Consider the following 103,873-nt stretch of genomic DNA (forward strand, 5'->3'; position numbering starts at 1 on the left):
GTGCTTCACGGTTGGGATGGTGTTCTTCGGCTTGCAAGCCTCCTCCTTTTTCCTCCAAACATAACAATGGTCATTATGGCCAAACAGTTGTATTTTTGTTTCATCAGACCAGAGGATATTTCTCCAAAATGTACGATCTTTGTCCCCACGTGCAGTTGCAAACCGTAGTCTGGCTCTTTTATGGCGGTTTTGGAGCAGTGGCTTCTTCCTTGCTGAGCGGCCTTTCAGGTTATGTCGATATAGGACTTGTTTTACTGTGGATATAGATAATTTTGTACCTGTTTCCTCCAGCATCTTCACAAGGTCCTTTGCTGTTGTTCTGGGATTGATTTGCACTTTTTGCACCAAAGTACGTTCACCTCTAGGAGACAGACTGCATCTCCTTCCTGAACAGTATGATGGCTGTGTGGTCCCATGGTGTTTATACTTGCGTACTATTGTTTGTACAGATGAACGTGGTACTTTCAGGTGTTTGGAAATTGCTCCTAAGGATGAACCAGAGTTGGAGGTCTACAATTTTTTTTTCTTTTCTGAGGTCTTGGCTGATTTCTTTTGATTTTCCCATGATGTCAAGCAAAGAGGCAATGAGTTTGAAGGTAGACCTTGAAATACATTCATATGTACACCTCCAATTGACTCAAATTATGTCAGTTAGCCTATCACAAGCTTCTAAAGCAAGGACATCATTTTCTGGAATTTTCCAAGCTGTTTAAAGGCACAGTCAACTTAGTGTATGTTTTTGTGCTGGTCAAGGGAAGTTAAGTCTGGGGTGAACCAAGGGCTATATTTGACCACGGACCCATTACGGATGCAGGCAATGAGGCAGTGATCGCTGAGATCCTGGTTGAAGACAGCAGAGGTGTATTTAGATGGCAAGTTGGTCAGGATGATATCTAAGAGGGTGCCCATGGTTACGGATTTAGGGTTGTACCTCGTAGGTTCCTTGATAATTTGTGTGAGATTGAGGGCATCTATCTTAGATTGTAGGACGGCCGGGGTGTTAAGCATATCCCAGTTCAGGTCACCTAACAGTACGAACTCTGAAGATAGAGGGGGGGCAATCAATTCACATATGGTGTCCAGGGTACAGCTGGGGGCTGATAGAGGGATTGAGAGAGAGAGGGGTTCTGATATTACACTAGACAATCATTTAGCAGTGATTCAAAAACCAGAACCAACCAGACTACACCAGAATGGTAAGAGAAACCTTGTGGGACAGAGAGAGTGAGGAACGGACACGTCACAGCAGAAAACAAAGAACAGAGGTATTGGAGTGTTTTGGTGCTAGGATGACCGGGGTGTGGTGGCATGTTACCATGGTGATGTGTGTCTTTGGGGGTTGGTAGAAGTGGTGGGGGGGCAAAGAGCTGACCATGACCCCAGAGGAGACCCCACAGGAAGCACAAGGTCAACCCCCCCAGCTCAGAACATCGATTTACAACAAGTATAGGTGTGTGTGTGTTCATGCAAACACTCATAATTTACATGATGTCACAACTACAGCATAAACACACAGTCATTAATCAGTGGCAGACTTGCAATGTTGAATTCTTCTATATCGTGTTTGTTGTAGATGGGAGATGACGTGTTACCTGGTCAGCGTACCTGATTATAAGGTCACAGGGCGAGACCCAGATGCAGACACGGGAGGCAGATGGTTCGAGTCTCTGATATTTATTATAATCCAAGGGGCAGGCAAGAGAATGGTCGTGGACAGGCAAAAGATCATAAACAAGGTCCTGGGAAACATATGTTAACATTTCCAAAGCAAGTGAAATACATAATCAAATAAACAATACAAATTAGCAGTAAACATTACACTCACAAAAGTCCCAAAAGACTTGTGGTCACAATTATGTCATATTATGTGCAAATAGTTCAAGTACAAAAGGGAAAATAAATAAACATAAATATGGGTTGTATTTACAATGGTTATTTACAATGGTGTTTGTTCTTCACTGGTTGACCTTTTCTTGTAGCAACAGGTCACAAATCTTGCTGCTGTGATGGCACACTGTGATATTTCACCCAGTAGATATGGGAGTTTATCAAAATTGGGTTTGTTTTCTAATTCTTTGTGTATCTGTGTAATTACACACACAGCATTATGCAATGTTAAAGGTACCCGAGTAGATAGACAGATCAGCAGAGGTACCCCTATCACCCACACCCCAGTATGCCATCTCCTCCAGCTGTCTCTATAAAGGTAAGAGTCCTTTCCTCTCCACCCGGCCGTCTCTAGCTATCTTTAACGGTAAGAGTCCTTTCCTCTCCACCAGGCCGTCTCTAGCTATCTCTAACGGTAAGAGTCCTTTCCTCTCCACCCGGCCGTCTCTAGCTATCTCTAACGGTAAGAGTCATTTTCTCTCCACCCTGCCGTCTCCTCCAGCTATCTCTATAATAGCTCTGCTTTGTCTTTTTAAAATACAGCTGGAACCCACAGGCTACCCAACATTCCAAAGCTCCAAACTGATTGGCTCTTCATTAAAATATTTGACTATATGCATCATCACAGTTTGGGAACAATCACTGTGGTAGATTTACTTTGTGTTTCAATGGTGAGCCAGAGGAGATTTCATCATATGTTCATGTCCAAATTACATCATTTGAGAATAAGATGCAAAATTGATCTGAAGACAAAGTTGGCGTCCTTTCCATTTTGAACAATCACTACATTCCCTGTGTAGATAGCAGACCGGTGCTGAACACATTCCCTGTGTAGATAGCAGACCGGTGCTGAACACATTCCCTGTGTAGATAGCAGACCGGTGCTGAACACATTCCCTGTGTAGGTAGCAGACCGGTGCTGAACACATTCCCTGCGTAGGTAGCAGACCGTAGCCGGTGCTGAACACATTCCCTGCGTAGGTAGCAGACCGGTGCTGAACACATTCCCTGTGTAGGTAGCAGACCGGTGCTGAACACATTCCCTGCATAGGTAGCAGACCGGTGCTGAACACATTCGTAGGTAGCAGACCGGTGCTGAACACTGACATAGTGATTGGAGAGACAGACTATAGATCCTAAACAGTGTTTTACTACCAGAAACAAGGACAGTTCACCATCAACTCCTACAAAAATGTCCATTAATTATACTCTACATAATCATTCAAATTTCCTGTTGCTTAAATTATTATCCTACAGTTGTACATATATGAAATTAGAAGATTTATTTCCCTTAGTTATGTATATTAAAACAATAATGTTGAAATTGATTTGACGCTCTGTTTTTAATTTGTTGCCAGTCTGTGGATAAGGACAATGTGATCAGTGGGTATCCAATTTCAAAAAGTTTGTCCAGCCATTGGTAGTGGAGACCATATAAAACACTGCGCATCGTGGAGCTAAAATTGCAAACTACAGCGATATGATATAGACAATAGACTTCTTCTAGAGTTTGCTTAGTGAGTAGTGGTGACATGAGGACGGATTCTCTGCATTTTATTAGAATGCAGTGCTGCGTTTGTAGAGGGAGGCACGATTGAGACGCAGATTGGTGGAAAAGGCACATACCGACCTGTCAGGCACAGAGGTCAAATGTGTTTTTTTTAAAATGGATATTAGGTCGATATTCGTTAGCTCTTAAACAAACGATGCCTTGACTACGGTAATTATATATTCTTGATCGGGGGCGGATGGAGACCAACCCATGCTTTAAAAAAATATTTAAAAAAAAAAAGTGTTATTTTCATTTCAATCTTCAATACCTTTTAAACAAAGTGTGCCACAACTATGAAAATGATATGAGGCCTATTCTGAATCAGAAGAGGATGGAGCACAATCCACACCTATTTTGTTGATTATTTTTGTTGTCGATTATTTTTATTTGTAAAGGTTTTACCAGGATTTCAATCCTCAATATGTCTTAAACAAGGCTTGCCATGACTATGCAAATGATATCTTCTGAATCAAGGTAGGATTTGTTATCCATCTTCCCATGATTTAGAATATATACTTTTCATAGTCATGGTACACTTTGTTTAAAAACTATTGAAGATTGAAATCTGGAATCTTCATTTTTTTATTATTTAACAACTGAAAAAGGTGTGGATCAATCTCCATTCTCCCGTGATTCAGAAGATATCATTTTCAGTCATGGCATGCTTGGTTCAACAGCTATTGATGAGAGAGCCACCGAATATCCAGTATACTTTTGTTTGTACCTCGGTTCATTGCGTCTTCATAGAGACCAATAAATTAAAAGCATCACGTTTACTCTTCATGCAGGGCATGTGGACATGTACTTGCATAACGATCAGTTACAAATTCCGTAAACAAGTTTATATAACTGTTACCAATTGTGAATACGCACCACAACTTCTATAGGCTGTAGAAACAGGTGTCCATGTAAATGTTAACAACTTTTTATGTCTTTTTCACTATTCAGTTGGTATGCTCGGGGTCTTTGTTTCTGTGTTTGTTCTGAGTTTGTCTAATCTCTCGTTCCCAGATTGAGTGGCAATATGTTGAAGAAGATTCAAAGGGAGACCAAGCACGAGTTCTGACTACTCAGCAAAATATGAAAAATTAAAACGATTTAATTGATTTTTGTGTGTGTGTGTGTGTGTGTTTTCCTATAAATTGTCTACAATATATTCACTATGAACAAATCATTTCTATAAGGGGGTGGGAGGGGATTCCCCCCAAACCCCAGCGTTACATGACCTACAGTGCCTTGCAAAAGTATTCGGCCCCCTTGAACTTTGCGACCTTTTGCCACATTTCAGGCTTCAAACATAAAGATATAAAACTGTATTTTTTTGAAGAATCAACAACAAGTGGGACACAATCATGAGGTGGAACGACATTTATTGGATATTTCAAACTCTTTTAACAAATCAAAAACTGAAAAATTGGGCGTGCAAAATTATTCAGCCCCCTTAAGTTAATACTTTGTAGCGCCACCTTTTGCTGCGATTACAGCTGTAAGTTGCTTGGGGTATGTCTCTATCAGTTTTGCACATCGAGAGACTGACATTTTTCCCATTCCTCCTTGCAGAACAGCTCGAGCTCAGTGAGGTTGGATGGAGAGCATTTGTGAACAGCAGTTTTCAGTTATTTCCACAGATTCTCGATTGGATTCAGGTCTGGACTTTGACTTGGCCATTCTAACACCTGGATATGTTTATTATTGAACCATTCCATTGTAGATTTTGCTTTATGTTTTGGATCATTGTCTTGTTGGAAGACAAATCTCCGTCCCAGTCTCAGGTCTTTTGCAGACTCCATCAGGTTTTCTTCCAGAATGGTCCTGTATTTGGCTCCATCCATCTTCCCATCAATGTTAACCATCTTCCCTGTCCCTGCTGAAGAAAAGCAGGCCCAAACCATGATGCTGCCACCACCATGTTTGACAGTGGGCATGGTGTGTTCAGGGTGATGAGCTGTGTTGCTTTTACGCCAAACATAACGTTTTGCATTGTTGCCAAAAAGTTCAATTTTGGTTTCATCTGACCAGAGCACCTTCTTCCACATGTTTGGTGTGTCTCCCAGGTGGCTTGTGGCAAACTTTAAACAACACTTTTTATGGATATCTTTAAGAAATGGCTTTCTTCTTGCCACTCTTCCATAAAGGCCAGATTTGTGCAATATACGACTGATTGTTGTCCTATGGACAGAGTCTCCCACCTCAGCTGTAGATCTCTGCAGTTCATCCAGAGTGATCATGGGCCTCTTGGCTGCATCTCTGATCAGTCTTCTCCTTGTATGAGCTGAAAGTTTAGAGGGACGGCCAGGTCTTGGTAGATTTGCAGTGGTCTGATACTCCTTCCATTTCAATATTATCGCTTGCACAGTGCTCCTTGGGATGTTTAAAGCTTGGGAAATATTTTTGTATCCAAATCCGGCTTTAAACTTCTTCACAACAGTATCTCGGACCTGCCTGGTGTGTTCCTTGTTCTTCATGATGCTCTCTGCGCTTTTAACGGACCTCTGAGACTATCACAGTGCAGGTGCATTTATACGGAGACTTGACTACACACAGGTTGATTGTATTTATCATCATTAGTCATTTAGGTCAACATTGGATCATTCAGAGATCCTCACTGAACTTCTGGAGAGAGTTTGCTGCACTGAAAGTAAAGGGGCTGAATAATTTTGCACGCCCAATTTTTCAGTTTTTGATTTGTTAAAAGAGTTTGAAATATCCAATAAATGTCGTTCCACTTCATGATTGTGTCCCACTGGTTGTTGATTCTTCACAAAAAAAATACAGTTTTATATCTTTATGTTTGAAGCCTGAAATGTGGCAAAAGGTTGCAAAGTTCAAGGGGGCCGAATACTTTCGCAAGGCACTGTATGTTAACCCATGTTCTGTCCTCCACAGTGTTAAATGTTGTGACTGACAGAGGAATGTTGCAACTCACATGTTGCAGCCCTGAAGGGTATGGGATTAACATGAGGACTATGATTTACCTCACTCTGAGGATACTGTGTGTATATGTGTTGGTGCATTCATGTGTGTGTGTGTCTTCATGCTTACATGTGGATTTCAGGGTGGAGGTTGTTCAGACCAGGAATCAGACTTGTCTAAATAGATAAGTCCTATCATTGTTGGGGGAGAGGAGAGAGAAGGAGGAGAAAAGGAGTGAAGAGGGGAGAGATAAGGAGGAGAGGAGAGAGAAGGAGGAGAAGAGGGGAGAGAGAAGGAGGAGAGGAGAGAGAAGGAGGAGAAAAGGAGCGGAGAGGGGAGAGAGAAGGAGGAGAGGAGAGAGAGAAGGAGGAGAGGAGGAGAAAAGGAGCGGAGAGGGGAGAGAGAAAGAGGAGAGAGAAGGGGGAGAAAAGGAGTGAAGAGGGGAGAGAGAAGGAGGAGAGGAGAGAGAAGGAGGAGAAAAGGAGCAAAGAGGGGAGAGAGAAAGAGGAGAGAGAAGGAGGAGAAAAGGAGCGAAGAGGGGAGAGAGAAAGAGGAGAGAGAAGGAGGAGAAAAGGAGCGAAGAGGGGAGAGAGGAGGAGAGAAGGAGAAAAGGAGCGGAGAGGGGAGAGAGAGGGAGGAGAAAAGGAGTGAAGAGGGGAGAGAGGAGGAGAGGAGAGAGAAGGAGGAAAAAAGGAGCGAAGAGGGGAGAGAGAAGGAGGAGAAGAGGAGCGGAGAGAGGAGAGGAGAGAGAAGGAGAAGAGGAGCAAAGAAGGGAGAGAGAAGGAGAGAGGAGGAGAGAGAAGAGGGGAGAGAGGAAGAGAGGAGAAGGGAGAGAGAGGGAGGAGGAGAGAGAAGGAGGAGGAGAGGAGCAGAGAGAGAAGAAGAGGAGAGAGAAGGAGGAGAGGAGAGAATATTTTTACATCCTATAAGCTTCAGCACTTGGTGGTCCTGTTCTGTGAGCTTGTGTGGCCTACCGCTTTGCAGCTCAGCTGCTGTTGCTCCTGAACGTTTCCACTTCACAATAACAGCACTTACAGTTGAAGGGGCAGCTCTAGCAGGACTGACTTGTTGGAAAGGTGTCCTCCTATGACGGTGCCATGTTGAAAATCACTGAGCTTTACAGTAAGGCCATTTCACTGCTAATGTCTATGTCCTCGATTGTATACACCTGTCAGCAACGGGTGAGGCTGAAATAGCGAATCCACTCATTTGAAGAGGTGTCCACATACTTTTGCATATATAGTTTATTTAGATGCTATTTATAAACGTTTTTTTAAATTACGCATCAAATAGCCTAACAATGAGGAGAAAGGGAGTCGGTTTGAGGACAAATCTAGCCAATATTGTTGAACTCAGCTGGTTTTATCTGGCTAATAGCCTAACAATGAGGAAAAAGGAGTCAGTTTGAGGACAAACCTAGCCAATATTATGAACTCAGCTGGTTTTATCTGGCTAATAGCCAAAATAAATGGGATGCATTATTCACTGTAAATTCATTTAAATCAAATCCAACTTAAGAGGGTCTCCTGAAGTCCTAGTTTTTTGTGTGCAAATGTTTTTACCATGGCCTGTAGGTCCAGGTTGCAGGCCCAACTGTTTTCTATGCTGAGTATTGCCAAACCAGACATTCTTTCCTGAGACATTGTGCATTTTAGTCCGATGTCCATTGCGCTGCCCAGTTTCCCTGATGTTGCTACGGCAATCAAGCTGTTTTTACCTGCCCTGTAACTGTCGCTTCTGCAGAGAGATCGTTTTCTTAACTAAAACTCATAAAGAACTTTCTAAGAGGCATTAGGCTCTCGGTCTGATATTCGCTTTTGAACACCTGAATAAGCTCCACTCATTGCACTGGCGCCATCGTAGCCTTGACCACAGCATTTGTTCACCGACCACAGCATTTGTTCACCGATGTCCTGAAACAAACACTTTGCTTCCTACTACATCTGGAAATGTAAAAGATGCATGACTGACTTTAGGGAGGGTTACTATCAAAAGGATTTACTGAATTTAAAAAATCACATCCGTGGGCCCCCAGAGCTCGTGGGCCTCGTGCCTTGCGGGTGCTGCGGGTGTGTCCAGTACGTCAATGTATGTCATCAGTATACAATTTCAAAACTTCGTCCAGCCATTGATGAGACCTTATCAACGGCTGTGCATCGTGGAGCTAAAATTAGTCTCCTTTAGAATGGATTCACAACATACAGGCTACAACCATATGAATACAGACAATATACTTCTTATACAGTAGGCTGAGTAGCGGTGACATGTAGACGGATTCTCTGGGTTGTATTGGGATGCGCTGCAGAACTGCATCTGTAGAGGGAGGAATGAGAGGGATGCAGATCGGTGGAAAAGGCACCGGTCAGGCACCGAGGTAAAATACATTTTATACTGAGGTAAAATTAGTTTTATACGGAATATTCCATGGATATTCATTTTTCTCTCATAACTAGCTATTGAACCAATCATGCCATGACTATGAAAATGGAATATTCTGAATCGGGGGGATGCAGAACGATCCTCACCTTTTTTTGGTTGTTGATTTTGATCTTCTCCATTCACCCCTGATTAAGAATATACAATGTTCATAGTCATGGCACGCTTTGTTAAAGCGCTAATGACGATTGAAATACGAAATCTTCATAATTTTTTTTATGTAGGCCTGTGTATAAAAAGGTGTGGATTGTAAAAAAAAAAAATGTTTTTAATATCCACCGAATATCCAATATAAAATGTATTTTACATCTGTTTATTGGGCCTTCATGTAGTCAAATAACTTTCCCCCCCCAAAAAACATAATTTAACGACCCTGGGTTTATAAGCGCGGATATCGACTTTGCGGGTGGAGCATGTTTTTGCGGCACAGTCCATAGCGCGCTGGACTTCGGGCTAGAAGGTCGAGGGTGCTGTTTCGTTAAAATAATGTTTACTCCGTCTTGCAGGGCATGTGGAAAGGTACTTACATAACAAACACGCAGCCGAAATTATATAGGCTATAGAAACAGATTTGTATGGACATGTTCATTGCTTTTTCTCTAAGTTTGTTTATTTCGTATAGTCAGTGTTTGTTTCTGTGTTCATTTTGCGCTTGTCTCATCTCTCCTTCACAGCCAATATGTTGAGGAAGACTCAAAGGGAGACAGAGCCCGAAGTCTGACTGCTCAGCAACATATTTTCTATGACACATTAAATTGGTTGAATTTATTTTGTGTGTGTTTTCCTATCAATTGTCTACAATGGAGAGGAGGAGAGAGAAGGAGAGGATAGTAGAGACAAGGAGAGAAAGAATGAAGAGGAGAGTGAAGGATAGGACAGGATAGGAGAGAGAAGGAGAGGAGGAGAGAGAAGGAGAGGACAGCAGCAAATCATTCTGCTTACATTGTTGACTTCTCCCCCACCTCGTGCAGTTGTATAAGGGTGAGATTTACATCTTTGAGGGATGGAGAGGGACTAACTGGAAACAAGGGGGGGAAGAGGGGAGGAGTAGAGAATAGAATAATGTTGGAGGATATAAGGACACTCAGTCAGCTCCCACCTTACTCATTTTCCTCCTCACACACACCCCGGAGAGTCGAGCTATCACACACACAGATCTGTAACCATGAGGCTGAGCATAATGGGAGTTCTGCTGTGCGCTACGCTGGTCGCCTGTGTCAACGTCATGCCTCAGAAAGACTTCAACCTGGAGAAGGTGAGAGAGAAAGAGAGACTGAGAGAACTGATAAAACAAATGAGAAAGGCTACAACAACAAAAAGAGAGCAGGCAAAGAGTTGAGAGAAGAGTGTTGTACAGTACAAGTGCAGAGAGAGAAGAGATTCTGCAGTTGAGGAGGGTCAGAGTAGAGAGAGGACAGTGGATCACCTGCCATGACTATTAAATCAACTTGCATTGTGAGAATGAATGAATAGTGGTTCTTCTTTTTCTTCTAAATATATTCTCTCTCCCCAGATGGCTGGTAAGTGGTGGGTTGTGGGCTTTGCCACCAACGCCAAGTGGTTTATGAACCGTAAGGCTGGTATGAAGATGGGAACTTCCATGATGCTGCCCACTGCCGGAGGTAACCTGGACATCAGCAGCGCTATGCGCAAGTGAGTTTGTGTGTGTCTGTGTCCGTGTGTGTGTGTGTCCATTTCACTCATACTGATGCTGCTCTTTCTCTCAGCTCTGATGGCTCTTGCTGGAGGATGACCGAACTGGCCAAGAAGACTGACATCCCAGGCCGCTTCACCTTCACCAGCCAGCGTGAGTTCACACACACACACACACACACACACACACACACACACACACACACACAGTTAACTACATCTCTTTCTCTCTCTCAGGTTGGAACAATGAAAATGACATGCGTGTGGTAGCTGTCCAGTATGATGACTTTGCTCTGATCCACACCATCAAGACCAAACACGGAGTAACTGACGTTCTCAACAAACTCTTCAGTAAGTCTGTCTGGCTGCCTGCATGTCTGAAATTAATTCACACCTTTAGATTCTCATGTTTTGTGTCATTCATCACAGTTTCACTTTGGTCTCTGGTTTTAGCATGGTCATGTTACAGGTGGGGTTGTGTTATCCTGGGTGTGTTGTGTTAACCTGGTTGTGTTCTGTTAACCTGGTTGTGTTCTGTTAACCTGGTTGTGTTGTATTAACCTGGTTGTGTTCTGTTAACCTGGTTGTGTTGTATTAACCTGGTTGTGTTGTGTTAACCTGGTTGTGTTAACCTGGTTGTGTTGTATTAACCTGGTTGTGTTCTGTTAACCTGGTTGTGTTGTATTAACCTGGTTGTGTTCTGTTAACCTGGTTGTGTTGTATTAACCTGGTTGTGTTGTGTTAACCTGGTTGTGTTAACCTGGTTGTGTTGTATTAACCTGGTTGTGTTCTGTTAACCTGGTTGTGTTGTATTAACCTGGTCGTGTTGTGTTAACCTGGTTGTGTTAACCTGGTTGTGTTGTGTTAACCTGGTTGTGTTAACCTGGTTGTGTTGTATTAACCTGGTTGTGTTCTGTTAACCTGGTTGTGTTAACCTGGTTGTGTTCTGTTAACCTGGTTGTGTTCTGTTAACCTGGTTGTGTTGTATTAACCTGGTTGTGTTCTGTTAACCTGGTTGTGTTCTGTTAACCTGGTTGTGTTCTGTTAACCTGGTTGTGTTCTGTTAACCTGGTTGTGTTGTGTTAACCTGGCTGTGTTGTATTAACCTGGTTGTGTTGTATTAACCTGGTTGTGTTCTGTTAACCTGGTTGTGTTAACCTGGTTGTGTTCTGTTAACCTGGTTGTGTTGTGTTAACCTGGTTGTGTTGTGTTAACCTGGTTGTGTGTGTTAACCTGGTTGTGTTCTGTTAACCTGGTTGTGTTCTGTTAACCTGGTTGTGTTCTGTTAACCTGGTTGTGTTGTGTTAACCTGGTTGTGTTGTATTAACCTGGTTGTGTGTGTTAACCTGGTTGTGTTCTGTTAACCTGGTTGTGTTCTGTTAACCTGGTTGTGTTCTGTTAACCTGGTTGTGTTGTATTAACCTGGTTGTGTTGTATTAACCTGGTTATGTTCTGTTAACCTGGTTGTGTTATGTTAACCTGGTTGTGTTCTGTTAACCTGGTTGTGTTCTGTTAACCTGGTTGTGTTGTATTAACCTGGTTGTGTTGTATTAACCTGGTTGTGTTGTATTAACCTGGTTGTGTTCTGTTAACCTGGTTGTGTTCTGTTAACCTGGTTGTGTTCTGTTAACCTGGTTGTGTTGTGTTAACCTGGTAGTGTTCTGTTAACCTGGTTGTGTTCTGTTAACCTGGTTGTGTTCTGTTAACCTGGTTGTGTTCTGTTAACCTGGTTGTGTTCTGTTAACCTGGTTGTGTTGTATTAACCTGGTTGTGTTGTATTAACCTGGTTGTGTTGTATTAACCTGGTTGTGTTCTGTTAACCTGGTTGTGTTGTATTAACCTGGTTGTGTTGTATTAACCTGGTTGTGTTGTATTAACCTGGTTGTGTTCTGTTAACCTGGTTGTGTTGTATTAACCTGGTTGTGTTCTGTTAACCTGGTTGTGTTCTGTTAACCTGGTTGTGTTCTGTTAACCTGGTTGTGTTCTGTTAACCTGGTTGTGTTGTATTAACCTGGTTGTGTTCTGTTAACCTGGTTGTGTTGTATTAACCTGGTTGTGTTCTGTTAACCTGGTTGTGTTCTGTTAACCTGGTTGTGTTCTGTTAATCTGGTTGTGTTATGTTAACCTGGTAGTGTTCTGTTAACCTGGTTGTGTTATGTTAACCTGGTTGTGTTCTGTTAACCTGGTTGTGTTATGTTAACCTGGTAGTGTTCTGTTAACCTGGTAGTGTTCTGTTAACCTGGTAGTGTTCTGTTAACCTGGTAGTGTTCTGTTAACCTGGTTGTGTTCTGTTAACCTGGTTGTGGTAATCTGGTTATGGTAACCAGGTAGTCTTGTGTTAACCTGTTTGTGTTGTGTTGTCCTGGTAGTGCTGTGTTAACCCAGTTGTGTTAACCTGCTTGTGTTAAATTGGTTTTGTTCTGTTGTTTTATCCTGGTTGTGTTAACCTGGTTGTGTTTTGTTAATCTGGTTTTGTTGTGTTAACCTGGTCGTGTTGTGTTAACCTGGCTGTGTTAACCTGGTCGTGTTGTGTTAACCTGGTTGTGTTGTGTTAACCTGGCTGTGTTAACCTGGTCGTGTTGTGTTAACCTGGCTGTGTTAACCTGGTTGTGTTGTGTTAACCTGGCTGTGTTAACCTGGTCGTGTTGTGTTAACCTGGCTGTGTTAACGTGGTCGTGTTGTGTTAACCTGGTTGTGTTGTGGTTGTAGGTCGCACTCCAGAGGTGAGCGCAGATGTCCAGAAGAAGTTCATGCAGTTCTCTCTGGATACAGGAATCCTCTCTGGGAACATTGTTTTCCTGCCCAGGAACGGTACGACACCACACACACACACACACAGATGAACAATATTATTATGGTGATCAGATACATATGAATGTGCTTCCCTGGTAGAAATCATCTCCTCACTCTTTTCTCCCTCTCTATTGCAGGTGAATGTGCCGAGGCATAAATGTTCACTCATCCCATTCTCCCTCTACTACTCTTCTACTGGCATCTGTCTCCATTTCACATCCAAACTATTTTCCTGGAAGAAGACTGAAGACTGCATATATTGAGGGATTTATTCCACAAATTTGAGTTATTTTCAGCCAATTCCATTCAATATGAACAAAATAATAAAAGATGATCAAAAAAAGCATATTTCTCAAGTTGAGTACTGTCTTTTATAGGGGGAAAACGGAAGTCATTTTTTCATGGCTCATGGATTTAAAAATAACCAGAGTTTCAGCTACATTCAAAAATAACAAAGTTAATGCGTTTACCTAACTAACTGCTTCCCAGGCTTTGTCTTCCTTCTGCTTAGAGCAATTCATAACTGAGACAAGAAACACAAATAACATTCTACAGTATAAGCTCTAAGTGTTCTGTTCCACCATTACAGACAGAGGCTCTAAGTGTTCTGTTCCACCATTACAGACAGAGGCTCTAAGTGTTCTGTTCCACCATTACAGACAGAGGCTCTAAGTGTTCTGTTCCACCATTACAGACAGAGGCTCTAAGTGTTCTGTTCCACCATTATAGACAGAGGCTCTAAGTGTTCTGTTCCACCATTACAGACAGAGGCTCTAAGTGTTCTGTTCCACCATTACAGACAGAGGCTCTAAGTGTTCTGTTCCACCATTATAGACAGAGGCTCTAAGTGTTCTGTTCCACCATTATAGACAGAGGCTCTAAGTGTTCTGTTCCACCATTATAGACAGAGGCTCTAAGTGTTCTGTTCCACCATTATAGACTGACTCTCTATTGTCACGTGTCAAACTCATTCCATTGAGTGCCAACTGTGTACGGTTTTCACCCCTCCCTTGTACTTGATTGATGAATTAAGATCGCTGATTAGTAAGGAACTCCCCTCACCTGGTTGTCTAGGTCTTAATTGAAAGGAAAAACCAGCAGACACTATGCCCTCCAAGGGATGAGTTTGACACTCCTGCTCTAAGTGTTCTGTTTCATCGCTATAGACGGTCCTTCTCCATGTTAAAGTCATGTGAGTTGAATACAGGTTAGAATGCTGTCCTACGGCTTCCAGAGTGGCGCAGCGGTCTAAGGCACTGCATCGCAATCATCGAGGCATCATTACAGACCTGGGTTCAATCCCAGGCTTTGTCACAGTTGACCATGCCCGGGTGACCCATGAGGCGGTGCACAATTGGCCCAGTGTCATCCGGGTTTAGCTGGCCGCTATGTCCCTGTCCCATCGTGCTCTAGTGACTTTTTGTTGCGGACCAGGCACATGCACGCTGACTTCTGTCTCCAGTTGTACAGTGTTTCCTCGGACACATTGGTGTGTCAGGCTTCCGGGTTAAGCAAACGGTGTCAAGAAGCAGTGCGGCTTGGCAGGGTTGTGTTTCTGAGGACGTATGGCTCTCAACCTTCGCCTCTCCCGAGCCCGTATGGGAGTTGCAACGATGGGCCAAGACTGTAACTACAAATTGGGGAGAAAAGGTGGGAGATAAAAAGTTAAATAAAAAACTATTTAAGAATGCTATGCTACTATACAGTATAGCTTTGCATGACCTAAACCCTCCCTTAACCCGGGTGACACTGGGCCAATTGTGCCATCATGGCCTATTTGGTTGTCATTTTCAGTTCACCGATCTATACACGGTGCTGCCATGCGGCCGTTTTTACACTGCTGGCTGGTGGATATCATGTGATTACTTGTTCAGTAATTAATGTTGGAAATTCAAACATTTCAGATTGTAAAATACATTGTCGATGCAACAGCATACTAATCAGCTATGGATATATTTTTTAAATAATATACAACTGTCTTGTATAGGCTACCTTAAAATTAACAAATTACCTCAACTAACCTGTACCCCCGCACATTGACTCAGTGCCGGTACCCCCTGTATATAGCCTCGTTATTGTTATATAATTTTCTTGTGCTACTTTAAATTTTAAAAATGTACTTTGTTTATTTAGTAAATATTTTCTTAACTCTACTTCTTGAACTGCATTGTTGGTTAAGGGCTTGTAAGTAAGCATTTCACAGTGTTGTATTCGGCGCATGTGACAAATACAATTTGATTAGATTTGATTGAACCTGTCGGACATGAGCCGTCCTTGCGTTCTTTACTAGCTTGAATAGAAAGTTGCATAAAACCAGCCTATTACTGCCAAATAATACAGTCAATCCACCTTCAAAACAAAAGCTTACTAGGGGTTATTTCATTATGCAGTGCAGTCTCTTTAGCTATAGGCCTATAACTTATTTACTTGGTACTCTGCATTCAGGCAAGTAGCAAGTAGCGTTCTCCTTGCATCCGCCAAACCCAGATTCATTCATAGGACTGCCAGATGTTGATGCAAGATTCATCACTCCAGAGAACGTGTTTCCACTGCTCCAGAGTCCAATGCCATCGATCCTTACATCACTCCAGCCGATACTTGGCATGGCGCATGGGGATGTTAGGCTTGTGTGCGGCTGCTCGGTCATAGAAAACCATTTCATGAAGCTCCCGACCAACAGTTCTTGTGCTGACGTTGCTTCCAGAGGCCGTTTGGAACTCGGTAGTGAGTGTTCAGATCTAATCAAATGTTATCTGTCACATGCGCCTAATACAACAGGTGTAGTAGACCTTACAGTGAAATGCTGAATACAACAGGTATAGTAGACCTTACAGTGAAATGCTGAATACAACAGGTGTAGTAGACCTTACAGTGAAATGCTTACTTACAAGCCCTTAACCGTCAATGCAGTTTTAATCAAAAATAAGTAAATAATAAAATAGAAATATAACAAATAATTAAGGAGCAACAATAAAATAACAGTAGCGAGGCTATATACAGGGGGTTCCAGTACAGAGTCAATGTGCGGGGGCACTGGTTAGTCGAGGTAATTGAGTTAATATGTACTGTTGAAGTCGGAAGTTTACATACACTTAGGTTGGAATCATTAAAACTCGTTTTTCATCAACTCCACAAATTTCTTGTTAACAAACTATAGTTTTGGCAAGTCGGTTAGGACATCTACTTTGTGCATGACACAAGTCAATGTTCCAACAATTGTTTACAGACAGATTATTTCACATATAATTCACTGTATCACAATTCCAGTGGGTCAGAAGTTTACATACACTAAGTTGACTGTGCTTTTAAACAGCTTGGAAAATTCCAGCAAATGGCTTTAGAAGCTTCTGATAGGCTAATTGACATAATTTGAGTCAATTGGAGGTGTACCTGTGGATGTATTTCAAGGCCTACCTTCAAACTCAGTGCTTCTTTGCTTGACATCATGGGAAAATCAAAAGAAATCAGCCAAGACCTCAGAAAAAATGTTAGACCTCCACAAGTCTGGTTCATCCTTGGGAGCAATTTCCAAACACCTGAAGGTACCACGTTCATCTGTACAAACAATAGTACGCAAGTATAAACACCATGGAACCACACAGCCGTCATACCGCTCAGGAAGGAGACTCGTTCTGTCTCCTAGAGATGAACATACTTTGGTGCGAAAAGTGCAAATCAATCCCAGAACCACAGCAAAGGACCTTGTGAAGATGCTGGAGGAAACAGATACAAAGTATCTATATCCACAGTAAAACGAGTCCTATATCGACATAACCTGAAAGGCCGCTCAGCAAGGAAGAAGCCCCTGCTCCAAAACCGCAATAAAAAAGCCAAATACTAATTGAGTATTAGCTTCAAAATACTAATTGAGTGTATGTTTACTTCTGACCCACTGGGATGTGATGAAAGAAATAAAAGCTGAAATAAATCCTTCTCTCTACTATTATTCTGACATTTCACATCCTTAAAATAAAGTGGTGATCTGAACTGACCTTAAATGGGGAATTTTTACTAGGATTAAATGTCAGGAATTGTGAAAAACTAAGTTTAAATGTATTTGGCTAAGGTGTATGTAAACTTCCGACTTCAACTGTACATGTAGGTAGAGGTCAAGTGATTATACATGGATAATAAACAGAGAATAGCAGCAGCATAAAAATGGTGGGAGGGGACAATGCAAATAGTCCGGGTAGCCATTTGATTAGCTGTTCAGGAGTCTTATGGCTTGGGGGTAGAAGCTGTTAAGAAGCCTTTTTGATCTAGACTTGGCGCTCCGGTACCACTTGCCGTGCGGTAGCAGAGAGAACAGTCTATAACTAGGGTGGCTGGAGTCATTGGCAATTTTTTGGGCCTTCCTCTGACCGCCTGGTATAGAGGTCCTGGATGGCAGGAAGGTTGGCCCCAGTGATGTACTGGGCCGTACGCACTACCCATTGTAGTGCCTTGCGGTCGGAGGATGTGCAGTTGCCATAGCAGTCCACAATCATCTCCTTTGTCTTGATCACGTTGAGGGAGAGGTTGTTATCCTGGCACCACATTGCCAGGTATCTGACCTCCTCCCTATAGGCTGTCTTATCGTTGTCAGTGATCAGGCCTACCACTGTTGTGTCGTCTGCAAACTTAATGATGGTGTTGGAGTTGTGCTTGGCCATGCAGTCAGGGGTGAACAGGGAGTACAGGAGGGGACTGAGCACGCACCCCTGAGGGGCCCCTGTGTTGAGGATCAGAGTGGCAGATGTGTTGTTACCTACCCTTACCACCTGGGGGCGGCCCGTCAGGAAGTCCAGGATCCAGTTGCAGAGGAAGGTGTTTAGTCCCAGGTCCTTAGTTGAACACTGAGCTGTAGTCAATGAACAGCATTCCCATGTAGGTGTTCCTTTTGCCCAGGTGGGAAAGGGCAGTGTGGAGTGCAATAGAGATTGCATCATCTGTGAATCAGTGAGGAAGGTATGCAGATTGGAGTGGGACTAGGGTTTCAGGGATTATGGTGTTGATGTGAGCCATGACCAGCCTTTCAAAGCACTTCATGGCTACAGACGTGAGTGCTACGGGTCCGTAGTCATTTAGGCAGGTTACCTTGGTGTTCTTGGGCACAGGGACTATGGTGGTCTGCTTTAATATGTTGGTATTACAGACTCGGTCAGGGACAGGTTAAAAATGTCAGTAAAGACACTTGCCAGATGGTCTGCGCATGCTCGGAGTACACATCCTGGTAATCCGTCTGGCCCTGCGGCCTTGTGAATGTTGACCTGCTTAAAGGTCTTACTCACGTTGGCTACGGAGAGTGCAATCACACTGTTGTCCGGAACAGCTGATGCTCTCATGCATGCTTCAGTGTTGCTTGCCTCGAAGCGAGCATAGAAGTTATTTATCTCGTCTGGTAGGCTTGTGTTAATGGACAGCTCTCGGCTGTGCTTCCCTTTGTAGTCTGTAATAGTTTGCAAGCCCTGCCACATCAGACGCGCGTTTGAGTCGGTGTAGTACAATTCAATCTTAGTCCTGTATTTACGCTTTGCCTGGTTGATGGTTCGTCGGAGGGTATAGCCGGATTTCTTATAAGTGTCCGGGTTAGAGTCCTGCTCATTGAAAGCGGCAGCTCTACTCTTTAGCTTGCAACTGAGGACAGACAATTTTGACATGCTATGTGCTTCAGCTCTCTGCATTCCCATTCTGTTAGGTGGCCTACCACTTCATGGCTGAGCAGGTGATGCTCCTAAACTTTTCTACTTCACAATAATAGTACTTACGGTTGACCGGGGCAGCTGTAGCAACCCAGAAATTTGACGAACTGACTTGTTGGACAGGTGCCATCCTATGACGGTGCCACTTTGAAAGTCACTGAGTTCTTCAGGAAAGCCATTCTACTGCCAATGTTTCTCTATGGAGATTGCATGGCTGTGTGCTCAATTTTATACACCTGTCAGCAACGAGTGGGGCTGAAATAGCGAATCCACTCATTTGAATGGTGTCCACATACTTTTGTATATATAGTGTAATTAGATGCTATTTCTAAACGTTTTATAAAAATTACACATCAAATAGCCTAACAATGAGGAAAACGTAGTCAGTTTGAGGATAAACCCAACCAATATTGTTGAACTCAGCTGGTTTTATCTGGCTAATAGCCTAAATAAATGGGATGCATTATTCACTGTAAATTCATTTAAATCAAATCCAACTTAAGAGGGTCTCCTGAAGTCCTAGTTTTTTGTGTGCAAATGTTTTTACCATGGCCTGTAGGTCCAGGTTGCAGGCCCAACTGTTTTCTATGCTGAGTATTGCCAACCCAGACAGTCTTTCCTGAATAATGCTGTAGATATTGTTATAAGGGAGTGTGAGACTATTGACACATGTAACTTTCAGAGTTTTATTGTTGTTATTAATATAGTTTACAGAGTGCTAAAAGTGCTGCTGTTGCTAGCTAGCGTGCCTTTCTGTGATGTAGACGGTTAGCTGACCTGCCGACCGGGGCTGGCGTTGCATTATGGGAGATGTAGTTTAAGGTCTGAATGGGATAGAGGCGATTTCACGTTGTAACTTGTTTATGCACTGCAGTTGCAGTGTTTTTGTACATGAGTTGTTGTATTTTGCTACTGTCAACACTGAAAGCACCTAGCAATGTATTGGGGATGTGAGACAGGATATGTGTTTTACCTTTCTTTATGCTCCTGTGTAGAACAACTTGTCAGATGGTGCATTGGAGACTGATGTGTTCCTGTCCTGTCTTTTCACAATACTATTGCAGATCAACATAAAAGCCTAAAAGACAGCCGTGGTGTCGCTCTTCATTTCTTGGTTCTCCTGTGGTGCATATAAGACCCGCTACCCGACACCATTCTGTATACTTCTGGCCCTTCTTTGGACACTGTGTTAACAACCCTCCAGGCAAGCTTAAATGCCATACAACTCTCCTTCCGTGGCCTCCAATTGCTCTTAAATACAAGTAAAACTAAATGCATGCTCTTCAAGATCGCTGCCTGCACCTGCCCACCTGTCCAACATCACTACTCTGGAAGGCTCTGACTTAGAATATGTGGACAACTACAAATATCTAGGTGTCTGGTTAGACTGTAAACTCTGGAGCCTACCTGGTTAAATAATGGTGAAATCAAAATAAAATAAAGATGCACAACGATACATACCACAAATAAGGGTTTGTTGATATTTGAAACCACGCAACTCAAACACCGGTTCACCAGAATGAAGTAAATCGCAAACCGCTGTTTTGTTAAGACGTCAAGAACTGTTCTCTGCAGAAGACGATCATCTGTTTGCATCTGCCAATTTATTGGCTGTATAGTATCCAGACGACCTGTCCCCAGAGCTTCCTATACAGTTAATCTCTTTCTGTAACTTGTTGAGTAGGCAATTAAAGCGAATGAGAGGCTCAATTAAAGATGTTGCAGAACTGTAGTATTTCAAGCCCTCCTTCTTTCTGCCCAGTTTCCCTGATGTTGCTACGGCAATCAAGCTGTTTTTACCTGCCCTGTAACTGTCGCTTCTGCAGAGAGATCGTTTTCTTAACTAAAACTCATAAAGAACTTTCTAAGAGGCATTAGGCTCTCGGTCTGATATTCGCTTTTGAACACCTGAATAAACTCCACTCATTGCACTGGCGCCATCGTAGCCTTGACCACAGCATTTGTTCACCGATGTCCTGAAACAAACACTTTGCTTCCTACTACATCTGGAAATGTAAAAGATGCATGACTGACTTTAGGGAGGGTTACTATCAAAATGATTTACTGAATTTAAAAAAATCACATCCGCGTGGGCCCCCAGAGCTCGTGGGCCTCGTGCCTTGCGGGTGCTGCTGGTGTGTCCAGTACGTCAATGTATGTATGTCATCAGTATACAATTTCAAAACTTCGTCCAGCCATTGATGAGACCTTATCAACGGCTGTGCATCGTGGAGCTAAAATTAGTCTCCTTTAGAATGGATTCACAACATACAGGCTACAACCATATGAATACAGACAATATACTTCTTATACAGTAGGCTGAGTAGCGGTGACATGTAGACGGATTCTCTGGGTTGTATTGGGATGCGCTGCAGAACTGCATCTGTAGAGGGAGGAATGAGAGAGATGCAGATCGGTGGAAAAGGCACCGGTAAAATACATTTTATACTGAGGTAAAATTAGTTTTATACGGAATATTCCGTGGATATTCATTTTTCTCTCATAACTAGCTATTGAACCAATCATGCCATGACTATGAAAATGGAATATTCTGAATCGGGGGAATGCAGAACGATCCTCACCTTTTTTTGGTTGTTGATTTTGATCTTCTCCATTCACCCCTGATTAAGAATATACAATGTTCATAGTCATTGCACGCTTTGTTAAAGCGCTAATGACGATTGAAATACGAAATCTTCATTTAAAAAAAAAATGTAGGCCTGTATATAAAAAGGTATTTTTTTTTAAATATCCACCGAATATCCAATGTAAAATGTATTTTACATCTGTTTATGGCGCCTTCATGTAGTCAAATAACTCCCCCCCCCACCCACCCACCCACAAAAAAAAAAAACAGTGTACTTGCGTAACAATCAGTTATATAAATTGCATAAACAAGTTTATAAAACTGTTACCTAATTTTTAACACGCAGCACAAATTCGATATGCTATAGAAACATATTTGCATGTAATTATATGGACATGCTCATTGCTTTATCTTCAAGTTTATTTAGTTCGTATAGTCAGTCTTTGTTTCTGTGGTCGTTCTGAGCTGGTTTCATCTCCTCTTCACAGCCAATATGTTGAGGAAGATTTCAAAGTGCGACCAAGCCCGAGTTCTGACTGCTCAGAAACAGTTATATAACCTCCAGGAGTTATGTACCATTCAGAGTTATATAACCTACAGGAGTTATGTACCATTCAGAGTTATATAACCTACAGGAGTTATGTACCATTCAGAATTATATAACCTCCAGGAGTTATGTACCATTCAGAGTTATATAACCTCCAGGAGTTATGTACCATTCCGAGTTATATAACCTCCAGGAGTTATGTACCATTCAGAGTTATATAACCTCCAGGAGTTATGTACCATTCAGAGTTATATAACCTCCAGGAGTTATGTACCATTCCGAGTTATATAACCTCCAGGAGATTATGTACCATTCAGAGTTATATAACCTCCAGGAGATTATGTAACCTTCAGACCTCAAAGTAATGTATCCTTCAGGAGGAATTCACCCCAAACCCCAGCGTTACATGACCCATGTTCTGTTCTGTTGTGACTGACAGAGGAATGTTACAACTCACATGTTGCAGCCCTGAAGGGTATATGAAGGGTATAACATGAGGACTATGATTTACCTCACTCTGAGGATACTGTGTGTATATGTGTTGGTGCATTCATGTGTGTGTGTGTGTCTTCATGCTTACATGTGGATTTCAGGGTGGAGGTTGTTCATACCAGGAATCAGACTTGTCTAAATAGATAAGTCCTATCATTGTTGGGGGAGAGGAGAGAGAAGGAGGAGAAAAGGAGCGAAGAGGGGAGAGAGAAAGAGGAGAGAGAAGGAGGAGAAAAGGAGCGAAGAGGGGAGAGAGAAAGAGAAGAGAGAAGGAGGAGAAAAGGAGCGAAGAGGGGAGAGAGAAGGAGGAGAGGAGAGAGAAGGAGAAGAGACGAGAGAAAAGAGGAGGAGATGAGAGAAAAGGAGAGGAGATGAGAGAAAAGGAGAGGAGGAGAGAGGAGAAGAGAGAAAAGGAGAGGAGGAGAGAGGAGAAGAGAGAAAATGAGAGGAGATTAGAGGAGGAGAGAGGAGAAGAGAAAAAAGGAGAGGATGAGAGAGAAGGGGAGGAGAGGAGAGAAAATGAGGAGAGAGGAGAAGAGAGAAAAGGAGAGGAGATGAGAGAAAAGGAGAGGAGGAGAGAGGAGAAGAGAGAAAAGGAGAGGAGATGAGAGAAAAGGAGAGGAGGAGAGAGGAGAAGAGAGAAAAGGAGAGGAGATGAGAGAAAAGGAGAGGAGATAAGAGAAAAGGAGAGGAGGAGAGAGGAGAAGAGAGAAAAGGAGAGGAGATGAGAGAAAAGGAGAGGAGGAGAGAGGAGAAGAGAGAAAAGGAGAGGAGAAGAGAGAAAAGGAGAGGAGATGAGAGAAAAGGAGAGGAGGAGAGAGAAGGGGAGGAGAGGAGAGAAAATGAGGAGAGAGGAGAAGAGAGAAAAGGAGAGGACAGCAGCAAATCATTCTGCTTACATTGTTGATTTCTCCCCCACCTCCTCGTGCAGTTGTATAAGGGTGAGATTTACATCTTTGAGGGATGGAGAGGGGAGGGACTAACTGGAAACAAGGGGGAGAAGAGGGGAGGAGTAGAGAAGAGAAGAATGTTGGAGGATATAAGGACCCTCAGTTAGCTCCCACCTTACTCATTTTCCTCACACACCCCTGAGAGTCGAGCCGTCACACACACAGATCTGTAACCATGAGGCTGAGCATAATGGGAGTTCTGCTGTGCGCTACGCTGGTCGCCTGTGTCAACGTCATGCCTCAGAAAGACTTCAACCTGGAGAAGGTGAGAGAGAAAGAGAGACTGAAAGAACTGATAAAACAAATGAGATAGGCTACAACAACAAAAAGAGAGCAGGCAAAGAGTTGAGAGAAGAGTGTTGTACAGAGTGTTGAGAGTGTTGTACTGTCCTTATTATTATTCGACCATGCTGGTCATTTATGAACATTTGAACATCTTGGCCATGTTCTGTTATAATCTCCACCCGGCACAGCCAGAAGAGGACTGGCCACCCCACATAGCCTGGTTCCTCTCTAGGTTTCTTCCTAGGTTTTGGCCTTTCTAGGGAGTTTTTCCTAGCCACCGTGCTTCTACACCTGCATTGCTTGCTGTTTGGGGTTTTAGGCTGGGTTTCTGTACAGCACTTTGAGATATCAGCTGATGTACGAAGGGCTATATAAATAAATTTGATTTGATTTGAGTACAAGTGCAGAGAGAGAAGAGATTCTGCAGTTGAGGAGGGTCAGAGTAGAGAGAGGACAGTGGATCACCTGCCATGACTATTAAATCCATTTGCATTGTGAGAATGAATGAATAGTGGTTCTTCTTTTTCTTCTAAATATATTCTCTCTCCCCAGATGGCTGGTAAGTGGTGGGTTGTGGGCTTTGCCACCAACGCCAAGTGGTTTATGAGCCGTAAGGCTGGTATGAAGATGGGAACTTCCATGATGCTGCCCACTGCCGAAGGTGACCTGGACATCAGCTGCGCCAACCAGAAGTGAGTTTGTGTGTCTGTGTGTCCGTGTGTGTGTGTCCGTCTGTGTGTGTCCATTTTACTCATACTGATGCTGCTCTTTCTCTCAGCGCTGATGGCTCTTGCTGGAGGATGACCGATCTGGCCAAGAAGACTGACATCCCAGGCCGCTTCACCTTCACCAGCCAGCGTGAGTTCACACACACACACACACACACACACACACACACACACACACACACACACACACAGTTAACTACATCTATTTCCCTCTCTCAGGTTGGAACAATGAAAATGACATGCGTGTGGTAGCTGTCCAGTATGATGACTTTGCTCTGATCCACACCATCAAGACCAAACACGGAGTAACTGACGTTCTCAACAAACTCTACAGTAAGTCTGTCTGGCTGCCTGCATGTCTGAAATTAATTCACACCTTTAGATTCTCATGTTTTGTGTCATTCATCACAGTTTCACTTTGGTCTCTGGTTTTAGCATGGTCATGTTACAGGTGGGGTTGTGGTAACCTCGTCATCTTGTGTTAACCTGGTAGTTTTGTGTTAACTTGCTTGTGTTAACCTGGTTTTGTTGTGTTAGCTGGGTTTTGTTGTGTTTACCTGGTTGTGTGGTTAACCTGGCTGTGTTAACCTGGTCGTGTTGTGTTAACCTGGTCGTGTTGTGTTAACCTGGTTGTGTTAACCTGGTTGTGTTGTGTTAACCTGGTCGTGTTGTGTTAACCTGGTTGTGTTAACCTGGTTGTGTTGTGTTAACCTGGCTGTGTTAACCTGGTTGTGTGTGTTAACCTGGCTGTGTTAACCTGGTTGTGTGTGTTAACCTGGCTGTGTTAACCTGGTTGTGTGTGTTAACCTGGTTGTGTTGTGTTAACCTGGTTGTGTTGTGTTAACCTGGCTGTGTTAACCTGGTCGTGTTGTGTTAACCTGGCTGTGTTAACCTGGTCGTGTTGTGTTAACCTGGTTGTGTTGTGTTAACCTGGTTGTGTTAACCTGGTCGTGTTGTGTTAACCTGGCTGTGTTAACCTGGTTGTGTTGTGTTAACCTGGCTGTGTTAACCTGGTTGTGTGTGTTAACCTGGTCGTGTTGTGTTAACCTGGCTGTGTTAACGTGGTCGTGTTGTGTTAACCTGGTTGTGTTGTGGTTGTAGGTCGCACTCCAGAGGTGAGCGCAGATGTCCAGAAGAAGTTCATGCAGTTCTCTCTGGATACAGGAATCCTCTCTGAGAACATTGTTTTCCTGCCCAACAACGGTACGACACCACACACACACACACACACAGATGTACAATATTATTATGGTGATCAGATACATATGAATGTGCTTCCCTGGTAGAAATCATCTCCTCACTCTTTTCTCCCTCCTCTCTATTGCAGGTGAATGTGCCGAGGCATAAATGTTCACTCATCCCATTCTCCCTCTGCTACTCTTCTACTGGCATCTGTCTCCATTTCACATCTAAACTATTTTCCTGGAAGAAGACTGAAGACTGCAAACCCCAGCCACCCCCTCCCTCGGCAGAACAAACCCCAGCCACCCCCTCCCCCGGCAGAACAAACCCCAGCCACCCCCTCCCCCGGCAGAACAAACCCCTTCACCTTTAATCCCCACTATTCCTATAAACCACTGTACTGTACACAAGCTTTTTTTTACTGCAGATTTCTCGTTGAAATAAATAATCTTTAAAAACATACACACGATCCCTACTGTCTCATTGGTCGGTGTCTGGTTGTGTTGACCTGGGTGGTGTTGATCTGGGTGGTGTTGACCTGGGTGGTGTTGACCTGGTTGTGTTTACCTGGGTGGTTTTGATCTGGGTGGTGTTGACCTGGGTGGTGTTGACCTGGTTGCGACGACCTGGTTGTGTTAACCTGGTTGTGTTTACCTGGTTGTGTTGACCTGGTTGTGTTAACCTGGTTGGGGTCTTCATATTTAGAGTGAAGTGTGAGAGGAAACGATGTAAGTAGAGGCAGCAATATCAAACAGGCTTTTGGTGCTTTCAGGACAACTGTGTCAGAGCTATAGAAAGAGGAATTCCGAGTTGGATGACCATTCTAAATTATTTTTCAGTTGGAGCTCGTTTTTTTCCGAGTTCCCAGTTGTCCTGAACGCCACATGAGGGAAGGAGGTTGGGTTGAGTCATCATTAAAATGACAGGGTGTAGGTGTGTGGTGGCTGGAGTGTGAGAGAGTAAATGTGGTGTACTCTGCCCTCTACTGGTAGAAGCAGAGAATGACATGAATAACACAGCAATTGTCAGCCTATTGCTTCAGTTACAAGAATATATACAGTATGTTTTTATTAAAATTCATTTTACAAAATATTAAAACTATATATTGAGTGATTTATATCACAAACTCGAATTATTTTCAGCCAATTCAAATCTACAATTCAATATTAAAAACAAAATAAACAACGCATAGTAAAAAGTATAACCATTTTCATGGCACATGGATTTAAAAATAACCAGAGTTTCAGCTACATTCAAAAATAACAAAGTTAATGCGTTTACCTAACTAACTGCTTCCCAGGCTTTGTCTTCCTTCTGCTTAGAGCAATTCATAACTGAGACAAGAAACACAAATAACATTCTACAGTATAAGCTCTAAGTCTTCTGTTCCACCATCAGAGGCCTACCCTGGTAATATGCTCATTGGCTGTAGGGCACATTCACTGAGAAGGTACGGAAAGACTCTCTCAGTGAAAGTGTGTGTAATAGTGTATAAATGTGTGTTATTATCAGGGTGACAGCATGACAGCGCTCCTCTGTCCCAGTCCAGCTGCACTCTGATCCTCTGGTGTTTCTTTCTCAATCTGAGCTGGATGTCTGGCCTCGGAGGGGACTCTACTTTATATTGAATATCACCGTCAATATCATAACCATAAGCATCACAGGGGCTTACACACCAAAGGCTTAAACACCAGAATCCACTTTCTACTTTTGCCTTCCTCTGGACAGACTCTGCTATCACACCCAGGGCTTTATTGAACCCTACCTCAACGTCCCAGCTGTGTGTTCCTGAGGTAAAGCCCTCAGAGCCCAATACCATTTTAAAGTAATTTAACCTCTCTGGGTTGTCAGGAAGCTGCTGTCTCTCTTTATTGTATATGGCACTGGTCAGGTCCTCAGACAGGATAAGATTTGGGTTGGCAGTGTTGGGGTCCAGAATCACAGAATCTGAGGAGGGAGATCAGATATAGGGTATTATTTTTGTTATGGTTTGTTGATTGATTATTGTTGTTTGTTGTTGTTGATGATGAAGTGCGCTCTCTAATCCCCGAGCTACGTGTGTGGACTTTTTAGCAACAAGGTGTTTAGCATTTGTAATGTAATGTGAAGATAATGAGAGATGACAAACTGTTGTGCAGAAAAGGTTATTGTTTTGGCTAAGTAGGTAATAGTATTCGTTTAATTTGCAGTGTTCAGCGATCTAGAAGAACTGTCATGCTCACTGTATTTCACAATCCCCTGCATCTCCTCCCAGACTCTGAACTGCAGGTTTCCCAGGTGTTCGGCCGCGTCTATGAGTGCTCCTGAGACCAGCTGTGGATCCGGCAGTGTGCACTGGGTTCTGGAAGAACGTTCAGGAGTCAGTGCAGCTGTTGCTGTAGGGTTGGATTCAGAACCACAGAGAAGAGAAAGATAGGAGGCAGACCACTTACCTTACCACTGTGACCTTACAGTTCTGAAAAAAAACAGAAGACAAGATTAAATTAAACTATCAATATTTATCAGTCAACCAATACACATACCAACACATCATGTCAATTTAGAGAGAGCAGTGCTGACCTTCAGGAATGAGATGTCTTCAGCTCTCAGCTCCTCCTCTAAGGCTCTGATTGTGTCTGAAAGTGATGATATCTCTCTGATCATCTCCTCAATCTTATTCTTCATCACCTGACTCTTCTGCTCCTCGTCCTCCCTCAGAACAGCTATCCTCACCTCCTCTTCCTCTCGTAGAAACTGGTGGAGCTTCTCAAATTCCTTTGTCATCCGTATCTCTGTGCTCTGGGCCTTGTTCTGGAGACAGTGAGAGGAACGGTAGTAAACTATCTGCATAAACACTGGATCATACATGTTCTGCACAACGCTATCGAGTCATTATCCTTACTTTAATATGCTTTGCTATTTCATCACAGATTTCTTTAACTTCATTAAAGCCCTTCAGCTTCTTCTGTAAGGGCTTCAGGACAGTCTGGAGTTCTTCCTGGCATAAGCAGATGAGTGAATATGAGAAAGAAATAGATGGAGGAGTCAAAGTGTATAAACAAAGGGGAATTTTTAGGAACATCCCTTTCCATGTTAAAATGTGATGTGAATACAGGTTAGAATGTTGTGCAACTATAGTTCTTCATTGTCACTTAATATGCAGACAATGGCCGCTGTTTAATATTGCTGTCGTTTTAGTTTTTCTGTGTATTTCTATTACTATTTGTATTCTACTGTACCCTGTGGTCCTGTGCAGCTTCGTCTATGGGGCAGCAGGCATGTTTTCTGTGTGTTTCTATTACTATTTGTATTCTACTGTACCCTGTGGTCCTGTGCAGCTTTGTCTATGGGGCAGCAGTCATGTTTTTTGTGGGTTTTTGAGGTCTGACACACAACACAGATGGGCTGTTTATCATCCAGACAGAAGAGCTTGAGTTTCTCGTTGTGCAGAATGCAGCGCTCCTCAGACTCCCCTGAATCTCTGCGCCTCCTCTCCTGTAAGAAGGCCTCACACAGGTTCTTTAAGACCAGGTTACAAGGAGGATCTGCCCTTGAAGATCTTCTCCTGCAAACTGGACATTCCTTTTCTGCCTTCCCCCTGCAGTATTCCTGCAGACAGGCTTTACAGAAGCTGTGACTATATGACAGGATGACAGGATCCTTGAAGATGTCACAGCACACAGCACAGGATAGATCGTCCTCTTGGAGAGATAATCTGGAAGCCATTTTGTTCTTGTGACAATCCCTCCTCTAGAATGACCGAGCCTTGTACAAAAGTTAACTTTCCCTTTTGATTCTGATTGTTAAAAACCTAGTGTGATTAAGCAGCGTGAGATCCCTGTTTTTAGTATGTATTTCTCACGGTAGTTGTAAAGGTCATTTCTCTCCTCCCAGGGTTTTCTGTGTGTTCAGTCTGGTTTCTCCGAGCAGGTAGTTTAGAGAACGCATGACAGATTAACGTCAACCATCGATGTTCACACACTAAACTTCTGAAAGGGAAGTCAATTAGGAGGTGGAGCTTTGAGACCAGGAAACCATGATCACGTGATGAGTAGGGCCTATTTGACCCCCTGTACGCACAGCTCACAAAGTAAATAATAATTTCACCACTAAATTGCAATCTCAAAACAGACACAGCCCATGATTAAGCCCCTCGCCTTTACTGTGTCTGTGCCACAAGAGCTAACACAAATATTCTGTAGGTTACATGGCATACAAAACACACCTGACAATGGGAGGAGAGGAGGGATTCTATAGGGTTGTGTCATCATTAGAATGACAGGGTGATTGGATGCTGTAGTCTGTCCTCTACTCGTGGCTGTAGAGACATTTCAAACTAAAACTCAGAAGTATTCCATAGGAGGGTTTTATTCACGTGTTACTTTATATACATAGAAAGCATGAACGACGAGGGTAAAGAGAAGGAGTACAATGTTCTGCCGCCATTTTGTTTATATGAACAACAGCCATTTGTACAGTTCATTGTGATACTCACTAAACAGAGGGATGGAAGTAAAGCATTTGTAGCCCACTTAACAATAGTTTATTTTTTACTAAATGAAACTAACATGAAATCTATTTGGTACAAAATATAAAATAATACAGTGTGACACTGAAACATTGTAGACTTTGATCCCAGTGCCGGACTTAGACAATGTGTGATCCCAGTGCCGGACTTAGACAATGTGTGATCCCAGTGCCGGACTTAGACAATGTGTGATCCCAGTGCCGGACTTAGACAATGTGTGATCCCAGTGCCGGACTTAGACAATGTGTGATCCCAGTGCCGGACTTAGACAATGTGTGATCCCAGTGCCGGACTTAGACAATGTGTGATCCCAGTGCCGGACTTAGACAATGTGTGATCCCAGTGCCGGCCTTAGACAATGTGTGATCCCAGTGCCGGACTTAGACAATGTGTGATCCCAGTGCTGGACTTAGACAATGTGTGACCCCAGTGCTGGACTTAGACAATGTGTGATCCCAGTGCCGGACTTAGACAATGTGTGATCCCAGTGCTGGACTTAGACAATGTGTGACCCCAGTGCTGGACTTAGACAATGTGTGATCCCAGTGCCGGACTTAGACAATGTGTGATCCCAGTGCCGGACTTAGACAATGTGTGATCCCAGTGCCGGACTTAGACAATGTGTGATCCCAGTGCCGGACTTAGACAATGTGTGACCCCAGTGCTGGACTTAGACAATGTGTGATCCCAGTGCCGGACTTAGACAATGTGTGACCCCAGTGCTGGACTTAGACAATGTGTGACCCCAGTGCCGGACTTAGACAATGTGTGACCCCAGTGCTGGACTTAGACAATGTGTGACCCCAGTGCTGGACTTAGACAATGTGTGATCCCAGTGCCGGACTTAGACAATGTGTGATCCCAGTGCCGGACTTAGACAATGTGTGATCCCAGTGCTGGACTTAGAAAATGTGTGATCCCAGTGCCGGACTTAGACAATGTGTGATCCCAGTGCTGGACTTAGAAAATGTGTGATCCCAGTGCCGGACTTAGACAATGTGTGATCCCAGTGCTGGACTTAGACAATGTGTGACCCCAGTGCCGGACTTAGACAATGTGTGACCCCAGTGCTGGACTTAGACATACAGGCAACATTCACATGATGATGCTGATGCGTCTGTATTTTAATGATAACTTCAGCTTCCTGTCTCTCTGTGGCTCAGTCTTCATCCCAACACCACGGGCGACGTCTCACACATATATTTCTTCGTCTGAAACAATATATAAAGAATACATATGAACAGATCCACTCTATTATCATCACATCCAATATCTTGACAATATCTCCCACTCAGTGCGTGTGTGTGTGTGTGTCTGTGTGTGTGTCTCACCTGTCTCTGCTTCCTCCTGGTCTGCATTTCCTGCTGCTGCTTTAGCCGCACCTCCTCCAGACTCAGGCTCCCACCTGCACACACACACACACACACACACACACACACACACACACACAATTTTACGGAATCCACCCGTCTCATATAAACTAAAACAAATAGTTGTACCATGGTGCGCCCTTGTGGCTATAAACAGAACCACAGCAGATAAATCTACCGACAGACACAGTAATGTCTTCAGACAGTGCTCCACAAGGGAGAGTATGCTGGTATCTACCGACAGACACAGTAATGTCTTCAGACAGTGCTCCACAAGGGAGAGTATGCTGGTGTTCTCCAGACAGTGCTCCACAAGGGAGAGTATGCTGGTGTTCTCCAGACAGTGCTCCACAAGGGAGAGTATGCTGGTGTTCTCCAGACAGTGCTCCACAAGGGAGAGTATGCTGGTGTTCTCCAGACAGTGCTCCACAAGGGAGAGTATGCTGGTGTTCTCCAGACAGTGCTCCACAAGGGAGAGTATGCTGGTATCTACCGACAGACACAGTCATGTCTCCAGACAGTGCTCCACAAGGGAGAGTATGCTGGTATCTACCGACAGAGACAGTAATGTCTTCAGACAGTGCTCCACAAGGGAGAGTATGCTGGTATCTACCGACAGACACAGTAATGTCTTCCGACAGTGCTCCACAAGGGAGAGTATGCTGGTATCTACCGACAGAGACACAGTAATGTCTCCAGACAGTGCTCCACAAGGGAGAGTATGCTGGTATCTACCGACAGAGACACAGTAATGTCTTCAGACAGTGCTCCACAAGGGAGAGTATGCTGGTATCTACCGACAGACACAGTAATGTCTTCAGACAGTGCTCCACAAGGGAGAGTATGCTGGTATCTACCGACAGAGACAGTAATGTCTTCAGACAGTGCTCCACAAGGGAGAGTATGCTGGTATCTACCGACAGACACAGTAATGTCTTCCGACAGTGCTCCACAAGGGAGAGTATGCTGGTATCTACCGACAGAGACACAGTAATGTCTCCAGACAGTGCTCCACAAGGGAGAGTATGCTGGTATCTACCGACAGAGACACAGTAATGTCTTCAGACAGTGCTCCACAAGGGAGAGTATGCTGGTATCTACCGACAGACACAGTAATGTCTTCAGACAGTGCTCCACAAGGGAGAGTATGCTGGTATCTACCGACAGACACAGTAATGTCTTCAGACAGTGCTCCACAAGGGAGAGTATGCTGGTATCTACCGACAGAGACACAGTAATGTCTTCGGACAGTGCTCCACAAGGGAGAGTATGCTGGTGTTCTCCAGACAGTGGTCCACAAGGGAGAGTATGCTGGTGTTCTCCAGACAGTGCTCCACAAGGGAGAGTATGCTGGTGTTCTCCAGACAGTGCTCCACAAGGGAGAGTATGCTGGTGTTCTCCAGACAGTGCTCCACAAGGGAGAGTATGCTGGTGTTCTCCAGACAGTGCTCCACAAGGGAGAGTATGCTGGTGTTCTCCAGACAGTGCTCCACAAGGGAGAGTATGCTGGTGTTCTCCAGACAGTGCTCCACAAGGGAGAGTATGCTGGTGTTCTCCAGACAGTGCTCCACAAGGGAGAGTATGCTGGTGTTCTCCAGACAGTGCTCCACAAGGGAGAGTATGCTGGTGTTCTCCAGACAGTGCTCCACAAGGGAGAGTATGCTGGTTGCTGTGAAACATGTTAGATCATGACATTCTAATCCCACTAGACTCATTATTAACCAGACATTTAACTCTTCAAGGACTCACCTTGTTTATCACTGCATCTATGTGCTTGGAGATTGTTTGTGCCTGTGTGTGTGTGTGTGTGTGTGTGTGTGTGTATGTGTATGTGTGTCACCTAGCTACAGATTGTAACTCCCAAAAACGGAACCATTATATTAGTAGTTACAGGTGTGGCTATACAAAACATAGGCAGAGATTTTTCAACTAACCTGGTTTTGGCGATAATATCTTCAACCTCAAGTTGTGGAAACAGGAGTCTCATAAAATGTCCGTGTAAATTCCGTTTGAATTTAGAAAATGCTCAGTTATTAAAATAAATAAAGGTTTTGTTCCATGAAGCAATCCAACAATGTGTACCCCGCCATCTTGTCTATTTCAAGTCTTCTCTCATTGATGGAGACAGGTGTCTGTCATCATGGACCCACCCGTCTCAATCAATGAGAGAAGACTTGAAAAATATATTTACATGTCAGTCATTTAGCAGATGCTGTTGTCCAGATTGATTTACAGGAGCAATTAGGGTTAAGCGTCTTGCTCGAGGGCACGTGGACAGATTTTCAAAACAGCAACCTTTGTGTTGCTGTCTCAACACACCTTACCGCTAGGCTACCTGCTGCCCCAGTGGTGCCACACACATTGTTCAATTACTTCAAGGTGCAAAACATTTAGATTTCTTTTTACAACAGAGCATTTTCTAAATTCAAACAAACCCCCTGCAACTCCACAGATATTTTACGAGACTCCTGTTTGAAGGAATGGAAGACGAAGATGGTATCGCCTATACCAGGTCAGTTTAAAAATATCTGCCGACGTTTTGTATAGCCACAACTGTAACTACCAGTATAAATGTGAAATTGTGGGGTTAAATCACATTATCTGGTGTTACAATCTGTAGCCATGTCTCACCAACACTGCTGGGGTCAATGGAGACATAGGGTGTGGCTCTGCTCAGCCTCAGATCCTCCAAAGCTGCCAGCTCTGCCTCCGCCTCTGCACACCAATCAGAGACACACACTCCCTTAATCAACCAATTAAAACACCAATCCCTCCCCCCAATCAACAAATTAACGCGGCAATTAATTTTAGGGCTTCCCCCTCTAGGCTGATCCTAGATGAGGATGATGATGGTGTGGAGGAACAGGAGGAAGAGGATGATAATGATGATGACAAGCACATTCCTCCCAGTGTCACAAAACACAGTCAAAGACAGAGGACTCACTTTGCTGGATCTCTATTCGTTTCTTGGGGTTAGGGGGGATGACCGTGAAAGCTTTGTGACTGAAACCGAGAAACAGAAATTCATTGAATAAAATGTCATGCCAATGTGACAAGCCAGTCTGGCAGTTTACATCAAATTGGACAGGCTTTCAGCTAAGCTACTCTGAAATTCAAATGCCAAACGTCTAAGTGACAGTTTGTAACATGTAATAAAGGGCCAACAGGATCTGGTGAGGGAACAGAGCCTGACACAACACCTGCGTGCCAGCTGGTGGTAGGTAGGATTATACAACCAGCAGCAGGTGGCTTGGTGCTGAAGACTGGGCTATTTCCAGCTACCAGCTAGCTGTATACAACACACCACACACCTGCAAATAACCATACAGATAGGGCTAGAGTATACTGAGGTAGGTTATAGGAGTCCTCTAATAGGGCACGAGTGACCAAGTCTTCTGGAGAGCGACTGGGTGTGCAGGCTTTCATTCCCACCTTGCTATAGAGTAACACAACTGTTTCAGCTAATCAAAGGTCCCAGCTGAGAATCCAGTGTGTCGGACCAGGGCTGGAGCCTGGAGTAGCCTATAAGTATTCGAACCCAGCAACTCTCCAGGACCAGGGTTGACTACCCATAGGGCCTTCTTGTTGAGGAAAAGTACTTCAGCTGTCCCTCTCACCTCTGAATTGTGTAGTGCGCCCTGGGTCTCGAAGTCCGTTCCTCTTCCTGCCTCGCCTGAGATGCTTCTTTAGACTTTGAAGAAGTTACAGTTGATTTAGGAGACGTGGCTGTTGGTTTTTGACAGAGCACAGCTGATTTCGAAGAGGAGAGTGTTGATTTGGGAGCGGTGGAGGTTGATCTCGCTCTCCTATCGCACCTGGGAGCGCACAGCTTGACCTGCTGCTGGGTCTTCGTGGTCTCGCATCGGTCGCTATGGATACATCTGGGACAGCTCGACGCCCGCGGTTTGCGAGGAGCTGTGACTTTGTGTTGAGTTGTCGATTCTGGTTTCGTTTCAACCGGTTTCGTTTTCACTTCGACGACTCTTGTTTTCGTTTCAATAACAGGCTTTTGCTTGATGACCCTTGTGGTCGGCATTTTATCAATAACAAATATATAGGCTAGGTCAAGGCTCCAAATAAATTCCTTATCATCTCACCTTGTCAATAATAGTTGAATCGGTTCTACAATGGTTTGATCAAATCTCTGAATTAGTAGGCTATTAGCCTGTGAGGTGCTGGATGCCGTGGAACTGTCTGGCTTGTCTGCCTTCACCTGGCAACCGCTTGTTGACGTGGAATCCCGTGCCACACGCAGGCTGCCGGGGCAAATTAAATTCCAAAGGTTTTACCTGTAATCCGATTACTGACTGGACAGAATCCCCAAAGGATGCTTGACCTTGTAATGAGCATAGCAGCAGGAAGTAGGGTTGCGGAGGGCACCCCCTGAAAAATCATACTAAAAAATAGATAAAACTTTTTTCAACAAAATCTATATCCTTTTTGGAAAAAATAGCCTTTTTTTTCAACAAAAAATAATATTTTTGACGAAAAAAGAATTTCACACTAGTATTAGATATACAGTAGACATCTGTAGTTGGGGTAAAATATTTTTTTCAGCATCTCTGCAAAAAGGTAGTTAATTTAAGAACAGTGTCTTGCGGGATTCAATAGTCAGAAATTGTAAGAGTTGTTGCCCTGTCATTTTCTCTGTGATGTCATTCTAATGGGATCCATAAAGAACACAACCCTGTCCCTTTCTCTGTGATGTCATTCTAATGGGATCCATAAAGAACACAACCCTGTCTCTTTCTCTGTGATGTCATTCTAATGGGATCCATAAAGAACAAAACCCTGTCTCTTTCTCTGTGATGTCATTCTAATGGAATCCAGAAAGAACACAACCCTGTCTCTTTCTATGTGATGTCATTCTAATGGAATCCAGAAAGAACACAACCCTGTCTCTTTCTCTGTGATGTCATTCTAATGGGATCCAGAAAGAACACAACCCTGTCTCTTTCTCTATGATGTCATTCTAATGGATTTTCAGAAAGAACACAACCCTGTCTCTTTCTCTGTGATGTCATTCTAATGGAATCCAGAAAGAACACAACCCTGTCTCTTTCTCTATGATGTCATTCTAATGGGATCCAGAAAGAACACAACCCTGTCTCTTTCTCTATGATGTCATTCTAATGGATTTTCAGAAAGAACACAACCCTGTCTCTTTCTCTGTGATGTCATTCTAATGGATTTTCAGAAAGAACACAACCCTGTCTCTTTCTCTGTGATGTCATTCTAATGGATTTTCAGAAAGAACAAAACCCTGTCTCTTTCTCTGTGATGTCATTCTAATGGATTTTCAGAAAGAACAAAACCCGATCCTCAAACATTTACATCAAAAGGTGAAAAGTTATGGTCAAAGACACAAAACATCCACATCAAATTAAATATTTTTCTTGATCAAATAACATGGAAAACAACCACTTTTTGAGCAGTATTAATTTACTATCCTTACAAACGACTTAATGTAAATGGACATTACTGTATTGTACATAGGCTGGTCATCTAGGTTAGTACCTGTAGACTTTCTATCACCCTGGAGATAAAACAATGAACAATACAGTAGTTGATTATGTGATGTGATGATGTGGCTCAGTTGTTAGAGGTTGTTGGTGCGATTCCCATGGGGGACTAGTATGAAAATGTTTGCACTCACTACTAAGTTGCTCTGGATAAGAGTGTCAGTTTTCACAAAGAAATAAATTACGTTTGCAAAGTATTTCAAGAACCTGGAAAACATATATCAAGCAAACATTTTTATATTCCACAAGTAACTTGAGTCTGATAATTATCTTTACAAAACAGTTAATCTGATAATACAGTTTAGTTTATGTTCTCACAAAAAGTAGTGCACAGGGCCTTTACTAGTCCTATATTAGCAGGCCAATATAGATGTTTTCAGAGCTTACACATTTGTTCACTCCAGATACAAACATATACTTAAGAACAACAATTTACTGAAGCACACAAACAATGACTACATCTCATCTGCCCAGACCCACATGCTCACACTTCCATCCCTAGTGCCTGGTCACACCTCCATCCCTAGTGCCTGGTCACACCTCCATCCCTAGTGCCTGGTCACACCTCCATCCCTAGTGCCTGGTCACACCTCCATCCCTAGTGGTCACACCTCCATCCCTAGTGCCTGGTCACACCTCCATCCCTAGTGCCTGGTTACACCTCCATCCCTAGTGGTCACACCTCCATCCCTAGTGCCTGGTCACACCTCCATCCCTAGTGCCTGGTCACACCTCCATCCCTAGTGGTCACACCTCCATCCCTAGTGCCTGGTCACACCTCCATCCCTAGTGCTTGGTCACACCTCCATCCCTAGTGGTCACACCTCCATCCCTAGTGCCTGGTTACACCTCCATCCCTAGTGGTCACACCTCCATCCCTAGTGCCTGGTCACACCTCCATCCCTAGTGCCTGGTCACACCTCCACCCCTAGTGGTCACACCTCCATCCCTAGTGCCTGGTCACACCTCCATCCCTAGTGGTCACACCTCCATCCCTAGTGCCTGGTCACACCTCCATCCCTAGTGCCTGGTCACACCTCCATCCCTAGTGGTCACACCTCCATCCCTAGTGCCTGGTCACACCTCCATCCCTAGTGCCTGGTCACACCTCCATCCCTAGTGCCTGGTCACACCTCCATCCCTAGTGCCTGGTCACACCTCCATCCCTAGTGCCTGGTCACACCTCCATCCCTAGTGCTTGCATTATTGTTTGCCACTTGGCCTTAAATTGTATCAATTTGTTTTTCACAGCAGCCCATGCTATTTCAATATTTCAATAATAAATCATTAATTTTTCTACTGTGTTGAGGATGGCGGATTGATTCATTTCCACATTTTTAGTATGTGTTTTTTCAAGATGAGAGATCCTTGATGAAAACCTGCTCCAGAGCGCTCAGGACCTCAGACTGGGGTGAAAGTTCACCTTCCAACAACCCTAAGCACACAGCCAAGACAACGCAGGAGTGGCTTCGGGACAAGTCTCTTAATGTCCTTGACTGGCCCAGCCAGAGCCCGGACTTGAACCCGATCGAACATCTCTGGAGAGACCTGAAAATAGCTGAGCAGCAACACAATCCAATCTGACAGAGCTTTAGAGGATCTGCAGAGAAGAATGGGAGAAACTCCCCAAATACAGGTGTGCCAAGTTTGTAGCATCATACCCAAGAAGACTTGAGACTGTAATCACTGACAAAGGTGCTTCATTAAGTACTGAGTAAAGGGTCTGAATACTTATGCAAATGCATATTTCAGTTTTTTAAAATAAATTCCCCCCCATGTGCTTTGTCGACTATGGGGTATTGTGTGTAGATTGATGAGAATAAAAACAAACTATTTAATACATTTTAGAATAAGGCTGTAACGTAACAAAATGTGGAAAAAGTCAAGGGGTCTGATTACTTTCCGAATGCACTGTATATTTTTCTGTATATTTAGTAATTGTTTGCTTTTCTAAAGTCTAGCAACCTTGGCAGTTTTCATACTATTTATTCATCATGAAGGAATCAATAGGCTACATAGCTTGATTAAATTAATTTTTCAAACATACCTCCTGCCCATCAAATGCGGTGCATGTCACTCTACACTATCAATCCTCCTCCACTGACAATACTGCATGCACTAGACTAGAGTATCTACTGTCCTAGGCATCTTTTTGGCTGTGGCTGTTGTGGAGCGATAGGTAACAATGCTTTGTGGAAGGGGAGTTGTTGATGTGTGCATAGGGTCCCTGGTTCGAGCTTAAGTTGGGTCAAGGAGAGGGACGGAAGTAATACTGTTACATTGATGCTGTTGACCCATATCACTTAGTTGGGCTCTGCCCAGCTGCTGGGTTTACTGCGGAGAAGGAGGACAAAGGACGGTGAGTGTAACTGGTGTGAAATGGCTATCAATCGGTGACATCACTCGCTCAGAGACCTTGAAGTAGTTGTTTGCCTTGGTCTGCGATGCTTCATGAGTGTCTATTGTCGATGTGTTCAGGGTGTCCGTCTTGGTTCGAGTCCTCGTTGGGCACGGAGATAGACATAAGCACCTGACCCAGTTAGTGTTCCCCCTCCGTTAAATATTTGTATTATGATAAAACATGGGCTTAAAAATAACGTTTTTTTATTTCATTTAACATTGACATAAAAAAAACACTACATACACACACAATTTGAGTGCGGTCCTCCTGCACTGTGCGTGGTGCTGTCTTGCCTCTCTCTCTGCTCTCTGCTCTCTTTGAGCGTCACAGCTCTACGCTACTGTACTATCTCCATTCCTCCCATCTGGCGGACTGACTGGCACATCGCACCCGACTCTCTGGCTTCCCTGAGCGGTCTGCCTCCACACAGACCCCCGGCAGGTATGGAGGTGGTAAGGGGAGCACAGATGGGGTCGTTTATGAATCATTGGGGTGACTCTATTAATCATAAACTCACATTTAGCTACTCTGAAATATTCGTAGCATATATTTCACACTTGTTGTTGAAACATCCGCGTCTGATTAGGATAGTGTTTACCTGCCACGTTATATTTGTGGCAGGTTCGTCACAAGCGACGCAAAGTCATAAAGATAATTTTATCGGGGCTGGTGATATGACGTGCTGCTGTTGAATACACATTCTGTGTTCTCTAATACCAGGAAGTGGAGCGCGCAATATGTCACACGCACGCCCCTTTTAGCCTACTGACTGTCATTTGTAATTTACAGAAACGCAGTTCAGCCTTCTTTCACTGACATTGACAGAAGGAGTAGCCTATAGATAAACAAACATACATTTCCTCTTTGTTGATGGATAGAGAGAATAGGCTCGGCTGCATGCGTCACAACTGGTTTGGGCAGGCCTAGGTATGTAGGCTACTATTTCTTGGTGGTTTTGATAGAACATTCCATGGCACCCACATTTTTTAATAGGTTGGGATTTTCTTGGCAGGATATTTGTTGACAAAGTAGCCTAAGCATCGTCATCGTAAACATGATAATTAAAGGCAATGATTATCCCCGTATATTTCCATTATAAATTAAGTCATTAAGTCATTACTTTGTTACAAATTTGAAGTGCATAGGACTCAACGATTTTGTGGGAAGATTTGGGAAACGTTCCTGATTTGGCCAAAGGTGGCGCTGTTTCTGTAGCCACAGCTGAAATCATTAACTACAATGTAAAACAGAGACAGAGGTCTGATACTGTGTGTGTCCTCCTGCAGCATGCTGAATCCTAGAGGGATGGAGCCAGACCCGTCCTTGGAGACATGCACTCAGAGCAGAGCAGAGACAGAGGGAGAGAGAACAGAGACCAGAGAGGGACCCACCAGGAGCCCCAGCCCCCTGTCCCCCAATAGATCTTCAGCTGCTCACAACCTTACTACTCCCCCTAAACTCACCCCTACTCCCCCTAAACTGAATCCCCCCCGCCCTTCTAAACTCACCCTCACTCCCTCTGCTAGTACACTCACCCTCACTCCCTCTGCTAGTACACTCACCCTCACTCCCTCTGCTAGTACACTCACCCTCACCTCTACATGCACACCCTCTTCCTCCTCTACACCTACCCCCAATCCCCTTAAACTGAACCCCACCCCCTCACCTCCCCCTACTCTCACTCATAAAACCCTCACTACCCTCACCCCTATGGTACTCAACCCCACCCCAACATGTACACCTACTTCCCCCTCACTTACTCCCAACCCCGTCACCCCTACAATACTCATCCCCAACCCTACTCCCCCCACACTTACACCCTCTCTACCTACACCCACGCATGCCCCCACTAAAGTCACTCACAAACCTGTTCCTTTCCCCCTCACTCCCCCCACCATCCACTTCACTTCCTCTCTACTCACTCCCTCCGGCTCCTCCCCCACTGTATCAGCCATCACTTCTCTGCCCCCCTCCTCTGTAAACCATGGCAACATGTCTTCTGCTCCCGGGACTTCCTCCTTGACCAATGGTAACGCAAGGCCAGTCCCCACACCCACCTCTCCACCAATCACGCCTTTCCATACCCCGGCCAGCAGACAGGTAACTGACAATAGAGAAAATTAAACAAAAGTGGCACACTATAACACACACACACACACACACACACACACAGGCACAAACAAACAAACACACACACACACACACACACACAGGCACACACAGGCACAAACAAACAAACACACATACACACACACACACACACACACACACACACACACAGGCACAAACAAACAAACACACATACACACAGGCACAAACAAACACACACACACACACACACACACAGGCACAAACAAACACACATACACAAATTCACACACAATTGACTACACAGACAACCACGTCCATTCCTAGATCAATTGGTTTACTTTCCTTTAACATAGAGAACAGTATTCAAGATACCTCCAAAATACCCCTCTCTCTCTCTGTCAGATACATTTCCCTCGCCCCCTGGATACACCCACTCTGGTGCAAGCCTATCAGAGCACCTCGTCTGTCAGACAGAGGGTATCCCAGCAGGCTTTGCTCCTAGGTCGGAGTTCTTGTTCCAGCCGAGACCAGATGCTGCTCAGGACCCAGATGGTAACAACACACACACCAACACCTGTCAGCTCTACTGCTACCAACTGATAGTGTATAACAACACACACACCAACACCTGTCAGCCTACTTCTACCAACTGATAGTGTGTAACAACACACACACACCAACACCTGTCAGCTCTATTTCTACCAACTGATAGTGTGTAACAACACACACACACCAACACCTGTCAGCTCTATTTCTACCAACTGATAGTGTATAACAACACACACACCAACACCTGTCAGCCTACTTCTACCAACTGATAGTGTGTAACAACACACACACCAACACCTGTCAGCTCTATTTCTACCAACTGATAGTGTGTAACAACACACACACCAACACCTGTCAGCTCTACTTCTACCAACTGTAGTGTGTAACAACACACACACCAACACCTGTCAGCTCTACTGCTACCAACTGATAGTGTGTAACAACACACACACACCAACACCTGTCAGCTCTATTTCTACCAACTGATAGTGTGTAACAACACACACACCAACACCTGTCAGCTCTACTTCTACCAACTGATAGTGTGTAACAACACCTGTCAGCTCTACTTCTACCAACTGATAGTGTGTAACAACACCTGTCAGCTCTACTTCTACCAACTGATAGTGTGTAACAACACACACACCAACACCTGTCAGCTCTACTTCTACCAACTGATAGTGTGTAACAACACACACACCAACACCTGTCAGCTCTACTTCTACCAACTTCAAACTCCTGAAGCTGAACCCTCAGACTGGCCTTTTTCAAGATTCCTCAGTTCAAGATTACGCTCCACCCCCCCCCCCCCCCCCCTCTCGCTCTCTCTCTTTCTCTCTTGCTCCCTTCTCTCTCTATTTCTCTCTCTCTCCCTCTCTCTTAGTATCTTTTGCTCTCTCATTCTTAGCTGATTTTCACCTCTACAGTACGGCCTGTCCCTTCCTCTTCCTCCTCTTCCTCTTGCCCTGCCTCCGCTCAGGTGAGCAGTTCAGAATGTGTGTGTTAGGAGTATGAGAGACCACTGAAGATTGTGATTGTCTCACAAGTTTAACTAAACTCCCTCTCAACCCCCACTCTCTCCCTCCCTATTTATTTTCCTCCCTCCCTCCCTCCCTCCCTCCCTCCCTCCCTCCCTCCCTCCCTCCCTCCCTCCCTCCCTCCATCTCCCATAGCTCCAGAGTCTAACCCTGCACCCCTCTGCTCCTGGAACTCTTACAATCCCCCCTTCTTTACGTCTCAAACCTCCCTCTTCCTCCTCCCACTCTCCTATCTCTCGTCCCCGTACACCCCTTTTCCCCCCCCTCCGGCCACGCCCCCAGCCCAGTGCCATGGTAACAGGCAGACAGACCACACCCACCCGGCACCTCTCAGTCCCACCTCCAAGTGAGTCATAAACATGTGATAATGAGTAGAATGTTCAGGAGGAATGACATGTGATTTATAGAATGTCCAGTAAAACCATTCAATCATTCTCTTTTTTCTTACTCTCTCTTTTTCTCTTCTCTCCAGCTCTCTACTCTTCTGTGCGTTCTGTCCCTCTGAGACCCAGACTTCATTCTCCAAATGGCCACAGGGTGGCACCCCCGAGACACAGCCCGGCCCTGCAACCAATCGCTGCTGCCGCTGCCGGACAGGCCCTGCCCAGCAGACAGTGGACTGGGCCAGCCAGCAGTTTGTCATCTCAAACCCCACCCACACAGACCACCCCAGGCCAATCACAGCTCAGCTCAGGCTCTAGTCCCCTGGGTTCTACTTCCTGTTTTGATCGGTTGCCGCCGGCATCAAGGCAGCTGCAAATCATTGCTCTCTCCGCTGGCTCCACCCACCGCCTCAGCAGCCAACTACAGCCTGCTGCCAGCACACACACCCCAGCTTCTGTCCAATCAAAGCACCTGGTTCTTGAATCCCCACCACCTCAGCTCGATGCCCAACCACAGAGGACTTCTGAACACGCCTCTCCCTCTCCCACCTCCTCCATCCACAAAGCCAACACACCCCTACCCTACCTCCATTATCAGGCCAGACACACTGATCCAAAAGGAGAAGTGGGGAGACAGGGGGTAAGGGAGGAGAGAGAGAGGGTGGGATTAGAGGAAGAAATGATGGGGGGAATTGAAGAGGAGCAGAGGAATAGAGAGAGGGTGGGAGGAGAGAGACAGGTAACAGGAGAGGAGAACGGGAATGTGGATAAGAGAGGAGAGAGGGTGGGAGGACAGGAGAAAGAGGGGACTGGAGGAGAGGAAACATGGATGGAGAGAGATAAGGGATTTGAGACACTGAGAGAGATGACAGAAGTAGAGGACGGGCAGGAAAGGATGACGATAGAGGGAGAGGAGCAGAGAGAGAGGATGGAAGTAGAGGAGGGGCAGGAAAGGATGAAGATAGAGGGAGAGGAGCAGAGACAGAGGATGGAAGTAGAGGAGGAAAAGCAGAGACAGAGGATGGAAGTAGAGGAGCAGGAGCGGGGACAGAAAGATACAATGAAAGGAGAGGAGGGGACTACAATAGACCCACAGCTCAATGCCGATCCGGCTACTCAGAACCCTCCCTCAGAACCCCCCATAAACATCCAGAGACCATCAGACCGTCCCATAGAGCAATCCCCAGACCTCCCCCACGTGGACCAAGAGGACCTCTGTGAGAACATGTTCAATCAGTCTGACAACCAATCAGGCAGGTACCAGCGTCTCTCCACTATTACCTTTAGCCTTGGCCTATTAATTCAACTTTAAACTAACTTGTGTTGTGAACTCTTCCCCCTCCTTCTCCACTCCACACCGTCTTCTTCCTCTGTCATGCTACTCCTCTCTCCCCCCTCCACCCCGTCTTCTTCCTCTGTCCTGCTCCTCCTCTCTCCCCCCTCCACCCCGTCTTCTTCTTCTGTCCTGCTCCTCCTCTCTCCCCCCTCCACCCCGTCTTCTTCCTCTGTCCTGCCCCTCCTCTCTCCCCCCTCCACCCCGTCTTCTTCCTCTGTCCTGCTCCTCTCTCCCCCCTCCACCCCGTCTTCCTCCTCTGTCCTGCTCCTCCTCTCTCCCCCCTCCACCCCGTCTTCCTCCTCTGTCCTGCTCCTCCTCTCTCCCCCCTCCACCCCGTCTTCCTCCTCTGTCCTGCTCCTCCTCTCTCCCCGTCTTCCTCCTCTGTCCTGCTCCTCCTCTCTCCCCGTCTTCCTCCTCTGTCCTGCTCCTCCTCTCTCCCCCCTCCACCCCGTCTTCCTCCTCTGTCCTGCTCCTCCTCTCTCCCCCCTCCACCCTGTCTTCCTCCTCTGTCCTGCTCCTCCTCTCTCCCCCCTCCACCCTGTCTTCCTCCTCTGTCCTGCTCCTCCTCTCTCCCCCCTCCACCCTGTCTTCCTCCTCTGTCCTGCTCCTCCTCTCTCCCCGTCTTCCTCCTCTGTCCTGCTCCTCCTCTCTCCCCGTCTTCCTCCTCTGTCCTGCTCCTCCTCTCTCCCCCCTCCACCCTGTCTTCCTCTTCTGTCCTGCTCCTCCTTTCTCCCCCATCCTCCCTGTCTTCCTCTGTCCTGCTCCTCCTCTCTCCCCCTCCTCCCTGTCTTCCTCTGTCCTGCTCCTCCTCTCTCCCCCTCCTCCCTGTCTTCCTCTATCCTGCTCCTCCTCTCTCCCCCCTCCACCCTGTCTTCCTCTTCTGTCCTGCTCCTCCTCTCTCCCCCCTCCACCCCGTCTTCTTCCTCTGTCCTGCCCCTCCTCTCTCCCCCCTCCACCCCGTCTTCTTCCTCTGTCCTGCTCCTCCTCTCCCCCCTCCACCCCGTCTTCCTCCTCTGTCCTGCTCCTCCTCTCCCCCCTCCACCCCGTCTTCCTCCTCTGTCCTGCTCCTCCTCTCTCCCCCCTCCACCCCGTCTTCCTCCTCTGTCCTGCTCCTCCTCTCTCCCCCCTCCACCCCGTCTTCCTCCTCTGTCCTGCTCCTCCTCTCTCCCCGTCTTCCTCCTCTGTCCTGCTCCTCCTCTCTCCCCCCTCCACCCTGTCTTCCTCCTCTGTCCTGCTCCTCCTCTCTCCCCGTCTTCCTCCTCTGTCCTGCTCCTCCTCTCTCCCCGTCTTCCTCCTCTGTCCTGCTCCTCCTCTCTCCCCCCTCCACCCCGTCTTCCTCCTCTGTCCTGCTCCTCCTCTCTCCCCCCTCCACCCTGTCACCCTCCTCTGTCCTGCTCCTCCTCTCTCCCCCCTCCACCCTGTCTTCCTCCTCTGTCCTGCTCCTCCTCTCTCCCCCCTCCACCCTGTCTTCCTCCTCTGTCCTGCTCCTCCTCTCTCCCCGTCTTCCTCCTCTGTCCTGCTCCTCCTCTCTCCCCGTCTTCCTCCTCTGTCCTGCTCCTCCTCTCTCCCCCCTCCACCCTGTCTTCCTCTTCTGTCCTGCTCCTCCTTTCTCCCCCATCCTCCCTGTCTTCCTCTGTCCTGCTCCTCCTCTCTCCCCCTCCTCCCTGTCTTCCTCTGTCCTGCTCCTCCTCTCTCCTCTCTCCCCCCTCCTCCCTGTCTTCCTCTATCCTGCTCCTCCTCTCTCCCCCCTCCACCCTGTCTTCCTCTTCTGTCCTGCTCCTCCTCTCTCCCCCCTCCTCCCTGTCTTCCTCTATCCTGCTCCTCCTCTCTCCCCCTCCACCCTGTCTTCCTCTTCTGTCCCGCTTCTCCTCTCTCCCCCCTCCACCCTGTCTTCTTCCTCTGTCCTGCTCCTCCTCTCTCCCCCTCCTCCCTGTCTTCCTCTATCCTGCTCCTCCTCTCTCCCCCCTCCTCCCTGTCTTCCTCTTCTGTCCTGCTTCTCCTCTCTCCCCCGTCCTCCCTGTCTTCCTCTATCTTGCTCCTTCTCTCTCCCTCCTCCACCCTGTCTTCCTCTTCTGTCCTGCTTCTCCTCCCTCCCCCGTCCTCCCTGTCTTCCTCTGTCCTGCTCCTCCTCTCTCCCTGTCTTCCTCTGTCCTGCTCCTCCTCTCTCCTCTCTCCCCCCTCCACCCTGTCTTCCTCTTCTGTCCTGCTCCTCCTCTCTCCCCCCTCCACCCCGTCTTCCTCCTCTGTCCTGCTCCTCCTCTCTCCCCCCTCCACCCCGTCTTCTTCCTCTGTCCTGCTCCTCCTCTCTCCCCCCTCCACCCCGTCTTCCTCCTCTGTCCTGCTCCTCCTCTCTCCCCGTCTTCCTCCTCTGTCCTGCTCCTCCTCTCTCCCCGTCTTCCTCCTCTGTCCTGCTCCTCCTCTCTCCCCGTCTTCCTCCTCTGTCCTGCTCCTCCTCTCTCCCCGTCTTCCTCCTCTGTCCTGCTCCTCCTCTCTCCCCCCTCCACCCTGTCTTCCTCCTCTGTCCTGCTCCTCCTCTCTCCCCCCTCCACCCTGTCTTCCTCCTCTGTCCTGCTCCTCCTCTCTCCCCCCTCCACCCTGTCTTCCTCCTCTGTCCTGCTCCTCCTCTCTCCCCGTCTTCCTCCTCTGTCCTGCTCCTCCTCTCTCCCTGTCTTCCTCCTCTGTCCTGCTCCTCCTCTCTCCCCCCTCCACCCTGTCTTCCTATTCTGTCCTGCTCCTCCTTTCTCCCCCATCTTCCCTGTCTTCCTCTGTCCTGCTCCTCCTCTCTCCCCCTCCTCCCTGTCTTCCTCTGTCCTGCTCCTCCTCTCTCCTCTCTCCCCCCTCCTCCCTGTCTTCCTCTATCCTGCTCCTCCTCTCTCCCCCCTCCACCCTGTCTTCCTCTTCTGTCCTGCTCCTCCTCTCTCCCCCCTCCTCCCTGTCTTCCTCTATCCTGCTCCTCCTCTCTCCCCCTCCACCCTGTCTTCCTCTTCTGTCCCGCTTCTCCTCTCTCCCCCCTCCACCCTGTCTTCTTCCTCTGTCCTGCTCCTCCTCTCTCCCCCTCCACCCTGTCTTCCTCTTCTGTCCCGCTTCTCCTCTCTCCCCCATCCACCCTGTCTTCTTCCTCTGTCCTGCTCCTCCTCTCTCCCCCTCCTCCCTGTCTTCCTCTATCCTGCTCCTCCTCTCTCCCCCCTCCTCCCTGTCTTCCTCTTCTGTCCTGCTTCTCCTCTCTCCCCCGTCCTCCCTGTCTTCCTCTATCCTGCTCCTCCTCTCTCCCCCTCCTCCCTGTCTTCCTCTATCCTGCTCCTCCTCTCTCCCCCCTCCTCCCTGTCTTCCTCTTCTGTCCTGCTTCTCCTCTCTCCCCCGTCCTCCCTGTCTTCCTCTATCCTGCTCCTCCTCTCTCCCCCCTCCTCCCTGTCTTCCTCTTCTGTCCTGCTTCTCCTCCCTCCCCCGTCCTCCCTGTCTTCCTCTGTCCTGCTCCTCCTCTCTCCCTGTCTTCCTCTGTCCTGCTCCTCGTCTCTCCTCTCTCCCCCCTCCACCCTGTCTTCCTCTTCTGTCCTGCTCCTCCTCTCTCCCCCCTCCTCCCGTCTTCCTCCTCTGTTCTGCTCCTCCTCTCTCCTCCCTCCTCCCGTCTTCCTCCTCTGTTCTGCTCCTCCTCTCTCCTCCCTCCACCCCGTCTTCCTCCTCTGTTCTGCTCCTCCTCTCTCCTCCCTCCTCCCGTCTTCCTCCTCTGTTCTGCTCCTCCTCTCTCCTCCCTCCTCCCTCCTCCCGTCTTCCTCCTCTGTTCTGCTCCTCCTCTCCTCTCCGTCTTCCTCTTATTTTTTCCTCCCCCCAGTCTTGTCCAGTCTTTCCTCTCAGTCTCCCCCTGCCTCACCCTTCCTCACCCTTTCATCTGATCTCCCCCCTCCTCTCCTGCCTGTTAGCCCTTCCCACCCAGAGAGCCTCAGCCTATCACAGAGCCGCCCTGAGACCTTCAGCCTATTGGAGCGCAAGCCTTGGTCACAGAGGGTCTGGCCAGAGGGCGGGAGGCGTGTCTTAACTCACCTGGTGGAGGGCTTCATCATACAGGAGGGGCTGCAGGCATTCCCGGTAAACACAAACACACAATTCCTACAGGGGATATAGCTGGTGTCTAGTTGGTGTCACAAACTGATAAATTAACAGTATATACAGTATAACCTTTGTGTGCATGCGCGTGTGTGTGTACCTGTGCAGGTGAACCGCTCGTCTCTGTTGTTGGGAGGGCAGGAGGCTATCTCCCAGAATGGGAACATAGAGGGGCCCGAGTTATTATCGTTGACAGACACACCAGAGCCACCGGAACATTCCAGCGAATCAGAACAAGAGCGCGTGGCTACAAGTGACCCGCTCACAGGTAAACCACCTTCATCTCCTGGTTCTGAATCAATATTCAATTCAATATTCAATTAAATTATCTCTCTGAATCCAAACCACACTAGGTCCCAGAGAGAGACATAGGGGAGTGTTACAATGCGAGTCTTGTGGGAAGAGAGGCCACGCCCACTCCTTCCATCGCTCCAAGCGATACTGCTCCACTTCCTGTGCCCGCAGGTAAGCCGCACTACCATTGGCTGAACACAGTAACAAGACAGTGACAGAATAGTTATTCTCTTGGTCTAGACCAGCGTTTCTCAAACTAGGGGTGGCGACCAAACTATACACACCCAGGAAGAGTAGCTGCTGCCTTGGTAGGCACTAATGGGGATCCATAATAAATACAAATATGGGGTTGCCTGATTTGAAAATGGGTTGAAATACAAACGGGGTAACGTCAGTAACCTCCGGTAGCCACTAGAGACAGTTGCAATAAACAGAGCGATTTCTGTTTTCATTCATACAAATGTGACTGTATCTTTTGAGCGGTTTAAACTACAACATATTATGACCTCAGGAACACGTATGTCTGTTTCCCTCTACAATGACCCCAGGAACACGTATGTCTGTTTCCCTCTACAATGACCCCAGGAACACGTATGTCTGTTTCCCTCTACAATGACCCCAGGAACACGTATGTCTGTTTCCCTCTACAATGACCCCAACACTGGAACACGTATGTCTGTTTCCCTCTACAATGACCCCAACACTGGAACACGTATGTCTGTTTCCCTCTACAATGACCCCAACACTGGAACACGTATGTCTGTTTCCCTCTACAATGACCCCAACACTGGAACACGTATGTCTGTTTCCCTCTACAATGACCCCAACACTGGAAGACGAGACTCTCAGGAACACGTATGTCTGTTTCCCTCTACAATGACCCCAACACTGGAACACGTATGTCTGTTTCCCTCTACAATGACCCCAACACTGGAACACGTATGTCTGTTTCCCTCTACAATGACCCCAACACAGGAACACGTATGTCTGTTTCCCTCTACAATGACCCCAACACTGGAACACGTATGTCTGTTTCCCTCTACAATGACCCCAACACTGGAACACGTATGTCTGTTTCCCTCTACAATGACCCCAACACTGGAACACGTATGTCTGTTTCCCTCTACAATGACCCCAACACTGGAACACGTATGTCTGTTTCCCTCTACAATGACCCCAACACAGGAACACGTATGTCTGTTTCCCTCTACAATGACCCCAACACAGGAACACGTATGTCTGTTTCCCTCTACAATGACCCCAACACTGGAACACGTATGTCTGTTTCCCTCTACAATGACCCCAACACTGGAACACGTATGTCTGTTTCCCTCTACAATGACCCCAACACTGGAACACGTATGTCTGTTTCCCTCTACAATGACCCCAACACAGGAACACGTATGTCTGTTTCCCTCTACAATGACCCCAGGAACACGTATGTCTGTTTCCCTCTACAATGACCCCAACACAGGAACACGTATGTCTGTTTCCCTCTACAATGACCCCAACACTGGAACACGTATGTCTGTTTCCCTCTACAATGACCCCAACACTGGAACACGAGACTCTCAGGAACACGTATGTCTGTTTCCCTCTTCAATGACCCCAACACTGGAACACGTATGTCTGTTTCCCTCTACAATGACCCCAACACAGGAACACGTATGTCTGTTTCCCTCTACAATGACCCCAACACTGGAACACGTATGTCTGTTTCCCTCTACAATGACCCCAACACTGGAACACGTATGTCTGTTTCCCTCTACAATGACCCCAACACAGGAACACGTATGTCTGTTTCCCTCTACAATGACCCCAACACTGGAACACGTATGTCTGTTTCCCTCTACAATGACCCCAACACTGGAACACGTATGTCTGTTTCCCTCTACAATGACCCCAACACTGGAACACGAGACTCTCAGGAACATGTATGTCTGTGTCCCTCTACAATGACCCCAACACTGGAACACGTATGTCTGTTTCCCTCTACAATGACCCCAACACTGGAACACGTATGTCTGTTTCCCTCTACAATGACCCCAACACTGGAACACGAGACTCTCAGGAACACGTATGTCTGTTTCCCTCTACAATGACCCCAACACAGGAACACGAGACTCTCAGGAACACGTATGTCTGTTTCCCTCTACAATGACCCCAACACAGGAACACGAGACTCTCAGGAACACGTATGTCTGTTTCCCTCTACAATGACCCCAACACAGGAACACGAGACTCTCAGGAACACGTATGTCTGTTTCCCTCTACAATGACCCCAACACTGGAAGACGTATGTCTGTTTCCCTCTACAATGACCCCAACACTGGAACACGTATGTCTGTTTCCCTCTACAATGACCCCAACACAGGAACACGTATGTCTGTTTCCCTCTACAATGACCCCAACACAGGAACACGTATGTCTGTTTCCCTCTACAATGACCCCAACACTGGAACACGTATGTCTGTTTCCCTCTACAATGACCCCAACACAGGAACACGAGACTCTCAGGAACACGTATGAGTTTCCTGTTTCTGTCTACAATGACCACAAGCCGCACAGGACTCATTAGAACAGAGTGGACAACACCAGCCACTGTGTCAGACCGAGGGGAGAACAGCATCAATGATCACGTTCTTTTCTACACAGAAGTTCATACCAAATTATTGCCTGATGATCTTCTGAACTTCTCAATACCTTTCTGATTCTGATTTCACTTCAAACCACAATACTTCCTTCAGATTGAAATACTTTCAAAAGTACTGTCAGACTGATTTGTAATAGCGTGTCATAGCCCCAATTAATAAAGTTAACATTGGCCGTTGATTACATGATTTACATGGTGGGGTCACACATTTTTTTAAAAATCAAACTGGGGTCACGGTCCAAAAAGGTTTGGGAACCCCTGGTCTAGACAACAAGTTGTATGTGATGTTGTTTCACCACATATTTACTACAGCTGTACTGCACAGACATAAACACACAAAAACACATAAACACCCTCACACAGGCTGTGGTCAGACAGGACGTCACATGGGGGGTCATCTCAACCCCAGAGAGCTCAGAGAAAGGACACATCATCATCCTCTTTCTCCCTCTCTCTCCCTCCAGGTATAATGTAGGGCTGTCCAAGCGTCTGCGTGCCCTGAGTGCTGGCAGCCAGCCAGAGGGGCGGCGCTCTGAGATAAACAAGGTGGAGTCTGTGCCTGGGAAGCCTCTCTTACTGCGACTGGTCAGTTACAACTTTTAACAAATAGGTCACTCCACAGGGATACACTTTATGGTATATCCTGCCTTATAACATGTTATAGGCATATAGAAGCCTTTATAATTGAAGCCCAGCTGTTCGTACATGTTCCATCTCCTGTAACATACTCTATTTTAGCCCCGGGAAATATGGAGCGCCCATCGCCGTGACAACGAAGAGGAGGAAGGGCATGCTGTTCCCACGACAGCCAGGCTGGAGCGCCGAGCGGCACGGAGGGCGAGGAGGGCCTCAGAGCCAGCGATGACCCCTGGTAACTCCACTGTGACCTCTAGTGACTCCCTACCTGCACAGTGGAGCGTCGAGCAAGTCTGGGACTTTATACACACACTGCCAGGTAACATACACACACACTGCCAGGTAACACACATACACACACACTCCCAGGTAACACATACACACACTGCCAGGTAACATGCACACACTGCCAGGTAACACACACACACACTGCCAGGTAACACACACACACACACTGCCAGGTAACACATACACACACTGCCAGGTAACACACACACACACTGCCAGGTAACACACACACACACACTGCCAGGTAACACACACACACACTGCCAGGTAACACACACACACACTGCCAGGTAACACACACACATACTGCCAGGTAACACATACACACACTGCCAGGTAACACACACACACACTGCCAGGTAACACACACACACACACACTGCCAGGTAACACATACACACACTGCCAGGTAACACACACACACACTGCCAGGTAACACACACACACACACTGCCAGGTAACACACACACACTGCCAGGTAACACACACACACACTGCCAGGTAACACACACACATACTGCCAGGTAACACATACACACACTGCCAGGTAACACACACTGCCAGGTAACACACACACACACACTGCCAGGTAACACACACACACACACACACACTGCCAGGTAACACACACACACACACTGCCAGGTAACACACATACACACACTGTCAGGTAACACACACACACTGCCAGGTAACACACACACTGCCAGGTAACACATACACACACTGCCAGGTAACACATACACATACTGCCAGGTAACACATACACACACTGCCAGGTAACACACACATACACACACTGCCAGGTAACACATACACACACTGCCAGGTAACACATACACATACTGCCAGGTAACACATACACACACTGCCAGGTAACACACACATACACACACTGCCAGGTAACACACACTGCCAAGTAACACACACACACACACTGCCAGGTAACACACACACTGCCATGTAACACACACACACACCGCCAGGTAACACATACACACACACACTGCCACATAACACATACACACACTGCCAGGTAACACACACACACACACTGCTAGGTAACACATACACACACTGCTAGGTAACACACACACACACTGCTAGGTAACACATACACACACTGCCAGGTAACACACACACACACACTGCTAGGTAACACATACACACACGGCTAGGTAACACACACACTGCCACATAACACATACACACACTGCCAGGTAACACACACACACTGCTAGGTAACACACACACACACACACACTGCTAGGTAACACATACACACACTGCTAAGTAACACACACACACACACACACACACACTGCTAGGTAACACATACACACACTGCTAGGTAACACATACACACACACACTGCCACAACACATACACGCACTGCCAGGTAACACACACACACACTGCTAGGTAACACATACACACTGCTAGGCAACACACACACACACACACTGCTAGGTAACACATACACACACACACTGCCACATAACACACACACACACTGCTAGGTAACACATACACACACTGCCAGGTAACACATACACACTGCCAGGTAACACACACTGCTAGGTAACACATACACACACTGCTAGGTAACACATACACACACTGCTAGGTAACACATACACACACTGCTAGGTAACACATACACACACACACTGCCACATAACACACACACACACACACTGCCAGGTAACACATACACACTGCCACGTAACACACACTGCCAGGTAACACACACACACACACTGCTAGGTAACACATACACACACTGCCAGGTAACACACACACACTGCCAGGTAACACACACACACACACTGCTAGGTAACACACACACTGCTAGGTAACACACACACAAACACTGCCACATAACACATACACACACTGCCAGGTAACACACACACACACACTGCTAGGTAACACACACACACTGCCAGGTAACACGTATACACACACTGCCAGATTACACATACACACACTGCCAGGTAACACACACACACACTGCCAGGTAACACACACACACTGCCAGGTAACACATACACACACTGCCAGGTAACACATACACACACTGCCAGGTAACACACACACACTGCCAGGTAACACACACACACTGCCAGGTAACACATACACACACTGCCAGGTAACACACACACACAGCCAGGTAACACATACACACACTGCCAGGTAACACACACACACACTGCCAGGCAACACACACACACACACTGCCAGGTAACACATACACACACTGCCAGGTAACACATACACACACTGCCACGTAACACACACACACAAGGACACGCATTCACCCATCTCCTTGCTGTAGGTTGTTGGTCGGTTATACGTTGTCTTTAGGTTTTGGGGAGGTTATACCCAGTGTGTGTTGTCTTTAGGTTTTGGGGAAGTTATAACCTGGGTGTATGATGTTTTAAGGTTGTGGGGATGTTATAACCTGTGTGTGTTGTCTTTAGGTTTTTTGGAGGTTATAACCTGTGTGTGTTGTCTTTAGGTTTTGGGGAGGTTCTAACCTGTGTGTGTTGTCTTTAGGTTTTGGGGAGGTTATAACCTGTGTGTATTGTCTTTAGGTTTTGGGGAGGTTATAACCTGTGTGTGTTGTCTTTAAGTTTTGGGGAGGTTATAACCTATGGTGTTTTAAGGTTGTGGGGATGTTATAACTTGGATGTATGTTGTTATAAGGTTGTGGGGAAGTTATAACCTGTGTGTGTTGTCTTTAGGTTTTGGGGAGGTTATAACCTGGGTGTATGGTGCTTTAAGGTGTGGGGTGGTTATAACCTGGATGTATGTTGTTATAAGGTTATGGAGAGGTTATAACCTAGGTGTATGTTATCTTTAGGTTGTCTGGAGGTTAAAACCAGTGTGTATGTTGTGGGGAGGTTATAACCGGGGCCAATATTGTTTTACGGTTATGGAGAGGTTATAACCTGGATGTATGTTATCTTTAGGTTGTGTGGAGGTTATAACCTGTGTGAATGTTGTTTTAAGGTTGTTGGGAGGTTATAACCTGTGTGGATGTTGTTTTAATGTTTTGGGAAGGTTATAACCTGTGTGTGTATGTTTTCTTTAGGTTGTGTCGAGGTTGCGGAGGCGTTCCGTATTCAGGAGATAGACGGCCAGGCCCTGCTGCTGCTCACTGAGGACCACCTGATGACCAGCATGAACATCAAATTGGGACCAGCTCTCAAGATCTGTGCCCACATCAACACACTCAGACACAGATAGAGAGGGAGGAGGAGAGATGAGAGAAGGAGGTGAGGTGGGAGGAAGAGAAGATGGAGACAGAAAAAAGGTTAAGAGGGCTGGGTGTGGAAAAAGATAGGGAAAAGAGTGATTGATAGATGGGGAAGAGAGAGGGGATGAGAGAGAGAGGATGAGAGGGGATGAGAGAGAGGGGATGAGAGAGAGAGGTAAGGAACAAAGGACAGCAAAGATGAGAGATAAAGAGATTCATTCAAGAGATGAAGAGCTAAGAGCAAATCAGTGAGAGAGGAGAGGGACCTTTTCTATTCTGGTGTGTCTGTGTACATATTTTACAATGCCGTCTATTGGGTGTAACAAACGATTTCATTAAGGATTTGTAATATACATTATCATGTATTTGTGTATTTGGTTATTATTTTAAAATGTGGCATCACATGTCAATTGTAAAATAATTTTTGATTTCACACAGTTGATACACAGACATTTTTAAATAACTTTGTGGAATTGAATGTCTTAATGATTATGTTTTTATATATGATCTCTTCTGAGAACAAGTTAGATCTTATTTGACTCCTAACCATGTCAACTTTGTCAGATGTCATAATGTTTTATTTTATTCTGCCTCTTAAAACTCAGTAATAAATCAAATTAATTTATGAACATTGTTTTACTGCCTTGGTATTGGTATTATGATATTTGGTAGTTAGGAAAACGACCCATCGCACTACTAACTCCTGCCACCAGATGGAGGTGAGGGGTCACGTTTACTAGTAGAGAGACGGCAGCTGCAACATTCTCTCAACTCATGGAAACAATGATCAAGGAAAATTCAATATGAATTACATAAAAACCAATGTATCATATTTACTTTGCTATCACTGATGCTTCTCTGGACCACAGTGTCTACGTTCATACAGGAAAAACCTTCTAAAGCAGCACAGACCTATTGTTGCTGAATCAATCTGTGTTGATGCTAAACCAATCAGGAACCAGGAACCATTTCAACACTGCTGAAATGGGTTTTAACAGTTTAGCTGTCTCTTCTTGAAAAATATGTGGGAAAAAAATGATTTAACCTTTAATTCCTATTACTAACAACTCAAATAAGAACTAATAGATGTTTGTTTTTTCAACTTGATGTTTTTTTTTAAAAATAACAGAGTACTTACTACCAGGCGGTTGTGAAGTCAAAAGGTCATACAAGCAATGCCATATTAGAATGGCAATATTGCATAGCATTTTTTACTCATTAGAACAATATTGCATAATATAGTGTTGTCAACAATTAGAATTTCACCATAATAGGCATATTTAATCAAAACAAGGCAACAGTAAACATGTCGTCCTCCTCGAATGCTGCAGCTCCCTCCTTGGGCCAATCAGTGTAATTTTGTAAATGGCAAATCTCTATTGCAAGACGTATCATTCACCCATCAAAATCAGGCCAGTAGTGTCTGAGATATCACATGGGTTAGCTAGACTCGTGTCCCTGAGCATTTGTGCCAAATTTCATAATTCTGAGTCAAACAGAACAAGAGATATAAACATGTGCCTGTTATAGCGCCACCGTGTGGTCAATATGACTTGTTTTGCAGGTTGAGTCTTGACAGTGTTTTCAACATGTTTACCAACTACAATGCGAACTGATTTATATGCATGTATGTGCCAGGCCACAACCAAATAAATGTTTATTGGCATAATGACATGCGCTGAGAGTCGGGAAGCAAGTGGTCTAAATAAATATACCATAATACGAACCACGCCAGAAACAGAAACAATGACACCTGGGGAAGGAACCACAGGGAGTGACATATATAGGGCAGGTAATCAAGGAAGTGATGGAGTCCAGGTGAGTGTCATTATGCTCAAATGCGCTTAACGCTGGTGACAGGTGTGCGCCATAAACAAGCAGCCTGGTGACCTAAAGGCCGGAGAGGGAGCACACATGACAATCGGTCAATAGCGGCCATTTTATTTGAGGTACTAGTCTGTAAAATATTGCTTTGAAAGATCTTTGTCCATAGATGTCACGTATCACGTTTCGTGCAGGTCAGTCATTCGGTACCAGAAGAGTAGCGTTTTAAGAGTTTTTCGCAAAATTCTAAATGGCGGAAAATCCATCATGGCGTATCGATGTAGCGAATTTCACGACCTTAGTATTAACTGGGTGAGGGGCGTGACCTTTTAAAATGTGAATTTTCAATCTCTTATTGTAGTGCCACCATCTGGCCAATAAAATGTAATTTGGTAAACACTAGACAGATCCACAGTCCCCTTCCCAATGTCATTGTGGGGGACAATAACATTTAATTTGGTAAACACTAGACAGATCCACAGTCCCCTTCCCAATGTCATTGTGGGGGACAATAACATTTAATTTGGTAAACACTAGACAGATCCACAGTCCCCTTCCCAATGTCATTGTGGGGGACAATAACATTTAATTTGGTAAACACTAGACAGATCCACAGTCCCCTTCCCAATGTCATTGTGGGGGACAATAACATGTAATTTGGTAAACACTAGACAGATCCACAGTCCCCTTCCCAATGTCATTGTGGGGGACAATAACATTTAATTTGGTAAACACTAGACAGATCCACAGTCCCCTTCCCAATGTCATTGTGGGGGACAATAACATTTAATTTGGTAAACACTAGACAGATCCACAGTCCCCTTCCCAATGTCATTGTGGGGGACAATAACATTTAATTTGGTAAACACTAGACAGATCCACAGTCCCCTTCCCAATGTCATTGTGGGGGACAATAACATTTAATTTGGTAAACACTAGACAGATCCACAGTCCCCTTCCCAATGTCATTGTGGGGGACAATAACATTTAATTTGGTAAACACTAGACAGATCCACAGTCCCCTTCCCAATGTCATTGTGGGGGACAATAACATTTAATTTGGTAAACACTAGACAGATCCACAGTCCCCTTCCCAATGTCATTGTGGGGGACAATAACATTTAATTTGGTAAACACTAGACACAGATCCACAGTCCCCTTCCCGATGTCATTGTGGGGGACAATAAATGTACCCTATGTTTAGTCCACCTTACTTTCTACTGACATATCAACTGACATTTGAACTAAATTCTTGCTTTTTAGCCTTTTTAGATTTTAAGTGTTTATTTTCAGAGTTCGACACTTCAAGGTTTCTACTGACAGGAATGGTGCAGTATGAATCACTCACCAACTCAATCCCTACCCTTTATCCCATATCTTTGGTGACTGATTTGGAGTTTTCTTAGTGGACAAAGTTAAGAGTGCCACTACACTGAACTGCAGCAACCCAAAAGGATAGAAATGCTGTAAATGGTTGCAGTTCTGAAGTTCAGCCCTAACACACCTCTTTTACTGTGGAACTATACAGCCTGAGATGTATCATTTCTCCAGATTTTTATTAAGAATTGAATTAATGATACATTTGACATTTTAATTGGTTAATTTATTAGTGAATCTTTTTCTATATATATTTATTTTCCATATTTTGTGACGGTTCAGTTTTTCCCCCTGAAAAAAAGTCATGTATTTTTGATTGCGCGTCCCTTCTGTAGAGCATGTGTGCAGGCAGCTGAGCGGGGGCGTGGCCAGCTTGGTAGGCTTCATCATCACCACAACCACCAATGAAAGGGTGCGCACCTGCGACTACACGTGTGCACATGGATAAGCCGGGGGCGCAAGGCCACAGGCTCCGGGTTCTGCCAGTGTGTCGAGCTTGACCAGATCCTCACATTACCAGGTGCGTGTGTGTGTGTGGTTGAAGGAAGTTGCCTCTTACCACATCTGTAGTCCACCTGCAGATTCCATAGACTTCTAGAAAACCGTACCATATCTCGTGTTATTTAAAAAACATCTGAATATAAAAGTCTTTATCACTACCTTTCCCCCTCCAGCAGACATCCAGACATGTCGTGCAGTGAGGGTGTGTGTGTGTGTCATGCCCTGCATCAGGCTAGGTCTAGGACATGAGATCCCCGCTATCAAACTACACTGTGCCATGTTGGGGGGCTCGCTCATCTTCGTCATGGCTAAGTGAGACGCACGTTCACACACAGACACAAACATTCCACACAACTTAATGTTATCCTATATTGACTAATGATGATGTGTCAGGCTATGGGATGCTGCGGGACCATCTCATATCACCCTCTCTCTAACCTGGAAAGTGCTTCCTGTGTGGGACAGGAAGTCCATGTCAGAAGCCTTGTGACAGGGACTGAGCAGCTGGTGGACAATAACCAACCCTCTTTCTCTCCTATCTCTTTCCAGCGCTCTGTGGATTGGTGTCAACTATCTGGTTTGCTATTGGTGCTCATGCAGAGGAGGGTCTGTTGTAATTCAGCATCTCACTGTACGCTGGATGGGTCGGCTCCGCCCTCTCCTGGGGAGCTCTATGATTCTGTGTTGCCACGGTGACAACCACTTGGGGAACCCCCAGTGGCAAGAGAGCAGCTACTACTACTCCAGACAGGCAGGGGGCACCACCACACCCATCAACCCCTCCGCTACTGCTACCACTGTAATCACAGGCAACCACGCCAAGAGCGCCAACGCGTGAGAAAGAATGTAAAAAAGGATTATGAGCTGCAGAGAACTTGTGATTGACACATCCACATGGCTGGCTAGTCTTCATGGCCATGACCTCATCCTGAGGACCATGACCTCACATCCTGCCAGACAGGAAGCTGGCCAGGTGAACACCACCCTGCTCAACTTTTTCCCTGTTCACTGGAATTCCATAACCTCCTTCTACACCACTAGTGTTCTAGTATTCTAGTGTTCTGGTGTTCTGGTGTTCTAGTGTTCTAGTGTTTTGGGGTTCTGGTGTTTTGGTGTTCTAGTGTTCTGGGGTTCTGGTGTTTTGGTGTTTTAGTGTTCTAGTGTTCTAGTGTTCTGGTGTTCTGGTGTTCTAGTGTTCTAGTGTTCTAGTGTTCTGGTGTTCTGGTGTTCTAGTGTTCTAGTGTTCTAGTGTTCTAGTGTTCTGGTGTTCTAGTGTTCTGGTGTTCTAGTGTTCTGGTGTTCTGGTGTTTTGGTGTTTTGGTGTTCTAGTGTTCTAGTGTTCTGGTGTTCTGGTGTTCTAGTGTTCTGGTGTTCTAGTGTTCTGGTGTTCTAGTGTTCTAGTGTTCTGGTGTTTTGGTGTTTTGGTGTTTTGGTGTTTTGGTGTTTTGGTGTTCTGGTGTTCTGGTGTTCTAGTGTTCTAGTGTTCTGGTGTTCTGGTGTTTTGGTGTTTTGGTGTTCTAGTGTTCTAGTGTTCTGGTGTTCTGGTGTTCTAGTGTTCTGGTGTTCTAGTGTTCTGGTGTTCTAGTGTTCTAGTGTTCTGGTGTTTTGGTGTTTTGGTGTTCTGGTGTTTTGGTGTTCTGGTGTTCTGGTGTTTTGGTGTTTTGGTGTTTTGGTGTTTTGGTGTTCTGGTGTTCTGGTGTTTTGGTGTTTTGGTGTTTTGGTGTTTTGGTGTTTTGGTGTTCTGGTGTTCTGGTGTTCTGGTGTTTTAGTGTTCTGATGTTCTAGTGTTCTAGTGTTCTAGTGTTCTAGTGTTCTGGTGTTCTGGTGTTCTGGTGTTCTGGTGTTCTAGTGTTCTAGTGTTCTGGTGTTCTGGTGTTCTGGTGTTTTGGTGTTCTGGTGTTCTAGTGTTCTAGTGTTCTGGTGTTCTGGTGTTCTGGTGTTTTGGTGTTTTGGTGTTCTGGTGTTCTAGTGTTCTAGTGTTCTGGTGTTCTGGTGTTCTGGTGTTCTGGTGTTCTAGTGTTCTAGTGTTTTAGTGTAGTAAGGGAACAGAGACAGGTGTTCTCTCAGATGTATTTGTTTTATTGACAGTTTATCAGACAACAGCAAAACACAGATCACTCTTTCTGCACACATTTACACACTCTGATTCAACAATAAATACTGTCTTTTTTGAACGATCACACTCTTAAAACAAAACAATCTTATATGTTTTCCAACCAACTCACCCATGTACAATGTCACACCAGTGGAGTCAGACTAATAGGTAGTATAAGAGCATGTTTGCTCCTGTATAATTGATTCACTCTCGGATAGATTGATTGATTTTAAACACAGTTAGACCAGGTGGAATGGTTGCCATATAGCTCACTTCTCCTGTCCTCTCAGGTCTACTCAAGTGGCTATGGTGTGGGGCTTGATGAGGGATTCAGGAGCCCTCTGCCCTTCCTCTCCTCTAGTGCCCAGTGAAACAGGAAGTAGGTGTGTTCCACTGCAGCTGTCAATCACAAGAGGAGCCCCCGGGTTCCTGTGGATCTGTGTAGCCCTGATTGGTTCTTCCCCTGGATCCCATAGAAGAGCCCTGAGGGCCGGACTGATAACCTGACTGGTTCTGGTACTGGGAGCCATCCTGGTACTGGTTGCCATCTTGATTGCCATCTTGATAGTGGTTTTGGTACTGGTCACCCTCCGGATCCTGGTTCTGATCCTGGTTTTGCTGTTGGTAGTGGTAGCCCTTCTCCGCTGACCAGCCCTGGTAGCGCCCCTCTTCCTGGTTGTCCTGGGGGTCAAGGTCATTGTCAGGGGAGAAGGTGTCGTCAAGGTGGTCATCATAGCGCTGGTAGGTGCTGGCGTGAGCCTGTTCCTCTCTGGTGCTGATCTCCAAAGAGCTGTTCCATATCCCATAGCAACCGTAGATCAGTATACCTAGAGAGACAGACCATAATAATATCACATCCCATAGCAACCGTAGATCAGTACACCTAGAAAGACAGACCATAATAATATCACATCCCATAGCAACCGTAGATCAGTACACCTAGAAAGAGGATACAGGAAGGAAAGAGAGGAGCAGATGGATGGAAAGATAAGGAGATACAGGAGGGTAGAGGGGGGAGAGAGGAGGGGGAGAGGGGAGAGGGGGGTAGAGGGAGAGGGGAGAGGGGGGAGAGAGGAGGGGGAGAGGCGAGGGGGAGAGGGGAGAGGGGGGAGAGGGAGAGGGGGGAGAGAGGAGGGGGAAAGGGGAGGGGGAGAGGGGAGGGGGAGAGGGGGGTAGAGGGAGAGGGGAGGAGGGAGAGAGGAGGGGGAGAGGGGAGGGGGGAGAGGGGGGTAGAGGGAGAGGGGAGGAGGGAGAGAGGAGGGGGAGAGGGGAGGGGGGAGAGAGGAGAGGGGGAGATAGGAGGGGCAGAGGGGGGTAAGAGGAGGGTAGAGGGAGAGAGGGGGGAGAGGGAGAGAGGAGAGGGAGAGGGGAGGGGGGGAGAGGGGGGTAGAGGGAGAGAGGAGGGGGAGAGGAGGGGTAGAGGGGAGGGGGAGAGAAGAGAGGGGGAGAGAGGAGAGGGGGGAGAGGGAGAGGGAGAGAGGAGAGGGGAGGGGGGAGAGGGGGGGAGAGGGAGAGAGGAGGGGGAGAGGGGAGGGGGAGAGAAGAGAGGGGGAGAGAGTAGGGGCAGAGGGGGGTAAGAGGAGGGTAGAGGGAGAGAGGGGGGAGAGGGAGAGGGAGAGGGAGAGAGGAGAGGGAGAGGGGAGGGGGAGAGGGGGGTAGAGGGAGAGAGGAGGGGGAGAGGGGAGGGGGAGAGAAGAGAGGGGGAGAGATGAGAGGGGGGGGAGGGGGAGAGGGAGAGAGGAGAGGGGTAGAGGGAGAGAGGAGGGGGAGAGAGGAGGGGTAGAGGGGAGGGGGGGAGAAGAGAGGGGGAGAGAGGAGGGGCAGAGGGGGGTAAGAGGAGGGTAGAGGGAGAGAGGAGGGGGAGAGAGGAGGTGGAGAGGGGAGAGAGGAGAGGGGGAGAGAGGAGGGGCAGAGGGGGGTAGAGGGAGAGAGAAGAGGGGGGTAAGAGGAGGGTAGAGGGAGAGAGGAGGAGGAGAGAGGAGGGGGAGAGGGGGGTAAGAGGAGGGTAGAGGGAGAGAGGGGGAGAGAGGAGAGGGGGAGAGGAAGGGGGGAGAGAGAGAGGAGGTGGAGAGAGGAGGGGGGTAAGAGGAGGGTAGAGGGAGAGAGGAGGGTAGAGGGAGAGAGGAGAGGGGGGAGAGAGGAGGGGGAGAGGGGGGTAGAGGGAGAGAGGGGGGAGAGAGGAGGGTAGATGGAGAGAGGAGGGAGAGAGGAGGGCAGAGGGAGAGAGGAGGGGGAGATATGAGAGGGGGGAGAGAGGGGAGTAAGAGGAGGATGAGAGGGGGGAGGGAGGAGGGTAGAGGGAGAGAGGGGGGAGAGGGAGAGAGAGGAGAGCGGGGAGAGAGGAGGGTAGAGAGAGAGAGGTGAGAAAGGGGGGAGAGAGGAGGGTAGAGGGAGAGAGGAGAGGGGGGAGAGAGGAGGCTCTCTTCTCCACATGAAGGAAGTGACTAGAGAGAGTGTAACTAACCCAGAGTGCACCAGACAGCGAAGCGTGCCCAGGTGAGCGGCGACAGTTTCAGCATCAGGTAGGAGTTTACCAAGATGGCCACTGCGGGGACAAACGGCACGCACGGCGCCATGTAGGGCAGGATCCGCCCACTCTCAGGCTGGCGCACGATCACCACCAGTATGGTTGCTATTTTGCCCGCCAATAGTGTCGCTACGATACCTGAAACGGCCGAGCCCGCTCCGGTCCCTCGCTCCACGCCGAAGATGACAGTGGCCCAGAGGAGGAAGGAGAGGAGGAAGAGAAGGAGGGTGCAGCGTGTCACCATGCGACCGGAGGACGGGGTGGGACGGGCCGAGGCGTCAGGGATCCCCAGGCGAACACGCAGGGTGGAGTAACGACTACCTAGAACCCTCTTCAACAGCGAGGAGGGGCTGGTGTGGAAGCTGCCAGAGTCGCCAGGTTCACCTGCAACACCGCTCGATTGGTAGCCGGAGCTGTCAGGGTCAAAGGTCGATGAGTCTGCTCCGCCAATCAACATCTGGTCATCGTTGGTGGGCAGAGTTCCGTCATCACATTCCGCCATCACGCCCTCTTTCTGCCTAGGCCCCTCCTCTTCCTCCCCAGGCAGGAAGTTGTGTGTGTCTGTGTCGGGCTGGTAGCGCAGCAGCAGGACACACACACTGACCAAGGTGTAAGCTAGTAGCGTTCCTATAGACATCATCTCTATGAGATCTTGCAGGGAGACAAGGAGAGACATGAGAGCAGCCAGACAGCCAGACACCAGACACGCTACTGCTGGAGTGTGAGTGTACGGAGAGACGTTGGCCAGGAACCTGCACACACACACAGGAATAAACACACATTACTACCATTTAGTGAACATTCATCTTCATAACATTAGTCTGTGTGTGTGTGTGTCCATGCCTGTGTGCATGTGCTGTTCACCTGAAGAGCAGTCCGTCTCTAGCCATAGCGTATATGACCCTGGGCATGGGGAACAGGGAGCCCATTAGACTGACAGTGAGGCCAGCTATAGACCCTACAGCCACTATGTATTTCCCTGGCAGGAACCCATGCACTGCAAACATCTCCATCAGTGGAGCTGAACCATCGATCAGGTCATAAGGAACCATCAGAGTCAGGACCACAGACACCTAGGGAGGGACACACACATTAATACCACACACACGTAATAATGAAGACAGTAACAGCAGAGAGGAGGGAGATGTGCGTGTACTCACAGAGACGTATGCAGTCAGGCAGGTTATCAGACTAGCAGTAATAGCATAGGGTATAGAGGTGTTGGGACTCTTGGCTTCTTCTCCTGTCGTAGCGATGATGTCAAACCCTATGAAGGCATAGAAACAAGTGGCCGCTCCCTTCATCACCTGGTACACACACACACACACATCAGAGAGAGGTTAATGTGTTTGTGTGTGTGTGTGTCTCGGTGAATGTTGTTGTGTGTGTGTGCCTGCGTATTTGTGTTTGTCTTGGTTTAGCTGAGCGTATCTCTTACCCCAGACCATCCGTAGGGCAGGAAGTTTCCCGCCTCCCAGTTGTCAGCGGAGAGAAAGAAGAGTCCAGAGATGATCAGGAAGCACCACACCACCAGGTTGACCATGTTCAGAACGTTATTCAACCCTACCGAGTTACGAACCCCTAATGACACAATTACCGTGACAACCAGCGATATGGCCATGGCCAGGACGTCAGGGTACGACTCCTCCCCTTTACCTGCAGGGGGGAGGGGAGATTATAGGCACACAAACACACACACACACACACACACACACAGTCACTCACTCACCCAGGCCTCTGAGTGTCCCCAGGTGTGTTATCATGTAGCTCGAGATGCTGTGATTGGCCAGCGAGTCAAACATGCTGCTGAGAGCCGACGCCCCGGCTGCAGTACCAATTAGGTACTCCAGGATCAGATTCCAGCCAATGAAAAAGGCCGTACACTCCCCCACTGTGACATAGCTGTAGGTGTAGGCTGACCCAGTTGTCTTAGGGACACGCACGCCAAACTCTGCATAACATACACCTGGAAGAGAGACACACAATTGACCCAGGTTAAACACACAGACATGTCAAACTACTACAAACACATATACAGTGGGGCAAAAAAGTATTTAGTCAGCCACCAATTGTGCAAGTTCTCCCACTTGAAAAGATGAGAGGCCTGTAATTTTCATCATAGGTACACTTCAACTATGACAGACAAAATGAGGGAGAAAAAATCCAGAAAATCACATTGTAGGATTTTTTTAATATATATTTTTTTATTTTATCCCTTTTTCTCCCCAATTTCATGGTATCCAATTGTTTTTAGTAGCTACTATCTTGTCTCATCGCTACAACTCCCGTACGGGCTCGGGAGAGACGAAGGTTGAAAATCATGCCTCCGATACACAACCCAACCAAGCCACACTGCTTCTTAACACAGCGCGCATCCAACCATCCAGCCAGCCGCACCAATGTGTCGGAGGAAACACTGTGCACCTGGCAACCTTGGTTAGCGTGCACTGCGCCTGGCCCGCCACAGGAGTAGCTGGTGCACGATGAAGGACATCCCTACTGACCAAGCCCTCCCTAACCTGGACGACGCAGGGCCAATTGTGCGTCGCCCCACGGACCTCCCGGTCACGGCCAGTTGCGACAGAGCCTGGGCGCGAACCCAGAGTCTCTGGTGGCACAGCTGGCGCTGCAGTACCTGTTTGAACTTGTTATCAGTATAAAAGACACCTGTCCGCAACCTCAAACAGTCACACTCCAAACTCCACTATGGCCAAGAACAAAGAGCTGTCAAAGGACACCAGAAACAAAATTGTAGACCTGCACCAGGCTGGGAAGACTGAATCTGCAATAGGTAAGCAGCTTGGTTTGAAGAAATCAACTGTGGGAGAAATTATTAGGAAATGGAAGACATACAAGACCACTGATAATCTCCCTCGATCTGGGGCTCCACGCAAGATCTCACCCCGTCGGGTCAAAATGATCACAAGTACGGTGAGCAAAAATCCCAGAACCATACGGGGGACCTAGTGAATGACCTGCAGAGAGCTGGGACCAAAGTAACAAAGCCTACCATCAGTAACACACTACGCCGCCAGGGACTCAAATCCTGCAGTGCCAGACGTGTCCCCCTGCTTAAGCCAGTACATGTCCAGGCCTGTCTGAAGTTTGCTAGAGAGCATTTGAATGGCCAGAAGAAGACTGGGAGAATGTCATATGGTCAGATGAAACCAAAATATAACTTTTTGGTAAAAACTCGTCGTGTTTGGAGGACAAAGAATGCTGAGTTGCATCCAAACCTACTGTGAACACCATACCTACTGTGAAGCATGGGGGTGGAAACATCATGCTTGGGGCTGTTTTTCTGAAAGGGACCAGGACGACTGATCCGTGTAAAGGAAAGAATGATTGGGGCCATGAATCGTGAGATTTTGAGTGAAAACCTCCTTCCATCAGCAAGGGCATTGAAGATGAAACGTGGCTGGGTCTTTCAGCATGACAATGATCCCAAACACACGGAGTGGCTTTGTAAGAAGCATTTCAAGGTCCTGGAGTGGCCTAGCCAGTCTCTAGATCTCAACCCCATAGAAAATCTTTGGAGGGAGTTGAAAGTCTGTGTTGCCCAGCAACAGCCCCAAAACATCACTGCTCTAGAGGAGATCTGCATGGAGGAATGGGCCAAAATACCAGCAACAGTGTGTGAAAACCTTGTAAAGACTTACAGAAAACGTTTTACCTCTGTCATTTCCAACAAAGGGTATATAACAAAGTATTGACCAAATACTTATTTTCCACCATAATTTGCTAATAAATTCATTAAAAATCCTACAATGCGATTTTCTGGATTTTTTTTCTAATTTTGTCTGTCATAGTTGAAGTGTACCTATGATGAAAATTACAGGCCTCTCTCATCTTTTTAAGTGGGAGAACTTGCACAATTGGTGGCTGACTGAATACTTTTTTGCCCCACTGTATGTGTGTGTGTGTATGTGCGTGTCTCTGACCTGACAGTATAGAAGCCACAGCAGCGATGATGAAGGACAGGATCACTCCTGGCCCCGCCATCTCCTTAGCAACCAGCCCGGCAACCACGTACATCCCTGTGCCAACGCAGCTCCCCACCCCTAGCGACACCAGGTCAGCTGTCGTCAGGACCCTAGCCAGCCCCCCTACCTCTGTGATATCGTCGCTGACCTCTGACCCCTGACCCATCCTACCCACAGGTTTGGTCCTGAGCAGGCGGGAGTACAGGCTGTACCATGCATCTCCCCAGGACACACGCCTCAGCCATTCTGCCATAGCGGTGGGAACGGGATGGGTGTGTGTGTTTCCTCCAACCTATTCCTTTATCACTATTTCCCTCTCATTTGTCTCTGTCTCTGTCTCTCTCTCTGTCGGTCTCTGTCACTCTCTCTCTCTCTCTGTCTCTGTCTCTCTCTCTGTCTCTCTCTCTGTCTCTCTCTCTCTCTCTCTCTGTCTCTGTCTCTCTCTCTGTCTCTCTCTCTGTCTGTCTCTCTGTCTCTCTCTCTGTCTCTCTCTCTGTCTGTCTCTGTGTCTCTCTCTCTGTCTGTCTCTGTGTCAGAGAGTATCCATGCCAGCTTCAGTCCACACTGTTCTGGAGTTGGAGTTTGCTCTGAGGTCTCTGTAAAGACAGAAAAATAATGTGTTGTTGTAAATGTTAGACAGATTGACGGGCAGACAGTGCTGAACACAGGTGATAGCATTAAGCCTGTAGGTAAACCTGTAGTTACGTATGCCTGTAGGTACGTATGCCTGTAGGTACGTATGCCTGTAGTTAATACTGTAGGTACGCCTGTAGGTAAGAATGTAGGTACGTATGCCTGTAGGTAATACTGTAGTTACGCCTGTAGGTAATATTGTAGTTACGCCTGTAGGTAAGCCTGTAGGTACGTATGCCTGTAGGTAATACTGTAGTTACGCCTGTAGGTAAGCCTGTAGGTACGTATGCCTGTAGGTAAGAATGTAGGTACGTATGCCTGTAGGTAAGCCTGTAGGTACGTATGCCTGTAGGTAAGAATGTAGGTATGTACGCCTGTAGGTACGTATGCCTGTAGGTAATACTGTAGGTAAGCCTGTAGGTATGTACGCCTGTAGGTATGTACGCCTGTAGATACATACGCCTGTAGGTACGTACGCCTGTACTGTAGACACGCCTGTACTGTAGACACGCCTGTACTGTAGGCACGCCTGTACTGTAGACACGCCTGTAGGTACGTACGCCTGTACTGTAGGTATGTAAGCCTGTAGGTACATAAGCCTGTAGGTAAGTAAGCCTGTAGGTAAGCCTGTAGGTACGTATGCCTGTAGGTAAGTAAGCCTGTATGTAAGCCTGTAGGTACGTATGCCTGTAGGTAAGCCTGTAGGTAAGCCTGTAGGTACGTATGCCTGTAAGTAAGCCTGTAGGTAAGCCTGTAGGTACATATATGCCTGTAGGTACATATGCCTGTAGGTACATATATGCCTGTAGGTACATATGCCTGTAGGTACATATATGCCTGTAGGTACATATGCCTGTAGGTACGTATGCCTGTAGGTACGCCTGTAAGTAACACTAGAACATAAAGGCATCACCTTTTCTCCTCTCTCACTAGAGCGAGACTCCCTCTAAAATATTTATCAGACAGCACCTGATCCCACATCACAGTAGAGAACTACACCAACTTCAGCCGACAGACAACAAACTACCCTCTGTGTACATCTATAACCTACACTACTGACAGTAACATTAAGTTACTGATTTAAACAAGATAAATTTCCCTGAGGAACAAAATGAAATTAGATATATGAATAAAGAAACTGGTTTCCATATGTAGGCTGCAGCTTCACGATAAAGAACCCACAGGTGACTGATGGACAGGTGACATACTGACATGTGACTGACAGACCGGTGACTGACAGACAAGTGACTGACAGACAAGTGACTGACAGACAAGTGACTGACGGACAGGTGACTGACAGACAGGTGACTGACAGACAGGTGACTGACAGACAGGTGACTGACGGACAGGTGACTGACGGACAGGTAACTGACAGACAGGTGACTGACGGACAGGTGACTGATAGACAGGCGAGACCACAATAGACAGGTGACTGACGGACAGGTGACTGACGGACAGGTAACTGACAGACAGGTGACTGACAGACAGGTAACTGACAGACAGGTGACTGACGAACAGGTAATTGACGGACAGGTGACTGACGGACAGGCGAGAGGTGAGACCACAATAGACAGGTGACTGACGGACAGGTGACTGACGGACAGGTGACTGACGGACAGGTAACTGACAGACAGGTAACTGACAGACAGGTGACTGACAAACAGGTGACTGACGGACAGGCGAGAGGCGAGACCACAATAGACAGGTGAATAACACAGAACATCTCTAGTCTTTCAACACATATGTACACGAATGCACATACAGGACACAGAATAAACACTCACCCGTTTGGTGCTTTCCCCAGGAGAATGGGCAGATACAGAGGCTTTACCTCGGTTCCATGTTTACTGCAGAGAAAGAGAGAGCAGCCAAGGCCGGACTGGGAGGAGGTGAAAGAGGAGGTCGAAGGGAGAGAAGGGGGTAAATGATTCAGTAGCCAGTCCATGTGATCAGAGTCAAGTCTATTATTCATCACCAAGGAGCCAGCCTGGGTGGTGTGTCCAGCTGTACCGTATGAAACCTGGGAATGAGACAGGTGTGTGTTATCTATAGGGAGGAGCGACTCAGTCAGTCAATGGTTAACTACACCCCGAGAAATGTGATTTATACTGGCCTCATTTACTGGCCTCATCAACAGCCCTCTCATATTAGATCCCACAGGCCTGGAACCAGGGGATCCCAGCAGTGGATGTGGTGTTAGCAGAGATGAGAGATCTAAGGAACAGAGATGATGGAGGAGAGGAGTTTAAGCTGGAGATGGGCTAATACTTAATCATCCTCCTCCCTCTTCTCCAGGTTATTTTTGTGGTGTTGACCGTTGAGGGCTGGGGTATAATGGGTTTAGGATCATGTGGGCTGGGGTATAATGGGTTTAGGATCATGTGGGCGGGCTGGTGTATAATGGGTTTAGGATCATGTGGGCGGGCTGGGGTATAATGGGTTTAGGATCATGTGGGCTGGGGTATAATGGGTTTAGGATCATGTGGGCTGGGGTATAATGGGTTTAGGATCATGTGGGCTGGGGTATAATGGGTTTAGGATCATGTGGACTGGGGTATAATGGGTCTAGGATCATGTGGGCTGGGGTATAATGGGTTTAGGATCATGTGGGCTGGGGTATAATGGGTCTAGGATCATGTGGGCTGGGGTATAATGGGTTTAGGATCATGTGGGCTGGGGTATAATGGGTCTAGGATCATGTGGGCTGGGGTATAATGGGTTTAGGATCATGTGGACTGGGGTATAATGGGTTTAGGATCATGTGGACTGGGGTATAATGGGTTTAGGATCATGTGGGCTGGGGTATAATGGGTTTAGGATCATGTGGGCTGGGGTATAATGGGTTTAGGATCATGTGGGCTGGGGTATAATGGGTTTAGGATCATGTGGGCTGGGGTATAATGGGTTTAGGATCACGTGGGCTGGGGTATAATGGGTTTAGGATCATGTGGGCTGGGGTATAATGGGTTTAGGATCATGTGGGCTGGGGTATAATGGGTTTAGGATCATGTGGGCTGGGGTATAATGGGTCTAGGATCATGTGGGCTGGGGTATAATGGGTTTAGGATCATGTGGACTGGGGTATAATGGGTTTAGGATCATGTGGACTGGGGTATAATGGGTTTAGGATCATGTGGGCTGGGGTATAATGGGTCTAGGATCATGTGGGCTGGGGTATAATGGGTCTAGGATCATGTGGACTGGGGTATAATGGGTTTAGGATCATGTGGACTGGGGTATAATGGGTTTAGGATCATGTGGGCTGGGGTATAATGGGTTTAGGATCATGTGGGCTGGGGTATAATGGGTCTAGGATCATGTGGGCTGGGGTATAATGGGTCTAGGATCATGTGGACTGGGGTATAATGGGTCTAGGATCATGTGGGCTGGGGTATAATGGGTCTAGGATCATGTGGGCTGGGGTATAATGGGTTTAGGATCATGTGGGCTGGGGTATAATGGGTCTAGGATCATGTGGGCTGGGGTATAATGGGTCTAGGATCATGTGGACTGGGGTATAATGGGTCTAGGATCATGTGGGCTGGGGTATAATGGGTCTAGGATCATGTGGGCTGGGGTATAATGGGTTTAGGATCATGTGGGCTGGGGTATAATGGGTTTAGGATCATGTGGGCTGGGGTATAATGGGTTTAGGATCATGTGGGCTGGGGTATAATGGGTCTAGGATCATGTGGGCTGGGGTATAATGGGTTTAGGATCATGTGGGCTGGGGTATAATGGGTCTAGGATCATGTGGGCTGGGGTATAATGGGTCTAGGATCATGTGGGCTGGGGTATAATGGGTTTAGGATCATGTTGGCTGGGGTATAATGGGTTTAGGATCATGTGGGCTGGGGTATAATGGGTCTAGGATCATGTGGGCTGGGGTATAATGGGTTTAGGATCATGTGGGCTGAGGTATAATGGGTCTAGGATCATGTGGGCTGGGGTATAATGGGTCTAGGATCATGTGGGCTGGGGTATAATGGGTCTAGGATCATGTGGGCTGGGGTATAATGGGTCTAGGATCATGTGGGCTGGGGTATAATGGGTCTAGGATCATGTGGACTGGGGTATAATGGGTCTAGGATCATGTGGGCTGGGGTATAATGGGTTTAGGATCATGTGGGCTGGGGTATAATGGGTTTAGGATCATGTGGGCTGGGGTATAATGGGTCTAGGATCATGTGGACTGGGGTATAATGGGTCTAGGATCATGTGGGCTGGGGTATAATGGGTCTAGGATCATGTGGGCTGGGGTATAATGGGTCTAGGATCATGTGGGCTGGGGTATAATGGGTCTAGGATCATGTGGGCTGGGGTATAATGGGTTTAGGATCATGTGGGCTGGGGTATAATGGGTTTAGGATCATGTGGGCTGGGGTATAATGGGTCTAGGATCATGTGGGCTGGGGTATAATGGGTTTAGGATCATGTGGGCTGGGGTATAATGGGTTTAGGATCATGTGGGCTGGGGTATAATGGGTCTAGGATCATGTGGGCTGGGGTATAATGGGTCTAGGATCATGTGGGCTGGGGTATAATGGGTCTAGGATCATGTGGGCTGGGGTATAATGGGTTTAGGATCATGTGGGCTGGGGTATAATGGGTCTAGGATCATGTGGGCTGGGGTATAATGGGTCTAGGATCATGTAGGCTGGGGTATAATGGGTCTAGGATCATGTGGGCTGGGGTATAATGGGTCTAGGATCATGTGGGCTGGGGTATAATGGGTTTAGGATCATGTGGACTGGGGTATAATGGGTCTAGGATCATGTGGGCTGGGGTATAATGGGTCTAGGATCATGTGGGCTGGGGTATAATGGGTCTAGGATCATGTGGGCTGGGGTATAATGGGTCTAGGATCATGTGGGCTGGGGTATAATGGGTCTAGGATCATGTGGGCTGGGGTATAATGGGTTTAGGATCATGTGGACTGGGGTATAATGGGTCTAGGATCATGTGGGCTGGGGTATAATGGGTCTAGGATCATGTGGGCTGGGGTATAATGGGTCTAGGATCATGTGGGCTGGGGTATAATGGGTCTAGGATCATGTGGGCTGGGGTATAATGGGTCTAGGATCATGTGGGCTGGGGTATAATGGGTCTAGGATCATGTGGGCTGGGGTATAATGGGTCTAGGATCATGTGGGCTGGGGTATAATGGGTCTAGGATCATGTGGGCTGGGGTATAATGGGTCTAGGATCATGTGGGCTGGGGTATAATGGGTCTAGGATCATGTGGACTGGGGTATAATGGGTTTAGGATCATGTGGGCTGGGGTATAATGGGTCTAGGATCATGTGGGCTGGGGTATAATGGGTCTAGGATCATGTGGGCTGGGGTATAATGGGTTTAGGATCATGTGGGCTGGGGTATAATGGGTCTAGGATCATGTGGGCTGGGGTATAATGGGTCTAGGATCATGTGGGCTGGGGTATAATGGGTCTAGGATCATGTGGACTGGGGTATAATGGGTCTAGGATCATGTGGGCTGGGCTATAGGGCTAGGATCATGTGGACTGGGGTATAATGGGTCTAGGATCATGTGGGCTGGGGTATAATGGGTCTAGGATCATGTGGGCTGGGGTATAATGGGTCTAGGATCATGTGGGCTGGGGTATAATGGGTCTAGGATCATGTGGGCTGGGGTATAATGGGTCTAGGATAATGTGGGCTGGGGTATAATGGGTTTAGGATCATGTGGGCTGGGGTATAATGGGTCTAGGATCATGTGGGCTGGGGTATAATGGGTCTAGGATCATGTGGACTGGGGTATAATGGGTCTAGGATCATGTGGACTGGGGTATAATGGGTCTAGGATCATGTGGGCTGGGTTATAATGGGTCTAGGATCATGTGGGCTGGGGTATAATGGGTCTAGGATCATGTGGACTGGGGTATAATGGGTCTAGGATCATGTGGGCTGGGGTATAATGGGTCTAGGATCATGTGGGCTGGGGTATAATGGGTCTAGGATCATGTGGGCTGGGGTATAATGGGTTTAGGATCATGTGGGCTGGGGTATAATGGGTCTAGGATCATGTGGGCTGGGGTATAATGGGTCTAGGATCATGTGGGCTGGGGTATAATGGGTCTAGGATCATGTGGACTGGGGTATAATGGGTCTAGGATCATGTGGGCTGGGGTATAATGGGTCTAGGATCATGTGGGCTGGGGTATAATGGGTCTAGGATCACGTGGGCTGGGGTATAATGGGTCTAGGATCATGTGGGCTGGGGTATAATGGGTCTAGGATCATGTGGGCTGGGGTATAATGGGTTTAGGATCATGTGGGCTGGGGTATAATGGGTCTAGGATCATGTGGGCTGGGGTATAATGGGTCTAGGATCATGTGGGCTGGGGTATAATGGGTCTAGGATCATGTGGGCTGGGGTATAATGGATCTAGGATCATGTGGGCTGGGGTATAATGGGTTTAGGATCATGTGGGCTGGGGTATAATGGGTCTAGGATCATGTGGGCTGGGGTATAATGGGTCTAGGATCATGTGGGCTGGGGTATAATGGGTTTAGGATCATGTGGGCTGGGGTATAATGGGTTTAGGATCATGTGGACTGGGGTATAATGGGTCTAGGATCATGTGGGCTGGGGTATAATGGGTCTAGGATCATGTGGACTGGGGTATAGGGCTAGGATCATGTGGGCTGGGGTATAATGGGTCTAGGATCATGTGGACTGGGGTATAGGGCTAGGATCATGTGGGCTGGGGTATAATGGGTCTAGGATCATGTGGGCTGGGGTATAATGGGTCTAGGATCATGTGGGCTGGGGTATAATGGGTCTAGGATCATGTGGGCTGGGGTATAATGGGTTTAGGATCATGTGGGCTGGGGTATAATGGGTCTAGGATCATGTGGGCTGGGGTATAATGGGTCTAGGATCATGTGGGCTGGGGTATAATGGGTCTAGGATCATGTGGGCTGGGGTATAATGGGTCTAGGATCATGTGGGCTGGGGTATAATGGATCTAGGATCATGTGGACTGGGGTATAATGGGTCTAGGATCATGTGGGCTGGGGTATAATGGGTCTAGGATCATGTGGGCTGGGGTATAATGGGTCTAGGATCATGTGGGCTGGGGTATAATGGGTCTAGGATCATGTGGGCTGGGGTATAATGGGTCTAGGATCATGTGGGCTGGGGTATAATGGGTCTAGGATCATGTGGGCTGGGGTATAATGGGTCTAGGATCATGTGGGCTGGGGTATAATGGGTCTAGGATCATGTGGGCTGGGGTATAATGGGTCTAGGATCATGTGGGCTGGGGTATAATGGGTCTAGGATCATGTGGGCTGGGGTATAATGGGTCTAGGATCATGTGGGCTGGGGTATAATGGGTCTAGGATCATGTGGACTGGGGTATAATGGGTTTAGGATCATGTGGGCTGGGGTATAATGGGTCTAGGATCATGTGGGCTGGGGTATAATGGGTCTAGGATCATGTGGGCTGGGGTATAATGGGTTTAGGATCATGTGGGCTGGGGTATAATGGGTCTAGGATCATGTGGGCTGGGGTATAATGGGTCTAGGATCATGTGGGCTGGGGTATAATGGGTCTAGGATCATGTGGGCTGGGGTATAGGGCTAGGATCATGTGGACTGGGGTATAATGGGTCAAGGATCATGTGGGCTGGGGTATAATGGGTCTAGGATCATGTGGGCTGGGGTATAATGGGTCTAGGATCATGTGGGCTGGGGTATAATGGGTCTAGGATCATGTGGGCTGGGGTATAATGGGTCTAGGATAATGTGGGCTGGGGTATAATGGGTTTAGGATCATGTGGGCTGGGGTATAATGGGTCTAGGATCATGTGGGCTGGGGTATAATGGGTCTAGGATCATGTGGACTGGGGTATAATGGGTCTAGGATCATGTGGGCTGGGGTATAATGGGTCTAGGATCATGTGGGCTGGGGTATAATGGGTCTAGGATCATGTGGACTGGGGTATAATGGGTCTAGGATCATGTGGGCTGGGGTATAATGGGTCTAGGATCATGTGGGCTGGGGTATAATGGGTCTAGGATCATGTGGGCTGGGGTATAATGGGTCTAGGATCATGTGGGCTGGGGTATAATGGGTCTAGGATCATGTGGGCTGGGGTATAATGGGTTTAGGATCATGTGGACTGGGGTATAATGGGTCTAGGATCATGTGGGCTGGGGTATAATGGGTCTAGGATCATGTGGGCTGGGGTATAATGGGTCTAGGATCATGTGGACTGGGGTATAATGGGTCTAGGATCATGTGGGCTGGGGTATAATGGGTCTAGGATCATGTGGACTGGGGTATAATGGGTCTAGGATCATGTGGGCTGGGGTATAATGGGTCTGGGATCATGTGGGCTGGGGTATAATGGGTCTAGGATCATGTGGGCTGGGGTATAATGGGTTTAGGATCATGTGGGCTGGGGTATAATGGGTCTAGGATCATGTGGGCTGGGGTATAATGGGTCTAGGATCATGTGGGCTGGGGTATAATGGGTCTAGGATCATGTGGACTGGGGTATAATGGGTCTAGGATCATGTGGGCTGGGGTTTAATGGGTCTAGGATCATGTGGGCTGGGGTATAATGGGTCTAGGATCATGTGGGCTGGGGTATAATGGGTCTAGGATCATGTGGGCTGGGGTATAATGGGTCTAGGATCATGTGGGCTGGGGTATAATGGGTTTAGGATCATGTGGGCTGGGGTATAATGGGTCTAGGATCATGTGGGCTGGGGTATAATGGGTCTAGGATCATGTGGGCTGGGGTATAATGGGTCTAGGATCATGTGGGCTGGGGTATAATGGATCTAGGATCATGTGGGCTGGGGTATAATGGGTTTAGGATCATGTGGGCTGGGGTATAATGGGTCTAGGATCATGTGGGCTGGGGTATAATGGGTCTAGGATCATGTGGGCTGGGGTATAATGGGTTTAGGATCATGTGGGCTGGGGTATAATGGGTTTAGGATCATGTGGACTGGGGTATAATGGGTCTAGGATCATGTGGGCTGGGGTATAATGGGTCTAGGATCATGTGGACTGGGGTATAGGGCTAGGATCATGTGGGCTGGGGTATAATGGGTCTAGGATCATGTGGACTGGGGTATAGGGCTAGGATCATGTGGGCTGGGGTATAATGGGTCTAGGATCATGTGGGCTGGGGTATAATGGGTCTAGGATCATGTGGGCTGGGGTATAATGGGTCTAGGATCATGTGGGCTGGGGTATAATGGGTTTAGGATCATGTGGGCTGGGGTATAATGGGTCTAGGATCATGTGGGCTGGGGTATAATGGGTCTAGGATCATGTGGGCTGGGGTATAATGGGTCTAGGATCATGTGGGCTGGGGTATAATGGGTCTAGGATCATGTGGGCTGGGGTATAATGGATCTAGGATCATGTGGACTGGGGTATAATGGGTCTAGGATCATGTGGGCTGGGGTATAATGGGTCTAGGATCATGTGGGCTGGGGTATAATGGGTCTAGGATCATGTGGGCTGGGGTATAATGGGTCTAGGATCATGTGGGCTGGGGTATAATGGGTCTAGGATCATGTGGGCTGGGGTATAATGGGTTTAGGATCATGTGGGCTGGGGTATAATGGGTCTAGGATCATGTGGGCTGGGGTATAATGGGTCTAGGATCATGTGGGCTGGGGTATAATGGGTCTAGGATCATGTGGGCTGGGGTATAATGGGTCTAGGATCATGTGGGCTGGGGTATAATGGGTCTAGGATCATGTGGGCTGGGGTATAATGGGTCTAGGATCATGTGGGCTGGGGTATAATGGGTCTAGGATCATGTGGGCTGGGGTATAATGGGTCTAGGATCATGTGGGCTGGGGTATAATGGGTCTAGGATCATGTGGGCTGGGGTATAATGGGTCTAGGATCATGTGGACTGGGGTATAATGGGTTTAGGATCATGTGGGCTGGGGTATAATGGGTCTAGGATCATGTGGGCTGGGGTATAATGGGTCTAGGATCATGTGGGCTGGGGTATAATGGGTTTAGGATCATGTGGGCTGGGGTATAATGGGTCTAGGATCATGTGGGCTGGGGTATAATGGGTCTAGGATCATGTGGGCTGGGGTATAATGGGTCTAGGATCATGTGGACTGGGGTATAATGGGTCTAGGATAATGTGGGCTGGGGTATAATGGGTCTAGGATCATGTGGGCTGGGGTATAGGGCTAGGATCATGTGGACTGGGGTATAATGGGTCTAGGATCATGTGGGCTGGGGTATAATGGGTCTAGGATCATGTGGGCTGGGGTATAATGGGTCTAGGAATAATGTGGGCTGGGGTATAATGGGTCTAGGATCATGTGGGCTGGGGTATAATGGGTCTAGGATAATGTGGGCTGGGGTATAATGGGTTTAGGATCATGTGGGCTGGGGTATAATGGGTCTAGGATCATGTGGGCTGGGGTATAATGGGTCTAGGATCATGTGGACTGGGGTATAATGGGTCTAGGATCATGTGGGCTGGGGTATAATGGGTCTAGGATCATGTGGGCTGGGGTATAATGGGTCTAGGATCATGTGGACTGGGGTATAATGGGTCTAGGATCATGTGGGCTGGGGTATAATGGGTCTAGGATCATGTGGACTGGGGTATAATGGGTCTAGGATCATGTGGGCTGGGGTATAATGGGTCTAGGATCATGTGGGCTGGGGTATAATGGGTCTAGGATCATGTGGACTGGGGTATAATGGGTCTAGGATCATGTGGGCTGGGGTATAATGGGTCTAGGATCATGTGGGCTGGGGTATAATGGGTCTAGGATCATGTGGGCTGGGGTATAATGGGTTTAGGATCATGTGGGCTGGGGTATAATGGGTCTAGGATCATGTGGGCTGGGGTATAATGGGTCTAGGATCATGTGGGCTGGGGTATAATGGGTCTAGGATCATGTGGACTGGGGTATAATGGGTCTAGGATCATGTGGGCTGGGGTATAATGGGTCTAGGATCATGTGGGCTGGGGTATAATGGGTCTAGGATCATGTGGGCTGGGGTATAATGGGTCTAGGATCATGTGGGCTGGGGTATAATGGGTCTAGGATCATGTGGGCTGGGGTATAATGGGTTTAGGATCATGTGGGCTGGGGTATAATGGGTCTAGGATCATGTGGGCTGGGGTATAATGGGTCTAGGATCATGTGGGCTGGGGTATAATGGGTCTAGGATCATGTGGGCTGGGGTATAATGGATCTAGGATCATGTGGGCTGGGGTATAATGGGTTTAGGATCATGTGGGCTGGGGTATAATGGGTCTAGGATCATGTGGGCTGGGGTATAATGGGTCTAGGATCATGTGGGCTGGGGTATAATGGGTTTAGGATCATGTGGGCTGGGGTATAATGGGTTTAGGATCATGTGGACTGGGGTATAATGGGTCTAGGATCATGTGGGCTGGGGTATAATGGGTCTAGGATCATGTGGACTGGGGTATAGGGCTAGGATCATGTGGGCTGGGGTATAATGGGTCTAGGATCATGTGGACTGGGGTATAGGGCTAGGATCATGTGGGCTGGGGTATAATGGGTCTAGGATCATGTGGGCTGGGGTATAATGGGTCTAGGATCATGTGGGCTGGGGTATAATGGGTCTAGGATCATGTGGGCTGGGGTATAATGGGTTTAGGATCATGTGGGCTGGGGTATAATGGGTCTAGGATCATGTGGGCTGGGGTATAATGGGTCTAGGATCATGTGGGCTGGGGTATAATGGGTCTAGGATCATGTGGGCTGGGGTATAATGGGTCTAGGATCATGTGGGCTGGGGTATAATGGATCTAGGATCATGTGGACTGGGGTATAATGGGTCTAGGATCATGTGGGCTGGGGTATAATGGGTCTAGGATCATGTGGGCTGGGGTTATAATGGGTCTAGGATCATGTGGGCTGGGGTATAATGGGTCTAGGATCATGTGGGCTGGGGTATAATGGGTCTAGGATCATGTGGACTGGGGTATAATGGATCTAGGATCATGTGGACTGGGGTATAATGGGTCTAGGATCATGTGGGCTGGGGTATAATGGGTCTAGGATCATGTGGGCTGGGGTATAATGGGTCTAGGATCATGTGGGCTGGGGTATAATGGGTCTAGGATCATGTGGACTGGGGTATAATGGGTCTAGGATCATGTGGGCTGGGGTATAATGGGTCTAGGATCATGTGGACTGGGGTATAATGGGTTTAGGATCATGTGGGCTGGGGTATAATGGGTTTAGGATCATGTGGACTGGGGTATAATGGGTTTAGGATCATGTGGACTGGGGTATAATGGGTTTAGGATCATGTGGGCTGGGGTATAATGGGTCTAGGATCATGTGGGCTGGGGTATAATGGGTTTAGGATCATGTGGGCTGGGGTATAATGGGTTTAGGATCATGTGGGCTGGGGTATAATGGGTTTAGGATCATGTGGGCTGGGGTATAATGGGTTTAGGATCATGTGGACTGGGGTATAATGGATCTAGGATCATGTGGACTGGGGTATAATGGGTCTAGGATCATGTGGGCTGGGGTATAATGGGTCTAGGATCATGTGGACTGGGGTATAGGGCTAGGATCATGTGGGCTGGGGTATAATGGGTCTAGGATCATGTGGACTGGGGTATAGGGCTAGGATCATGTGGGCTGGGGTATAATGGGTCTAGGATCATGTGGACTGGGGTATAGGGCTAGGTATGGTCGGAGGACAGTTTTATAGCTACTCCAGTATTGTATCGTTGCTGTAATCTGCTGGTCATCTGACAGAACAGGTCAGGTTACCTACCTGCAGCCTGACTAATCAGTCTCAGGGCTAATAACATACACAGTTCCCTGCAATATAAAGCAGACACACTGAGAGTCAGTAGAAGCACACACACAAAGACAGGAAAACATACACTACTGTGCAGTTGCAGGGTCATTCAGGGTGAAATGGGCAGTGTGTTTTATCCACTGCAGATGAGAGCTGATAAGAGAGTGAGAACAAACCCAGAGACACCCATGCATCCACACACACTCAAGACACACCTAACAAACCAGGGGTGCTTTCAGTTCGTTTGAACGTTTGCTACGTTGAGGAACGGTTTGTACTGAAGGACACCCACACAGATGAAAGGAAAACAAAACCTGGGAATATAAAACATTCACTAGCATTCTGACATCAGCCAAGATTATATAACATAAGATTAAGGAAACTCAAACTAGGCAGACAATAACAGAGTAAAAACACTGACCCAGACTACTGCTACCAAAACATTACATTTATAAACAGTTAGTTGGTCGGAAAGATTTGTTTGGATTATAGTGAACTGAAGAAGGCTGCAGACTATTCTTTTTAACTAGGCAAGTCAGTTATGGACAAATTGGTTTAACTGCCTTGTTCAAGGCCAGAACGAGATTTTTACCTAGTCAGCTCGGGGCAACCGAGTTACTGGCCCAACGCTCTAACCACTAGGCTACCTGCCACCTGGGGTATCTACACTGGAGGTGGGGTATAGTAAAGATCATATAGGAGTAGGGTTCATACTCTGGTTAAAGGATGATAATCCCGTACTCCATATTCTAAGAGCAGTGCGTCGTCGAGGTCATTTATTTTATATTAAAAAAAAAATAACTTCCGGTTTAGCCAGCATTGCTGCTTTGCACACGGTATAACAATACAACAGGACACAGTACTCAGCCCCTGGTGACATCATGTGGACATACTGGGAATTACACCTGTGATGGTCATCTGAGAAATTCTGTGACAATTATTCCACACCCAAACTCATACTTCATTGAAAGTCATGCACCCACAAAATAAACGGGCAGAACACACCATGACTGTTTTGTTGATCTCATTTATTATCCTATCTCATGATGAAACACACTGAAGTTTGCAGTCCATCCACTGAAAAAAAGAAAGGTCTCTCAAACGACTTTCCCTGACACGCAGGTGACACGTGTGTGGGACCGGCCAGTCTCCAGTCCTACATGCTGGGGCAGGTGTGCGGAGCTTGGTTCTACTCGTCATTGTCTGACTCCTCCTCTTCCTGGCTGATCTGGAAGTATCTCAGCTCGTAGGTCTCCTTGTCTGACGCCACGACTCTCAGCCAATCACGGAGGTTGTTCTTCTTCAGGTACTTCTTGGTCAGGTATTTCAGGTACCTGTGGACAAATGGGAGAGGATAATGAGTTTGACGTCAAAGAAGGGGAGAAGAACACTTCAGATCTGTCCTAAAGGGTAGAGGCCAGGGTGTTTCTAAACCTACTCCTGGTTAACAAGGCATGCTGAGTAGTAGACTACGGACACCAACAGCCCACCTCTTAGAGAACTGCTTCTGTGACGTGACGTTGATCTTGTTCTTCAGGCGGGCGATCTCGATTACATTCGCCAGATTTCCTGTCTTGCCGTTGACTTTTACCCTCTCTTTGAGGAATGTTTCCTGTTGGACAGAGCACAGTGACACTAGGGAAGAGAACCCTAGGGTTTGGGCTAGGGAATGGAGCCCTAGTCCACACACAGAGTTAGGCAAACACAACACAGTAATAAAGTATAATATCCCTAGCCTGCTTAATGATGAGGAGGAGGTGGTGTCAGGCAAAGCAGGGCCGGTAACTTACGAAGTTGGCCGAGTCCAAAATGCCGTCCTCCACAGGGTGGGTCAGGTCCAGGGTGAACTTCCAGGACACCCCCCTCTTGGTCCTCTTGACCACAGTCTGTTTCTTCTGCTTTAGCTAGGGAAAACAACCACGGCATTCAGATCATAGAAATATAAACGACGGGAATGATTCTGATCGCCATGACAGGCATTCCTCAATCTAATGTTCCTCCTGATTCTAAACCATGGCTCTCAGATAGAATAGGGATTAAGCCAACATGATTCAGTTTTCCTTAGACTAGAGTAGTGTAATACAGGGGTGTCAAACTCATTCCAGGGGGCCTAGTGTCTACTGGTTTTTGGGTTTTCATTTCAATTAAGACCAAGACAACCAGGTGAGGGCTTTACTAAACGGTGACCTTAATCCACCTTAAGTAAAAAGGGAGGAGCAAAATCCTGCAGACACTCGCCCCTCCGTGGAATGAGAATAGCAAATTCCCCTTTATTATACGGCAGTGGATCTAATTCACACTGACCATCAATCCTAAGGTAGATCAAATGTATTTATGCCATTGCAAGTGAAAAGAGGACGCCAAATGTATACTTATAAAGTAAACAAATATTTTAAATTGGGAAAACCTCTTGAATCTATGCTCGGAAATTACTTTAGAGCGTTTCTCAAACTCAGTGCTGGGGTGGACCGAGGGCTGCACATTTTGGTTTTAGCCCTAGCACTACACAGCTGATTCAAATAATCAAAACGTGACAAAACTTGACATTAATAAAAACCTCCCTGCAACCTAAAAATGTACATTCCCTAAACTGGCTAAATTTTCACTTCCATTATCTGAACATTAAAAAAAATATATTTTAAACGGTCAGGAAACGTATGGCTTTGTTCCCAGAACCAATGGGAAACCAAAAACCTATGTCCCCACAACTTTCAAGGAAACTAATGTGCTAGCTGGGAAGGGTTTGGAACCTCACCCTGGTAAAGTCATGGGTATGTTCAAAATGGCTGTCAGTCCTGACTTGAATGGCATTTTTGTTCGGCGGTTTGTACTTCTCATCAGGCTGTCAGTGAATAGATACAGCCTTTTCAAAATACAATCGCAGGAAATATGTTTGGAAAGCAAATTACAACTGGCGAAAAGACTAATTTGCCAGTTGAAGTTAGATTTTTTTTCTCAACTGACGAACCGCACTGCTTTTTCAAAGTAGTTCAGGCCTACCTTGAGACCATCGCTGGTATGGTGAGAAGGTTACGCATATTTATGCTATCTTCATTGGGCGAGTCAGTATCACTGGAAAGTTGATTTAGTAGCCTATACTATTTATTTCCTCCCAATGTTGTACTTTTTAAAGACTGAGCCAATTGTGTGCCACCCTATGGGACTCCCAATCCTGGGGATGTTATGCAGCCTGGATTCGAACCAGGTACTGCAGTGCCTTAGACAGCTGTGACACTCATTTGTGTCTCCCTTTTTATTGGTCCTGGGCCAGGTCTTGACCATGGCCCAGATTCCCAAAAGCATTCTAAGGCTACATTTTAATCTTAAAATTATAAGATCCTATGGTTCTAACAATTAATTTAGCCTAAAATGCTTTTGGCAATCTGGGCCTAGGTAGTTCGAGTGTCAGATTAGCCACTCTTGTGTAGTATTAAAAAAAAATGGTCTCCTGTCATGTAGGCCTAAATTAATTAGAATTGCTTGAAATGGGTTTTTAAAAAGGCCAAATTCGTCTGGACCTTGTTCAGATTAACCCCCACTTGTTTAAATTCAAAAAAATAAAAAACACAACTGTATACCACTCGGCAAATCCGGTGATAGAATGCATTATTATCACTTATCAGCACCACCAACTCAAAATATCTTCACGCAGCTGTGCCTGTGTAGCGTTAAACCATAACGTGCACCCCTTTGGGGTCCCCAAGACAGAGTTTGGCAAACGCTGATTTACAGTAATGATAACTTTGAAACTGAACACGTGTACTGCTAGCTAGCTAACCTTATGCAAGCCTAGCTAGCTTAGCCTTGCTGCCTAATGAATGGCGAGTAGTCGCTTGCTTTACTTAATCACATAACCCCAGAAATATATATTGATGTATAATGTAAAGTGGTGCACATTTTGTTAAATAAAGTGAAATTAACAATGATAAGAAGGGTTTTTCTGTCGAGCTCTTTTCACGTACCGGTGCCATCTTGAGTGTGCGGAGTAGAAAGGAAGTTGCGTTAGTCGGGCGCGGTGTTCGTCAACGTCGTTACGTGAGCCCTTTGCCTAATATGGTCATTGTTCAGGAACGGCATTTCAAATTGGAATTTGGGATATTCTACTGTAGACTGCAGTACACTGATGAATTAAATGAAGGAAATACTATTACCATACTTTCAATAAATAAATCACTGGTGGTATATAGTTGTGAAATGAACAATTTTTCTGTAATTTGCCTTTGAATGCTGTATTTAAAAAACATATACTTTGCTTTGTATATCTTATGATAAATCTACTGTACTGCTATATTAGTTTGAAAAAAGAGGGGTTCATTGGTTATTCTTATGTTTTGTTGATCCACACCAAAGGCCAAGTCGGGTCCAAAGAGCAGCCAGACAGCACCCACCCAGACAGCCAGACAGCACCCACCCAGACCCAGCATGAGAGAGTGGTCAATCATTGACAGGTAGAAAAGCAGGGTCGTTGATTTACTGATGTAATAGGTCTGTATTATTGCTAATATGCTTACTGAGTAGCCTGACCACAAGCATGCATGAGTGACCAACAAGCTCACACACCTTATTTGATCTTTCTTTTATCCAAATCTTCTATATAGTGCCAATAGAAAGTCTACCACCCGTTTAACTTTTTCACGTTGTTGCCTTACAAAGTGGGATAGAAATGTAAAGGGGTACTCGGCAGTAGAAACAATAACAGAGGCCTCCCCACCCCTGGTTCGGTAAAAAGATGAGGGATAGGGCTGGAGAAATGTAGTCACTCTCAAATTCCTATACAGAGCTATGGATGCAAGGATTGACCGGCCATGATATCAACATGATAGTTTTAACCATGTTGAGGCTATATAGTTTGTTTACATTTTCTTTGTTTACAAACATTGGAGTAAAACAAGCTTATATTTTGGGTTCTGATGGGGTATGACAGTTGAACTATGCACAAGGCATATATTCTTAAAGAATCAATGGGAACATATAATTAATTTACAAGTCAAATTGATGTAGCAACCGCTGATTGCCCCTTTAATTGCATTTTGATGTCATTGATCTACACAAAATACTCCGTAATGTCAAAGTGAAAAGATATATTTTTTTACAAATGTTTACATATTAACACATTGTATAACTAAAATAGCCATTGCTTAATTATTCACCCCCTTTTAGGCAAGACTAAATTTAGTTCAGAAGTAAAATTTGGCTTAACAAATCACATGATCTCTAAAATAATAGGGATTGACATCATTTCTGAATGACTTCACCTTCCTCTGTCCCCCATACGTACATCAGTAAGGTCCCTCAGTCAAGTACCGAATTAGAACAATAACAAACCAGACATTGAATATCTCTTTAAGCATGGTCAAGTTAATCATTTATTTATTAAACTACCCAGACACATCAAAGATGCAGTCATCCTTCTGAACTGAGCTGCAGGACAGGAAGGAAACTGGTTAGGGACGTCACCATGACAAAAAGTATTTCTTCCCAGTGCTGACTTAATGTAACTCATGTAATGTAAGCTCAAGCATTACATGTCTCATCCCCTCTCGACTGAAGTTCTGCCTGAAGTGAATGAACTAGCTAGCTAGTAGCTACCACACCCAGTTCATCTCTCCAATCTGTCCGTAGCAGTATTTAACAGCTGTAGTGTCTGGAAATGGTTTGTAGTCTGTTTTGTCTCGTTTCAACAGAAGTAAATTAACACGGCTAGTTTTTGCCAGTTGATGTACCATTTGGAGTTAGAGAAAAGTTGGATAATGTTAGCTAGCTCACTGACTTTATTTATTATTTTTGCCTCGATCACACTAGACCTGAATCAAATGAAACCAGCAGCCAATTGAATACTGATATTGTGACATTTTTTGAAACGCCAGTTTTTATTAGTCAGTGAATGGATACAAAGTTCCATCTTAAATTACTAGGAATTTCCATGATAAAACTATTGATTCTATTATTGGATAATATAATGTAGAAATGTACATCGAGGTAACTCTTTGTCTCATCTGAGCAGGATCAGATGGTGACAGGGGTCTCAGCCGGGGAAGACCAGTCTGTGATGGTGCTGAGGTGATCTTTTGCAAATGCAACACTATTCTCTATGTAGCAAACACTGGACAAGCCAGAAGCTTCAAAGATGAACTATTTTAAGGCAGTCTGACAAACCTCTACAGTTGATTTCCAAACTGTATCAAGGGTTGATAGAGGCTTTTCCCGATAAAACAAACTGTGAGACGCTACTGATGCTGAATGGGCATTCTAACAGATCTGTATCCAGTCGTGTTCATATAATCAGACATAAATGTGTGGTTTAAGACCATCCATAGAACACACTATAAGCCAGTGAAACTGAATATCACGCAACTCAGAAATGTAATTCCTCAGCTAGAAGTGTAAAACACAAAAGGGGACATATTTGCATATGTTATGCCCTTGTGAAGGCATGTTGATGAAAATGTTGATACTGGAGACTTATCAGAAGAAACTGTGTGACCTACCATTTATAGCAGCTAAGAAATCGGGTGCCATTAATTGAAAGGTTGGCCATCCTCCCACAATGTCAAGTTATGGATCACTAGATTTGATTTATTACCAGATTTTAAGAGTAACTTTCATAAAGTCTGGATGCCTTATATGGAATACTGTATGACAAAAGGAGTCTACATTGAAAACATGCCCACGTCAGCAAAGATGCTTATACTGCACAAAAATATAAATGCAACATGTAAAGTGCTGGTCCCATGTTTCATGAGCTGAAATAAAATATCCCATAAATGTTCCATATGCACAAAAAGCTTATTTCTCTCAAATTATATGCACTAATTTGTTTACATCCATGTTAGTTAGCATTTCTCATTTGCCAAAATAATTCATCCACCTGACAGGTGTGGCATATCAAGAAGCTGATTAAAAAGCATGATCATTACATAGGTGCACCTTGTGCTGAGAACAATAAAAGTCCACTCTAAAATGTGCAGTTTTGTCACAAGACAATGCCACAGATATCTTAAGTTTTGAGGGATAGTACAATTGGCAAAACTAATTCTGATTGGCTGGGCCTGGCTCACAAGTGGGTGGGCCTATCCCATGGCACTTATCGTAAGAGTAGGGGTGTTAACCCCAGTGTCCTGGCTAAAATCCCAATCTGGCCCTCATACCATCATGGCTACTTAATCATCCCCCTACCTCTCTCCTGTAACTATTCCCCAGGTTGTTGCTGTAAATGTGTTCTCAATTTACCTGGTAAAATAAGTGTTAATAATAAATAGTTAGTTACATTTGCTGCTAGCCTGAATTTTATTTATTTATTTTTATTTTAGCCTGGGAACAGCGTGACAGTAGGCTGTTAGAGATTGCACAGATTTAAAATGTGCCAACCTGAATGGCATGATGCGCTGTGCCAAATAGTTAAACTAGGGTTTGTTAGGTCACGAAAAAGAAACGTTTCATACTTGTTCATGTAATTCATAAAAACACACTTAAACATGATCAATAAAAAAGACAGATCAGCCATTATCAGAATGAACCTTCAGTGCATGTCTGATCAATAAAAAACACAGATCAGCCATTATCAGAATGACCCTTCAGTGCATGTCTGTGTGTGTGCCAGTGGGCAGTTGCCCAAGGTGAGAGAGGACATATCAGCAGCAGGTTTAAAATAATCCCAAACTAGATCACCAATTAAAAACATTACTTGTAGCAGTTACAGTGCCTTGCGAAAGTATTCGGCCCCCTTGAACTTTGCGACCTTTTGCCACATTTCAGGCTTCAAACATAAAGATATAAAACTGTATTTTTTTGTGAAGAATCAACAAGTGGGACACAATCATGAAGTGGAACGACATTTATTGGATATTTCAAACTTTTTGAACAAATCAAAAACTGAAAAATTGGGCGTGCAAAATTATTCAGCCCCTTTACTTTCAGTGCAGCAAACTCTCTCCAGAAGTTCAGTGAGGATCTCTGAATGATCCAATGTTGACCTAAATGACTAATGATGATAAATACAATCCACCTGTGTGTAATCAAGTCTCCGTATAAATGCACCTGCACTGTGATAGTCTCAGAGGTCCGTTAAAAGCGCAGAGAGCATCATGAAGAACAAGGAACACACCAGGCAGGTCCGAGATACTGTTGTGAAGAAGTTTAAAGCCGGATTTGGATACAAAAAGATTTCCCAAGCTTTAAACATCCCAAGGAGCACTGTGCAAGCGATAATATTGAAATGGAAGGAGTATCAGACCACTGCAAATCTACCAAGACCTGGCCGTCCCTCTAAACTTTCAGCTCATACAAGGAGAAGACTGATCAGAGATGCAGCCAAGAGGCCCATGATCACTCTGGATGAACTGCAGAGATCTACAGCTGAGGTGGGAGACTCTGTCCATAGGACAACAATCAGTTGTATATTGCACAAATCTGGCCTTTATGGAAGAGTGGCAAGAAGAAAGCCATTTCTTAAAGATATCCATAAAAAGTGTCATTTAAAGTTTGCCACAAGCCACCTGGGAGACACACCAAACATGTGGAAGAAGGTGCTCTGGTCAGATGAAACCAAAATTGAACTTTTTGGCAACAATGCAAGACGTTATGTTTGGCGTAAAAGCAACACAGCGCATCACCCTGAACACACCATCCCCGCTGTCAAACATGGTGGTGGCAGCATCATGGTTTGGGCCTGCTTTTCTTCAGCAGGGGCAGGGAAGATGGTTAAAATTGATGGGAAGATGGATGGAGCCAAATACAGGACCATTCTGGAAGAACACCTGATGGAGTCACCAATGGAATGGTTCAAAAATAAACATATCCAGGTGTTAGAATGGCCAAGTCAAAGTCCAGACCTGAATCTAATCGAGAATCTGTGGAAAGAACTGAAAACTGCTGTTCACAAATGCTCTCCATCCAACCTCACTGAGCTCGAGCTGTTTTGCAAGGAGGAATGGGAACAAAATTCAGTCTCTCGATGTGCAAAACTGATAGAGACATACCCCAAGCGACTTACAGCTGTAATCGCAGCAAAAGGTGGCACTACAAAGTATTAACTTAAGGGGGCTGAATAATTTTGCACGCCCAATTTTTCAGTTTTTGATTTGTTAAAAAAGTTTGAAATATCCAATAAATGTCGTTCCACTTCATGATTGTGTCCCACTTGTTGTTGATTCTTCACAAAAAAATACAGTTGTATATCTTTATGTTTGAAGCCTGAAATGTGGCAAAAGGTTGCGAAGTTCAAGGGGGCCGAATACTTTCGCAAGGCACTGTATAGTTAACTAGGGAGATAACTAAGGATTCATTTCGCTGTCGCCTTTCCACTGGTACTGTAGAGCCTAAATAAATCTGCACCGTTGGAAAATGGGGATTCCCCTCTATTAAACAGTAGCCATTTAATTGCGACAACATATTCTAATAGCCTAACTGACTAAACTTGCTGTGCATAGATCACCCCTGAAACATTAATATTTTAGGCTTATATGATAACACGTCTAGTTGTACCTTGCTTTGAAGTGACCTACCTTATCCATTTGATCCCTGATTTATTGAACGAGGGAATGATTTTGTAAAGACAAAGGTATTTGGTTGGAATATTTTACATCAAAGGTGGCAACCCTCCAGGTTAGCTACTGGGTGTGCAGGCTTTTGTTCAAGCCCTGGTCTAACCACATTGTAGCCTAAACATCAGTTGCTCAACAGGACCTTTATAAGCAGACTTGGGTGTTTCAGGGCTGGATCAAAAGCCAAACCTGCACACACAGAAGTTATCCAGATGGGGGGGTTTACCACATGTGACTAACAGTGCAGTTCTATGTGGGGGGCTATGGCAGGTGGTGGTAGGTCTACATGGGATCAGACAGCAGCTTTCCAGTGTCAATAATGCGTGACTTTTTTCATGTAGGCTATAAGTCATGAACATTTGGTTAAAACCCATGGAAAAGGTATCTCTATATAATATAATTTGTGAATTTCGGTGAACATAGTCTAATGGACCGACAGCTCCTGCATTTATCCGTCAATCACTGGGTAAACCGTTTGGACGCTACCGACGTTTGTGAGAAGACTGATTTTTGGAATGTCTCATGGTCTGACAAACACCTCCGACACGGACGGTCACCATCGGTGAGACGCAGTCCACGCAACAAATTATTTTATTTTAGACAGATTGTGATTGGGACCTTTGTATTACGTAACTCGATTGCAAATAACTCTAGGGGGTTAAGTTAAACATTTTCTTCCACTTTAAACATTTTTTTGTAGATTACTGACAATTAAAATACATTTTAATCCCACTTAAAAGTACAAACACAAACGACTACATCTCCTCTGCCCAGACCAACGCGCTCACACCCCGTCCCTAATGTCTGCAACATGACCTGAAACTGCACCATTTTGTTTCTCTGTAACACATTCACTTTCAATATTTAAATAATAAATTGTTTTTTCCCCCTTCATTGTGTTGATAACATAGCCGTGGCAATCACAAAATTAATGCACTGGGTCTTTTCTACACTGTATTAGAGGACCAATACAGCCCGTTCCATTTCGTCCCAAAGGAGTTCCATTAGGTTGAGGTCTGGGGACTGTGCAGCCAACTCAAGATAACTGAACTCGCTGTCATGTTCCAGGCAAGGTTTTTCCACTCAGTTGTCCGGTATTGGTGATGGCATACCCACTGGAGCCACTTCTCGTTTTTAGCTGATAGCAGTGGAACCCAGTGTGGTCGCCTGTTGTAATATCCCACCCATGAAAAGGATCAACAAGTTGTGCGTTTCGAGATGCCGTTCTGCACAACACTGTTGTAGTGCGCAGTTGTTTGTCAGCCGCTTGTTTGCCCATTCTAATATTATATAGAACAGTAACTGAATGCCTTGATGCCTGCCTGCTTTATTTGGCAAGCCATGGCCACATGACTCACTGTAGGAGTGATCCATTTTCATGAACAGGGTGGTGTACTTAAACTGGCCTGAGTGTTTGTACTAGTTTAGTGTTAAGGTTGATCTGACTCATTGTCCTGGTTTGAGAGCCTTGATGACCCCCACTCAAGCATGCAGATGAGTTGTGTATGAGATATGGATTGTTGTGTGGAGAGAATGGAGTCTTCACACTGCAGTGTCAGGCATTCTGGCAGGGTGTGGCTAGCTGCCATATATGCCCCTGCAGGGATAGGGCTTCATCTTGGCTCAAACCCAGCCAGTTTCACTTAGTCATTGAACCTCAACTGAGCCCTGAACACTGGTGATATCTGCAGTGCTTTGCTACTGCAGCTTGCCGTGTACTCTGTCTGGGCATGAGACTGGAAGGACAGGAAGCAGTGGAGTGAGTGTACTTCTCAGGGTATCAGGGCCCAGATGATCAAATTATTGGGATAGGATGCATAGAACTAGAATGACTAGAACAGGCATCCCCATTCAAGTCAATGAGTCATTCGTTCTATTCATTCCATCCTATAAAAACTTGTGAAAAACAGGTATCAAACCCAGGCTGTACAAGTGCTTTGAGACTGCTGTAGCGAACTGCCCTTAAGGCTGGTAGTGATGAACTGATGATGTACAACTCAATATTGCAGAAGGCTTCATCTCCTTTTCCAACTTCCACCATTCTGATTCATCAGACTTATTCTCAGACCAGTGCAGAGGGAGCTGAAGTCATGTTACCGATGTGTCAGTTGCCAGGGATCAAACTGATATACTATGGTCCCAGGCAACTTGGGCAGCGCAGAGTCCACAACCAAAGCTGAAACCTATCCATTCCTGTGTCATTATTTAACAGAATTAGGCATTGGTTGGAGAGTGAAACATTCTAGTGTGAAGACAAACACAGAACCACCACCAAGAAGGCTGTTTTTCTATTTGTTTTAACTTTATTATTTTTTGCCATCTCCAGTCAGGTGACAAAGGCCTCGAGTGAACAAAATAAGTTTGCAACTCCACCACCCCCCCCCCCCCCCCCGATCGAGCCCCTCACACACCTCACTGCAAAATGCCTTCCAGAACATTCTACGCCGCCACGCCAACGCCTCACTCTTTCAGACTATTATGGGATGCCCAGGGCGGGGCTAGGTTGCCATGGTGATAGGCAAGCGCACTGGGCCCTCCGGCTTTCTAAACAGACAGCGCGGCATTGACAAGAGAAATCACTGAAGTTTGGTTCCATATTTAGCATCTTTTCTCTAATGTTCTTTCTTCATATCGAAGTGTTTTGAAATGCTGGAGTGGTACTGTTAAGACTGCTTGTTAAGTGCTAGCCACCAGCGTTCCCACGGTTTGGGAGAAAAGCATCGGAGTTGTCTGATCAGCCAGAGCAGAGAGGCCATGCTGGGAAGCAGCAGTATGGCAGCCAGAGGGACAACCCTAACGTAGTTCAATGTCAGTAAAAGGGGCCCCAAGCCCCCCCTCCCACCATTCAAACAGCTCCCCCCTCCCTCTAAAAAGGCATCAGACGAGCTCAATTATAAGGAATATAAAAAAACTTATCATAAAAAAGCTGGATCCCATCATTATTTTAAACATTCAGGAATGTATGTGGCAAGACAAACATCTCGAAGGCAAAAATAAACAGGAATGAGGAAGAAGTCAAAAAAAGAATCTATATTTCACCAATAAGTACTTTTCTTTATATAGTAGATTATGTAGAACTAAACAAAACCTCAGTGATCCGGCAGAATGCCAGCCAACACAGCGAGCGTGCCGCAGTAACGCTGGGACAGTCCGACAGCGTCGGAGAGAGAGAAACCAAAAAACGAGAGGGGAAAAAACAAAGGAGTAATCACAACAGAATGATTGAGGTTGTCTGTGAAGGCCGTCGCTTTGGTGACAGAAGAACCAATAAGAATACTAGAGACTGGTTGTGGGTGGAGTTTGTTGCCTGGGCAGGTCAGTCCTGTCTTTCTATTTGCCACCGGTCATCTGCTTAATGGCCACAGCACACTCCTCCCCCATAGCAGACAGCACAGAGACCTGCAGACAGATATGATTGGTTAAGGCTAAGACCACCACTAACCAAAACAAACTGGTCACGCTTCACACACACACCACCCAAAACATGCACACACACCCCCAGACTCACCAGGATATCCTCTGAAGCGGCAAACTTCTGCTCAATCTCCTTGCCCAGGTCTGAATCAGGCACGCGCAGGTCCTCCCTCACGTCTCCATTGTCACCCATGAGGGACATGAACCCATCAGTGATGTTCAACAGCTGGAAACACAAGCACCATGTTACATCTACAGTCGGACACATGAAGGCACATTCCAGGTAGTCTTCATTTTAGTCACCGTGCAGATCAGAACGCAATAAGAAAAATAAAGACAAGCGATGGTGTGAGAGGTGAACATGTTGGGAAGTGTGTGTTAATTTGTTTTGTTAGCCATCACATCAGGTGTGTGACCTGGTCACTGTGGTGTAACGGCCATCTCCAAGGAGATCTCTGTAGCAAGAACCATTCACACTCACACCACGGGTATTGGGTGCAGTGCTGGGTGATCGTCGTGCATTAACACAGGGGAACGCTCCAATGCCAACCAGTGTGAGCAAATATACAATTTACAGTTACATTAAGTGGAACTGACAGCGTTAACTACTTTGCACATATGAAAAAACAAATCTAAAATATTTAATTCCCAGTTTATGCTACAAAACCAACTTTATAAGAGGTTTAAAAGTAGGTTATATTTGACTCAACATTCCACGATGTACACTAAGGCATTGTTGGCAGAAAATATGGAGGTAGTTCAATGCATGAAAAATATAATTCACCAAAACATTTCTTGGTAGTGCCAAAAAATATTGCTATAAGGTTGTAAATCACAGCTGGCCTGGTACATCGTTTTCTGCCTCTATTCAGGATGCACTGTCAGTTTCCACGACTCAATATTTTGGACAGAAACAGATGAATGTAACTAAGGCTGGGAATGTCAATACAATGAAACTAGCAAGGGCAATGATCACAAGTCAGTCATAACGTGGCGTATCTATTTATGTAGCAAGCTAAAAACACGGAGCCTAACGTTAGCTAGCTGCTAGGAGGATGTCATTGGAGTGGGTGAGTTACCAACCCCCCCCCCCCCCCCATATAATTTCTTGGTGGATATACACAGCTAGATATGCAGGTGTCATTTGGTTAGTGAGCAACAACTTAAAACAACTTATCCAGAGTGGATTTGCCAACGACAAAGATATGCTATCAGCTCCGATACCAGCACAGTCTTTGTTTCAGAGCGCAGAATAACTGTTTAATTTACCAACGCAAAACACGGGCTGAATATGACTGGTGTTAGTAAAGGTAGGCAAAAAGCCAGTCAAGAACACTCTAGATAACATGCAAACAGCCTAGCTAACTAGCTCTGCTACGGCAAGTAAACTGGTCAGAGAGGTGGTCTCATTTGTGTCTGGAAGTAGCTAGCAAGCAAGCTAGCCAAATTTAGCCAGTTAGCTTGATTGCAGGCAAGCTGCAGAAGGACGAGTAAGCTACAATTCCCCATAGTTTATCAGTGCAAATTTTGACAGCCAACTAGCAGAAACAGTTTGACAGGATTTATCTAATGTTTCGCTAGATTTTAGCTCATCTTGCTCTGGCTAGCATTAGTTGTTGATGTGCATAAGAGGGAGAGAGAGAGAGCTGACCTCTTTATGGTTGTTTGATCAATAGGACTGTCAAGTTCCCAAATGTAAGAGGACTAAGGTGGTATTTACATAGTTGCAGAAATCCATTCAGGTGTATTTTGTGGCTTTTGGTGAATGTGTTCTAATGACCTAAAGTTGTGCTGTTGCAACTGCCTGTAAACACAGTCCAGTTCAAAGTGAATGATGACAGGCCCAACTGCCTGTAAACACAGTCCAGTTCAAGACGATGACAGGCTTCTATGGCAAATGGCTTGTTTGCATAAAGGTCTACTGTAGCCCTGGTTGAATATGGTGCACCGGTCTGCATAGACTCCAGTGTTAATTGTTCGAATGCAAAGCTACTTTCCCATTCTATATTGCTATAGAATTTTCACAAATGCCTTAGTATACATCATTCCCAAACATTCTAATTTATCAAGATGACCATATCTAAGTGCTAGCTTGTCATTCTTCCTGGGGGTTTATGTGAACAGATTTTTATTTTTTTAATTTAGCCAAAATGCAGTCAGTTCCACTTTAATATGTGATCAAATGTGTTTAAATGAAGTACCCAGAATGAGTGAGAAGCACTGAGGCACCCAATTGACCATACCTTAAAGGCTCTGCATGGTCAATCCGGCATCTGCATTGGCCGCGTAGCATTTACTGTGACACGGCCTCTGCATTGGCCCCGTAGCATTTACTGTGATACGGCCTCTGCATTGGCCGTGTAGCATTTACTGTGATACAGCCTCTGCATTGGCCCCGTAGCATTTACTGTGATACGGCCTCTGCATTGGCCGCGTAGCATTTACTGTGATACAGCCTCTGCATTGGCCCCGTAGCATTTACTGTGATACGGCCTCTGCATTGGCCCCGTAGCATTTACTGTGATACGGCCTCTGCATTGGCCGCGTAGCATTTACTGTGATACAGCCTCTGCAGAAGTCAGGGCATTCATATACCAACGTATTTGATCCTGCTTTGTGACATAGGTCTTCCCCCAGATAATGTAACCAACCGGTAAACAACTTCCCAATGCCTCAGCAACTACTTCAGAGCAGAGCATCTCTGGACAAGGATGACAGCAGTTCTCACAAGTCCCCATACACACTGACCGGCTGAAAAACCATTGTGACCTGCCCAAATACAAAACTACACAGGCAGTCTTCTGGGAGTTTCTAGCCTTATTATCCCAGACTGTGGTTGGATTGACACCAGACAGTGACTGCAGTGTTAAGTGGATTTGCTAGTCTCTAGGAGAGTAGTGGCCTGATATAATTAGTCAAGTCCTTATTGAATTAGTAGGCAAGAGGTTAACTGGTATTCTAATTATGTGAAAACATGTTGGATAAGAGAACCCTTTGTGGCATAGGAAAATCTTCACTGGGCAGGAAGGGAGCTCACACTGACCTGGAACTCATTCCTCTTGATGTGGGGCACGTCCATGTTGTGGGTGGAGGGGCACATGTCCTCATACTTCTTGTTGGTGAAGATGTCAATGCCCACCATGTTAACCTAAAGAGGACAGAGAGTTTTACTACACCACTAACAGCAGTGTCATAACATGCTAAGTAAAACCTCATTTGATGAGTCAAAAGTTATGATTGGAGAATTCAGACAAAGCCCTTATATGGGTAAATTACTACAGATGTGGACAACGCATGTACTATTATGGGTGCTGGTTACAGAACTCAACTATTTTATATCAAAATCTGGGTTGGACTTTGCTGTCCATGAGACGAGAACATGCTCTCGTGTTTGTCTATAAAACACTTCTGAATAAACTACCTCCTTTATCATCACTCATCAATATTATAATTATAATTCCTAAAACCAGGTTTCAAGCATGGATTACACTTGAGGCCCATGTGATTTCAACAGAGTTGGGTATGGCTGCCTTCTCCTGTTACGCTCCTTGTTTATGGAATAGCCTGCAGACTAAACTTAAAACTTGACTGTCCCCCTGTCGCCCATTTTAAACATTTATTGAAGGATATTTATTTTTATTTTGCTTGTAACGGTTTCGGGTAATGCAGGTTCTTGTGCTGTGTGTACATGTAATAATCTGCTGCTGTATTTTTGTGTGTTATCTGTGATCGTTTTGTTTGTCTTGTGTAGTTTCTTAAATCATTGTACCTAAACTGTATGCGTAAACATGTATACGCAGGGCTCAGCTGTAAGAGAGACCTTGGTCTCAGTCTGTGTTCCTTGTTGAAATAAAGGTATAATAATAATAATAATAATAATAATAATAATGTACACCCAATATCAGATCACCCAAATTCCCCAATACTGCTGGACATTCCTAGAGTTTGGTATTTGTACGCATGTCCAGTCAATCCCTACCTTGGCGTGTCCGTGCTTTCCTGTCTTGGAGGTGGACATTTCCACGATCTTGCAAGGGCGTCCCTTCAACACCACATAGCCGTTCTTTCGCAGGGCAGAGCACTGCATAGGAATGGTGGCGGAGGCGCCAGACTCTCCGGTGGTGAAGTCAAGATCAGTGTCTGCCATGGTGCGATGGATTAGGGGCACTGCAGGGGGAAGATGAATAGGTCAGAACAGGCAATTACAGCTACAGCAGTGCCATTTCAATTCAATGATGTATGAATACTGATCAGAAACATCCCTGATTGAGCTACCGCACTGGCAATACATCCACTGGTCTATACTAGAAAAATTAAACTTTTGACTGTACAGTGCCAAAACTCAGTCCACTCTTGACATTCTGAAAGACATCACAACACTTACAATACCAGAGAAATGACTTGTGCATAGCTCAGCTCAAGAACAGCAAGTTCTAAAGGGCCAATGAGTGTTAACACGTACATTAATAATTCCATATTAAACTGATCATGGCAGTAGGCCGTGTATGGCTATTATTATGTAAACGCCTTACTCTGCTCATCTAAATTGGAGTAAGGTCAGAATCAAGGTAAGCATACGCCGATTAAAAACACCTGGTTTTGTGAGCAATATTCTGAAATATTAAGACATTTTAAGTTTAAAATCAGAGTTCCAGCAGTGTAGTTGAACTGCGTATGTGCCAGCACCAATCAGACAGCATCATTACATTTTGGTACACCAGACGTATACCGAACAAAAATAAAACGCAACAAATCACAAAGATTTTACTGAGTTACAGTTCATGAGGAATTCAGTCAATTGAAATAAACGCATTAGGCCTTACTCTATGGATTTCACATGACTGGGAATACAGACCTGCATCTGTTGGTCAGATGAATTTTTTACATTAAAAAAAAAAAAAAATGGGCCTAAGGATCTCATCACGGTATTTCCGCACATTCAAATTGCCATCAATAAAATGCAATCATGTTTGTTGTCCGCAGCTTAAGTCTGCCCAAACCATAACTCCACGACATCATAAAACGTGGCCTGCAGTTGTGAGACCGGATGTATATACTGCCAAATTCTCTAAAACGATGTTGGAGGCAGCTTATGGTAGAGAAATTAACATTCAATTATCTGGCAACAGCTCTGGTGGACATTCCTGCAGTCAGCATGCCAATGGCATTGTTGTGACAGCCTGCACATTTTAGTGTGACCTTTTGTCTCCAGCACAAGGTCCACCTTTAATGATCATGCTGTTGAATCAGCTTCTTGATATGCCACATGTCAGGTGGATGGATTATCTTGACAAAAGGAAAATGCTCACTAATGGGGATGAGAGCTTTTTGTATGTTTGGGAAATTCCTGGGATATTTCACTTCAGCTCATGAAACCAATTTACATGTTACATTTATTTCCAATGGAGTGCTGCGTTTTCCTTCGGAACATTGTGTTGCAGAGGCAGTGTGTTCTGGGTGGTGCGCACATTGGATTCATCCTAAATGTATGCAAACAAATAATATGCGTAGGCTAAACCGAAACAGTAGAAAAAGGTGAATGCTTAACTTTTGTTGCACACATTCACTATAAAATGTTGGGTTACATAATGAAAAGTTCTGACAATTTATTACACAGCATTGATGCAATGACACTGTCGGTCTGCTTAAGGTGTTATGCACAAGTGAATTGTGAAAAATTAGAAGCATACGTCTTAGTTTACATACTAACTGTATATGTCCGAACTCAGAATCAAATAGGTTTCCCATAAGCATGGCTGCTGTGGTAGAACGTTTATTTTGATTGACGATTTTCTGCATTTATCAAAGTTGATTGATTTCAGGCATGTCCATGTAAACAGCCAGGATTAGTTGTTTTTGCAAAGCATGATAATCAACATTATATTAGAGTGAATGTAACCATAGTCCATGTGGAAATTACTGAGCATTTGGCTCCTGACCATGTCAAATCGCATCCTCGACTTCATGATTATTAAACCCATCCATCCATGACTAATGGGGACTACGTCATAGCCAACATCGTGTGGAGCTGGGGTGTCAAACTCATCCCGTGGAGGGCCTAGTGTCTGCAGGCTTTTCCCTTTCAATTAAGACCTAGACAACCAGTCGAGATGAGTTCCTTAATAATCAGTGACCTTATTTCATCAATCAAGTACGAGGAGCGAAAACCTGCAACCAATCGATTCTCCGTGGATCGAGTTTGATACACGTGATGTGGAGGATGAAAACGTGGGAATGGACGTCCCAGCACCAGTGGAAGGCTTGCAGACAATATTAAAGGTGACTCTTAACATAATTTCACAAATCAGACGAAAAGAGTCGACCAGGGCCCGACCTCTTCTGGTTAAACATCCCCACGCCCTGTCCACGTGTCCCAGTTTGGCCTGCGCCTTGACTCGGGAGGCAGAACCGGAGTTCGCCGCGCAATAACCTGACGCATCATAGTGCCCTGGTAAATAACGGAGGCCTGGCCCGGAACGCTCGTAACCGACCGGACAACATTTATTGCCTCGACAACTTCATCTGCGTTAACGTCAGCTAGCTAATGATAAACAAGTACCAGCGATACCGTTCAGCCAACTTCTGACAAGTTTGCCTAGGTTAGTAAAGAGGCTAATAATATATCCGGCCAGGCCCGGCAACACGCTAGGTAACGTTGATGAACAAGTTGGGCGAATACATTAACACCGATTAATGATTTTAAAGACATACATACCAAATTTGAGTATTAAACTAATAAGCGACTCGTTGGTTTATAAATAGAAGCGATAACGTGTTATCCAACTGGCCAGATGGCTAGCTAGAATGAAAGTGTTTAGCGTGCTGCTGTTAGCTAGAATGACTATTCCATGCTGTTGTCGGAAAGCTCATTTTGTCAACGTGTGGGTAACTATAAGTAGTTGGCATTTAATCCATGCCAATATAGATACACGTTCCCATATTTGTACAACGAACTATCATTAAAATGTAGCCAGCCAGCTACGACATGGTTAGCAAGCGTTAGTGATTACGAACACATTGTTACCTAGCCAGTTAGCTAATGTTAGCTAGCGATTACCAAAACAACGTTGTCTAAACAAATGGTCATTTTTAGAAAGTTACAATTTCAGTCATTACACAACTATATGCATGTTCAGTCTCATGTCAAAGTACATTACAGCATGGTTAGCTTTCCTAGCGGAGTTGTCAACATTTGGCTAGCTGGCTAGGCTAGTATGTCCAGTAAGACATGATGACTAACAACTTCCAACAAGCGCGCGGAAGGCCTCATGCCTCTTCATTAGAGCCGTGGATACAGAAACATGGGACCCACACCCTATCGCTGAGAGCACCTACACTCAGCAAACAAACTTAATTTCGACCTTTTCACTCCTCTTTCGACTACCAAAACCTAAAACGAATATGACCAGTCAAAAATGAACTGACAAACTACTAAAAGTTGTATGTTTTGCCCCGTGAACAGAAGCACGCGCCATGCAACGCTTACCTTCCAGGAAAAAGAGGAACGGGACTGCGCAAGCGCGACCAATTTTACTGCGGCATCCGTAGGGTCGTCACAAGTTGCCACAAATCATAAACCCCGCCTATTTATACAATTTCTCGTAATGTTTTTTTAAAACTTAACACTAACCTTCCAATTGGCTCATTCATCCCCCTTAGGTCGTTGCTGTAATTGCGAATGTTCAGTTAATTTCTGGTAAAAAAAAAAGAAGGGTTAAATAAGTCATAAGGGGGCATTTATGGCTTCCATTAAAGTGGTAGTCCAAAAATGTGTCTCTAGTAGTCTCTAGCCCAAAAATGGACTAAAGAAGCTTAACATTGCGCCTCATAGTCCAAGGACCTTACATGTTCTGTTTAGAGACGAATTGTCTCTTACGACCAAGTACTCCATCTTAACGCGAATCGATTATCGATTCTCCATTGCGGTACACTAAAAAAAAAAAATACACAAAGCCCTCTACTTTCATATCACATCAAAATAATTCCACAAATTAAAAATATACACTTACTGTACACTGTTTTAACGCAGTTGCAGCCAACAATATTTGTTTTCAGTGACGACCCGCTTGCGGCGTCCTTCCATTCACAAACAGGTGTTTGGAGACCAAGATAGATAATTAGCACGCCTTTAGTCCCGGAGCCAGGTCGTGCTCACTTGGGCCGACGATGTCTCATAATGATTTTTTTGAACATATCTGTCCCTAGAGTTGGAAAATGTCTGATAGCAGTGCAGCAATTGTAACCTTCTGTATGTTATCACTCACTATTCATTTAATTTCTCCCATAAGTATTTAGCCTATGACAAACAATGTCAGTACATAACACGTTATTGCTCACTTAAATCCGTTAGTCATATATAATTGGAAAGCTTAGATTCACAGCTATCCATCAGACACGTTTTTGGAATTTTCAGGTGAAAATGACTTTGACCTCTAGGATACATATCAAAATTACCTGTATAAATGGCTACATTTTAAACTTTGTTTGATAAGTGGTTCTGAAAGTCATGAAATTACCTTTCAAATTATATTCCGGCTGCTATCTGAATAGACAATCGGACAATTTATTTATTTGAATTATTATGTTTTCTTCTCGGGCCTCTATAACTATATATATTGTTCTTATTTTTGTTGTTGTGTGATTTGGATTAATCCCCTCTACCACACGGAACCCCACTAATCTACTGACCGAACGCAAGAGGTGGCTAACAACAGACTCCATCCTATGCTAGCTTGCTACCGGTTGGCTTGGCTAGCTGTCTAAATCGCCGTGACCCTAAACCAACCTCTCCACTCACTGGACCCTTTTGATCACTCGACTAAGCATGCCTCTCCTTAATGTCAATATGTCTTGTCCATTGCTGTTCTGGTTAGTGTTTATTGGCTTATTTCACTGTAGAGCCTCTAGTCCTGCTCACTATACCTTATCCAACCTATTAGTTCCACCACCCACACATGCAATGACATCTCCTGGTTTCAATGATGTTTCTAGAGACAATATCTCTCTCTTCATCACTCAATACCTAGGTTTACCTCCACTG

At 45.9% G+C, this 103,873-nt stretch overlaps 8 protein-coding genes and 1 pseudogene across 14 annotated transcripts; 4 read left to right on the forward strand and 5 right to left on the reverse strand.

Annotated features, from left to right (window-relative positions):
- The first annotated feature begins 9,228 nt into the window (after positions 1–9,228).
- LOC100135934 (lipocalin) lies at positions 9,229–13,514 on the forward strand. Its single transcript, XM_036943738.2, has 7 exons — positions 9,229–9,307; positions 9,463–10,043; positions 10,302–10,441; positions 10,516–10,595; positions 10,679–10,792; positions 13,151–13,252; positions 13,372–13,514. The coding sequence occupies exons 2-7, from the start codon at positions 9,954–9,956 to the stop codon at positions 13,389–13,391; spliced, it is 546 nt and encodes a 181-aa protein (XP_036799633.2). The 5' UTR covers positions 9,229–9,307; positions 9,463–9,953; the 3' UTR covers positions 13,392–13,514.
- Positions 13,515–23,387: 9,873 nt separating this feature from the next.
- LOC110489613 (lipocalin) lies at positions 23,388–26,148 on the forward strand. The gene is made up of 6 exons (XM_090199268.1): positions 23,388–23,756; positions 24,329–24,468; positions 24,555–24,634; positions 24,724–24,837; positions 25,606–25,707; positions 25,832–26,148. The coding sequence occupies exons 1-6, from the start codon at positions 23,667–23,669 to the stop codon at positions 25,849–25,851; spliced, it is 546 nt and encodes a 181-aa protein (XP_090055394.1). The 5' UTR covers positions 23,388–23,666; the 3' UTR covers positions 25,852–26,148.
- Positions 26,149–26,723: 575 nt separating this feature from the next.
- On the reverse strand, positions 26,724–29,391 carry zgc:194621 (nuclear factor 7, brain). Its single transcript, XM_090201536.1, has 6 exons — positions 28,987–29,391; positions 28,568–28,663; positions 28,246–28,476; positions 28,119–28,141; positions 27,909–28,027; positions 26,724–27,633 (listed from the first exon to the last, which is right to left on the reverse strand). Exons 1-6 carry the CDS (start codon positions 29,389–29,391, stop codon positions 27,089–27,091), a joined length of 1,419 nt encoding a protein of 472 aa, XP_090057662.1. The 3' UTR covers positions 26,724–27,088.
- A 626-nt stretch (positions 29,392–30,017) lies between these two features.
- LOC149977390 (uncharacterized) lies at positions 30,018–35,954 on the reverse strand. Its single transcript, XM_090199269.1, has 5 exons — positions 35,181–35,954; positions 34,508–34,566; positions 34,195–34,278; positions 31,525–31,598; positions 30,018–31,404 (listed from the first exon to the last, which is right to left on the reverse strand). Exons 1-5 carry the CDS (start codon positions 35,597–35,599, stop codon positions 31,360–31,362), a joined length of 681 nt encoding a protein of 226 aa, XP_090055395.1. The 5' UTR covers positions 35,600–35,954; the 3' UTR covers positions 30,018–31,359.
- Positions 35,955–39,563: 3,609 nt separating this feature from the next.
- Positions 39,564–56,741, forward strand: phc3b (polyhomeotic homolog 3b). 6 transcript variants are annotated; one of them, XM_036943740.2, is made up of 12 exons: positions 39,564–39,927; positions 40,773–41,586; positions 41,980–42,129; positions 43,034–43,105; positions 43,299–43,509; positions 43,636–44,799; positions 48,712–48,965; positions 49,092–49,251; positions 49,337–49,448; positions 52,395–52,515; positions 52,669–52,885; positions 55,952–56,741. In XM_036943740.2, exons 2-12 carry the CDS (start codon positions 40,774–40,776, stop codon positions 56,104–56,106), a joined length of 3,429 nt encoding a protein of 1,142 aa, XP_036799635.2. In that variant the 5' UTR covers positions 39,564–39,927; position 40,773; the 3' UTR covers positions 56,107–56,741. The 6 variants fall into 6 exon arrangements, 5 of the variants coding, with proteins under 5 accessions (XP_036799635.2, XP_090055397.1, XP_036799639.2 ...); XR_016486545.1 differs by lacking the exon at positions 43,034–43,105 and having other exon boundaries at positions 39,819–39,927; positions 43,636–44,803; XM_090199271.1 differs by lacking the exon at positions 43,034–43,105 and having other exon boundaries at positions 39,819–39,927; positions 43,636–44,803; positions 48,800–48,965.
- A 1,213-nt stretch (positions 56,742–57,954) lies between these two features.
- On the forward strand, positions 57,955–60,830 carry LOC149977391 (claudin-11-like; annotated as a pseudogene).
- A 1,046-nt stretch (positions 60,831–61,876) lies between these two features.
- Positions 61,877–71,071, reverse strand: LOC110490917 (putative cationic amino acid transporter). Its single transcript, XM_036943746.2, has 8 exons — positions 70,841–71,071; positions 68,382–69,019; positions 66,170–66,406; positions 65,879–66,096; positions 65,601–65,747; positions 65,305–65,513; positions 64,378–65,192; positions 61,877–62,740 (listed from the first exon to the last, which is right to left on the reverse strand). The coding sequence occupies exons 2-8, from the start codon at positions 68,674–68,676 to the stop codon at positions 62,316–62,318; spliced, it is 2,346 nt and encodes a 781-aa protein (XP_036799641.2). The 5' UTR covers positions 68,677–69,019; positions 70,841–71,071; the 3' UTR covers positions 61,877–62,315.
- An 11,817-nt stretch (positions 71,072–82,888) lies between these two features.
- rpl22l1 (ribosomal protein L22-like 1) lies at positions 82,889–85,954 on the reverse strand. Its single transcript, XM_021562349.3, has 4 exons — positions 85,840–85,954; positions 83,668–83,781; positions 83,368–83,489; positions 82,889–83,211 (listed from the first exon to the last, which is right to left on the reverse strand). The coding sequence occupies exons 1-4, from the start codon at positions 85,846–85,848 to the stop codon at positions 83,067–83,069; spliced, it is 390 nt and encodes a 129-aa protein (XP_021418024.1). The 5' UTR covers positions 85,849–85,954; the 3' UTR covers positions 82,889–83,066.
- Positions 85,955–93,702: 7,748 nt separating this feature from the next.
- eif5a (eukaryotic translation initiation factor 5A) lies at positions 93,703–102,345 on the reverse strand. 2 transcript variants are annotated; one of them, NM_001160661.1, is given in 6 exon segments: positions 94,456–94,818; positions 94,928–94,933; positions 94,936–95,059; positions 97,877–97,981; positions 98,813–99,000; positions 102,320–102,345. In NM_001160661.1, coding segments are annotated over 5 exon segments (450 nt in total). In that variant the 5' UTR covers positions 98,981–99,000; positions 102,320–102,345; the 3' UTR covers positions 94,456–94,771.
- Between the last annotated feature and the right edge of the window lie 1,528 nt (positions 102,346–103,873).

Source organism: Oncorhynchus mykiss, chromosome 15 (genome assembly GCF_057628025.1).
Source record: "Oncorhynchus mykiss isolate SJ-2025 chromosome 15, ASM5762802v1, whole genome shotgun sequence".
In the NCBI taxonomy this organism is placed as follows: domain Eukaryota; kingdom Metazoa; phylum Chordata; class Actinopteri; order Salmoniformes; family Salmonidae; genus Oncorhynchus; species Oncorhynchus mykiss.

What these genes read in the sequence shown, in the direction of transcription:
- LOC100135934 (XM_036943738.2), top strand. Translation starts at nt 9,954, where the DNA reads ATGAGGCTGAGCATAATGGGAGTTCTGCTGTGCGCTACGCTGGTCGCC. An exon ending in AAGACTTCAACCTGGAGAAG is followed by an intron (nt 10,044 to 10,301) that starts GTGAGAGAGAAA and finishes CTCTCTCCCCAG; the next exon opens with ATGGCTGGTAAGTGGTGGGT. An exon ending in CTTCACCTTCACCAGCCAGC is followed by an intron (nt 10,596 to 10,678) that starts GTGAGTTCACAC and finishes TCTCTCTCTCAG; the next exon opens with GTTGGAACAATGAAAATGAC.
- LOC110489613 (XM_090199268.1), top strand. Translation starts at nt 23,667, where the DNA reads ATGAGGCTGAGCATAATGGGAGTTCTGCTGTGCGCTACGCTGGTCGCC. An exon ending in CTTCACCTTCACCAGCCAGC is followed by an intron (nt 24,635 to 24,723) that starts GTGAGTTCACAC and finishes TCCCTCTCTCAG; the next exon opens with GTTGGAACAATGAAAATGAC. An exon ending in CGTTCTCAACAAACTCTACA is followed by an intron (nt 24,838 to 25,605) that starts GTAAGTCTGTCT and finishes TTGTGGTTGTAG; the next exon opens with GTCGCACTCCAGAGGTGAGC.
- zgc:194621 (XM_090201536.1), bottom strand. Translation starts at nt 29,391, where the DNA reads ATGGCTTCCAGATTATCTCTCCAAGAGGACGATCTATCCTGTGCTGTG. An exon ending in TGTAAGGTCACAGTGGTAAG is followed by an intron (nt 28,028 to 28,118) that starts GTAAGTGGTCTG and finishes ACGTTCTTCCAG; the next exon opens with AACCCAGTGCACACTGCCGG. An exon ending in GCAGGGGATTGTGAAATACA is followed by an intron (nt 27,634 to 27,908) that starts GTGAGCATGACA and finishes CTCCCTCCTCAG; the next exon opens with ATTCTGTGATTCTGGACCCC.
- LOC149977390 (XM_090199269.1), bottom strand. Translation starts at nt 35,599, where the DNA reads ATGCCGACCACAAGGGTCATCAAGCAAAAGCCTGTTATTGAAACGAAA. An exon ending in GCGCACTACACAATTCAGAG is followed by an intron (nt 34,567 to 35,180) that starts GTGAGAGGGACA and finishes TCTCGGTTTCAG; the next exon opens with TCACAAAGCTTTCACGGTCA. An exon ending in CATTGACCCCAGCAGTGTTG is followed by an intron (nt 31,599 to 34,194) that starts GTGAGACATGGC and finishes GTGTGTGTGCAG; the next exon opens with GTGGGAGCCTGAGTCTGGAG.
- phc3b (XM_036943740.2), top strand. Translation starts at nt 40,774, where the DNA reads ATGCTGAATCCTAGAGGGATGGAGCCAGACCCGTCCTTGGAGACATGC. An exon ending in TGCTGCTCAGGACCCAGATG is followed by an intron (nt 42,130 to 43,033) that starts GTAACAACACAC and finishes TCTCATTCTTAG; the next exon opens with CTGATTTTCACCTCTACAGT. An exon ending in CCTCTCAGTCCCACCTCCAA is followed by an intron (nt 43,510 to 43,635) that starts GTGAGTCATAAA and finishes TCTTCTCTCCAG; the next exon opens with CTCTCTACTCTTCTGTGCGT.
- LOC110490917 (XM_036943746.2), bottom strand. Translation starts at nt 68,676, where the DNA reads ATGGCAGAATGGCTGAGGCGTGTGTCCTGGGGAGATGCATGGTACAGC. An exon ending in TGCCCTACGGATGGTCTGGG is followed by an intron (nt 65,748 to 65,878) that starts GTAAGAGATACG and finishes TGTGTGTACCAG; the next exon opens with GTGATGAAGGGAGCGGCCAC. An exon ending in AGAGACGGACTGCTCTTCAG is followed by an intron (nt 65,193 to 65,304) that starts GTGAACAGCACA and finishes GTGTGTGTGCAG; the next exon opens with GTTCCTGGCCAACGTCTCTC.
- rpl22l1 (XM_021562349.3), bottom strand. An exon ending in TTTTGGACTCGGCCAACTTC is followed by an intron (nt 83,490 to 83,667) that starts GTAAGTTACCGG and finishes TCTGTCCAACAG; the next exon opens with GAAACATTCCTCAAAGAGAG. An exon ending in CAGAAGCAGTTCTCTAAGAG is followed by an intron (nt 83,212 to 83,367) that starts GTGGGCTGTTGG and finishes ATTTGTCCACAG; the next exon opens with GTACCTGAAATACCTGACCA.
- eif5a (XM_090198971.1), bottom strand. Translation starts at nt 98,980, where the DNA reads ATGGCAGACACTGATCTTGACTTCACCACCGGAGAGTCTGGCGCCTCC. An exon ending in GAAAGCACGGACACGCCAAG is followed by an intron (nt 97,982 to 98,812) that starts GTAGGGATTGAC and finishes TGTCCTCTTTAG; the next exon opens with GTTAACATGGTGGGCATTGA. An exon ending in TGCCGCTTCAGAGGATATCC is followed by an intron (nt 94,840 to 94,929) that starts TGGTGAGTCTGG and finishes GTCTTAGCCTTA; the next exon opens with ACCAATCATATCTGTCTGCA.